Below are 139943 nucleotides of genomic sequence, written 5' to 3' on the forward strand. Positions count from 1 at the left end.
ACGTCCTCGCTCACCCCGAATGTTACTCGGGGCAGAACTTCCAGGGGCCCGACAAGAGGGACTATCTTAAATACTGGGAAGCGTCGTCTAACAAGGAGTCAAGCCTCCTTAAACCTGAGACGCCATACCTGCGCACCCTGCTGTGGGGACCGGCGCAGAGCTTCCAACCCGTCAAGGCAGCACCAACCCACGGCCCGAATCACGGGGACTCCCAGTAACGGTCAGAAGTGAATGAATCTGATGAGGACAACTGGTTCGTGTGAGCAGAGCTCCTCAGAGACAAACGCATAAACCAGAGTTGGCGTGAAACATGGGAGCATCTGCTTTAAACATCCAGTTCCACCTGGAAGAGGCGATTTTACCACCAGGCTCAGGTAATCGGGACAATCCTTTTTGTGGAACTGACAGGTCTCTAGAATTGGCAGTTCCATCCTCCTCTAGAAAATGCTTAGCATTGCTAAGTTTTGTTGACTCTCCTTTTTGTAGATTTCACGCAATTTCCTGACTACATGTAAATATATTTACCTACAAACTAGATTCAGATTTGAGTAAGTGACCCATCTTCCTGTAGTTCCCCACCTCAGCACCCCAATACGTCTAAACCCAATGGAACAGAAGCATAAGGAAGGGGAGCCTGGCGATCTAATTTTAAAATGCTAAAGAGGTAGAACAGACATCAGCAGTAAACACCAAGCCACTTGAGACACATAACTGTGTAAAAGGTCCACAGTCAACGAAATGCTGATTCTTCTGCCGTCATCATTTTAAGATCATTCAACTTCACCTTCTAAACCCTAAGCTTTCTAACTGGAAAATTCAACACCCTTAGCAAACATGTTTACATAGAATTTTCTAAAATCTGTAATAGTACCAAAATGACTGGCAGAACACCTTTAGGCTAGGCACTTACCTTCACAGAATAAAAAACTAAAGCCAAGTTACAAGTTGTGACACAAATCAGGGACCTCTCTTGCCCAGGAGCTCCACCATTACTGAGAGAGAAGGGTGCAGGTTCCCTATCTCTGAAGTCATGACAAACGGTAACTCAGGTGATTGGTAGGGCTAACCTGTTCTGGTGAACCTGGAAAGACTGTGTAGCACAGCTGTTGATTTTCCATTTTGCAAGTACTTTACACAGTAAGGGAGAAACACTTAACACCTCCACAACCTATGGTCACCCTTATTCTTCCCAAAGACGTGCCCAGTAAGTCAGAGTAGCTGGTGGTTACACACTAGGTTTGAGTCATTACAGTCATGGGAAGGTTTTTAGAGGTGACCTCATTCAAAAGTCTTACTTTTAAGTTAGGAAACTGAGCTCCCAAATGACAAGCCCAAGGCACATAGCTGGTCGGTAGCGCAGCTGGACCTAAAAAGCCGATTTACAGTGCCCAATTTGGACACTTAATATAGCATGTTGGTCTGGAACTTTCTGCCTAGAACCTAGTGAGCTTTCTCCCATCTTCTGTCTCCTGTATCGCTTGAGAGGACTCAGATGACCCTGTCCCCTTCTATCTACGTGGACCCTTCCTTTCTTTGGAGCCTTCTTCTCTGACCACCCACCATTGAGAAGCACCCTACAGGCATGAGAGGACTTGAAATTTTGAATGTTAGCACCCAGCACAGGAGGGTAGGTGGTAGAAGAGTGTAAAGGGTATTGGCTAATAATTATTTTGGATACCAATTATCCATATTATTCCTGTATTTTATTACCAGAGAGCCATTAATTTTCATTTTGGCATTCTGAACTCGTGCTCTCTGACTTGAAAGCTGCTTTCTTTAGAGAGAAGCCCACTTCTCTCTGGGCCTTTGTTAGTGTGTTTTAACTTTAATGGCTCATCAAATCATTGGGCAACAAGGTTGATAGTAACAAAGAAAAAAGCAACTAAGCAAGTAGAACTCCTGAAACAATCTCAAAAAGATGACACAGGACACTGTTTCAAAATTTGTACATTGTTTACTTTAAGCAACAGTCCAGGATTGTGAAGTACAACACATTTTAAGGATGAGACTTTCTTTCATGGTCAAGCACCAGCATCATGCACACAGCTTCAAGTTATCTAAGAAGAGCACTGCCCCCGGGGCGGGGGGGGGGTCCCTTCACCAGGAAGTCCCATTTCCATGTGGTCCCCACCCCTGCTTCACCACCTGGAGTTCGTCAGTCTGAGCGTACAGCGAAGCCTCCCTCTGTGTGGGAGCAGCAGGCTTTGCTCAGCCAGCCAAGTTAGTATCTGGCTGAAATATTTCTCAAGGTTCAGAAATGAAAGGCAGTTGTTTGTTGTGTTTTGCTTTGCAGGCAGCAAGGCATGGGGCACAGGCCTCTGTCGCTCCATATGGCGCAGGAAGGTGCTTTTTGCAACGGGCACTGACAAGTTAGGGCAACACCAGGTAGGCTCAGCGTCAAGACAACCTTGTTTGGGGGCCTGAAGGGACAGCGCCTGTGGACCGTTTACTGGCCTGTCCGATCCAGGCTTGGTAAACCCTAGTAAAGCTGACAAGAAAAGGGTTTTAAAAACCTCAGTACAAAAGATCCTCTAACACATTTGAAACCAATTTATCTGTTCTTAAAAACACGGTACTAAGTGTCACAAAGCTTTCCCTCCAATCTACTACTAGAAAACTCTCATGCCAAGGCCTATAGACCCAGAGGAATCAGGACAGAGAACCTGTTCTTCCAAAATAAAAAAAGACAGCAGTACATAAAGTGCTTCTTTTTTAATGAAACAAATCCAAAACATGTACAGTCAGGCTCAAGTTGTGCAGTTCACAAGCATGGAGAAAACAAAGAAACGAAACGACAGAGTTCAGGGCAGACGAAGCTAACCCAGGACGAGGCTGGACTTGCCACCAGGGGGGTTCCTCCGGGATGGCACGGGCGCCGGTGCCACTGGGCTGGGCACAGGGGCAGCGGGCACAGGCTTCTCCTCGCTCTGCCCCAGGCTGGCCTGCAAGTCTGTGTCTACGTTTTCTAGGAAAACAGAATGAAATTAAGGCTAATAACTATTCCCAGTGAAGATGAAAAGCCTAAGTGTTTTGGCTTTTGGGGTTTTTTTTGAGGATGGTTCAAACCATGCCTAGAGCTATAAAGAAGAAACCAACAATTACCAACCATCTGGCAGCCACTATCCAGAATTAACCACTGTTAATGTTTTGCCGTATTTGTCCCCAGATCTTTCTCTGTGTACGTTCCTTTCTAAATTACAGAAATATATGAAGACATAAATATTTTAAATGAGAACATTACAGACAAGCTCTAGGCCCGTCTTCCCTGATGGTCCAGTGGTTAAGACTCCGCGTCCCCAATGCAGGGGGCCCGTCACAATATCTGGTCAGGGAACTAGATCCCACACACGTGCCGCAGCTAAAAGCGCTAGGTCCCTGAGCACCGCTCTACCTTTATGTGGGTCTCCTCTCCCTATACACCGAGGCCCTACTACTAGTTGTGTGCATTCCTCTAGTCCATTTGTTTTATGTATATTTTGTGTATTTTATTTCCAGTAAATTACATAGAATAGTGTTTTTGTTGTATTTGACATAAATAATATCAATTTCTTTTTTTTTTAACTTTTGGACATTTACCCCCACTTACACACATGGTCATGATTCACCTTGCTTAAATAATTGCTTTATATTATGTACAGAATATATATGATTCAGCCTCTACCGATAGCAAAAAATTGAAACTAATCCAACCATTCCGAAACTAATGCGCACACTCTGGAACGTGTGCCCACGGGGCCACGAGCTGTCATCTTCAATTTGAACAGATCACACACCACCTTCCCCAGTGGCTGTACAAGTTCTACCCCACTGCCCGTGTCAGAGTATGCTCTCCCTACATCTTTCCATTTCCACCACTTGATAACCATCTCACCTTAATATTTGACGAACTGATGGGTGAAAAATATTTTTAAATTCCTGTTATATGTTACATTTTCATGATTAATGGGTGAGGTTGATTTTTTTTTTTAACGATACAATATCCAGTTGTACAGACATTTATTAAAGAATCTACCTCCCCGCTACTGATCTGTAATATATTAACCCAGTCACTCCCATCATGTTAACCTGGCACTTTCCACATTAAAGTCTTAAGAATTAGTGTATTATGATCCGATATCCTAAATATTGCTTGATTGATTCCCTGACTGATTTGTGAAATTCCCAACAAGCATATATCCTTAAACGGGTAGTTTCCATTGGATCAAAGTCAAGAGTGACTGCAAAAGAAAAAACGCTAGGGACTTCCCCAGTGGCGCAGTGGTTAAGAATCCATCTGCCAGTGCAGGGGACACAGGTTCGAGCCCTGGTCCGGGAAGATCCCACATGCTATGGAGCAACTAAGCCCGTGTGCCACAACTACTGAAGCCCGCGCACCTAGAGCCCGTGCTCCGCAACAAGAGAAGCCACCGCAATGAGAAGCCCGCGCACCGCAACTAGAGAAAGCCCACGCGCAGCAACGAAGACCCGACACAGCCAAAAATAAATAATTAAAAATAAATAAACTTCCTGGACTTTTTCTCTCTTTCTTCAAGATTTCCAAAGTCCTCCCTGTAGCCATTCCTGTGTTTAATTACCCAAAAGATGATGGCAATATATCCAAGCAAAATATGTTTTATTTCAACTGAGCAGAACAGCTTGGCTTTGCAGTGAAATTGCCAACAGAACTGGGGTCGACCTTCACTCACCAGACCTGTCCTGAATGATTATGCCCATGTCATTTTATGACAAATGAGCTGAAAGTAGAAGCAGTCAGGAACACAGAATAATCAGGTGGCAAAACTGATGATCATTTGGGAAAAAAAAGGAAGGACTTGCACTGTACAGCTGCCTGTGCTGTTCATTCACCTCAAGGATCTGCAACACTGAGCTGGGGGTCAGGGGGAGAATTAATCATTAGCAAATGCCTTATCTTTTCCTGACTTCAGGGCCCTCACTTCTCTGGGCTCCCCAAATTTCTCATTATATCCATTGGCCAAAATTAGTGAAAGATTAGCTGATGCTTGCTAAACAAGGTCTGACATTGGAAGTACTTCAGAATATGAAAAGCAGCAGAATCAAAAAGCCTAGATTTTCTTTACCTCTAGAACAATCTTTTTAAATGGAACAAGTTGGACAGGAACAATAACTAATACACCTTCAGTCCAGTGAGAACCTAATCTGTCCGTGGAGGGAAAACCCAGGTAATGCTCCATGGTTCAGAAGATTCTCCTCCCGTCACGCCCAGCAAGAAACGATGAGAGGACAGAAGGGGAATGTGATTCTCGTTAAACATTTCTGTTTCCCTGGAAGATTGACTCACAAATTGTAATGGCAGAAAAAGGCCTTGAGGAAGCGGCTTCATCCTCCTAGATCAGGGCGCCCTGTGACGGCTGCATGTCACCGAGTCAACTTTAACCTGACTGCTGCTGGCCGACATGCGTAAACCTCTCATCACACGCGCCGGCAATTCTCTGGCGCTTGTTGAAGAAGTGCCAATAAGCACTTCAAAGGTTTTAAATAATTAAATGATTACAGCTCATTTCCACATGTAATTGGTGATATGGGTGCTAAATGAAAACTTCACCGGCCCGCTAAGGCATCATTCACGAGATCACAGGGTTACAGCACCTCAGTATAAAATCAAACAAATTTTCTAAATTAAATGCTGAGGGCTGACTTGAAATGCTAGAGACTTTTACTAAAAAGCTCTCATTGAGTGTAACAAATACCAACCTGATTAACGCCCGTCTGTTCTTAAAGGATTCTCCAGTGGTTTTCCTTTCTAGTACGTTTCTAGCATTGCTCTCACTGCTGGCCGATACCAAACGTGGCCACACTTGCTAGCTTTCCAGTTTCATTTTGCCTTCCTCTCCACCCACAGGGTGCTGGCATTGGGGTAAAGCCAGGTTCACTCCCCAGTCTCCTTCCCCAAGACATGACTTGAATACAAATTCCAGTCTATTCTAACATTTACAGAACCAGAAGTTGTGATACTTTTTCAGAAGTACTCACCATGAACATCACCTTCTCCCTGGAAAAGAAAAAAATTAACAATTTACTTCAGATTTTAATTTTGCCACACACAAAGAAAAACAGTTCAGAGACGCTACTGTCTATTTGAAGCCAAATGTGAAGTTTTGTTTTGATGTAGTCAAGTTCAGGGTCACGCTGCCATTACAGTAAACAAACTTTATTCACCCTGGGACAATGCTACACAGAAATGCTGCTGGACAAATTGTCCCGGTGCCAGTAACATGCCCCGAACACCAAAAGACCTTAACATTTACGCTGATGACCTTGTATCAATTCGCATTTCAGAGGATCTTTTATCAGAAAATTGGTAAACCTGTCCTTTCACTCCCCCCTCCTTTCTCCTAATCTAGCTGTTGAAGGGCCTCCATCAGTTCCAAAGCCTTTCTACAGGTCTCCCCACACCCAGATGGCTGATGCCTCCATGTGCTCTGAGGTCCCTACTCAGGGGGACATCCTACCAGGCTTTCCAAACACATACCTGGGGCTCACAGGCCGTGATCACCTGCAGACAAAGAATGGTAACACCATGGTATACAGCCTCCTGGAGTTCAGCTCAAAACAACTGGGCAACCTCTGCCAACAACTAAAACAGTCCTTGAGCTCAGATATGCTACTATGTGTGAGATACACACGGAGTACGAGTGATCCAGTTTCAAAAATCAATACTGAAGGACAGAGACTAATCCTAGTGGTAGCAGAGACATACGAACAGACCAAGATCCCATTGACTCACCTTTCTGACTGACTGTCAGTCTTCCATCACCAGTATGGTTAGTGCCTTTCCTAACTACCTCTATGTAAAACTCCAGTGGCAGGTCTCAGTACAAGGGGGGTGGTGCAGGGCAGGTGGAATTAATTTCTCAACTGTATAAACCTCAAAGCCTGTCTTTCCCCCCATACTGTCACACTGACCTTCAGATCTAAGAAGTCTCCAGGGTTTGCTTCAGAAGAGTTACTTCTCTGGGGTCCAGATGACTCAGAATCTTCCCGGTCACCACAAGACTTGGCACCTGAATCAAAATATACTTTCTTAAGGAATACAATGGAAAGACCTAAAGCAAAACACTTTAATTAGTTAGTCTCATACTACAACATGAGCTAACAGTGTTAGGGAATGACGGCTTAAAAGTTCTACAGAGGGTCTAAATAACCCAGCCTGACGGTTGTCCTTATTCTGATCCGTTACACAGACTCCCAGCATTTCCCATTTCTTAGTCCTCGTCTCTCCTCCCATGACAAGCTTTAATTGTTGTCTCTCATGATTAAGCTAGATTTTACTCATCGGCACAAAACCAGCTGTGGTGGTTCTGCTGGGTCCGTCCCTTTGACCAGGGTTCACGGATACTAACAGTACCTGCCGACTTGGCCCAGGAAGGGGGATTTTCCTCAGGTGTCCCAAAGATGCTAGAGGCCATTTTATTCCGCCTCACGGGTTGTTCTGTTGGTTCATCAAAACCTAATGAAAAATTGGATCCACCACCTGGAGGCCGCAAAACCCTAGGAATGATGGCAAAACAACGATTTCAGATCAGATCAAAACATTTCTTGGCACACTTGTTTTCAAACACCTTTCATTTTTCTCAACCACTCATTCCACCTACCCACCCCCACACACACACACAAAAGAGAGCTGCTAATGGGAAAATTAGGAATTGATTTCATCGTGGTATAAATTCAGTGCTGGATGTTAAGGTATGAAATCCCGCTCTGTAGTATCTGTGGCGAGGTTGTGCATCACACAAGGCGGCTGAAACGGCCTGAGAGCACCCATAGCAGGCTGCTCGGCGTCCCATTTTAGGAAAAGGCAGAAACCTAATGGATGTTGTCTATCAGGCTCCGCTGGACACTTGCAAAGAAGTTGAGAAGCACATCTTGTTATTTATTTTAAAAAAAACTGTTCGGGGGACTTCCCCGGTGGTCCAGTGGTAAAGAACCCACCTTCCAATGCAGGGGACTCGGGTTCAATCCCTGGTCAGGGAACTAAGATCCCATATGCCCCATGGCGCAATGTCTCTCATATGATCTCACCCTTTCTTATCTCCTCAAAACCCTTTCCAATTCCCTCTCAACTCACTGCAGGATAGAGTTTAAATCTGCCCTGTCTGAAAAAAAAAAAAAAAAAAAAAAAAAGGGTTCCATTTTTATTTTCAACGAAATTTTTAAAATGGAAGAATATACATATAAAAGTTGACCAATTTAGAAGCCCAAGGAAAACTGGTAATAGTCTCTCCCGTCTCAGCATGACTCACAAGCCCTGTTTATACACTTGTACCTCACTGTTCTCACTAATCATCATGAGTGATCAGCCACAAGGAGAAAGTCAATGAGAAATTAAGTTTAGGACCCCATGGCATGCTGTATATCCATGCACCTTTAGATACCATCTACAGCTGTTTTGTTTGACAAGGAAATACAGCACATTCACATTTCCAGATCTTCTTGACACAGGTTGACCAGTTTGTCCCCTCTGTGGAAAAACTCAATTGAATTTGTCCTGTCACCACTCAAAACAGAAAATGGAGATGGTTTCATGGAAAGATTTTCTAACTACAGATTCACTTCCTTTATTGGTGATCAGAGGGGTCTGTTTTTCTATTAAATCATTTTGAGTAAGAAACATTTTTCTAGGAAGGTGTTCATTTCATTCAAGTTTCCAAATAAATACGATTGTCATTTGTAAACTCAGCTCTGCAAGTTTTCAAACATAAGGTCTTTCTAGTTCACTGATTTCCAGCTTTTCATTACCACACGGACAACAAAGTCTGTGTGACATGTTCCCCTGAAATTTGATAAGATGTGCCTTATGGCTTGATGTGGTCAGTTTTGTAAATCTTCTATATATGTGCTTGAAAAGAATGTGTATCTGCCAATATGCTATGTGTCTACCAGATAAAGCCTGTAACTGAGTTGTTCAGATCTACTGATTATTAAATATGGTTTATCAATTACTGAGATTTCTGTTATCAACTTCTACTACAATGGGGGTTTTGTCAGTTTCTCCTCAGGACTCTGTCAAGACAGAGTTCTCTCTCAAAAAGACCACCACTGGGGAACCGCACTTCCACTGCAGGGGACATGGGTTCGATCCCTGATCGGGGAACTAAGATCCTGCAAGCCACACGGTGCAGGGGGGAAAAAAAAAAAGACCACCACTGCAGTATTTTATTTAGTTCGGTAGGGAGAACTGCGTTGGGTTAACTGGCTAGTCATTTTGATTAAAGAAACAAAATATATATTCTTAACTCACTTCATTTACCAAAATAAATTCCAGCTAGGTCAAATATTTCAATTTAAAGCCTAAGACAAAAATATTAGAAGAAAACATGTACGAATATGGTCCTAGTCTTGAAGAAAAGGGCTTTCCTTCTAAGCACAAGATGAAAGCCAGAAACCATGAAAAATGGACAGATTAAACTTGGCAAAAATACACATTTGACAAAGGGTAATATAAATGCTTTTAAAAATAATTTTAAAAATCGAGAGAAAAATGGACAAAAGGTAAACAGACAATTAAAAAATATGGATCACGTCTAAACACTGAAAATTTAAATTCACAAGCAAATAAATGAAATTTAAAACAAAAGGATATATTTTTTGCTTATTAGGCTGGTAAAGATGAAAAAAATGCCAATTTCCAGCATGAATTAAAGTGTGAGAATATAAATTTGCACAAACTTTCTAAAGAACATTCTGATAAAACGTATCAAATGTTTAAGTTTGCATCTTATATGAACCAGCCTTTCTACTTCCAGAAGTTATCCTAAGTAGATAATTAGACATATGTACAAGAACACTTGCAGACGTAGGCTTGGTTACGCCTAAGCAGAACACAAGGAAATCGAGACAAACTTCGCCTCTCAACCATATCTAGTTCTTACCATCTTCTCCAACCCAGTCAGGCCACTTTCTTCACTGTTCAGTGAACTGTTCTGGCTTATCTCCACCTTGGAGTATTTACTCCCATATTTTCTCCTGCCCAGAGCACTCTCCACCCTTTCCTTGGCGACTATTTCAAAATCCAGCCCATTTCTTAAACCTCCACCTCCTCCATGGAGCCCTCCATGACCCTGAAGAATGACAAGTAGGACACTGAGAGGAAAGCATGTTAGACACCCTTCTTCTGGTCACCAGCTCTTTCTGTAAAGGGCCAAATAGTAAATATTCTTGGCTTGTGCTTCGTTTGGTCTTTTGCAACTGTTTAGCTCCATCACGTAGCACAAAAGGCAGCCATAGACAACACAAAAACGAATGAGTGCAGCTATGTTCCAATAAAACTTTATTTCTGGACACTGAAATTTGATTTTCATGTCCTTTTCATAAGTCATGAAAGATTCTTCTTCTTGCCTTTTTCAACCATTTATCAATGTAAAAATCAGGTGCCAGCTGGGCTTGGCTCTCCTCTGTCTAGTTCAGCAAATAGCCTCATTTTTTAAGAGAACGAAGTCAGGCCTTGAGAAGTTCTAAATAAATTGCCCAGCATTAGTTAAGTGACAGAGATGGGGCCAAATCCCAAATCCTCTCTCCCTGACAGGCACACAAGACATGCTCAAAGTGCTGAAATAGGGGAACCACTCTAATGCCATTTTTCTCTTTAAACTACATACCTATGTGGTTGGTGCTTTGATTGCTTTTCTTGTTTTCTAGCCTTAGACTGAAGCTATTTCTTATATACATCCTCTAGCATCCTCCCCTAAATCTAATATTCGTGTCTGTGTCCATAGTAAAATTCAGTACTCAATTTATACTAAATTAAAATTTCATTATTTTCCCCGTGCAGGCAGGGAAGACCCGCTTTTATAACATGTAAAACATTAAAAACCCCACTGTTTCTAAGTCTCAGATATTAAATATCCACTTAGATTAAATTCATTATATGAATTAAGATAAACGTGTTCAGGCATACCTCTTATAATTTTAGGTTTGCTAATTAAATTGTTTAAATCATAATTAAAGGTATGTTATAAATTCTTAATAGTCATTTTCTTATGTTAAAGTTGGAAGTGACTAGGTTTTTATCATTTGTACCTCAAATCAACACACACTTGAAATACTATAATCAAAATTAACCTGCTTCAGGGAATAACCTGGTGGTCCAGTGGTTAGGGCTCCACACTTCCACAGGATGAGGCACAGTTTGGGGAACTAAGATCCCAAAACAAAAAACAAAATTAACTTGCTTCACTGTCATCCCCTTCATTCCCTAGAGATTAGAATGATTTTCCTTACTATCATAATTAAATTCTCATGAATTATTTCAGCAAGATGAAAATCTTCAGAACCCTAATGGGCCAGGAAATTTTTTTTGCCTTAAAAAAAAAAGACACTAGAACCCAATCACCAGCTTCAAAAGAAAGTCAAAGCTCTGACCGGACCAACTTTTTAAAGGTCTGTGTTCCTCTTGCAATAGCAGGTACTACCTACTCCGATGACGTCAGTGTTGGAGAGCCCATTTGTAACAGCGAGACATCCCCAAACAAAGGATTTGGATCATAAGACAGAAATTATTTCAATTTTATTTTTTAAGATCCCGCTGTTTTTTCTGAACTATGCATATGACTAGGTCAGGATTACACATCCGAGGCTCAACAAAAATGTGTCCATGTACTGCGGATAGCAATTTTCAAAAAATTACTTTCTCTTTCTTCTCTCTTTAAGTCCCAGAGTTGCTCTATGATCTTTGCAGGTCATTCCTTCCCTATCGAACTAAATTTATAATGTGTTTATGGAGCCAGGAAAATGTTACTGGAGAAAAGAAGTTTAAGAGAAATAGGTGAGATTCTACAAGAAGGAAAGGTAGGAAGTAAATAAAAGACAAAATGCTACAGTCTTGAGATTACAATATTGGAGGGAAATTGATGACAACAGGCGAATTAAAACATTTATTTTGCAGACCCAAAAGTCATTTATGTCTCACATTTCAAAGATACAAATCAAAAAGCTAGTGTGAGGATTCATTTGACCTGGTTACTTAAATTCATCGTGAAGCACTAAACTGCACTCAACCCCAAAGGATAAAACCTCAGATTTTTTAATATAATGTGGAAATTTTCACATTCCAATCACTACAGTATGACCAGCATAAAGTTGGCCTCATAGCACAAAATGAAAAACCGAGGTTCAATTTGTTCCAGTGTCCTCTGAAAAAAAATGATCTCACTGGAAGGATGACAACAGAAGAGGGAGTGACCAGTGTTTTCGTAGGTCTATCCTACTCAAGTTCCCCTTCCTCCCAGTAACACACTAATTTATTTTTTTAAATCTTTCCCATTCTTTTGTACATTTTGAAAGGGAAAGGAATGAGTTGAAAAGGAATGTCATTTCCAACACTCCCTCCTAAGACTCACTGCTGAGGCCTGCTTTTTGTCCCCAAGGACTCCAACCCTTGTGAGACACTGCTATTTCACGGCTGTCTTCTTAGCCCCACAAAATGGCTCCCTTTGTGCCACTTGCCCAGGACCCCCAAGGCTGGCCACACATGACTTCAGGTCATGATCAATGAAGAAGAGATGCTCAGAAAAAGTGGAATCTAAGCTTCCTCCACGCCTTGAGCAGGATCCCTGAGATGCCTGTATCCCACCTTAAAGAACAGCGTGCATGCACTTAGCCGAGACAATGTAGACATCTACCACCGCATCCAAACCCTTCCACCAAGTTAGGCAAGGGCTTGGAAAAGGGACCCTCCCAGTCCAAACACCGTGCCCAGGGCCCCCTTCCCCAAATGCAGTGGCATGAGTGGCCAGAAACGCCCCGGCTACGCAGGTGGAGATAGTACGGAAGAGACAATGGATGTCTCCGGCCCCGCCCAAGAACAGGAAACCTCCTCCGGCAGGGGAATCGCAGCCAGAGGTGAACTCATTTTGCATACGTCAAAGGGGGAAGCGAAAGAGGTGGGTTGCAAACACCGAGGTCCGAAGGTCTGAGCGCAGAAAACCCACTCGGAACGACTCGCTCCCCCTCCCGTTCGGAGGTGGGCGCGGGAGGGGAAGGAGCAGGGGTCTTTCCTTTGTTAGCAGAGGGGGAGGCACTTCGCGGAGGGCTGACGGCTGGGTCCTGAACGGGGGTGAGGGTCGCGACGACCAGCCCCGCCCGAACACAAATGCCACCTGCCGGGCGGACCCGAGTGGGTAGGAGCCCGCCGGACCGATCGCTGCGGCTGCAGGATCTGACCGCCACGCCGGGCGCGGGGCCACCACCTGCCCCGGGCCAGAGGCACGAGCGCGTGGGCGGGGGTGGGACAATAGGGCCGGATCAAGGTGCCACGCGGGCTGCCCGGGCACCCGGGGCCCAAGACCACCGCCCTGGGGCCGAGCCAGTCACGCCACAAAAGGGAGAAAGCGACCCCTCTCGGCACCTCCCGACTAACGAAAACCCGCCGCGCTGCGAGCGCGAGCGGCCACGGCCCTCCCAAGCCCCTAGCTCCAGGGAAGGAATGAATGGAAGAGGAGCAGGAATCGGGCGGGGCCGGCGCGTCAGGTTAGCCGGCGGCACAAAGGGGGAGCTGGTGGCCGAGCCCCACCGCCCGGCCGAGCGCGAGAGCAGCGCCCCGGGCACGTTACCGCCGACGACCTGCCGCCAGACCCGCCTGGCCCCCTGGGCAGCGGCCCTCCCGCCCCCGAGCCCCCGAGCCTCACCGGGAGCTATTCCTGCTGTTGGGGTCGACGCCCTTGAAGGTGGTGGTGGTGGTCATGGCGCCGAGGAGCGAGGTAGGCTGGCGCGGGAGCGGAGAGCTGAAAGGGTCAGGTCTGAGGAGCGTAGAGTACCCCCACAGCCCAGAACCGGCGACCGCTGCAAGAGCCTCCACCGCTGTTTGCCAACCGGACCGCGGCCTTTATAGGGCTCACAAATCCCGCCCCCGCCCCGGCGGCATTGGCCAATTCAAACGGGCCTCTTCACTCCTATTGGCTTCCTGGAGTGCCAAGCATCCTGCGGCTTCACGACGGGCTGAGGCGGCCCCTGCTCAGCCTAAACCCACCCTCTTCCTGGTCAGGGAAGGTCTAGGGAAGTTTCCCCTCCCCCACCCTCAAATCTCGGAGATGATTGGACAAAGGACAAACCTGCCCCGCGCTCGGTACAAGTTGCGCTCGCTGTCACTTAAAAAAGTTACCTTGATAGAAGGAAAAGCTCGCTCTGGGCGAGTTGGAATCCGCAAGCCGAGGGCACGTTTATCTTTACCATTAATTTATTTGCCTTACTCATGGAGGGTAGCAAGGGCATGCTCAAGGGATGAAAATAACTGCTACAAATTGACGTTTATTGAATATCTCCTATGTGTCCTGTTTGGAAACCTGACGGTCCCAAAGCAGGAGCACTATGAATCAGCAACAGAAAGCACACAAAGGTGATCCCTTCTAAAAGGACTGGAAATCCTTTACCTTTTAATGTTACTACTTAGCTGTAACGTGTGGTGCGTGCACTGGACCAAAATTACAGTCGTTCCGATTTGAGGGCCTGTTCTCAAGGCTGGTTAATGCCTGGCCTCGGGGAATGGCCACATCCCTTGCTACTAAGACCATGGGAGTAGCCCAGGCCTCTGCAGCTGTTTATAACCATTAAGTCATGACTCTTCCACCTGTCTGGGTAAATCTATCCCTGCAACAAATGCAGACACACTTGGAGGGCTCAGGAATGACTGTTTAGAAGACCGTACTAGCAAAGTCTTGGGCAAACAAGAGGGAAGGCCTTCCCTGTCATGCTGTTTCCCCTTTTTCAGTATTTCCATAACAAGTGAACTACACTCCTTTGTGTGGCCTCCTCCTTCCAAGCAGTTTGTGTTGGTCAACCACTCTCCTGGGCTTTCAGGAAAAGCCCGAGACAAGCTCTTCTCTTCTAGAAGGCCTGGATCATGTCTTTATGTGCTTACCACAGAAGCATGAAGCACACTACTTGTTTGGATTAAAATCTTCCCTTTCCTAAAGGCTGAGCTTAAATTTCCAGAACCTTAAAACAAAAACAAAAAACTGTTCAGGCGAACCCAGCTAGTGAGCACGCATCTCCTCCTGAAAAGTCATATAATTAGGAGGTAGTGGAATATGGTGGTTGCTAGCTCAGGGTCTCAAAGGAGAAATCCAGGTTTGAATCTTGACTCCTGCCTTTTTCTGAGCACTAGTTTCATTTGTAAAATAAGGACTCCATAGAGCTGTGAGGACTGGATGAGGTAATGGATGTAAAGTCCCTGTCCTGACATAAGTCACCAAAGTGACATTTTTATTATCAGACTTACTTGGAAAGTAGCCACATACTTTTTTTTTTTTTTTAACAATCTGCTATTGTTTTTTGTTAAGTTAAATGACGGGTTTAGACTTGACTCTTAGGGTCCATTTTGGCCTAAACTTTTGAGTTTGTACTGACTTGCCTTATTTCCTCTGGAAACCAAAAAGCCTAGGTTCTGGTTCTGCTCTCTCCCCATTTAAGACACTTGTAGGTCATTTATATCCTTGAGCCCGGTTTCTTCATCTGTAAAATGGGGCTAACAGCACCTATTCTGCTAGCTTGGGAACGAGATAATTGCAAGACTGTTTTACTCTTTAAATGAAGGCTTTTTTTTTTTTTTTTTTGAAAGCTTTCTATTAGAGGTACCCCACCTGGCTGCACACCAGAATAATCTATGAGCTTTTTTTTTTTTTTTTTAACCTATGAGCTTTTAAGAAGTACATATGAATGCAAGGCTCCAGAGATCTACTGAACTGGAATTTCTGCATATAGGGTCCAGTCATGGATGTCTATAAGTTGTTAAACAGCCAATTCTCACATATAGCTTGGTCTGAGAACCTTTGCTTCAAAGGTAAGGAATCAGTTCCAGTACGCTTTTTAATTTAATCTGATTTATGAAGAGCAGTAAATTTATATAAAACAGACATCTGATTAAGGCCATCTTAGGCAGGCCTGTTTGGAACATTCTTTGTAAATACTGCCAGAAATTTCCAGAATAACTAGCTCTCCTATTTACTTGTTTGTGTACTTAATAGTTTTGACCAAATCACTGCACTCCACTTTCTGCTGCAACATGGAGATTTGGGGTAAAAGATATGTAGCTCTGCTATAACATTTGCTCCAGAAGACCAACTAAGTTGAAAATGGGATATTAATAAAATTGTATTTTTCCCAAAAGATCAACACAGATCAGGATCAAAAGATGCAAAAGGATGGGGCAATGTGAACATCTGCTTATAAAATCATGAAGGCCCATCATTATGATTTTTAAAATACACACTAGGGTCTGTATCAGTAAGTAATTTGCTTCAAATTCCCAGGTTAACCTAAAAATCTAAAGAAACAGAAAGACAGATGAAATCTTATAACAAGGAACGGTCTAACAGCTATTTCATGTCCTACAGCAGTGGTTTTATGTATGTATTTATTTATTTTTGGCTGTGTTGGGTCTTCGCTGCTGCTCACGGGTTTTGCGGAGAGCGGGGCTACTCTTCGACACAGTGCGCGGGCTTCTCTTGTTGTGGAGCATGGGCTCTAGGTGCGCAGGCTTCAGCAGTTGTAGCATGCAGGCCCAGTAGTTGTGGTGCACAGGCTTAGTTGCTCCATGGCATGTGGTATCTTCCCAGACCAGGGCTCGAACCCGTGTCCCCTGCATTGGCAGGCAGACTCTTAACCACTGCACCACCAGGGAAGTCCACAGCAGTGTTTTTTAAACTTTTATAAAGCAGAATCCAAATATATAAAATAGATTAACAGAGCAGCTGTGATTGAATCCTGGCCCTCTCTGCTTCCTCCTGTCCTTTGCCACTCTCCACTCGGTCCTCCTCATTTTGCACAACCTCAGGGTTCCGTGAAATTTTAAAACCACTGCCCTATATGCATGTCCCTTTTCACCTGCTTTTTAAATATAGTTAACAGGAAGAGAATGAGCAGTTGCTTCCACTTCCTTAACTTTGTCTTTAAGCAGTTAAGTGCTCTTTAACTTCCCTTAGTCCCACGCTGCCACCTCCCTACTATATCCAAAGTACTATTCTATTTGTAATTCAATTCAGAAAGCCTAGTAGTAATCGCCATTCCCAATAGGTTTTTTTTGGGGGGTGGGGTGGGGGGAACTCCCCCAACCAGGGATCGAACCTGTGGCCCCTGCAGTGGAAGCACAGAGTCTTAACCACTGGACCACCGGAGAAGTCCAATAGGTTTATTGGGTTTTTTTGGCTGTGTTGGGTCTTTGTTGCTGAGCAGGGCTTTCTCTAGTTGCGGCCAGTGGGGATTACTCTTCGTAGCGGTGCGTGGGCTTCCCATTGCAGTGGCTTCTCTTGTTGCGGAGCGTGGGCTCTAAGGGCACAGGCTTCAGTAGTTGCAGCATGAGGACTCAGCAGCTGCGGCACATGAGCCCTAGAGCGTGCGGGCTTCAGCAGTTGTGGTGTGTGGGCTCAGTAGCTCCTCAGCATGTGGGATCTACCCAGACCAGGCAGGGATCGAACCCATGTCCCCTGCATTGGCAGGCGGATTCTTAACCACTATGCCACCAGGGAAGTCCCCCAACAGGTTTTTGCAAACCCAATATTCTCAGAATTTCCTTAGAACACAATCTATCGTTCTGAAGCAGGTGGCAAAAAAGTCGTTATTTAAAAGATGTCAGAAAATGATGAAGGCCCTAATAATATTTGCTTTAATATAGACAGGAATCCTGTTGGTTTTTACATTTGCTGCTGAGCGCGTGGACAGTTTTATTCAAGAATTCAATGTATAACTTAAAATAGAACAATCTGCTAGTTGTTCCTCACGATTTGTGCCTAAGGACAATAAATAAATTTTAACCAAACACAAAAAAGTGCACTAACATATCATCTCTTCATTCTCAAGCATGTGTTTGTCTTGAGTGTTACCAGCTTTCCACCGCTAGGCAGTGTTCTGAGTCCCCCATAATTTCAACCTGCCCCTATTTATTCCAAAATGCCAGAGGAAATGGGCAATCTACATGGCATCCTTATTGGAATTTACTCTACCTAGAGTCTGCAGTCAGGTTTGAACCAACCTCTTAGAACAGTGTCTTTCGCTGTGATCCAATACACACATATCAGGTTGACCCATATGACATGGCAGATATTTGACTATTTTTGACCTACATGTATAGCAGTTACTTATGTTCAACCACAGTTTAATACAGACTCTTAATGTTTTCTATTCCTTATTATTAAAAGAAAATACTGGTCATGTGCTTCTGAACTTGGGTAAGTGACTTAATTAATGAACCGCCCAAGTATTTCTAACAAGTTTCACTTCTCAACCCCAGTATTGCAGGGTGCCCCGTAAGTACATCACTCACACATACATTCTGCATCCATCACTCCTACAGCCAAATTTAGTATGCATCTGTCCATTCTTTTCTTAGCTGCATCCTCACCACAAAAAAAAAAAAAAAATGCCACCAAGAGAAAAACAACCCAAGGAGTTCATTTTCTCTAAAAATTCATTTGCCATTAAATAAGTCAAATGAACCAACCTAGATGCCTCAAATATGGAAAATGGTTCTGTCATATTCTTGCCTTCTCTTTACCCAAAGTTAAGATAAACAAAACGGCACATACACTGTGCTAAGGTCTGATATGCCCCTCTAGTCACTCTGAACTGCAGAGAGGGAGAGCATGATTCATGTTTCCCCATTATTTCCTCCTCCTCTCAGACTAAGAGCTGAATGATATTATGTGATTTAAATTTGTCTTCTTTCTTCAATTCCAAGCTATTTCTCTAATAAACAAGTTAAAAAAAAAAAGTCTAACAAATCTGTCCTGTTCTCCTAAGATGAATTTAGCCTCTTTTGCAAAAACAGTTACTAAAATTACAAACATCGGGACTTCCCTGGTGGTCCAGTGGGTAACACTCTGCGCTCCCAATGCAGGGGGCCAGGGTTCAATCCCTGGTCGGGGAACTAGATCCCACATGCATGCCGCAACTAAGGAGTCTGCATGCCACAACTAAAAAAAAGAGTCTGCACGCCGCAATGAAGATCCTGTGTGCTGCAACTAAGACCTTAAATAAATAAATAAATTTTTTTAAAAAAAAGATCTTTAAAATTACAAACATCAAATAACTTAAAAGGGTATGCCCAGAAAAGAATGGGAAAATTCTTGGTATTCCAAATTCTGTAACTTGTTGCAAAATTAGCCACGTAATCCGTCTTATAGTATCAAGTGCAAAGAAAACAAATATTACATGAAAATTCTTGGACTCTAAACTGTTTCACAAAGGCCCTAAGGGTGTAGGAAATCCTAAAATGATCTCATACACAGTCACATGTCACTGCTTACAGGGAAATAACACTCCACATTCCAAATAATAGATTAAATTCCTGTTTTCCACTGTGAGGCACTCTTTTCTTAGTTAACCACTACACACAACAAAGTCTCATTATATGGTTTTCTTGGGGATTTTTCCTTGCGGTACACGGGCCTCTCACTGCCGTGGCCTCTCCCGCCGCGGAACACAGGCTCCGGACGCGCAGGCTCAGCGGCCATGGCTCACGGGGCCCAGCCGCTCTGCGGCATGTGGGATCCTCCCGGATCGGGGCATGAACCTGCGTCCCCTGCATCGGTAGGCGGACTCCCAACCGCTGCGCCACCAGGGAAGCCCCAAAGTCTCATTATAAAACACATATATTTCTTACTACATCCAGGACTAACCCTCAAATCATCACCTAGATAATCAAAATGTTGAAGCATCTTGTGGATGGGTCCTTTGCTTCTTAAAGTATTGGATTGGAGAATCATTAAAATCCTGAGGATTGTTTTTCCTTAAAAAGGAAAAAAGACCTTTCCTTTTCGTTTTTCCTTAAAAAAATTTGTTAGAGCACAATTTAGTATTAAGCATTTATTTAAAAACCTAGGGACTTCCCTGGAGGCTCAGTGGTTAAGAACCCACCTGCCAATGCAGGGGACGCGAGTTCGATTCCCTGCTCCGGGAAGATCCCACATGCCACGGAGCAACTAAGCCCGTGCGCCACAACTACTGAATAAGCCCGCACACCACCACAAAGAGTAGCCCCCGCTCGGCGCAACTAGAGAAAGCCCATGTGCCGCAACGAAGACCCAACACAGCCAAAAATAAATTTAATTAATAAAAACCTAATGAGGGACTTCCCTGGTGGTCCAGTTGTTAAGACTCTGCACTTCTAATGCAAGGGGCATGGGTTTGACCCTTGGTCAGGGAACTAAGATCCCACATGCTGTGCAGTGTGGGCAAAAAAAAAATAAAAAACAAACAAACCAAAAAGTTTAAAAAAACCTAATGAGACGAAGGTTGTATTCAGTTTTTAAAATGAATAGAAAATGCAGGCCAATTGGTAGGGATTATGGTATTCAGTTGAAGCCTCAGCATCCTACGGCAGAGCCCTTACTTCACGCTGAAAAGAAGTTTTATTTAAAATTAATTTAAAGAGTTCAGTATGTGGTAGTTAGAACATATATTATCTCATTTAATCGTCACCATAACGTACTTAACTCTTAAAGAGTTGTGAGAATGCCTCGCAGAGCTGCTTCTCAATTCAATATTGCTCTGAAAATACATATCTGGGGGTAGGGCCCAGGCACTGCTATTTTTTAAAAGCTCACTAGGGGGATTCTAATGCAAAACCATGATCCAGAATCACTATTAGTCATACTCAAAAGCAGCAGCACCCTAACTCAAAAATAACCCTCAGTGGCACAGCTGGCCCTCTCCAATACCCTATGGCTCCCAGGGAGACCTTGGAAAAAACTTTCCAACAGGCTGCCCTCAAATCCTGGGATTCCATTATCTTACTGACCTCCTGGTATCAATTTCCTACATAATTACACACTTTGACTCAAGTCTCCAATTTCTCCTCAAACTATGTTTACTTCTTCCCCTGTTCCATTCAACATCATCCCCTTTAGACAGAATGTAATCTGATCATCCAATTAATTTCTATGAGAACAAGGAAAGCAATGAGCCAAATAACCTGACACTCCTATTTCTGGGAAGCTGCTAATACCTTTTGTTTTGGCCTTCCGTAGCTTGGATGAATATGAGAGGTGCTTGAGAATAAAACTTATCTCCCTATACAGATTGGGCTCACTTAGGTACTATTTGCTACTTTTAAGATACAAACATGTCGGATATGTAAGCACAAACTTAAAAGAGTTTAGCCAAATTGTCCTAACAGTTAACCAAAAGAGCAGTGTAACTCCCATCATTTGAACCTCCCCTCTCAAGCCAAAAAAATTAAGATGCTACAATTACTTTCAGCATTTTCAACCATCCGCTTATTTTCAAAGGGTTTTTTAAAAAGTTCTCTGTAAGCTTTCCCATAAAATATTTGCCTTTTTGGTGGTAATTTATGTGAAATAGGCAAGGGCAACAATCAAAAGTTCACTTAAGAATAAGGTAAATCTTAATTATACACTGACCCAAACATCAATAAGCTATAACATACTATATTATGAAACAGTGCCTTTTCCACACATTTCCCTATGGCTTTTAAAATTCTACTGAAAGTTTTTCTAGTATGAAAGAATTTAAAAGTTCCCCCAACATGGCAAAAGCTCAGACATGACATTAGTTCCCTCTGGTTAAACAAGAACCCAGTTGAAGAATCCTTCCTTAATAAAGTTCTCTGGCTTGAATTTCAATCCTAACTTTAATTTTGGGGACAACAAAATTCCAGTACTTAAACAGTACCTAGAGCAAGAGAAATGTACTTACCCGATATCTAAGAATTCTTGGGGGCAGGCTTCTCACACTATTTCACAATATAAATTGTAAAAACAGGTTGGCAGCACTACACATATAGGAAAATAAAACTTCAGTTGATTCAAGATTAACTCACATATACACAGAGCCAAAAACCTACGTAATTCCTGCTGTCTCTGGGGAAGTTTATTCACTATAGAAATGGGGAATGTAAAAAAGACTATATTGCAACAGAGGTAGAGTGAATTCAGTGAATGACAAGGCATGATAGTTCATGGGGACTTGATCCAAAAAGGCCACATTGTTAGGCAGTAAGGGTGGGAATTCAGTCTCTTGAAAACCATTACTGGAAAATTCAATTAACAGGCATCAGAAAACCTAACCTCTTAAGTTCCAGTTTCATAGCCATCTAACTATGTGACGAATAACCCTCTAGACCTCAGCCTTGTCATTTTTAAAACAGGGGTTAGAACTAGATAATCTTTACGTATCTTTCCAGCTCCAATATTCTGTTTATTGGTTCTGTAGTTGTTATCTTTCCCCATACAACTGAATTTAAAAACTGTACTGATCTGCACATTTAAGGCTGTAAGAATGGGTATACGTAGGTAAATATTTTCTGTCCCTCAACATCCTCAAATAAGGAACAAAAACTCTGTTTTAGGTTAGGGAGTATTTACCATCAGACAAAATGAGGACTAGAATGGTCAAGTGATTTATCAGCAGAGTCAGCCAAATTAGAACTTTTTCTTAGCTGCCTGTACTCACCCACTCTGCCTCAGGACATTCCTTGCTAGTCATTTACATAACTTTGTAATTCCCTGTTTTGCATTAGTCTGTCAGAAATGCAAAGTAGCTTTATTTCTTCCTTGAAATGTAACTTCTAGTAGGCCTATTCAGGTCACGTTTTCCTCTAAGCTTCAACTTTCTATTTAATATTCCTCAGAATAAAGAAAACAGCTCATTTTAAACAAGAAGTTTATTTAAACAACAAGACGCTTGACTTGAAGGGAAAACTATCTAGGATTCATTTCTTTTAGAGTAATTTATCCCTACTTAAAGACAGATTGCCCTACATGTAACAGCTACGTACAAAAAAGTTATAAAATTGTCCTTGGTTTTACAATGATAAATGAAAAACATTAAAATTCTCCAATCGAACAAGGTATGCAAGAATTTTTATGTTGTTCTTTTTTTGTTAAACAGTGAGAGCAAAATAACTTACTGGAATATAAAGGTAAGAGCTGATGAGCATGCCACTAATGGAGAAAAGGGGGTATCTTCACAGAACCAGTATTTTTCCCCATTCCATCTCCATTTGATGTCGATCAAAACATACCGTTGGCCATTTAGTTAAAAAAAAAAAATGCAATATGCTTTTGCACATACACCAGTTACTTTATGTACAATAAAGGAATGGGGAAGGGGAAAATGAAAGAATAGAGAAACTATACTGTAGTAGTCAGGATGTGGTGGAACCAAATTGCAGTTTTCTAATTGAGAATGTCTTCTTGGTCTGGAGGAACAGAATTCTGGAGTAAAGTAGCAGGTTCCCTTTTTAGTAGACACCTCCTGTCTGCTGCTGGAACACATCAATTGTATCTTCATCCTCCATTTCCAACTAGCATAAATGAGAAAAAGAACAATCGGCCATTGGTTATTTAGCTCTTAAAATTTATAACTATCAGACTTAAATAGCCTGAAAATCTGCACGAGTTCCACCCAGTTCCAGTGTTCATTATTTTAGATGTCCCACAGCTTAAAGTAGCGTAAGCCTTAGGTTTAAATAATTTTTCACTTGGTCTTTTTTATGAAGATTACAGAAAATTGAGTTTTTAAGTTAAAAAGCTGAGTATGTCCATAAGTTAAATCATCTCACCTTTAATTATTGAAAATAAAACTGATGTGTATAAAGGCTCTCACTGCAATGTTGTTTAGATGAGCAAAAAACTGAAAATAACCAAAATATCAAAACCCCCAAAAATATAGTACATGCATACATGAAATACTATGTACCTATTATTAAAGAATAAGTAGATTTACACATGCAGAAATGGAAATATCCCTTAGATACGGTATTAGGCTAAAAAAATTTTAAAACTAGGCAGCAAACAGCTTATAGTATTATATTTGTATATATATTTTTAAGTTTGTGTGTATGTGTATAATATGGCTATATCTTTGCCTATGCAAAAAACAGTGGTTACCACTATGTAGTAAGAAGAGGAGCACAGAGGTGGGACAGGGAGGGTGGGAGGGAGGGAGACGCAAGAGGGAAGAGATATGGGAATATATGTATATGTATAACTGATTCCCTTTGTTATAAAGCAGAAACTAACACACCATTGTAAAGCAATTATACTCCAATAACGATGTTAAAAAAAAAAAAAGAAGAGGAGCATGAGCAAAAACAGACTTGTTAAAAAAAAATCAAAATTCAAAATGCCATTAAGTTTGCAAGGTTTACTACCCACACATTATACATAAAACCATGTTGATAGCAGGAAGGTCTTGGTACATATGGCAACACTGTAAGGTAAATAAGCTTTGGAACAGTTTATAATGCTGATAATTACCCAAGAAAAATTTTCTAAAAACTGGTAATTTTGAAGATAAAACAACAACCGTGGGCATCTAAAGACAAGAAAGGGAACGTTTCTAATGAAGTTCAAATACAGTAAAAGTAGAACTAAAGCATTAAAGTATTAATGACTAAGTCTCAATTCTCTATTTGTAAAATGGAATATTCAGTTATGAGAACTAAATGAGTCAAAAAAGTGAAGTACTTAAGAGAATGAGTATATAACAATTATACTGCTATTAAAATTGGCTGCTAAGCAGATGTTCTAATTTATACAATTCTGCTATTTAATAAGTACTGGAAGAACAATTCTAAAATGAATCAATTTCACTCTAAAATAAATTCAATTCCAAATACTAAAATGAGGTCAATTCCAAATTCAATTTGAAGATTTTATAAATGCAGTACTGAACAAATCCTCCTCAGGTTTAATTATTTGCAGCTAGCATAATAGACAAGTCCCAGAACTTTTTTTTGGTGGTGGGTGAGGGCTTCAAAAAACAGAAAATACATTACCATCAGAGTTTAGCATAATGGGTTCTTTTTATTCTTTTAAATCCATCAAAACTGGTCTTCAGCCTATCCACTGAAATGAAACTACTGGAATGTTTTTCAATTTTATACTGAAACTTTAAATGCCTTCCAAGGAAGGATACAAGAGAGCTCTCTCTCTCTCATTCATCAAGAGAATTCAGCTCCTCCTTGTGGCTACATACTATAATTGCTTCTTAGAGACTCATCAACAGAAATTTCTTCAAAATATTCTTCCCTCAAGTATAACTCATAGATATTTCAAGTTTTTGAAGATTATCAACAAAACCACAATCTGGATTTTCTGCTTCACTCATACCATATTTATCACTTTCTAGTTTTTATGGGGTGATAAAACAAATTCAAAAGGACAAGGGCTCCAATTTAAAATTTCTGCTATCAAAGTTTTTTCCCCAAAAACAGAATGTCTTAAATGGAATTTCAGAAGGTAAAAAGAAACAAAAAGTTTCTGCTAAAGAAGATAGCCCAGCCGATCCCCTACAAAGTGACAGAACAACTGAAGTAATAAGTAAAGAGATTAAGGGATCAGACAACACCTTTTGTAGTAAGGGTTTGGAAAGCCACCAAATAATAATCAACAGCCCTGTGAAATAATAATCAACAGCCCTGTGAAACATAAGCTATCAAGAGACTTGCAGTTAGAGCCACTAGATTCTCTTCAGTTCAGAAGTATAGGTACAAGAGAATTCATGAGGGGCTAAAATGGTTAGGATAAACAGCCAACCGATCGCTTATGGGGAACCCTGGGTATGATTTAGAGCTGCAGCAATGAAAACAAAAGGAAAACAACATTCTGAAGTAACAAACAGGAATTTTATTTATTTTTTTCCAAATAATGCTGGCAAGAAGAAAAATATGGATTAAAGTAAAATGACCTACTAGTTTTACTAAGTGATAACTGAATATTTAAAAACCATTGGCACTTCCTGAATCAATTTTCCTTTGTATTCCCTTTTGGCCATATTTTACACAGCTTTGAACTCTGGTAAAGAACTACAGGGCTTCCCTGGTGGCGCAGTGGTTGAGAGTCCGCCTGCCGATGCAGGGGACATGGGTTCGTGCCCCGGTCCGGGAAGATCCCACATGCCGCGGAGAGGCTGGGCCCGTGAGCCATGGCCACTGAGCCTGCACGTCCAGAGCCTGTGCCCCGCAACGGGAGAGGCCACAACAGTGAGAGGCCCGCATACAGAAAAAAAAAAAACAAAAAAACAAACTATATTCCAATGACTAGAAGTTCACAAATTAATAAACAAAGCTGTTGAGAAAATTATAAAAAAACATTGGTTTTTCTAGTTAGCACAAAGACATTTTTACCTGTGCAGGTGTGTCTGTTTCATTGATTGGCTGCCCGTCAAATCGGAATCTGATCTGCCTCATTGACAAACCCTGGACAAAGAGTTTAAAAGCAATAAGAATGCAAAGAAACAGTAAGAACTAAAACTACATGCATATTTGGCCATGAATATATTTAAAAGAGAGACCTAAATAAATGATCATCAATATGTTAACATTTCTATATTGGTTAAATGATTTGGTGTGATTTTCACTTTCTTTAAACTACACTATGTTTGATTTTCATTGGAAAAATGATTTTTCTTAAAAAGGACTGAAAAAAAAAAAAGGCTGTCTTTGAGAGCCATAGCTACTTTTGAGACCATAGCTACTTCAAGCTTGAACAGATCATACCTTGAGTCAAACAGTGCATTTAAATGAGTTAGATACTGAAAGGAAATTTGAAGCAACAGATGCACATGTCAACATTCCTCAACGCACATTAAAAAGCGCTCCAAAAACAAAACAAAACCCATTAATAATATGAAAACTGAAGTCACCTAAAAAAGGCGTAACGATTAAAATAAAACTTTGCCTAAAAGCTACCTTCCCTTCTTGTCTATCCAAACAATTCCTACCACTATGTAAGAGTAACCTAAGCCCCAGCCCAGCACAATACTAGGAACACCACAGGCATATTCAAGCTCTTATCGCTGGGCAGTGAGTACATTTACAAAACACAAGGCAATAACTGGTCCCTAAAACCATCTATATATAAGACCACAATCCACATCCAAGAAAATCCTGGAACAGCTCTAAAGAAGCACCTGCTTTTTTCTCCTTAGTACTTACCTAAGCCTGCAATTATTAGTCAACCTTGTACCAGAAAATAAGCTCCAGTAGGGATAGAAATCTAGACTTAGTTACATACTGTATATCTTGCACATGGTAGGTGCTAAATACTGATGGAATAAAATGGATGAAAAGCAGTATCTAAATATGCTTCATTTTCTGTTTTTATTTGAAAATAAACCTAAAGCTAAGTTGAGGAGAAGCTTTATTACAAAAAGGGACTGTCAAGAAATTTTTATGTGCATTTAAGGAGATAAATGAGCTTAAATATGCCCCTTTCTGCAAAGGGGCCTCCATTATTAAGAATCACCTACCTGACACAGGGGTGGGGAGAAGGGGAAAAGAGCAAAATAGTAAAGTTGCTGGTAACTGCAACCAAATGAGGACAAGATTTCTTTGGAGGTATGCTGTGAATATTTTAACTTGAAAAATACCTGTCTTGGAAGCATCTTACACAAAGCCATTCCTGTATCATGCTCAAATTACAAACTATAATTCTTGTTATAAAAACTCCCTGTTTTAATTGATATTTAAGAGAAAATTAAACTGAGTTCCTAGGACTAAAAATATTGAAATAAAGTGTTCAATGAACACTTGTTTAACAACTGTATTCCCTTATTTAACAAGGATTCACTGAATTGGTCTTTAAAACTACCTGTCACGTGAAAATCATACTGCTTTCCTTTAAAATTCTAGTCTTTGAGACTTCCCTAATCCAGCGGTTAAGACTCCAACGCTCCCAATGCTGGGGACCCAGGTTCGATCCCTGGTCTGGGAACTAGATCCCACATGCTGCAACTAAAGATCTCGCATGCCATAACTAAAAAGATCCCACACGCTGCAACAAAAATCCCACATGCCGCAACTAAGACCCGGTGCAGATAGATAGATACATAGGTAAATAAATAAATATTAAACAAAACACAACACTCTGGTCTTTGACACATACCACTTCCAGACTAGCCCTTGTCTTAAGGAATACAAGCAATCTCCCACCAGGTAGGTGACAGCCATAACCTAATTCATTCCTCATGACTTTCAAATTTAGTTTGCAATTACACAAAGTAACCAAGAATTCAACGCCAAGCCATTAATACTAAATATTATCTACTTACAAACACTCCACTGGAGACTCTGCTTCAACAAAACTCTTAGCATCTTCTATATGCTGGGTTCTTCCTTCACTACATCCAATGGCGTGGCCATTCAAAATAAGGACGAAGGGAAGGCAGGGCCAGTAGAACACAAGCGAATTGTATTCCTTTATTGCCACCTGTTTTTACGCTTTTCCTTATCAATAAAAGCTATTTTGCTAGAGATCAAAAGTCCAGAATTCAGGAAACTTGCCTTTAAGATTCTATAAACCATGTAAATTCAAACAATGAATTTGCATTAAACCAGTATTTGGTTTCCTCTTCTGTATAAATCTCATCCCTGAGCTTTAGAGTTGTGCTCCAGAAGAGATGTATGAGGTTCTCTCTTCGGGACCCCATTTCTTCATTTCACAAAAACGAACTGGACTAAACCAATTATTCTGTGCTCTCTGAAACCACTTGACAATCTAGTAGACAATGTTGGGGTAGATTTACACTAGAATGGAAGAGTATGCTCTCAATCAGTTGCCTGAAGGATATGTGGCTGATATAAAGTGGGCAAAGTCTAACTCTACATGTGAATGAAAAACTTACTTAGAAACCAACCTACAGAAATACTAGGTTTGAATGTTCTCTATTCTTTTACAAGCATTTGAACACATTCTATATGCTGAGCACTGGTCTAGGCTCTAGAAAAATAGTCATATAATAAAACAGCCCTATGCTCATGAAGCTTACACTTTAGCACAGAGAGATAAATACAGACAATAATCAATGCAAAACAAACAAACAAGAGTGAGAGGACTCAGTGACGGCAACAGGGGCACTCTGAATTAATCAGAGACGTCCCTGAGGTAGTAGTTAATCAGGAATAGAATAAAAATGGTTGTGGGCTCAGCACTATGCAATGGAAATATGTCAGCCACATATGGTAGTTTTCTAGTTGCCACATTAAAAAGTTAAAAATAAGGTAAAAGTCTGATAAAAGTTTTAATTCAACATATTTAAAAATACTACCATTTCAACATATAATCAACATTTTAAAAACTGAGATATTTAACTTCTTTCACACCAAGTTTTCAAAATCTGCCATTCATTTTACACGTTACAGCACATCTCCATTTGGACTAGCCACACTTCAAGAGGTAAACGCTCACACGTGGCTTGTGGCTACTGTGCTGGCCAAGCTTCGACAGAGAACAGAGCTCGCTGATGGATTTTGTTATGAGGCATCATCACGGAGGACCCTAAGGTTTTGCCAACTAGATGCAGAATGGTGCTATTTACTGAGTGGGGACAACAGAGAAAGATTTCTAGTAGAATCAAGAGTCCTGCTTTGCATGTTTAGTTTTAGATGCCTATTAGGCATTCACTGGAACTCCTCCAGAGATCCAATACCAAATGAGTTCATTAGAAAGTAAATATGAGCACTCAATTCATCTTCATAGGAAATCTTTGGTCAAGAAGTCTCACTTGCCAAAAAAACTTTAGCTATGCAAATCAGATCAGATAAATATTTTAGTTTTTAATAACCTGTAACTACACTTAGAAAGCAGGGAATCAGCCCAATTAGATGATACTTCAACTCCCTCTTCCTCAGAACCAGAGAAACCACTTGAAAAGTAAACAGGGATCTTGTTTCACTCAAAACTCTGAGGTTATCCCCAATTTAAGAGGAAAATGGGAATAAACATCTTTCCAAATTCTTCCTGGAAAATATTTTCACATTTGCATTCCAACAGATAGGCAGTGCAATTGTATTTTTTATGGATTACCAACGTTCTTTTTCCTCTAGTGCAAGTTAAGAGTGGACCCAACAAGTTTAGTCAAATATAATCCCAATCTTATGCCTAATAACTGAAAAAAATACAGGAAAACTTTATTCACACTGGGTAATATAGTAGACTTACTTTAACATAGCAGGAAAACTAAAAAATTCTTGACTGACCCACTAACTAGATCTTATAAGACAATTCCCTGTAAGGATAATCTAGAATACACAGGATGTGCTTTACTTTTTCTGGCACACAGTATAATGCCCCAGCACATAGGCATCTGGTTAAAAAAAAAAAAAAAGATAAAAAGCTCCTTTGGGGGCCCGACAGGAAATATGGGAAGTCTTAAATATGACCATTTTAGGATGGACAGAGAGTATCAATAGATGTATACAGTAAATTGGTAACAGTTAATCTAGGCAGTAGACTCATGGGTATTCAATGTAAACTTTTTTCTCTAAGTTCGAAAATTTTCATAGTCAGTGTTGAAAAATACGACCATTTAAAAGCTAAAATTTAATAGTAATTAGAGAAAAGTTAGGATATGCAGAGAATTTTGTTGAAAGTCACCAAATCTAAGCATGAATTTCTATGTTGTATAAGGCTTTGCTACATAAACATTCTACAAAATGATTACCTTTTAAAATTCCCCTGGAACCTGAAGGAGTACTAGTATTCAAATATGGTAGATACCAGTGCAAAAATTCTTTAGCACAATTAATAAGTACATATTTACTAACTGTTAGGGGATTTCACCAGAATTCTTCAAATGAAAGTACACTGAAGGGCGTATCTTTGTAAGGAACTATGAAAAAGTTTTTGAAGATAAAAAATTATAACCACAGTACTCTTATTATGTTATAAATAAACTAGGCATAAAATATAAAGCTTCAAACTCAAAAAGAAGTTTAAATCTTCAGTTTAAGAAGCCCTTCAGTCTCATGGAGAAGGCCCAAGTATCAACTCAAACTCCATTTCCCAACTTGTAGAGGTTTTAACCTTACTCTGTTTTGAACCTATTTTTAGGAGGTGAATTTGCAATGTAGACAAGTTGTTTTGGTCTAATAAAATAATTTTCCAAACTTTTATATATCATACATCCAGGGTTGAACAAGAAAAATACTTCTGCCAGGTTACTGTTGGATCAACTGATCTACCAGAGTTTCTGTTATACTTGCAAAAGTCATCTTTAAAATTACCTTTGTATTGTTAGACTCAACATCACAAAAGGAAGCTTCTTTGTCTTAAAGTTTACATTTACCTCCCAGCATCTGTTCATTTCTACTTCCTCTTCTGAGGTAAAAAATTTACTATTTTCTGAGTAAAATTCAAATATCCTTATAATACAGGAATGTGTATGCTTGGCTCAGGAGGTTAAATCTCTTGACCTCTACTATTAGTGTAAAAAGAAAATATTACAGTTTTACATGCTTCAGGAAAACTGCAATGTCCTTAAACCCACATTTACTTCCAAATTGGTTAAAACACCCGAAATAAATTGTTTTGACACAAGACAAATTTTTAATTGTTAAAAAAGAGCCTGACAAGAAATTTTACCAAGTTCGTTCTTATTTTCTTATAAAAGTAAAATTACATCCCCTTGGGAACAAACCACATGTTGTGAAAATAATTTGATGCATTTCTGGCATAGAACTAGAATCATATGTGATATTAACCACCCTAAGGGATTTTTATGAAGAATCAACAAACCAAGCGTATGATAAAACTGTGATATATCAAGTATATAAGTACATATTCATTCTACCAAAGATAATCTATTGATATATTATGCTGGTTTCTATTCTCAAGGAAAAAAGGTCTGTTTTTTTAAAACACGTTTTATTCACTGGAAGTATACAAGTCAGTTCCTCACCTGTCGTTCACAATAGGCTTTCATTAGTTTACTAAGTGGTGTATGCCTCTTGATCTTAAACTGCACCACAGAACCATCCTGCCCCGCCACCTTCAAATTAATATGATCGTTGTTCTCAGTCTTGACTCCTTCCTGTTGAGAGAAAAATAAAAGTAGAATTTGGAAAATGTGAAGGACAAACACCTTTTAAAGCAGCAGCAGCCCAAGCTGCTTCAGAAATCAACAGGTTTCTCATTCTTATAACAGCGCATACAGCTGTTTGCAGCTGCTGAAATCAATCTGAAAGATAAGAAACCCTGAAGCAACAATATTAAATAGATGTCACAGAAACAGAAAAGCAGCCTACATCCAATACTATCAGTGTCGACAATTGGTTTTTAAAGATGGATCTCCCTCAGTTTACTGCAATGCCTTCTTGAATCTGAGTTTTTTTAAATGACATATATTGTATTACACTCAAAATGTCTTTCCTCTAAAAAGATTAAAAATAAGCATCCTTTCTCTTTCCAAAATGCTTTGAGTACAGAATGCAAGAAAAATCTAGAGCTTGAAATTCAAAACTCATTACAAATCTCATTAAAAAGTTACCAAATTCAGCTTAGTAACAAATCTCAAGCTACAAAAAAAAAAAAAAAAAACCACCTAACTGAGGAATATCCTTTGATTCTCTCCCAAGCAGCGGTAATAACTCAGAACCACTATTATTGTTCGCCTCTGTGAGCAGCTTCATTTTTGTTTATTTTTAGTTATGAGCTTATTCTCCCCTCCTCTTTGTTGTCATGAGTCAAACGCACAGTTTTACTCCTTGTAGATTTATTCCACAATTCCTTGTAGATTTTGACCCAATCTGAAGTTCATCAAAATCAAGTGTAGAAGGAATTCTGTAGCCCCTAAACCACTTCAGAATGGAAAGGGGGGGGGGGGGTCACAAAACAAACCAAAAGAAAGTCCCGTGTGCCAGGAAGAAGTGTGTACCCGAGTCCTCCAGGGAAAAGCCTCCTGGAGCCTCAAAACCCGCGTTGAAAAGTTAAGCCCTACGAAGTCTCTCTGCTCGTACATCTGCCTCCAACTTCTCGAAACCACATGGTCTCGACAGGTTAGGGGTTATTTAGCACCCAGGGAAAAGCCACTGCCCATTCCGACAAAAAATGTGGGAAATATTCCCAATTCTTCCCCCCCAAAACCCCTAAAAAAAGGAAGGGGGGGGGGGGTGTCACAAAACAAACCAAAAGAAAGTCCCGTGTGCCAGGAAGAAGTGTGTACCCGAGTCCTCCAGGGAAAAGCCTCCTGGAGCCTCAAAACCCGCGTTGAAAAGTTAAGCCCTACGAAGTCTCTCTGCTCGTACATCTGCCTCCAACTTCTCGAAACCACATGGTCTCGACAGGTTAGGGGTTATTTAGCACCCAGGGAAAAGCCACTGCCCATTCCGACAAAAAATGTGGGAAATATTCCCCGGGAATCCCCCAACCCCGGACCCTCACGACGGCCGACGGGCATCCGGCTTCCAACCCATCAGCAGCCCATTGATTCGCCCCGAACCCTCAACCGGCCAGTGCGGCCCGGGGCAGGGGAAAGAGGCGCGGACACGCGCACCCGGGCCGTCGCGGGGGCGCGCCTGGCTCTGGGCGGGGCTGTATTGTCCTCCTTCTGTGGTGGAGCTTAATCAAAATGGCTTCCAGCTGGTCCTCGTTGGGGACTGGGAGGCTTGAGGCCTAGACGCGACACACAAGCCGGGGAAGGCAGACTGACTAGACGAGGAAGGGAGAGCCTAAATCAAAGCCCCAGCACGAGGTTCTGGGAAAATAACCTCTCATTCGGTGGCCCAAATACAGCTTTCCTCAGGGTCAGAGGAACATCACACTTCCTCTCAGTCAGCCTCGCTTCCCTCGGATTTTAAAGCTTCAGCCTCAACCCGCTTCCCACCAGGCTCTTGCCTTAGTGCCGTGACTACTTCCGTCCTGCTGGAAACCCTGTACTTTGACTAGATGAGGAAAAAGCTTCATCCTACAAACTCCTTACTCATTGCCTGGCTGCCAACCTCCTAGAGGAAGCAAAATCCATCAGAGAGAAGCACCCGATATCAAGCTTCCAAACCAATCGATCACTTCCTCCTTACATCCGTTCAGAAATAGAAGTAGGTCCCTCTTGTCTTAAGCACAGTCCTAACATCTGTGCCGTGGATGTCTCCCACTCCTCTCGGTAGGTTTTATTGATTATGTCCTTTATTTTCTTCCACTTGCATATTAGCCGTTACCGTAGAAAAAGACTCTCAATTCTACTTCCTTCTGAAGTTACCACCGTATCTCTCTCCATTCGTGGCCAAATATCTTGAAAAAAATGTGCACGCCAGCTGTCTGCACTCCCTCACCTCCCACTTACTCCTCAACGCACTGCAATCTGGTGCCTGGTTCCACTAAAACTGCTCTCTACAAGGTCACCGCAGACTTCTTTGCTGAGTCCAGGATGCTTCCCAGTTCGTCACTCCTCTTGAACTCCCTCCCTGTGACTTGGGGCTATGAGTCTGGCCTGTCCTTGATCCCTTTGCAATTTCTTTCTTTCTCAGCCCTTCCCTTAAATGTTCCTTGGGTTTTGTTCTGGACCGGTTTCTCTTCCCATTCTATCCCCTCTCCTGAAATGACTTCACCCCACTTTTATTACCATCTATTTGCTAATGATCCTCAAGTCCAGATTTCTAGTCCAGGTCTTTCTCTGAATTTCCAGCCTATAAATCCAACTGACTTCTGAACGTCTCCACTTGGATGTCCTAGAGGCACCTCGAACTCAGCAAATCTCAACTAAAATTCCTCAATTTACTTCTCAGACCTGCCCCTCTCTTTCAAGTGGCCCGGTCACTGTATGACACACCGTTATAACATTGCTCCGGGGACTTCCCTGGTGGTGCATTGGTTAAGACTCCACGCTTCCACTGTAGGACTGAGATCCCGCATGCTGTGTTGCACAGCTCAAAAAACAAACAAACAAAAAAAAAACAACAACAACAAATTGCTCCAAGCCAAAAAGCCAGGGAGCATCCTTGACCCCTTCACACACTCCCCAAACAGTCAATCTCCAACTCTGCTCAATTCCACCTTTTAAATACCTGTCAAACCTGTCTACTTCTCTGCAGCCACTGTCCAGTCTTTGGGCTCTGCTCCATTTGCTGGGCTTCCAGCTGGTCCACCATGGGGAAGAGGAGGCTTAAGGCCTAATTGTAGGACAGACCAAGAAAGGCAGATTGATCAGGAGAGGCAGTGGAAGCCTAACTTCAAGTCAGGTTTCCCCAGAGCTATTGATCTTTTGTTTTCAAGGTCTGAATATTTAAATGAATCAGAATCATCTAAGGCGCCGGGTTTTTGGTTTGTTTTTGTTTTTGGCCATGCCACACAGCATGTGGGATCTTAGTTCCCTGACCAGAGATTGAACCTGTGCCCCCTGCAGTGGAAGCAGGGAGTCTTCACCACTGGCCCCCGAAGGGGGTCCCTAACGTGCTGGTTTAAATGCATATTCTCTATTCTCAGACAGTGTGGCTCTGGGATCCCTCTTTTTTAACAAGCTTCCTTGGTGATTCTTTTTTTTTTTTTTTTTTTTTTTTGCGGTACGCGGGCCTCTCACTGCCGTGGCCTCTCCCGTTGCGGAGCACAGGCTCCGGATGCACAGGCTCAGTGGCCATGGCTCACGGGCCCAGCCCCTCTGCGGCATGTGGGATCCTCCCGACCGGGGCACGAACCCGTGTCCCCTGCATCGGCAGGTGGACTCTCAACCACTGCACCACTAGGGAAGCCCCCGCTGGTGATTCTTAAACACACGAAAGCCCGAGAACCACAAACCATTCTAAAATAAAAACAAAATAAAATAAGTTTCTGGGAATACCCTGGTGGTCTAGTGGTTAGGACTGTGTGCTTCCACTGCAGGGGGCACGGGTTCGATCCCTGGTCAGGGAACTAAGATCCCACATGCCGCATGGCAAGGCCAAAAAAAAAAAACAAAAAACTTTCTGCCACTCCTTGGTTTAGTGGCAGTCCTCTGCCTTACAGGATAGAGTCCAAAATTCATATAAGACCTACAAAGCTCCTTGAGAGCTAATCTGGGCTAACCATTCTAGCTCTTTCTCATTTTCTCCTCGAAGCCTCTGCTTCAGTCATAATCAATTACTTGGGGTTCCTGAATGTACCTGCTCTCTCTCAACTTTAAGCTTTTGTGCACTTTTGATGCGTAAAGATTCACTGAAAGACTGAATAAATTGAGGCTATCACTATGCATAAGATCCTGTGCTAGGACTTCCCTGGTGGAACAGTGGTTAAGAATCCGCCAGCCAACGCAGGGGACATGGGTTCAAGCCCTGGTCTGGGAAGATCCCACACACCGTGGAGCAAAGTAAGCCCGTGCGCCACAACTACTGAGCCTGTGCTCTAGAGCCTGCGAGCCACAACTACGGAGCTGGCGTGCCACAACTACTGAAGCCTGCACAACAAGAGAAGCCACAACAATGAGAAGCCCACACACTGCAACTAAGAGTAGCTCCACTCGCCACAACTAGAGAAAGTCCGCACAAAGCTATGAAGACCCGACGCAGCCCAAAAAAAAAAGATCCTGTGCTAGGCATTGGGCAGACAAAGCCCCTGTCTCAAATTTGGGGGTGGGGGGGCTGGTAGGAAGGGTAGGAAATATACAAGAAGTGAAAGGGGAAGAGAACCAACTGCCATGTGTCAGGCACTGAGTGGGGCTTTACTAATTAGTTCTTTTTCTCCTTATACAAACCCTTCCAAGTGGATTGGTATTTATTTACTATTGAGGCTCAAAGAGTTAAGTAACTTGCCCATTATCACACATCTGCCAAGTAGTGTTGATTGAGCTTCTATTATATGCCAGGGAACTAACTGGGTGCTGTGCCGGGTACTGTAGAGAAAGCAAAAGAGATGCCCTCCTTGCTCTCCTGAACCCAGGTCTTATGTTGACATCACACATCTTCCCAGGTTTGTAGGACTACAGAACCGTCAAAGAGGAATATGTCATGTTAAATTTACCATCAGTAAAATGTGCGGGCCTCCAATAATCAAACGGTTGTTTAGTTATTAGCTTCTAGGTGACAGGTGTGTCCTACAGTACCCCTGCTCTAAAGTTATGCTAAACTACAAAACCACCTTCGGGCAAAGGAGGAGTTCCATAAAAAGTAGTTAAGTGTATTCAAACGTGTGAATAATATATGTTCCAAGGACAAACTGTAATTCTGTGAGCTGAGCCTAGGGAATCTACTGAGAGTCTCTCCAATTTCCAGGAAAAAAATTGTGGAAAAACAGAAATTTCCCAACATCAAGTTCCTCCCACTATCATTTTCATAGGAGTGGGAAAGGGGGTGGCTGTGCACTAGAAAGGGTGCTTTGGGAAAAAATGGGCAAGGAGTAGTATATACAGAAAAGAAGAAGAGTGGCAAACATTAACTGAGTTATTATTATGTGGGGATTCTGTACTAAGCCTTTAATCCTCACAAGACATCTATTATTATTATCCCCATTTTACAAATGAAGGAATTGAGACATAGAAAGGTCAGGCAACTTGGTCACCCAGCTTGAAGTGGTAGAGCCAGTAGACCTGAGACTTTCTGACTCAGAGCCCAGACAGAGCTTAATTACCGTAGGACTGCATACAGGTTCCTATGGAAGTCCTCAGAGAGAAAACATGCAAAAAAAAAATATCCTAGAATAGTGGTGGGAACACCAGTCAAGTTGCTTTGACTTAATTTTTGTTTGGCTGTCTCTCTGAGCAGAATGGCAGTTCAATTAAAGGAGACTTGTCTTGTTTACAGTTTTGTTCGGAGCACCTAGCTCAGTTCCTGGATCATAATGGGAATGAAAGAAGGAGTTGTGCATTGAGCTGTTTTTGCCATTAGGGGTTAACTACGACAAGAAAGGCCTACTTCCTCTAGAAACCTAATTAAATATCAGTATTTGAATAATTAAATACCAATAGAAGTAGAGGGTAAGAATGGGGGAACCAGCAAGAATGTATTCTTCAGGGTCAGGTGCCAAATAAAAAACATCATTCCTAAAAAGGGCAGGAAAATAAGAATCACAGAGAGAGTCTGTTTAGAGCTTGAAATCCTTGCCAAAAACCCTGAGAAACACATAACTGAATTTATAACACAGACGACTAAACGGTGCATAGTTTATACCATCAAATTTCCTTCAGTTCTAACAGAGGTTAGTTGAGTACTTGAGCTATCTCTGTGAATACTGCAGGAATACTGAATACTCTATTCCTGAATACTGCAGGAAATCTGGAGACAATCACAGAATCTGTGATGTTCTGGAAACCTTCCAGCTTTCTATCCTTGGGTCATGGCAAAGAAAATGGGACCCAAACTTGCACCAGCAGTCAAAGCCAAGAAGATAGTACATTTCCCTTTAAATGTATCAGCTGGGGTATTAAATATAGGGAAATACTGTTCCATTTCACAATACATTCACTGAACTTTTTTTTATTGAAGTATAGTTAATTTACAATGCTGTGTTAGTTTCAAGTGTACAGCAAAGTGATTCAGTTACACATATATATATATTCTTTTTTAGATTTTCTATTATAGGTTATTACAAGATATTAAGTATAGTTCCCTGTGCTATACAGTAGGTCCTTGTGTTTACCTATTTTATATATATATTTTTAGTGTGTATGTTAATCCCAAACTCCAATTTATCACCGCCCCCCCCCCCGCACCTCGCCCCCCACCATGGCCGCTCCTGCTATCCCCTTTGGTAACCATAAGTTTATTTTCTATGTCTGTGAGTCTACTTCTGTTTTGTAAATAAGTTCATTTGTATCATTTAAACATTTTTTTAATTCTTATTTTTCATTTTTTATTTTATTTTTTGGCTGCACTGTGCAGCTTCTGGAATTTTAGTTCTCTGGCCAGGGATAGAACACGGGCCCCTGCAGTGAAAGTGCCGAGTCCTAACCACTGGACCACCAGGGAGTTCCCTGTATCATTTTTTTTAGATTCCACATGTAAGTGATATCACATATTTGTCTTTCTCTAACTGACTTAATATGATCATCTCTAGGTCCATCCGTGTTGCTGGAAATGGCATTATTTCACTGCTTTTTATAGCTGAGTAGTATTACATCACTAAACAGGGAAGTACAATTATGGGGACCAAAAGGTGAACACTTTAAAACTTCTTGAAAAACTTTTCCATTTTCTTATCAGTCTTTGTAATTCTTCTAAATAGGTGGATATCTCATTGATAATATATTTACCTGGTTGTTCCTCTCTTCCTCTGTGGTTGAATATCTATGCCAGTAGCTCTTAAAAGAGGTGATTTTGTCCCCTAGGGTACACTGGGAATATCTTGAGACATTTTTTTTCTTCCAGTCTTAGAGATATAATTGACACAACACCACTACATAAATTTAAAGTATACAGAATAATGATTTGACTTACTTATATCATGAAGTAATGGCCCCAGTAGGTTTACTGAACATCCGTCATATTTTTTTAAATTTATTTACCTAATTAATTTTAATCTAGTCTTTTAAAAAATACTTATTTGGCTGTGCTGGGTCTTCGTCGAGGCACATGGGATCTTCGTTGCTGCGTGTGGGATCTTTTTTTAGTTGCAGCATGCAGAATCTTTAGTTGTGGCATATGAACTGTCAGTTGCAGCATGTGGGTTGTAGTTCCCTGAACAGGGATCGAACCTGGGCCCCCTGCATTGGGAGTGCGGAGTCTTAGCCACTGGACCACCAGGGAAGTCCCCAAACTGGAAATTTGTATCTTTTGACTGCCTTCATCAAATCCTCACACCCCTACCTTCTAGAGACTTTTTTGGCTGTCACAATTGTTGAGGGGTATATTATTGGCATCTACTGGATAGAGGCCAGGGGCCATGTTCTGCTCAACACCCTGCAGTGAACAGGAGAGCTCTCTTTTGCAGTTAAATTTATTCTTTTCTCAGGTCTTCTTTTGAGAAAAATGGTTTTCCTTGCTGGTCTTTCATCCTGTTCCCCAGAATAATTTTTTCTGAAGGAAATTAGGCATGATTTCTATCAATGTCTTACTAAGTTTGGCTTTAACTTCTGCCACTTGAAGAATTTTTAATAGAGCAGATATAATAACCAGTTTTTAAAAACTGATTTATCTGCTACTGAATGTTTATTTTACATTCTGAAAAATATTAGGACTCTTTTTACCCACTACAAAATGGACACGAATGCATAATTTCTCGTAGCCACACCACTGGTGTCAGAAACACTCAGATCAGTAAAACTCTGTGAAACATTTGGAATATGCAGCCAGACACAGATGGTTGAACAGTGTGGAATTTTGCGCAAAACTAAATTTTATCCTATAGATGGCTGTCTTCAGAGATAGGAATTTGGATGAAATTGTGATAGCCACAGGATTTTTCTTCCTTTACTAAACAGTGTGTAACTCTAAAGAACAAACTATTGGGGTGATAGGATTTTCCTAACCACTCCAAGTCATCTTATTTTCACCATTCAAATAGGTCGTTCAGAATCATCTCAGGGAAAGCAGCCTTCCCCAAGAAAATTATTGAAATTTTGTCTTGTTTTCAGATCAAATTTCTTTCCTAACTAATAAAAGCTGCTACATTTTCAGGCACTGTTTCCTAAGGTTTATTTTAAGATTTCGAACTACCTTCCGTTCGTTTAAAAAAAAGGAAAAAACTCGCTTATCTGGAAATTTAGAACCAGTACTATTCTATTCCTTGTATGTTTATATATTTGTAAATACGGCATTTACAAAATAAATAACTCCTTTAGGCTATTGGAGCACTTTTTTTTTTTTAATTTAAATTTATTTATTTATTTTCGGCTGTGTCGGGTCTTCGTTTCTGTGCGAGGGCTTTCTCCTGTTGCGGAGAGCGGGGGCCATTCTTCATCGCGGTGCGCGGGCCTCTCACAGTCGCGGCCCCCCGTTGCGGAGCACAGTCTCCAGACGCGCACGCTCGGTAGCTGTGGCTCACGGACCTAGCCCTAGTTGCTCCGGCATGTGGGATCCTCCCAGACCAGGGCTCGAACCCGTGTCCCCGCATTAGCGGGCAGATTCTCAACCACTGCGCCACCAGGAAAGCCCCTATTGGAGCACTTTTGTTGAGGTTTTCCATAATAAGACCTGGGATTCCCTAATTTGAGTGTCTTTTCCTGCTTTTCTTTTGTGAGATAACAACCGGTATTTGTTTTCAATTGAACCCAGGGGTCTCAATTTCACAGCTGTTTCAGTTGCATCAATTTTGTCCTCATGACTTTTGAGCCTTCTGGGGTGGGAGTGGCGGCGAACACCTTCGTACACAAGCCCGAAGAACCAACAGGGCTCTCTCGCCACGGACACTGTTCAGAGAAGCAGCGGCGACGACGCTAACCTATAGACCAAGAAGCGGAGTGCAAAGCCAGGATCGAGTAAGGTAGTGCGCTCACTCACACCCCTACCAAGCCCAGCGCTCGCCCCGGCCCGCGCACGCGCAGCCGCATCACCGCCGCTCCCGCCGTCTCCGGGACCTTCTCTCTGCCTGGCTCGGGGTTGTCCGTGGCGGCGCCGGATCTGGCGAGAGCGGTACTGTGTGGATAGGCTGCCGCTGGCGCTGTTTTCCCTGTCGTATTGTCGAGGCCAGGAAGGAGAGACACGTGTGGAGTGCCGCAGAGGGGTGGTCGTGGCCAAGAGGAGAGACCCCTGCGGCGTTGGAGGTTTGGCCCTGCAGGCAGTTCGGGAGGTGCTCGGACGGGGTCCTCTCTCGCAGCCGGCTCGGAGCGGGAGGCCCGAGCTGGGAGCGTTGGCTACCCTGCGAGTTCCGGGCGGTGAGGTGCTGCGCTATGGAGGAGCTAGATGGCGAGCCGACAGTCACTGTAAGGGTGCCTCGAACAGTACTGTTTGCCTTCTAGGTCCGAGGATTGGGTCCGCTTCGTCCCTGCAGGCTTGTCTATCTCTCTGCCGCCTGCGAGGTGCTCGTCCCCTTCTCTCAGTACAATTACCATCATCCAGAAGTCACATTAACTAGGTGCCCGTGTTTGGGTCGCAGTGGTCGCTGGGTTTCTGCCCCTTTGTATACTCAGAATACCTGGCCCTGGAGGCCCCACTCCATCCCTTTCCGTCCCTTGTCTTCCCGACCTTCCTACTTCACTGGCTTTTCCTTTTGGGCTCATGCTTTAATGAGCGGGCTTGAACCAAGCACAGGAATTGGGGCTTTTTTCTCCCAGCCGAGCTAAGCTTCACATCGCAACGCCGTGAGCTTGGCTGTGCTTGAGCTGGCCCAGGGTTTACTAAATATAATTATTCTTTCGGGCGACTATTCTTGCTTTTATTGCTCTGTTTCCTTTCAGTTGTATTTGAACTCTCAAGAGAGTATGTCAGGTGTGGATGATCTACGATGCTTATCAAGAGATTCATGGTTGTTAGATAAGGGACACCTACTGTTCCCCCTGCCTGGGATCTGTTCTCTCTTAGGTTTATGTCCTGTTCATTTCTTACATGCAAGCTCCAGTAGCCTCTTTGTCAGGAAAGCCTTTCCTGACTAGGTCAAATATTTCTGTCCGTTTAGGCTTGTTCTGCATCTCTTAGCTCTTGGTAACCTATAAGCCCCACTAAACTGCAAGTTGCCCGACCTTGTATTTTTGCCTTTTAGAAGGTTAAGATGCCTTCAGTTTTCAGCTAAAGCCATCAGATTGCAAAGCAGTATCTGACAGAACCAAAAACTGAAAATAGAAGTCATTTCAAAGCTAACTGGACAAAAAGAGACATGAGATCTCAAATAGCAGTTAACGTGGGTTGTTACTCTCTATAAAGCTTACTTCTATATGCTGTAGATTGTTAACTTTTAATGCATATATAAAGTATCTTAAATATTAAATGTCTATCAAGGACTATGTCAGTGTTTCCGGGGTGAAAAATTAGGCTATCGGAATCACTGGAACTTTTACAGACTACGTGTTATCTTGCTTTTCCCTCCTTCACTTATGTCCGAATCTTTGGATGGGGAAATCTTCCCAGTACCCTGTGCAGCCCAGGAGAGCCACTTTGTTATTGAACCATGACAATGAGTCATGCATTTACAAATGGAATGAAAATGATCTAAGCTTAATTTTGCCCCCAGTAGTGATGGTTGACCTGTGATAACCCAGCTTTACATTGGTGTTGGGGAGACCAGGTAGGAAACTGGTTGGCCTTGTGGACAAAGCCTCTCAGGGGGGCATAATCTTGGCAGAACTGCATAGTCTAGAATCTGAACCTCAGCTCTGCAAGTTCGAACTCAGTCACGTGGGTGTTTGAGAGTTAGTCTGCTCTTTGGGCTTACGCTGAACACACCCTCAGGAGGCTGATGAATAACCCTGAAAACCATTGTCACCCGTGTAGCAGTTGTTGGGCCTGCTCTTCACGCAGCTGCTTCCTCTTATCAAGGCACATGAAGGCCAGTTAGTAATTAGCAGATTCAGGGATGTTTAAGTGTAGATTCAGAGAGAGAATAATCTTGAGCAGTTTTTCTAGGCCAGTGGTCTTATCTTTTTAGGTCAAGGGTGCTTAAAAATATAAGTTACAGTTCTTGTTGTCTTTCTTTGGTTGTTTCTTTGCAGATAAATACCTAGAAATGGAATTGCCGGGGTATAGGACAGATACATATTTAGCTAAAATAAACTCAGTGGGTGATGAGGGAAAGCGGGGTATTACAAGGATTGTTCCTAACAGTTGGGAAAGGCTTGGTCCCACTGGGGGAGAGGAATGAGGTTTGGGAATGAGCATCGAGAGTTCCTTTTTTGGTTCTTGACGTTATGGATATAGCTCTAGAGGTTAGACAGCTCATAAAGGTGTGGATTAGGCAGTTGGATTTATGAAGCCGAGACTTAGAGGGATTGGTCTGAGTTGGAGTAAAAAAATCAAGTCATAAAAGATGTGACACAGAAGCCATGGGATTGGAGGTCTCTGTCTTTTTAGTGAGTAACAACCAGTTCAATTCCTTTTTAATTTTTTTAACTTCCCTTTTTCTGAACTACAGATCACTGAATTACCATATAGTAATTGATTGGGGTGTAGCTTTCCTTTTTATCAGCACTTCAGAAGTGACAGGCTGGGTTGATGTGCCTAGCAAAATTCACTTGTTCATTTAGGGTCTAACAGACAGGGCTGCTCAGTCACACTCAGCTGTGTTCATAGATTAGCACTTAATAACTTTCACGACTACTGGCTTCTAGGATTATACCTGCAAGTAATTTGAAAGCAAAGCCTTTAGGAAGAATAACAATTTCTGTGCCTTATTTTTTTTACTAGTTGATTCCGGGAGTGAATTCCCAGAAGAAGCAAATGTGTTTTGACTGGGGTCCAGGGGAGATGCTGGTGTGTGAAACCTCTTTCAACAAAAAAGGTAGTTTTTTTTTTTTTCTTTTCTTTTAGATTATCTTCTTGGCACATTTGTTTTTTTTTTTCTTCTCTCAGGTATGACTAGCTGAAATATGAAACAGTTGCACTTATTTTGTACCATGTTCATTTTTGAAACTATGTAGCTATTTAAGATTTTCATTGATTTATGAGACCTGGCAGATTTTGAGTCCAGGAAAAAAGGTTAACAGTGGTCTTCCAGTGTTAAAGAAAGGTTTTCTTTATATTTGAATATGTGAAGCTTTTTTTCCTTTTTGTCCAGAGTAACTAATTCTCTTTTTTTTTTAATTTAATTAATTAATTTTTTTTACTAATTCTCTTTATAATAGTCCCCTCATTGTGAATTTTTGCAAATGTCATAGCCCTTACCTTTATGTTAGTATTGTGAACTTGATTGAATCTCGTAGGCTGTTAATAAATAGCACAAATGAGCTGGAGAGCAAAATGATTTGTCCTTGGCTTTGTTCTCTAAGCTCCAGTAGGTATCAGACATGGATCTTACCTTTCCAATACTGATTCCCTCTAGTAGCAAGGTAAAACTGAAATCTTGATATTTGATTTGCCTTTCTCCTTTTCAAGAGAGAAATCTCAGAAAATGCTGAAGAGATTTTCTTGTAATATTTGCAACATTCTTTATCCAAGTGTGGAGGTTCTCCTCTTACAAGGAGCAGATTGAGCTAATGAAGGTCATATAATTTTGGCAGATTACATGGTATGAAGTTCATGTAATTTTTGAGCAATGTAGTTTTTCTTGATTTTATAGTTAAAAATTATCCCTAACGTGGACTTCCCTGGTGGTCCAGTGGTTAAGAATCCGCCTTCCAATGCAGGGGACACGGGTCCAATCCCTGGTCAGGGGACTAAGATCCCACATGCTGCAGGGCAACTAAGCCTTTGCGCTCTAGAGCCCACGCACCGCAAGTAGAGAGCCCGCACACTGCAACTACTGAGCCCGCGCTCTAGAGCCCATGCCACAACTAAGCAGCAGCTAAGACCTGACACAGCCAAATAAGTAAATAAATAAATAAAAAATTATCCCTAATGTTGTTAAATATTTATGGGATATGTTGGTATTGAAGATCTCAAGTTTGGCAGAGCTGTGGAAGTTGCTCAGAAGAGAAACTTCGGTGACTAGGTCTGGATGGCCCTTTTCCTACTTAATAGGAGAGCTTATCAACATTTCTGGCTTGTCCTCGATTGTTGGAAACTCAAGGTTTTCTTTCTGTTTTTGTTTATATCTATTGAAATCACTTTCAAGACAAGCCATTGAACATTATCATAACTTATTTGAGAAGTTGTTTATAAGAAATTTCCACAAGTTGGTGGCTAACCATTTATCATTATAGAGCCTTTTCATCACTGTTGCAAAATAGTTTAGTCAGTTCTTGATTCTTTGTTTTAGGAGTAGTGGCAGTAAAAAAGTAATATAAAAATAATATTTACTTTGATGTTATATAAAACTTCAGCTGTAGGTTTGTCTTGTTTACTGAATATTACATAGGCTAATATTAAGTGAGTTTACTCTTTTTTTCTAGTATATTTCAGTTGATGGAGGTGAAAGGTCATTACAAAATATGCCAGTGAATTGAGGAGTAAAGTCTGAGAGTAAACATTTGTGTTTAAAAATTCATGTATGGGGAATTCTAGTGGTTAGGATCCCTTGCTCCCACTGCAGGGGGTGCAGGTTCGAGCCCTAGTCGGGGAACTAAGACCCCATATGCCGCGTGGCGCGACCAAAAAAAAAGTAAAAATTCACGTGTGGATAAATGATAATTCATATCATTTTTAATAAATGAAATCAGTAGCAAAGAAGCTGTTGTAATTAGATACTCAAAGTTTTTAGAGTGGGTTCTTTCATGAGGATGATGGTGATAGGTGTTAAATTTTTTTTCTGTTTTGTTTCAGAAAAATCAGACATGATGCCAGGTTGCCCCTTTATCCATATAATCCGAAAGAATGAGGATGTTTACTCTCAAATCCTGAGAAAACTCTTCAATGAATCCCATGGGATCTTTGTGGGCCTCCAGAGAATTGAAGAAGAGTTGACTGGAAAATCTAGAAAAACTCAGTAAGTAGGCTGCTGATAGGTGCTGCAGCCCAGAGCTGAATTGTGGGGAAACCGCATGAAATGCATCCTTATCCTTTTGCGTGATGGATGGCTCTCCTGGAGAAATAAGGGACTCCTGGTTCTAGTTTGTGTCCTCTTTAGTGGGCAGTATAAATGGTCATGGATGGAAATGTCTTACAGAGATTGTGCGAGTGGCTGCTGATTGACTTACTGGCTGCTTCTTTTTTATATTCCTACTTCACTTACCCTCCAAAGAATAAAATTTAAGCCAAAAAAGCACCTGAGAGTCATTGAATGAGGTTCCACTCTTGGGAGTTTTGTTTTGTCTTTAAAGAATTATTTTTGAAGCATTTTTTTTGTGAAGAGACCAGAAAACTTGTATTATTTGAAGACTAGAATTGTTTGGCGTGTGGTTCATGAGTTAACTGCATCAGTGTCAGGTACTTGTTTAGGTCCCACCTCATATCAGCACAGTTTCTAGGGGTGGATCCTAAAATCTCTAGGTGAGTCTTAAGCACAGTGGATTTTGAGAACCCCTGTGTTAGGTTTTTCTTAGAGTCCATTCTTACGGTTAGGGAGTGGACAGTGTTGGTATCTGTATTGAAAAAAACAACGACAAAAAAACAGTTTTTTCCCTCCTGTGTTTTCCTCACAACACTTCTGACACCAGATGTCTGGGATTTTTCCCCCACCAAGCAATTCTCTGAAACAAGCTGGGTATCCTACAATTCAACTCAATTCTAACACTGTCTACTTGGAGATAACATCAGATTCCATAAATTAAGGGCTCAGTCCCACAAAACTGTCCCCCATTCGGACGCCAATCACAAATAGTGGGTCCCCAGGTTACCCACAGCTTCTGGCCAACTTGGCTATAAATCAGAGGTTCCCATGACCCCCTTAGGTTTGATTAATTTGCTAGAGCAGCTCACAGAACTCAAGGAAACACATTTACCAGTTCGTTAAAGGATATGAGAAAGGACACAGAAAAACAGCTGGATGATGTATGTGGGGCATGGTCTGGAAGGGTCCCAAGTGCAGGAACCTCTGTCTCTGGAGCTGGGTTGTGTCACCATCCTAGTACATGGATGTGTTAACCTGCCTGGAAGCTCTCCAAAGCCCATGCTGTTGAGATTTTATGGAATCTTCCTCATGTAGGCATGATCAATTATTATCTCCATTTCCAGCCCTCTCCCCTCTCTAGAGAAGTCAGGGACAGGGCTGAAAATTTCAAGTTTCTAATTATGACTTGGTCTTTCTTGTGACCAGCCCTCATCCAGGAGCCACCCAGAGTTGGAACAAAAGATGCTTCTAGCACTCTTATCACTTAGGAATTTTCAAAGATTTTAGGAGCTGTGGGTCAGGGACTGGGGATGAAGACCAGTTTTAATTTTTTTTTTTTTTTTACTTTCTGGCTGCACTGTGCAGCATGGGGGATCTTAGTTCCCCAACCAGGGATTGAGCCCTCACCCCCTGCAGGAGGTCCCGGAGACCAGTTTTATGTGTCTTATTATTAACCACAGTGTCATAGTATTTTACTTCCTTGATAAGCATTTTACAAATAAATCACCCTGGAGGGTACCCTGGTCAGCGCGCGCATGCGTGTGTGTGTGTGTGTGTGTGTGTGTGTCTGTGTGTCTGTGTGTCTGTGTGTCTGTCTATGTCTATGTATGTGTCTGTGTATGAGAGATCACTGATGACAAGAGGCTCTGGTACAGAATATTGATAACTCAGAGAAATCTATTATGACTCCAAGGAAAAAATATGTCAAAAGTCCTGTAATTGCTGGAAGGCAGGGACCCCGTCTTATTTCTGTGGGCCCTCTGTTCCCAGATCTCCTCGTGCATCTATACGGTAGGTGCTCTAAAATGTTTGCTGAATTAATAAATTAGTAAATATCCTACTAATGGTGGGATGGTAGCTCCTGTTTTGTGCATGAGGGTCAGCATATTACCTTGCTTTTTGGCTGGGTGAGTTATTTATTTGGGCCTGAATCTTGACTGTGAAAGGGGGTAAGGAGTAGTGAGGATTAGGTGAGACAGTGTGTGCAAGTTGCTTCACCTCCTGCTGCCCCCATTGTAGCTTCTGCTCATCTTTATTTTTATTTTTTGTGGTACGCGGGCCTCTCACTGTTGTGGCCTCTCCTGTCGCGGAGCACAGGCTCCGGACGCGCAGGCTCAGCGGCCATGGCTCATGGGCCCAGCCGCTCCGCGGCATGTGGGATCTTCCCGGACTGGGGCATGAACCCATGTCCTCTGCATCAGCAGGCGGACTCTCAACCGCTGCGCCACTAGGGAAGCCCTTCTGTTCATCTTTAAATGGAGCCAGAAAAAAAAAAAATAATAATAAAATAAGAATGAAAATAAATGGAGCCAGTAGGTGGCCTTTAGGGTTCTTCATTTAGAACTAATGTTTCTTGCTAAGGATGTGCATATTGGTAACTAATAGCCAATTGCTTTCTGTTTGTTTTGTTCTATTTCCTTTGTGTGTGCGTGTGTGTTTAGAGCATGATTTAGGCTTCTTTTTAAAAAATTTTTAATTAATTAATTCATTATTTATTTTTGGCTGCGTTGGGTCTTTGTTGCTGCGCGCAGGCTTTCTCTAGTTGTGGCGAGCAGGGGCTACTCTTCGTTGTGGTGTGAGGGCTTCTCATTGCAGTGGCTTCTCTTGTTGCGGACCATGGGCTCTAGGCGTGTGGGCTTCAGTAGTTGTGGCGTGTGGGCTCAGTAGTTGTGGCTCGCGGGCTCCAGAGTGCAGGCTTAGTAGTTGTGGCGCACAGGCTTAGGAGCTCCGTGGCATGTGGGATCTTCCCGGACCAGGGCTCGAACCCGTGTCCCCTGCATTGGCAGGCGGATTCTTAACCACTTTGCCACCAGGGAAACCCCATGATTTAGGCTTCTTTTGTATCATTTCCAAAACAAAGACCCAGACTGATAGACCTGTGAGGTCTCTCCTATCTCAAACAGCCTATGGTGATGATGGAGAGATGACCTTGTTGCCACCTGCTTAGTTGTAGAACCCTTTCTACCAAATTTTTTTTAAATTAATTTTTATTGGAGTATAGTTGCTTTACAATCTGCTATTTCCTTTTTGAAGAACTCTGTTTTGAACTAATTTTAAACTTATAGAAAAGGTACAAAAATAGTAGATTTCTGTACATCCCTTACTAAGGTTCTCTAATGTTAATGTCTTACATAGCCACATTACTGGTATTTAAACCAGGAAACTTAAACATTGATGCAGTATGGGGCTTCGCTGGTGGCGCAGTGGTTAAGAATCTGCCTGCCAATGCAAGGGACACGGGTTCGAGCCCTGGTCCAGGAGGATCCTACATGCCGCAGAGCAGCTAGGCCTGTGCACCACAACTACTGAGCCCACGTGCCACAACTACTGAAGCCTGCACGCCTAGAGCCTGTGCTCCACAACAAGAGAAGCCCCGACAATGAGAAGCCCCCGCACCGCAACAAAGAGTAGCCCCCGCTCGCCACAATTAGAGCAAGCCCGTGCACAGCAATGAAGACCCAACACAGCCAAAAATAAAATTAATTAATTTTTAAAAAAATTGATGCAGTATGATTAAGTGAAGACCTTATTTGAATTTCACTAAGTTTTCCACTAATGTCCTTTTTTCTCTTCTGCAGCCAAATGAGATTGCATTTAGTTTTTTTCTCCCTCATCTCTTTCATGACCTTGACACTTTTGAAAAATATTGACCAATTGTCTTGGAGACCGTCCCTCAAACTGTCCCGGGTTTGTCTGGTGCTTTCTCTTGATTGGACAGAGGTTATGCGTTTTTAGCAAGAATACCACAGAAGTGGTGTGATATGTCCTTCTCAGTACATCGTATCACGAGGTTCATGACGCTGAGGCCTTCTTATGTTGTTGTTGACCTTGATTGCGTGGTTAATGTGGTTTCTGTACTGTAAAGTTACCATCTTTCCCTGTGTAACTAATAAGTATTTGGGGGAGAAACCTTGCGACTATGCAAATCCCATTTCTCCTCAAATTTCAGCCACTAATTTTAGGGTCCGTCAGTGGGTCTCATTTGCAACAATTAGTATCAGTGTGGACTCAAGGATATTTATTTTAGTCAGTGGGTCATGTGGTGTTTTACTTATTTTGTCGCTCAAGTTGTTTCAGCTTTGGTCATTAGGAGCTCCTTCAAGTTGGCTCCTGTCTTTCAGCAACTTCTTACTTTTTTTTTTTTTTTTTATACTTTCTATCTTCACAAGATGTTCCTTACTTTCTATCACCACAAACTGTTCCAGGTTCGTCTTTTATGTCATTTCATTGTTTTTAGGTTGGTTCGAGTGAGTAAAAACTACCGATCAGTCATAAGAGCATGCCTGGAGGAAATGCACCAGCTTGCAAGTAAGGACTTTGTCTGTTTGTATGTGATAATAGTTGAAGGATTTATCTGGCTATAAATACGACAAGTTAAAATCTGATTGACATTCCAGTTCAAGACTCCTACTTTCCCATCTTACATAATCCTTAATTTTTTGGCAATTGTCTTGAGTACGTTTTTCAAATTAGAACATATTATGTTGACACATATGAGGCTGAAGGGCCAAATTCAAGATCTTCGATAATCACATTCCCAGTTCTTTGACCTTGGTGATTTAAAGTCATAATAACCACGAGAGCCATGTGACTCCTAGATGCTGGGTAGAGTCTTATATAACATGGTGGTCTCTACATTTGCTGTATTGTAGTTGAAAGAGCCATTTGTAATTTGAAGGCCTTGGTTTAAGATCATTCATCTACAACAGAGCTATGAAGCCTTTTTCAAAAAATCTATAGTGAAAATGAATGGTCTTAGAAGGCACAAGCCACAGTACTTATATGTGAAGCTATAACAGTAAGACTAAAGTTTTATTGCTCACTTAAAATGTCTTGTGTTTTGTTAGTTGCTGGTAAAGATCCAGCCAGTGACCGCCAGTTTAGCATCCAGGTAAGGGGTTTTTGTTGTACTGGTACCTCCTTTATGTCCAGCTACATCCTCAGCACCCACCTGCAGTGGCATTGCAATCACTGGTTTTGCAGAAGTCTCTCTTTCCAGGTAGATAGGCAACTCCTTGGGGTGGTAAGAATCATCTTGAACTTGCCAGTGCCCCCTTCAAGGCCTCGCACATTGGAACACAAGGATGTGCTTGGTAAATACTTGTATTAGTTTTCAACTCTTACGGGAAATATAAATCCTAACCACATTGTGTCACCTGAGATAGTGAGCTAAGCTTTTGGAATCACTGGTTAGTCTCATAAACTGAACTCAGCTAATGAACCCAACATTTTTAAGCGGCCGGTTGTTTAACTTTAGTTGGAAGGTGACTTAAAGAATTCTCTTTCTTTGGTTAGAATTTTGACATTGTTCAAACTCAGTAGTGAATAGGGACTGGTGCGTTATCTCTGTCATCAAAACATTTATTTTCCCTTATGTTAAGGTATTCTGTGATTTTGCACAGAAGAATGGTGGGGGAGGGAATACTGCATATTCCTAAGGGCAGGGTCCAGACCCGATTTATTTTGGTGTCTTATATTGGGTTTGTGGGTTTTTTATCGGCCACGGCACGTGGGATCTTGGTTCCCAGACCTGCGCCCCCTGCCTTGGAAGTGCACACACTTAACCACTGGACCTCCAGGGAAGTCCCGGGTTTGCTTTCTAGTAGACTGTTTCCTAAGTGTCAGTCCCTTGAATACCAACTTGACAATTTTTGCTCTATCTATATATTGTAATATTATTTAGTGAATATTTTTCTAAAAATCGTCTCTCCCTTTACACTCAAAGCCTCTTGCTAATATTCATCAAGATCATGGGTGTAATGAGCTAGTTATATTTTTCTAATGCACATTAAACTAAAACCACAACCATTAAAATAGAAAATATTAGTCTGTGTCCCACCCTAAAATTCTCTCACTGGCTGCCTTGTGGGAAACCCTGCCGTAGGAATAGTCAGTAGATGTTGAGTTAATGAATGACCATGAGGTGTCTCAAGCTATCCTTTGTTTCTTTGCTTTAAGAAAAAGCCTCAGGAATGTTTTCAGTCAAAACTTTGTCTCCATTTCTTCCTTAGGTCTCCAGTCTGTCAGCAATGGAGCTCATTTGGAACCTTTGTGAGATTCTTTTTATTGAAGTAGCCCCAGGTGAGCACAGAATCATCTTGTCACAGCATCAAAGGTGTCCCCCTGCCCTTTTCTATGTTGTGAGGAGTGTTTTGTTGCCTAGAATGCTCTTTTCATTGCTTTTCATCAACGTGACCATCAGAAAGTATTACATGATACCCAAAGAAGCCTGCTCTTTCGTCAGATACTGCCAAAAGAATCAGACAGTCTTCTGAAAATCTAAACTCTTAGGCAGGTGACCCCTGAAAAATACCAAGAAAACAGATATTAAACTAGCGTGTGAAAGGGGTGGTCGATATTTATATCATGGACTGGTCAAGCTTAAGAAAGTTTCAGGAGAAGCTAGGGGAGGGGCGTGGCACAGGTTCCTCCTTAGCCTCCGAAGGAACCAACCCTTCCAACACATTAGTCTCAGACTTTTAGCCTCCTGAAATGTGAGACAATACATTTCTGTTGTTTAAAATTTTAAAAAGGAAAAAGGTTTTACGGATATGAAGAGGAATTAGGTGGTAGGCGGCAAAGCCACTTTAACAATTCTTTCACTAGTGATTGGGGCAGGGGCAACCCTACAAGTTAATGGTCCACTCCAAATTATTCTGTTGATCTTGAATTAAATTGTGGTCAGTACAGTATCCTGGCTTGAGTGGGCTCTCTGTGGAGGTGCTACAGGCTTTTTTGCATTCTTTTAATGGTTTATGTTTACTGTTATTCATAAATGTGTATTAATAGTCTCCTTGTAGTTATAGCTTTTTATTCATACTCCTGCTAAAGCACGGAGCAACTTGAAATTAAAATTAGTTGTTTATGTGCCCGCCTCCTCCAGTAGATTTTGAGGGCTGTCACTATGTTTTTATCATTGTTGCATACCTGGCACCTAGTCAGTACCAGTCCCTATATGGCCATGACTTACATAGCCAGTGAGTATTGCGTAGTTCTGAAGAATCTGAGGGGTGGTGGGGTGGTGAGGTCTGGGTCTCACGTCCAACCCTTCCCAGGAGTCAGTGAAAGGTGGAGCTGCCTGGCCAGAGGAAGCATTCCGTAAAAGTCCATTTGCTAGCTCAGCCCTTTATTCAGGACCACATGTGTGCTCACTTAAGAGGGATAAAACACTTCCTACATAGTCAGCTCGTGTGTCCTACGTTGTCTGTACTTTGGGAAAGTGGAATTTACTGCTTTTGTGTGTGACGAGAGTTTTTCCTTCCAGCCGGCCCTCTTCTCCTTCACCTCCTTGACTGGGTCCAACTGCATGTGTGTGAAGTGGACAGTTTGTCGGCAGATGTTCTGGGCAGTGAGAATCCAAGCAAACATGAGAGATTCTGGAACTTGGTAAGACCCTCATGCAGGCTGGGCCTCCCTGCCTTCCACCTTATATTCTCTTTTCCCTGTGCTCACAGGCAGGCCTGAGGGTTTGCCTGTTGAGCCTGTGTGCACTTGGTTCTTTGAGTCTGTGATTACGGAGACGTGCTTAGGTCTTTTTTTCTTCCCTGCTCCGTGGGAGAGGTTTTGTTTTTTTTTTCTTTTTTAATAAATTTATTTATTTAATTTATTTATTTTTGGCTGTGTTGGGTCTTTGTTGCTGTGCCCGGGCTTTCTCTAGTTGCGGTGAGCAGGGGCTACTCTTCGTTGCGGTGCGTGGGCTTCTCATTGCGGTGGCTTCTCTTGTTGCGGAGCACGGGCTCTAGATGCGTGGGCTTAGTTGCTCCGCGGCATGTGGGATCTTCCCGGACCAGGGCTCGAACCCATGTCCCCTGCATTGGCAGGCGGATTCTTAACCACTGCAGCACCAGGGAAGCCCTGTGGGAGAGTTTCGAACTAAGTTATCATGTAAGAAAAATAATGCTTTGTAGACTTTGCAGTGAGAAGGGAATTTTGATTTCTTTGTGGATCTAAGGGTTAGAAAGCATGAAGATAATACAAAACCAATGGAAAGCTGCTGGGGTAGGGGTTTGATATAAGTGAGCGTGAGAATTGTTTTGAGGTGATAGAAGCGTTCTAATAACTGGATTATGCTGATGGTGCACAGCTTGGGGAACTCACTAAAGTTCATCGAATTATACGCTTAAACAGGTGAATATTTATGATGTATAAATTGTAACTCAGTAAAGCTATTAAAAACAAAGACCTTGGGACTTCCCTGGTGGCGCCGTGGCTAAGACTCCGTGCTACCAACGCAAGGGGCCTGGGTTTGATCCCTGGTCAGGGAACTAGGTCCCACACGCGTGCCGCAACTAAAGATTCCAAATGCCACAACTAAAGAGCCTGTATGCCATAACGAAGATCCTGCGTGCTGCAACTCAGACCTGGCACAGCCTAAATAAATAAATAAACATTTAAAAAACAAAAACAAAACAAAGACATTGATGATCCCAGAGTCACTTTGGATTATCACTTTGAAAGTCAGCCTGTGTGTATGTATTCTCTTTCTGTGAGAGCAGTACTTTCCCAGTCACCTCTACCGACCTGTGACGCAGTTGGGAGGGAGCAGGGAGGAGGTTGCTGGTTGACTTGAATAATGGAGACTTATAAAATCTGAAATTCAAGTAAGGAGTTGTCGCCTTCGAGGCTGTTCCTGGGCCTTTTGGTGCCAGGAGATCTGTGCAGGTAACGGGGAGAGAGTTTGCTCAGAAATTATTGGGCCTAGATTTTGAGTCTCTGATTCATTCACTGAGTATTTATTGAGTGCTACTGTTTGCAGGCACTGCAGAAACAACCATGAGCAAAGAGGGCAATGATTCCTGCCCTTATGGAGCTTACATCCTGGGTGAGGAGGCAGGAGATAAATACAGAAACAAGTCGAATATGTAGCATGTGTAAAAGTGAAGTGCTGTGGAGAGAAATAAAGCAAGGGAGGGGAATTGGGAGTGCTAGAGTAGGGGTGTCAAGAAAGGCCTCCCTTGTGGGGTGACATGTGAGCAGAGACCTGAAGAAGGCGAGGAGGGGTGAGGGCTTTAGCTTTTAGAGAGGCAGCGTAGCTGAGTGGTAAGAACATGGCCTGTGGTGCCAAACTGCCCGGGTTAGCATCCCAGCTCTGCCTCTTACCAGCTGTGAGCTCTTGAATGAGCTACTTAACAGCCTTTAGTTCCCTCCTCTGTACCTTGGAGATAATAACAACACCTACCCCACATGGCTGCTATGATTAAATTCGTTGAAGGGCATAAATGTATGAGCTAGTTGAGGGACAAGGTTAGAGCTCCCATTTCACTCCTGAGTCAGATGGGGTGACGGGGACCTTGGAGAGCCAGGCGAAGGAGCACTGTGATCTAACGTAGGTTTTCAAAGGGTCCTCTGGCCACACTGCTGAGAGCAGAGCACAGGCAGAGCAGAGAGACCAGTTTGGAGGCTGAGGTCCTAAACCAGGCAGAGGTGGCAACTTGGACAAGGGTAGGAGCTGAGCGCAGGAGATGGTGAGAAGTGACTTGATTCTGGGTGCAATTTGAAGATGCAGTGGTAGGATTTGCTAATGGATTGGATGTGTAAGAAATAGAAGAAAGTGGGTTGGTGAGTTGGAGGTGCCCGGGTGTTTACTTTCAGGCATGTTAAACAAGATGCCTAGGAGAGCCAAGTGGAGACATTGACTGGCAGTAGGATATACATGTCTGGAATTCAGAGAAGGAAGTCCAGGCTAGAGAGAGGAATTGGGGACTTGTCAGGTTTTATATCCTTGGCTTTTTTGAGCGTGGCTTAATGGAAGAACTTTCACTGTGCATGTTTTACGTATATACTTGTATGTATATAATGTTGATTCTCATTATTCATGAAAGTTATGGTCTATAAAGTTGCCTGGAACCCTGAGCTCTCGATTACTGAACCATCGCTCTTTGTAGGGGAATTACAGGGTTCTTTCGAGCCTCTGGTCACAACACTTTTGTCCGCTGATCAATTTATAATCTTGTGTGTGTTTGTGTTTCGGGACACCTTATTTAATATGTATTGTTGGTGTATTAAAATTGAACTCACGGCCAGCAGCACTATTGCCCTTGCCTGAATGATCACACACATCTAGCGCGTGTGTTCTCTTACCTTGTCTAACACGTACATTCTCTGTATGGCATGCCATAGCCTTCTCTGCAGTTAGGAATCGGGCAGCACTTCAGCACAACGCTTGGGGGCCCAACAGAAAGCACAGAAATGCAAAAAATGTGGCGCTAAATAGATCGCCAGAAAGACACTAATTTAGTGTGAGAGCTGGCACCAGAATGTAGCGTGCCGCCTCGTTCAGCCTCAGCTGCGAATGTGCACATCAGGTGACTCAGGTTTTTTGCCCCTCTGCACATGTCCACAGATGATGGTGAAAGCACCTCGGATATTGACTTTGGGGTTACAAATACGTTTTAGCAGGTAGGCATATTCACAAATACGGAATCTGAATAGAAAGGATCAACTGTATTTATACTGAGCGTCTGTATATATACGTATATGTATTTGAACTGAAACGTTTATGAGCCAGTACTTTATTTGATGCACTCTGGTATTTTTTATTTTCTATTTTATTTATTTTTTAAAAGTTGGTCATAACCTGCAGTGGGTTACAACGTGCAGTTTGAAAAGCATGGTATAGGTTAAAACTGGGAGATTGGATGAATTGGATTACCTCTGGAGGGAGGGAACCATCACGTTTCTCCAAGGCTAGGAAGCCAGTGTGGGCTGAGGGGAGTGGCTTCCGAGCCTCCGTGAATGCTTGTGTTCTTGGGTACCTTCCCAGGTGACCGTCTTGGTGCTGCAGGGCCGGCTGGATGAGGCCCGACAGATGCTCTCCAAGGAAGCCAACACCAACCCCACCTCTGCAGGCATGTGCCGAATCCTTGGGGACCTGATGCGGACCATGCCTGTTCTCAGCGTATGTGCGAGTAGCCCTGTTCTTCTGGGTCGTGGAGGTGGGTTCATTCAATGAGTGTAAGGGGTTTGTGCGGTGATGGCATCTCTCTGCGTCTCTTCCCGTAGCCTGGTAACACTCAGACACTAACGGAGCTGGAGCTGAAGTGGCAGCACTGGCACGAGGGATGTGAGCGGCACCTCCAGGATGGCACGTTCGCCTCCAGTCCTCATCTCGAGTCTCTCTGCAAGGTCTGTGGGAAGCAAGTCCAGGCCAGGGTCCAAGTTGGCTTCCCCTGGGGGCTGTGGCATCCGGTGCAGCAACGACACGTCCTCCTGAGACAGGGCTGTTTATTGGCTCTGAGGGAAGGAGAGAGCTTTCAAACCAGACGCTCCAGTCGAGGTCAGGGGCATTATCGGGAAGTCACCCCCAGACCTGAGGGAAAGCATCTCTCTTCTCAGATCATGCTGGGAGATGAAGCTGCGCTGTTGGAGCAGAAGGAGCTTCTGAGTAACTGGTATCATTTCCTAGTGACCCGGCTCCTGTACTCTCACCCCACAGTAAAACCCATGGACCTGCACTTCTATGCCCAGGTGAGTCTGAGCTCCTTGGGGTGGGGGTGGGGAGTAGGGATCCTGGGGGCTCTGCTCCCTGCTGGGTCGTTTTTCACCGTGTGGCCTCATTGAGTTGAACTCCCTGGAGAACAGGCAGGAGCGTTCCTCTGGCCCCTTCTTGAAGGACCCCATCACCCTGCTCCAGTGTTCCCTATGCAGCAGCGCTGCCTGCCCCCCTGGGTCTCTGCTTCCATCTGGCGACTGAATGGGTCACCACCTTTCCACAGTCCAGCCTTGACCTGTTTCTGGGAGGTGAGAGCAGCCCAGAACCCCTGGACAACATTTTGATGGCAGCCTTCGAGTTTGACATCCACCAGGTGATCAAGGAGTGCAGGTAGGACCTGCTGCACCATCGCCACTCTAGCCCTCTTAGGTGTGCAGTTCAGGTAAGGGCATCCACAGTGTTGTACAGCCAGCACTGCCATCCTTTGCTAGGATGTCCTGTTCCTTCTTGTTGGTGTCTTAACCTTCTTGCCACATTAGGTAGACAGTGGCTTCTCTCTGGACAAGCTTGGGGGCCTTCCTGAGGCTGGAGGGCTAATGTGTCTATAACAGTTTGCATTTCAGGGATGTTTACTTAAAATAAGGTTGCAGGAAATTACTTTAATATTTAAAATCCAGAAACAGCCAGCAAACTTATTTCTTGGAACCTGATGGACATGCAGCCATCTTAAGGGACTTCTCAACAGTCTCACGCCGGTGAGCCAAGAGCCACCACACCACTGGGCTCCCGGCTGGGTCTGTTCAGAGCAGGGATTCTGTATCAGCCCTCTCCCCAGACCTCTCCCCGAACCTTCAGCAAGGCAGGAAAGGGAATGTGAAACTGAATCCAAGGTAAAGCTTTCCAGAAATTCCCATGTGTAGTAAGTCAGAAAGAATTTACCCTCTCTTCTTGTCCAGCCCGGAAAAGTAGGTGTTGCACCAAAGACTTGGAGAAGGGAGAAGGTTGGGAACTGGAGCAGATGGCCTTGCTCGCGTATCAGATTCACTGACTTCGACTGGATCTTTGTTAGTAGATCTGGGCGGTGGGAAGGTCTTACCCCCTACCTTACTCTTGCTGTTTGGCCGAAAGCAAGCCAGGGCTTCAGGAAAATGATGTTAGATTTGGAGAAAGGAAAAGGGGCTTTGTGTCAGTAGTTTTTGCACAAACCTGTGAAATAGGGACTTTAGTGGAGCTGGAAGATGACTTACAGAACTCAGCTGATGGTGGCTGGCGGCCAGCGAGGCATCTGCATGGAGGGTTAGTGAGAGTAACTCGCAGAGGCGCTCGCGCATCGTTATTTGGCTTTGTCAGGGACTCTGCCTATAATTTGAAGTAATAGGCATTCCTGAATATGTTGTCTAAACAGCAGTGGGTTATTTCTTCCAGGGCTTCCTTCATAAGCCACATCTGGATTTTTAAGATCAAAACAGATTTGAACAGAGCAAGGAGGAAAGACAATAAAAAGGGAAAGTACCTTGTTCTTTTCAGTGGCAGTAGAAGGAAAAGATAAGGACATGCCAATGAAGAGGAATGGCTTTTATGAACGCCACAGAAAACGGCATCACTCTCATGCCAGTTGAGGAAGGGTAAGGCTTGCAGACCCTCAGTCTGGGTGTCTCTTGCTCCGGCAAGCAGGAAAGGATCTGAGGTATTTCTGTTAGCTGTGAATCTAGGAGTTTGGGTTTTTCTGATCGGGAAGCTACTTCCTACCCTATTCTGAAAGAGGCACCAAAAAGCAAATCCCGGGACCTCATCCACGAATTGGAAGAAGGGCTGAAGTACCTTCAGAGAGAGTAGCACAGTTTTAGACATAATGCCCTCTTGGATGGGGAAGGATTGGATCTGGGGTCTCGTGAACATCTGCTTTCTCACGTGTTGTACCAGTCAGGCCCAAGCTCGATTCCCAGAGAAGAGAGGTGTGTCTCTCTGGGGTTGGGCCAGTGGGCTGGTGGTATAGGAAAGCCTTGCTGCTTTGGGTGTGATGTCAGCTGGGTTCATGACTACCCTGTGAAAGGGGAATGAGGGGAATCCTTTCTCAAGGCGCTAGAAGGGAGCTTTCTATAGGGGCACCTGATTACCCCCATGTCAACTATGCCAGGCCCTAAGGGGCAGAGAGGGATCCTGAAGCAGAGCATAGAGGCCCTTGGAGGCCACAGTTCATCAGCCCCTGCTGAAGGGCCACGTGTTTGCCTGTTATCCCCACAGCTGGAAGGAGAAGTTGGGACTCCTCCAAGGGTTCGTCCCTCCCCTCTGGTTCGCAGCTGCTAGTTCTTGCTGTCCAGCAAAAGGAAAACAGGAACTGGTACACACTCCACAGGGAGCTAGGCAAGATGGCATCTTCCTGGTGCTCTTAAAGTCCTCCAGAGGTATCGAACTAAAAGGAAATAGGTCTTCCTTCAAAAACTAAGAAGAGATCCAGTTTAATGTTTGCCTAATCTAGAATCTTCTTGTCAGACCTTGGGCCCAGCCCACTACCTTGGCTTCAGGGTAGAGCGGTGTGTACAGACCCTTACGCTCTATTCATAGAAGAGGGTCCACAGCCACCAGATCTTGGCTGGTCAGAGGCAGTGGTTGCTGCAGAGCCACCAGAAAAGCAGGGCATGGGGTTGGCGTGAGGGGTGACAGCAGCCCCAGTGCAGGGCAGACAGTCCATTGCAGGGTTACAGTTGTTAACCCAGGGTAGCGCCTTCACTGTAGGCCTTCGCGGGTCTTCCCGGCTCCAGAGTTCTCCCTTTTCCAGCAGAGGCCACCCCAGAGCAGCTAATTTAAGTCTTCCCTGAACATCTTTGAACAGTGAGGTGGTTCACTTGTTCCATTTAGAGCCTGCATTCAGAATTCTCCATTTTATATGTGTGTGAACATCCAAAACCTGTGTTGTTCAGACTTGCACAAGACCCTGGTGTCCGTTTTCATTTAGCACTTCTTCCAGTCTCAGTCACTCAAGCCTTTTCATTAGTTCTTGGCCTCAGTGGTTGTTTACCAAAGTCCATACTGTTTACTGAGTTCTTAAGCACTAACCAGTCTATTGGTAAGTCCCATTAGCTTAACTTGAAAACATATCTTGGGGCTCCCCTGGTGGCACAGTGGTTAAGAATCCGCCTGCCAATGCAGGGGACACGGGTTCAAGCCCTGGTCCGGGAAGATCCCACGTGCCGTGGAGCAACTAAGCCCGTGCACCTCTGCCTGCGCTCTAGAGCCTGCGAGCCACAACTACCGAGCCCATGTGCCACGACTACTGAAGCCCGCGCACCTAGAGTCTGTGCTCTGCAACAAGAGAAGCCACCACAATGAGAAGCTGGCACCGCAACGAAGAGTAGCCCATGCTCGCCACAACTAGAGAAAGCCCGCGCGCAGCAACGAACACCCAACGCAGCCAAAAATAAATAAATAAATAAGTAAATACATTTATTTTTTAGAAAAACAACCATATATCTCACAACCAGCTACTTCTTGCTCCCTCCCCAGCCACTGCCATGGCCCAGCCCCATCACTGTTACCCTGAACTGTTTTTTTTTTAAAATACATTTATTTATGTATTTATTTTTGGCTGCATTGGGTCTTCGTTGCTGTGCGCGGGCTTCCTCTAGATGTGGCGAGCGGGGGCTACTCTTGGTTGTGGTGCAGTGGCTTCTCTCGTTGTAGAGCACAGGCTTCAGTAGTTGTGGCTCGCGGGCTCAGTAGTTGTGGATCGTGGGTTCTACAGCACAGGCTCACTTGTTGCAGCGCACGGGCCTAGTTGTTCTGCGGCATGTGGGATCTTCCCAGGCCAGGGATTGAACCCATGTAGCCTGCATTGGCAGATGGATTCCTAACCACTGTGCCACTGGGGAAGCCCTTCCCTGAACTGTTAACAGGTGGCCCCTTACTGGCTTCCCACTATCACCTGTCTCTGTATTGTCCATTATCACAGAAGAGCCTAAGTAATCTTTTAAAACTTAAACCATGGGCTTCCCTGGTGGCGCAGTGGTTGAGAGTCCGCCTGCCAATGCAGGCTACACGGGTTCGTGCCCCGGTCTGGGAAGAACCCACGTGCTGCGGAGCGGCTGGGCCCGTGAGCCATGGCCGCTGAGCCTGCGCGTCCGGAGCCTGTGCTCCACAACGGGAGAGGCCACAACAGTGAGAGGCCCGCGTACCGCAAAAAAAAAAAAAAAACTTAAACCATGTCATTCTCCTGTTTACTGTCCCAGTGGTTTCTCATCACAAGGCCCTAAGTGAGCTGGCCTCCACCTGCCTTGAAGTTTGAGTCACACAGGCTTCGTTCTGAAGTGGGAACGAGACAAGCTTACTTTGCACCGCTGAGCCTTCACACTGGCTGTTTCCTCTGTTTCAGGAATGCTCCTTTCCCTTGTCTTCCTCTGGCAGGTTCCTTCTCATCCTTCAGCCCTCTGCTCAGACAACGCTCATGACTAATTTTCTATGTAGAACTTACTCTGGGAGGGGTGGGGGATGTGCGTGGTTTTATATGTGAGGAGGCAGCTTGTTTTTACATCTTCTCAGTTTACACTTTCTCACCTTATATGATCTTTTATTCTTAGGACTGGTCATTTCTGATTTCATCTATTATATTTGAATTTTTCATAGCTCTGAAGATAGCTTCAGAATCTCAAAGCACTGTACTGACCATTATAATTTCTTCACTTTGACAATGAGGCGGGAGTTAGAAGTGAAGGGGTCAGTCGTCGAGTGGCAGGACTGGATTTGAACCAGTTGGCAGTGCTTTCCTGTGGACACAGCTGTGTAGCTGTTGGTAAGCAGTTTAAGCAGAGGACAAGTTAGTGTCAGCCGCACGCTCAGGCTTACTGTTGTTTTATTTATATAGAGTACTGTTCAAAAATAATCTCTTTAAAGCAGTTTATGTCTGTTTTGCCACTTTTTTCTTGAAACAGTCCAGGTAGGCAAGAGGTACAATGACTCCCATTTTACAGATGAAAGGGCTACAGAGAGGCAAGCGACCAACTGAGGGGCAGCCGTGAGGTCCAGTTGTCACACTTCGTTAAATTGCTCTCTAGTTAATGAAATAACAGTATTTTAAACTTTTAACTTATTGGGACTTCCCTGGTGGCGCAGTGGTTAAGACTCCACGCTGCCAGTGCTGGGGGCCCAGGTTCGATTCCTGGTCAGGGAACTAGATCCTACATGGATGCCGCAACTGAGACCTGGCGCAACCAAGTAAAAAAAAAACTTGATACATAAAGGACCTATGATGAAATTAGAACAGTTAAGAGAACAAACATCCAGCGAGTCAGGGTTTGTTTAGGGGGCTGTCATAAAGAGATACCGGATTAATTGGGACTTTTGTCTAAAAAGGACAAAATCAAGAAGGAACGCAGCAGAATTACAAAATTATGAAAGTCATCGTTAAAGGCAATCCTGGACCGAGGAAGCACCCTGTAAGAATTTGAGCAAAGGGGGTTCCCTGTCGGCCTAGTGGTCAGGGTTCTGGGGCTTTCACTGGGTTCACTCCCTGGTCGAGGAACAGATCCCTCGAGCGGAGAGGCACAGCCAGCAGCAACAACAAAAACGCACTGGAGCGTGATGCTTTGTATAGCATGTAGTGCACTTACAGAGCTTAGTGTTCGAAGGTGGTAGTAGAAATACAAGCGTTTTTGAAAATTGGCATAGTTTTTTGAATGTCAGATACATATGCATGGCTGTTAGTAAAGCTGGAATGTATCTAACATATGAAATTTAGGGAGGCCAAACAACATTCCATAATGATGGAACTCTGGAGCAGAAGAAGTATAGTATCCGTATCCCTAAGATCAGGCAAACGTTTTAAACATTTATCCAGTAATTCAGTGTAAACCAACCCCCATTCTTTTGATATCCTGAAAGCAGAATTGTCTACCTTAGTGAATGATTACGCCTGGGACAGTGTATTGCCTTAGTCTGCTCCCTCCACTTTACTTGGGGTTGATCTTGCCTTACAGAAAGGAAGCATTAAAGCTTCTTTTCCCTCTCCCAAGATTTAAAAAATAGTCAGGCATTATATACAGATACAGGAAGGCCTACACCAAGTAACAAATGAAAGATATAACTCAAAATGATGTACGCACACTGACAGTAAGTGCATAGTCTACTCTATACAGAATGATGCTAGAGAGTTTACAAAAGTTGCTGATGTAAAAAATTTAATCAGGGCTTCCCTGGTGGCACAGTGGTTGAGAGTCCGCCTGCCGATGCAGGGGACGCGGGTTCGTGCCCCGGTCCGGGAGGATCCCACGTGCCGTGGAGCGGCTGGGCCCGTGAGCCATGGCCGCTGAGCCTGCGCGTCCGGAGCCTGTGCTCCGCAGCGGGAGAGGCCACAACAGTGAGAGGCCCGCGTAACGCAAAAAAAAAAAAAATTTAATCAGACCTTTAGAGGGCCTTAGGAAATGTCATTTCTAACAAGGGCCACAGATGATTCTAGATTTCGATTAAAATGTGGTTTGGGGAAGGACTTCTGACTTTCCATTATGTGTCAGATTATATATCCAATAAAATCAAATTACAAATCATGTAACTGAACAAAAAATAATTTCTTTATACAAAGTAGTAATAGATAACAAAGTTAATAGATAACACAAGATGGTTTTTTAAGTGACATCCTAATATATATAGTTGTGTTCATAAAGTACACTAATCAAAACTATGAAACAGAAAAATTAACAGCAAATTCCAATGCAAAAGAAAATGTTCTTTTGAATTCCATGTTTCATTAAGAATCAAAACCCACCAATCTTTCAGTCCTTTTCTATTTTTTTATTCTTTCCCCCACCACCGGCCGCGTGTGGCATGCGGATCTTAGTTCCCTGACCAGGGATTGAACCCGTGCCCCCTGCTTTGGAAGTGCGGGGTCTTAACCACTGGAGCGCCAGGGAAGTCCCTTTCAGTCCTTTTCTTATATGTTATTCTGTGTCCGCAATTTCTATATCTAATTGGGTTCCTGGATTTTTTTTCATTTTCTGTGTGACATTCTCCATTGAAATGTATCATCAGCTGCTGCTTTGGGGGTTGAGTGTCCTTCTCAGTGTCTGTTACTAGTCCCCACCTAGTGGGCAGAAACTTCTCATCTGTGCTTCCAGACAGATCCCAGCTTGCCTCTGCCCCTGCCATCCTTTTTAAGCAAAAGACATGTGGGGTTCCTGCTTATGCTCCACTCGTGTGGGCCATGCCCTCTCATCCTGACTTTGAGTCTGGCCTTGTGTCTGAACCTGTAGCATCGCCCTGAGCAACTGGTGGTTTGTGGCCCATCTGACAGACCTGCTGGATCACTGCAAACTCCTCCAGTCGCACAACCTCTAGTAAGTACGCCATGGCCATGCCAACCCTCTTCTTGCCGCCATCCAGGCTCTTGAGGGTGGGTTGAACCGAGTGCCTAGAAGGGAGGTTGGGCTGCCGAAGGGGGCCCTGAATAGAGCAGGCCCAGAGTCCTGGTCCCATGTTATGCTTTATTCCAGCTTTGGATCCAACATGAGAGAGTTCCTCTTGCTGGAATACGCCTCAGGACTCTTTGCTCATCACAGGTAGGACGGCCCCGAGGGGGTGGGGTGGCAGCGGGGTGCTCTTCAGCAGGCGGCTGCTGCCAGTGGGGCTTGGACTGTGTTCTCTCCCGTCTGGTTCCCTGAAGGCTACGAGGTCGGGGGAGGAGCCGCCTTGGGTGCTAACTCCCAAGCCCCAGGCCCTCACGTCTGTCCTCCTCGGACCTGTGCAGCCTGTGGCAGCTGGGGGTGGATTACTTTGACTACTGCCCTGAGCTGGGCCGAGTTTCCTTGGAGCTGCATATTGAGCGGATCCCTCTGAGCACAGAGCAGAAAGCCCTCAAGGTGCTGCGGGTTTGCGAGCAGCGGCAGATGACCGAACAAGGTGAGTTGGCTGTCCTCCCAGCGTACCTTCTATCCTCATGCCGTGTGAGCCAGCCTGGAGAGCGTCTGGGCACTGGGTGCCAGGAGGTAAACCAAAACACAGGGAAGTCATTGCGGAGGGACAAAGAACTAGGGATCCATTGGCACCTAGAAGCAGTCGAGCCCATTGCCTGGTTATAAAGGTCCTGACCCACTCTTTCACGCGTTCGCCAGAGGTCAGGCTGGGGCAGGTGCGAGGTGACTTGTCCCAGGTGGGTTGCTGTTGCTGGCTAAGGCTGGCTGGGTGGGGAAGCAGGACCGGAGGTGGCTCGGGGAGAGCACAGGGAGGGAGCGATGCTGATGGTGGCCCCTTCTCCTCCCCCTCGCCGTCGAATGATAAAAACCTCAGTTGTTGTTCTTCCCAGAGGCATTGCATGTTTATGACCGTCTCTGAAAGCATACAGCATTCAAGACCCAAAGGATGGTAGCATTTTCAGCATGTGGACAGATAATGGAGGTGCTGATCTGTGGGGAGCAATACAAAGATTTTTACCACCCCTGAAATGAAACCCACTCACAAAGCCAGTCCTGCCAGGAGACAATTTATAAACCTCAAAGTTCCTAGTTCTGCAGGCCAAACTGTATTTACAGCCCACAGAGAAGCCGTGTAAAGCTCAGAGGAGGTGGGAAGCTGCTCCTATCCCAGCAGGGTTCAGGAATGGAGTGATTTGTAGGGTGAAAGTTTCTTTACTGTTTTCCCTGCAAAGTTCGCAGCATTTGTAAGATCTTGGCCATGAAAGCTGTCCGCAACAATCGCCTGGGCTCCGCCCTCTCTTGGAGCATTCGAGCCAAAGATGCCGCCTTCGCCACGCTCGTCTCAGACAGGTGGGCTCAATCTGTGTGTGCTTCCTGGGTACTGCCTGGGCAGTTGGGAGGTGGGCCTGGGACTGCCCAGGCCTGGGACTGCTGCTCAGTTGGGAGGTGGGCCTGGGACTGCTGCTCTGACCTCTGGGCCGGGCCTTGTAGGTTCCTCAGGGATTACTGTGAGCGAGGCTGCTTTTCTGATTTGGATCTCATTGACAACCTGGGGCCAGCCATGATGCTCAGTGATCGACTGACGTTCCTGGGTGAGTCTCTCTGGGCTCTGTCCCCTGGACCTTCAGCACAGGTGGACAGTTATGGAGATTGGAGGGACTGTTCTAGGCTTCTCCAGTCTAAAACACATAGAACCCTGTGTACCAGTCTCTGCAAAGGATATTTTTTGGTAACGTTTTATTTTCTGGTAATTTCAAGCTTAGAAGTTGTGAAAGTAGCGTAGAGAATAAGGAACTCCCATACACACTTTATCCAGATTCACCAGTTACGTATACTTTGCCTCATTTGTTTTATTCTCTCAATCAGGTTTTTGGGGAACAGTCAGAAAATAAGTTGGAGATTTATATGGAGACTTTCTCCATAAATGTCTGAGCATGTGTTTGTTAAGAATAAGAACATTCTCTTATATAACCAGTTATGAAAATCAGGAGGCTCAACGTTGATATAATACTCTCATCTAACCCGTATTCTGATCCCATCAGTTGTCCTTTACTTTGTCTCGGTTCATGCATTTAGTTTTCATGTCTCGTTAGTGCCTCTGCCTTTCTTGGTGCTTCCTTAATCTTGACATTTTTGAAGAGTCAGTGCAGCTCTCTTGTAGAATGGTCTCACTTGGGGATTATCCACGAGCAGCCTCAGATTATATATTTGGGCAGGAATTCCACTGAGGTGATGTGTCCTCCTCAGTGTCGTCCCCTTATTGGTGGAGTTCACCTTGGTCACGTGTAAAGATTTTCCCTTTAACAATTTGTGGAGGGATACTTTGGGATTATTTAAATGTCTTGTTTCTCATCAAACTTTGACCCACTAGTTTTAGTTAACTACTGGTGATTTTCTCACTGCCAGTCCTTGTGTTTCATAGTTGGCATTCCACTGTATGGCAGGCTTCCTCTTTGTCCCCGTTTATTCTTTGATTTACATCAGTAATGGCCTTATGGGTTATTTTATTCAATCTGTTATATAATTCATGACTCTTGTTTATATTGATGCTTATATTCTCCCAGGTTTGGCTCTCTGGAACCCCCTTTTTTTTTTTTTGCAGTACGCGGGCCTCACTCTTGTGGCCTCTCCCATTGCGGAGCACAGGCTCCGGACGCGCAGGCTCAGAGGCCATGGCTCACGGGCCCAGCCGCTCCGCGGCACGTGAGATCTTCCCAGACCGGGGCATGAACCCGTGTCCCCTGCGTCGGCGGGTGGACTCCCAACCACTGCGCCACCAGGGAAGCCCTGGAACCCCTTTTAAGTGTGTATTTTGAATCCTTTTGGTCTTGTTGGCCCGTGAGCTTGGAGGCCACTCTGGAAGAATTTCCTTGCTCTGTGGAAAGGCTGGCCTGGGGTCTCTTTTGTTTAGGGTCAGAGGTGACTTAGTGTGCTCTGCTCTCAACAGGAAAGTACCGCGAGTTCCACCGGTTATATGGGGAGAAGCGTTTCGTTGATGCTGCTTCTCTTCTCCTGTCGTTGATGACGTCCCAGATTGCCCCCCGTACTTTCTGGATGACACTCCTAACAGATGCCTTGCCCCTTTTGGAACAGAAACAGGTGCAGGTTGAGTCCACAGTGATCGTCTTCTGTGCGTGTGCGCGTGCGTGCGTGTACTGCCCTATCGCGCCCACTCTGGATACCCATATCGACACAAGAAAAGCTACTTAATTTGAAATGTGGCATCTGTCTACTGACAGTGCTCAGCCCAGGACCCTGACAAGAGCTGGGAGTGAGAATGGGGGGCTGCTCTACCCTCCCAGGGTTGCATACAGAAAGCACACTTCTCCAAGTGAGATACAAGAAAGGCTGTCTCGGCTTGAGCCCGTGCCCAAACCACTGCAGGCTTTGGCTGGGGAGCAGCTAAGCGAAGCAGCGTCTCTCCCCTAGGTGATTTTTTCAGCAGAGCAAACATACGAGCTGATGAGATGCCTGGAGGACTTGACCTCAGGAAGACCAGTGCGTGGAGAGCCTGATGCCCAGCAACTCCAGGTCAGCTGAGCTTTTCCAGTTTGTTGGTACCACAGTGGAGATGAGAAAAGGCTCCTTCTAGCTCAGGTGTACCCCCCACCCCGAGATGTTGGCCCCTTACAAACTCACATGCCTCTTAAGATACCTCTTAACCTGTAACTGTGACACGCCAACTTATTTTAGGAGAAAATGGGGTGATTCTAGTGTTCTTGTCTGTTTTTTCTTTCCTGTCAGTCAGTCAGTCAGTCACAGTGGTCCTTTGCATGCAGCTCCATCTCTTAATATTAAGAACTTGCTGGAAGATACTACTGAATGTTATATGCCTTTTATCTACCTTTGGATTAGAGAGTCTTGGGAACTATAAAGAAGGTAAACTTCCTGCTGTGCCTCATGCAGGCTCTTTGCTTTTAGGATGATGACGTAGAGATCACCAAGGTGGAAATGCTGAGACTTGCTCTTGCACGGAACCTCGCCCGGTCAATTATAAAAGAAGGCTCATTGGAAGGTTCCTGAGGCCGGCTCCAACACGTTATCTTTGTAAGGCAATGTATATACATTTTTAAAAGAATAAATGTTTTCTTTTGCAAATATAAGGCAAGTTCTTATAGAACTTATAGTTCTTACATCTAGGGAGTTTTTATCTACCACCACCGTAAACCTGAGGTAGCTGTCTTCGAGAAAAAGCCACCCCCGGAAGTTACGGTGAGTGCAGTGCCCTCCTGCTTGAAAGTAGAAATTTGAACAAGAGCATTCAGTGGTTTACTTGGTGCTTCTGAAATTTGGCTTCACCTCACAATCATCTGTTAACTTTCCACTTATCTTCTTTAAAAAAGAAAACGGTCTAGGCACCTTACCTTTCAGCAGCAGCCCTCAGGCGATGCCAGCATACCCACCTGTGTGCATTTGGAATTCGTCAGTGGCACCTGCCCCCACGTTGGGGCGGCTGGCGTCTGCATTAGGAGGATCCCAAATGGGGCGAAAATGGTTTTATTTAACGTGCAGCGAAACAAGGCAGCGGTTGACATATCCAGTAGGGTTTTGTCACGAAGCAGTGACCTCAAGAGTAACAAGTAACACTCAAATAATTTTAAAGTCTAAAGCGTATAAAGGTTCCTTTCCGTACTGTAGTCCCACAGACCTTCCCAGGGCTGCAGCAGCCCGTCTCTGGAAAGCTCTTGGATTTATTCCTCAAGTAGTGAAATTGACTGATTCACTTTTGACTGTCCTAGTGAAGCAGTGAAACCTGCTTGCCAACAGTGGGAGGGAAGGGGAGATGACCTCTGTATTGATGGAGTGAGGAAGCCTGGCAAGGAGCAGGGAGGGGTCAGGGAACATGGTTTGTGCCACCTTTCCCCAGAGATGGCTCTGAGCCTATCCAGCTGAGCTCAGGTGAGCTGTGCGCTCTTTCCCCAGCTGGTGGTTCTCACTCTCCTGTTGCCCCGTGAGGCCTAGAGTCCCCGGCCCAGTTCCACCTAGTGGGTGGAGCAGCTTGGGCTGAGCACTGTTGAAGCAATAGGGTCTGGTGACTCGATTCAAGCAAGGCCCCTAATCTCACCACCTCCAGACTCAACATCTTGCCGACAGTGCCCCTGGGCGGCTGGGGACAGGGTTTCTGGGCAGCAGGTATGGACACAGAACTAGTGCAACGTGCCTGACCCTGAGGCCTCCTGTTCCCAATCAATCAATCACGTGCCACACCACAGGCCATCTGGTGGGAGGCAGGGGAGGCTGAAGCAGGAGGACACAGGGCGCTGGGCGTCGTCCTCCCCTTCAGAGGCGTGAAGGGCAGGACAGCAGTTTATTTCATGCGGAGCAAGAGGTAGTGAGTGAGTAGGATGGCCTGCTCCCGTAGCAGGAGGCACACTTTTCCCAGAAAGTGCAGAAGACCTGCTTCCGGAGGAAAACACTGGTTCTCTTCCATCTTCTTTCCTTCCTATCTGCAGTTTAGGCTGCCATGAGGCCAAGTTCTACTGTTTCTAATAGCTTGAGTTGAGTTCCTCATCCTGCTGCGATGTCCACAGGACACAGCCTGCCACCACCAGGGGCAAGCACACAACTCATTATCCAGTGGCCACTCCAGGATGACGCTGCCCATGGAGGGTAGGGTTGGAGATCTGGCAGCATACCAACTCCTTACTCTGGGCCCAGGGCCGTTCAGGACCATTGGGGCTTTGCCCACCTCCCTGGAGATGGGAGCAGGAGCCTGGCAAGGGGAAGCACAGAGCAGCAACGGGGAGCTGAGACCTCTGGGGCTGTGAGGACGTGGTCCTTGAGGGAGGGCCCTGAGTCTGTCTTTGGAGACCTCCCCCTCTGTGGCATCAAAGGACGCCAACACAGGGGAAAAACCTACTCCAGCCCTGGGTCCATGTTCCCAGGGCGGGGGTGCAGAGTCTGGGACCACTCCCCACCCCTGATGCACGTGGCCACTTCAAGTCACACAGGTAGATAAAAACAGGTCCTTTTAGGGGGCCAGAGAAGGAGAGATCATCACTGCAGCAGCTCGGCTCCTGGCAGCAATACCCAGGCCCCCTGTTCCACATCAAAGCTCTTAAGCACTGCAGTCAGGACGTGAAGAAGGACTGGACCTGGAGAGCCTCCCGTCTCAGGGCAGCCTGCCTGGGCTCCAAAGTGCAGATGACAGTGTCCTCTGGGGTCACAGGCTCCCCCACTGCTCCACAGGGGGGAACTGGTCCACCTCCCCCACCTCCGTGCTCAGCTGCTCCCCCAAGGCGAAGGTCAGCCTGTACCGAAGCCTCGCCTTCTCCTGCGGCAGAGGGGCAGCGTGTGAGACGCTCTCTTCTGTGATACCCTTGGGACCCTGTCTGTGCTGCGGGACAGGCCCTGCTCCTACCACCTCGTCCTCACTCAGCCACTGAACCAGGGTAGAGAAGGGACGCATGTTAATGGCTGTGGTATCACGACACTCCAGGTTGGGAGGTGATATTCCCGAGCCCTAACCTGGGGCAGCCAGGGCTTTGGGCCGGGATCCCCAGTTCTAGCTCACCTTCAGTGGATTGGCCAGCAGCATGACCTGGGTGATGGCTGCAGGTGGCTGGATGGGGCTGAACGGAGAGAGTTCCGTCCCAGAGGGCGGCTGCAACTTCACTTTCATTGACTAGAGAGAGAGAGAGAGAAGCTCCTTTGAAGAGAGACTGCAGGTGCCCCTGAGACAGAACTGGGATTGGACGCAGTGGGTGCAAGATCCAGGTGAATTCTGCCTCTTGAGGCTCCGGGGCGCCGGGGGTACCTTGGGCACTGCAGCCTGCAGCACGATGCCCCTGATAGGCAAGGGAGCCGTATTCAGCATGGACACCACCACCACCAGCACGTCAGGCCGCCCCGGAGGACACTCCTTGGCAAAGTGGAAGAGGATGCGGAAGCCATCTTTATCATAGGCTGTCACAGGAAGGGCGCTGCCTGTAAGAAGGGGGCGCGTGAGTGTGGAAGGAGAGGAAGGCTGAAGACAGCCAGCAGACGCCACAGCCAAGCGGGAGGGCGCGGCGGCCCTGTGACAGAGGCTCCACTTCTGCAGGACCTCCCGAGAGTGCACGGTGGGAACAAGCACAGGCTGAGACAGCGGTCAGGTGGGCCACGTGCGGCTCTAAGGGACTCCGGCCTGGAGAGCCTGTACCCTGCCACCCCTGTCGTGTCCCCCACCACACTGCAAGTTGTGAGCCCCACCTCCCCTCTCACCCCAAGCCTCCAACACCTACTAGGCTTGATAGACTCCAGAGGGACGTGGACACTGGTCAGGGAGAGCTCGGGCCCCTGCACGGGGCTGCCCTGGGACTGGAAGGCAGGTGGCTGGAAGAGAGGGCTGCCGGGCCCCGTGGAGAAGGGGAGGAGAGGTCTAGCTGAGGTGCTGGTGGGGAGCAGAGGGGAGGTGGCAGCGCCAGCGAAGAAGCCGGAGGAGACGGGTTTCACCAGGCCTGAGGTCCTGGGAGGCAGGAAGGAGAATAGGGCACGTCAGAGACCAGGCAGAGCTGCTGGGCTGCCCCTCGCTGAGGCCGCCAGGCTAGAGCCGGTTCTTCCCCTCCCTAGCTTCCAGATTCCAGACTGAGAGGGAACACTCATGACCCCTCTGGAGCTGCCTCTGGCTCTGCTACGCCCGGGCCTGCCCTCCCCACCAGCCCCTCTCCCACTCATTACGCTTTGGCCTCTTCTAGAAGCTGATCAAGGGCGTCCAGCTGGCGCACGGTGCTGTCGCCCAAAGCTGAACCGTGGTGCCCGGGGGCCGCAGGCTCAGCCTTGGGGGCCGAAGCTGGGGCCAGGCCAGTGGAAAATGAGAAGGAGCCGGCCGGGGGGGCTGGAACGCTGGCTGGGACCACGGGGGCCTGCGAGTTGCCTGCGGGGGCCGCTGAGGGCTGCAGGAGAGGCCCATCTGAGAGGCTACAGGCACCAGTTCCAGGTTTGGGGCTGAAGAAGTCCAGGTTCGACTGTTCGTTCTGTGGGGAACGGAAAGCGTGAGTGAGCAGAGGGCGCGAAGGGCCCTGCGAGCGGCGGGGGATCTGGGCTCTCCACCCCCCACCCCTTTACTGGGGGCCCTACTGCAGCCCTTCTGGACGAGCAGCCCCTGTCCTCCAAGGACAGGGCAGGGATAAAGCGCCGTATCCGGCGTGGTGCCCTAAGGGGTCAAGACAGCAGACAACTGCAGCTGAGGACTAGTCGGGGAAGGGGAGGACAGTAGGAAGTGAAGGCTGTCAGCCCTGCAGTCATGTCACCTGTGCCCCTACCTGGAACAGGGGCCACTGGCTGTTTCCAGCTGACTCTCTGGGAGGAGCACAGGGGGCTGGGTCGGTGAGACCTGAGAACAGAGAAGACGACTGCGGTGAGAAGAGGCTCTGGGCTTAGGCAGTCCCAGCCCCACCTCAACCGAGGTAGGGTCACGTGACCAGCTGGGCGTCCGTGGGTGACAAGGTGGAGAGGTGTCCCCCAGGCAGCCTCCAGAGGGGAGTGGATCCGCTTCAGTCCTTGCGTTGAGGGGGCACCTCCCGGGGAGAGGGGAGCAGAGCAAGACACTGGGTCCGCTCTGCTCCCCCTGAGGGACACTGCACTTGGCTCTCTGCCTACAGCGGAAGCCTCCTCCGCCACCCTCGCTAAGCACACGGACCCCTCAGACCTCCCGCTCCCACGTGCCTAGCTTCCCTATCGGGCCCCACCAGAAGCCCTTTCCAGCCCCCAGGACGCACCCAAGCAGAGCAGCTCCTCGTCCAGCAGGCTGAGGGTGTGGCTTGTGCTGCTGGGTCCCGGGGGGGCCTCAGCCTGGCTGGACGAGTGGCTGCGCCCGGGTCCCAAGGTCTGGGGGGGCGGAGGGAGGATAGGGATGTCCGAGGGGCGGGGTACGGGGGCCAGCACTGGGGACAAGCTGCTCGGCGCATCCAACTCGGCAAGGTCAATGAGAGTGCCTTGGTTACTGGAGCGGTGGTTTCCTGGATGGACGAATGGAAGGGGACAGGAATAATCAGGGGCCACTCGAGTGGCTGCAGAGAGGGAGGGGGAACCCTGACACAGCCTCTGGCCTAATCCCACAGCACCTGTGCCAGGTGAAGGCTGAAAAGCCAGCGGAGAAGGCAAGCAGGGGAGACCCTGTGCAGACCTCCCAGGGGGACCGCGCGGAGTGGCTCAGAACCCCCTCGGGCCCTGTGGGATGACACACTGGTCAACCTGCACCGTGGCCTGGTGGTGGGGACTGGGGCTGGTCCAGAGAGGTCGGGAGTGGGGAACCAGAACACTTTACCTTCAGGGTCAGGAATGGCTGAGGTGACCACCTCACCATTGATGACCTGCCCTTCAACGACTGTTTTATAAGAGCTGATGACCCGGGAGAGGTTGTCACTGGCCTGCAGGATGTCCCCTAGAATGGAGAGAGACTTCTCACTCCTGGCCGTGACGGTGCCCCACCACACACATCCCGACTCCCAGCTCATCTTTGTCAATCCCTCTTCACTAACCTAAACTGCTGTCATTGTCCTCTGTCTCGCTGGCTAGTTTGAATAACGTCCGCCTCTTGCTCTCACACCGATCAAACAGCTCCTAGAAGAGACCCAGGCAGAAAAACTGGAGCTGGCAGGGTTCTTGGAGAGCATCTAACTCAGCGTTCACGCCCAGCCGTGGGCTCCCCTGGTACCACGGTCAGTTACCGGCGGAGCTGGGCTCGGAGCACACATCTTGCCACCTGCCTCCACCACTCTGTGTCACCCAAGACGCCTGTTCAGGCGGAGAAGTCACCAGGACAGTATGTCCCTCCCTGCCTCCCAGGCTGGCACATGTCTCAGAATTCAGAGTATCTATGTGACCGAGGGCTGAGGTGAGCATCAGGGGCACAGGGCTGGCCTCTCTGCCCAGATGTGCCCGAGGCAGAAAGCGAGGCGGAGCAGGGGCGCACCCCGGAGCAGGTCTGCAGAGTCGCGTAGACGTGGGGGTACGTGGAGCGCGCGCACCCTGCGCAAGTCGGCCGTGGCTCGTGTGCAAAATGGGGGCGCCACTCCCCTCCACCTGGCTGCTGTGTTAGGGCTGGGACTCGGCGAAGGCTGGCTCCCTTCCCCGGAGCCTGGACCTCCCCGAGCGGGGCCTACCTTCATGAGCTCTCTGTCTGCCTCTGAAGAGTCCTCCTTGCTGTAATGCAGCAGCATCTCACCGAGCAGCTTCACGTTGTTGCTAACCTCCTCTAAAGTGTGCAGACGCTTGGTCACCTTCTGGATCCGCGCCTCGTCCTGCATAAAGAGGATCCAGGAGAAAGAGCTCAACTGGACCCGCCCCACTGCCCCCCAGATCCCCCAGGCAAGGATCACACCTTCCCAGAGAACACGAGAGCAGAGGCCAGTCGCACGGAAGCTCGTTTCAGTGCATGATTCTTTGTTTTTTTCATCCCCCCCCCACCCCCGGGCCACTTTTCCCCCTTGGTGTCCATACGTTTGTTCTCTACATCTGTGTCTCTATTTCTGCCCTCAATGCGTGATTCTTGGGAACCACTGGCCTCAGACCCAATCTACAGTTTTTCTTTTAAAGCAACAGTCCTCCCTACCCCCAAACTTGGCCCCAGCTACTCGTGCTCCTCTATCCCATTCTCCCCAGAAGCTCCCATGCTCCTCCTTCCAGGTGAGGGCTGGGGACAGGGCAAACAACAGGCGCAGCACCGGGGGAAGGGACCTCTGCTCTGTGGCCACGGGATCCTCCACCCCAAGGCTCGGGACCCACTCACTTCCTTCACCATGGACTTGATGAGCTTGTTGGCCTCCTGCAGGTCATCTGGGTTTTTGCTTTTCAACAACTTGGCTAAAAGCTGGAAGAGGAGGGTATTAGAGGTAGAGGAACAGGCAACTCCCCACCTGGGAAGAACACAGGACCGGAGCTCCCCACAGCACTGAGCAAGCCCGCACCTCATCTGAGGACACTGCAGGCTGGAATGCACTTTACCTTGGACTTCTCCTCATCGTCAAAAACAGGGTTTTTGGGACGAGGTGGTGGAGAGGGGATCAGTGTCCTGTCCACAGGGATCAGCGGGTCCGACTGCACAATGCCTGAAATGGGACAGGGCAGCGTTCGCGCAGGCTGGGCCGCGCTCTTTCCCCTCCTCATGCAGCAAGGGGGCGCTCCCTGGGACCAGGCCTGCGGGCCGCAGCCCCCTCATTCCCTCACAGCCCAGCCCCTCCCGCTGTCTTAGGCGGACACCCTTCATTCTTCCTGGCCTTGGCCAGCCTTCAGGGCTGCTTTGAGGCTGAGGGAAGGCAGGCGCATACCCTGTCTCTTCAACATGTGGTAGGCATCCTTGATCTTGGATTCTTCCGGCAGCGCCAACGTCCAGCTGTAAAGCAGCTCAATAACCTTGGTCTTCACTTTCTCAGACACCCTGTCCCCCAGGTACTAAGAGGCAAACGGAAATGGGAAAACTTAGCGCAGTCTGGAGGCAGAGACAGAGGGAGCGCCCTCTTCACGGCAATGTAATGGTCGCTAGTTAGATACAGTCCTCAAGCTTCCTCCAAACCCGCAGGTGTGAGGCGTGAGTGCGACAGTACTGGGAGGGGAGGGCAGGAGACGGCCTGCACACGGCCGTATCCATCCAGCGTACAGACGGTAGTCAGGCCGGGGGCTGGGAGCTCCTCACGGCGTTTCCACACACAGTCTGCCAGAAACAGAACTGCACTGTCTCTCAGAGGAGTTAATGAGAACCTCTTTGCTATGAAGAATTGTTCCCTCTGCCGTAAGTGGGTGCCCAGAGCTTAGGCAACACTAGTGTGCGATGGAAGCCCGGTGATGAGGGAGGCCAGCTGCTCGTGTCCACATGAGGCAGGCGAGGAAGAGTGGCTGCTGTCACTAGAAGCCCAGGGTCCAACACTACACAGGCCCTCCCCTGACATGCGCGCAGCTGCTGCCACGTCACCTGTCACGTTTAGACTGGGAGCCCTGTCTGGACATCCTGCTACTGTCAGAGCCTAGCTCTCTGAGGACAGGACCCAGGGAGTCTCAGATCCATGGAGGTGCTGGTCTGTGCAGTGAAAGCCAGTAAGATGGGGCGGGGTACAAAAGAAGTCCCTAGAAACGAGGAAACTGCCACTGACTTACCTTTGGAGAGACGACTTTGATCAACTCATTCAAAAACCGGAACTTTCCCACTTCGTTATGAAATCTCCTCCCACAGTTCTTCATGCAGGCCTCCAGCACCTGGACCACACAAAGGCGCGGCGCTCAGGCCTGGGACCTGGCACTCGGCCAGACCCCACACAGAGGGAGCGCTGAATAAATACTCACCCAAGGAAGGAGCTAACCAGGAAAAGAGGCCTGCACTGCCCCAGGGGACATCAGCGCAACGAAAGAGTCCCTCAAACTGTAAACCTCTCCTGGGGAAGCTCAACAGGAACCAAAGTAAAAAACCCTGAGACCCAGATACCAAGACAGATCGAGTGTCAGTCCTGGAAGGTGCCTGCCTGCAGATTCTGCCCTTGTGTTTTACAGGTGAGGAGACGGAGACCCAGAGAGCACACGCTTCTCTCAGGGTCCAGGGTTCTTTCCATAAGCTGATCAACGTTTTGGGGAGGTGGGAGAGAATTCTGTTAAATTCTGTTTTCTTCATTGTGGATGGCACACTACTTCCCCTCCCCCCGCCCCCATCTATTTTCCTCCTGGGGCCCATACGACCTGCCTTGAGTTTTCCTCCAAGGAGCAGACCACCCCAGTGCTGCCCCCTTCCCTGGCTTCTGTCTTTGTAAAGCGGGGTTTTTCAACTGCACCACTGCTGACATTTTGGGCCGGTCACTTGTAGAAGCCTGTCCTCAGCAGCACCCCTGGCCTCTACCCACTAGATGCCAGTAGCACCTCCTGACCTGTGACAACCAAAAGTGTCTCCAGACATTGCCCAGTGTACCTGGGGGACAAAACTGCCCCCAGTCAAGAACCACTGTTCTAAGGCCATTGCTCTCCGGAGGACACAGCAGAGCCATGTGTGTGGGCTAAGTGCCTTTTCCACGACCGTGTCCCCCTCTCCCGGTTTTCCAGGAGCTGAACCAAGTCAGGAGAGAAGCTGGGCCCCCTGGCTTAGGGGGGAGCCTGGGAGGCGCCCGCGTGCCACACACGGCTCCACATCCTGACCCCCCTTAGTCTGAATAAACGCTAGGATCTGCCTGTTGGTGGATGCCTTAACTAGTAACCGGCATTATTTTTAGCTACAGGATGAATCACACTTGGCCAACTCTTAACCTGGCAAGACAGCTCTGTCAGCCTCTCTTCAAGAAGCCTTCTCTGAGCCTCACCCACAGCCCAGGGCCCCTGCCCCTCGTTCCCTCCCTCAGCCACTCTGCTTTTCCCACTAGACCTTGTGCCCACGCTTCAGCCATCCGTGAAGCTCAGTGCCTGGCACAGGGGCACACACATTGGTGGAACAGCTGACTGAGCAGGGTCCAGGTATGTCTGGTTTGTATAGACGGTGTTCAGCTGGCTTAGGGTGTGAGCCCTGACCCCCTGAGAGATCCCAGCGGGCTCATGCGGAAAGGCCTGGGCTCGTGAAGATCCACCGTCAGCACGAAGAACCTACCGTCAGGGCCTGGACTGCCTCCCACTCCTGCGGAGACTGGATCTTATGGGCCAGCAGTCGGACGGCGATCTGTGGCCTGGGAGACAAGCAGACCACACTTTCAGGACACTGACCCGAGGCCATCGGGCTAGCCCTCCTTGGCCACAGTTTTTTACTTTTCCAGTCAACTACCTCTTACCTGCCCCCTAACAGCTTTGAGACTCACCCTTCAAGCTCTTTGTTGATCTGATCACAAAAGCCAATTATGTATTCCCAGTCCTCCTGGCGGTTGGAAGGATTCGTGGCTTTATCTTGGGACAGAACAAAGAAGAGTACGGTTGTTATAAAGAATAAGGAGGACAGTATGGAAGGTTTTCCTCAGTGCTTTTTAGGCACCGATGTGAAGAAATTTCTTCTCTAGGAGAAAAGACTCAATAGTTCAGTCAGAAAGCAAGTCAAATACAAATACCACTTTCTGTCCAATATTTTGAAAGTCACAAACGAAAGAGAAAACAAATCCTAAGCCTCTCATTTTAAGGCAAGCTAGCAACATTTACTGAACCCCTCTAAGCACCAATCACTGTGCTATCTGTCCCTGGGGTTGCAGAAACAGAATCTGAGCTTGAGGAATCTGCACCCTTAAGTTTTGTTTTGTTGTTTTTGTTTTTGGCTGCACTATGCAGCATGTGGGATCTTAATTCCCCCGACCACTGGACCACCACGGAAGTCCCAGCACCCTTAAGTTTATTATTATTTGCTTATTTATTTTCGGCCGCGTTGGGTCTTCGTTGCTGCGCGTGGGCTTTCTCTAGTTGCGGCGAGCGGGGCCTACTCTTCGTTGCAGTGCGCGGGCTTCTCACTGCGGTGGCTTCTCTTATTGCGGAGCACGGGCTCTAGATGTGCGGGCTTCAGTAGTTGTGGCACGAGAGCTCTAGAGCACAGGCTCAGTAGTTGTGGCGCACGGGCTTAGCTGCTCCGCGGCATGTGGGATCTTCCCGGACCAGGGCTCGAACCCTTGTCCCCTGCATTGGCCGGCGGATTCTTAACCACTGCGCCACCAGGGAAGTCCCCACCCTTAAGTTTAAAGGGTCTTCCATGATCAAGGACAAAGACAAGCGTTGAAGAGTTCTCAGAGGGTCACTGAGGGTTTAAATTCCAGGAGCTAAATGCCAAGTCTCCTAATACGTGGTGTGGGTCCTCTCTTCTCTGTTATCCCCAGAACCTGTGCTTATAGAGGATGGCCCCAGCTGAGGGTGGTTAAATGTGTTCCCATCTCTGATTCAGATCTTGGAGTTGGCCTCTTCTAGAAAGCACTCTCAAGCTGTTTGCTAAATTTAGGGCTTCAGGTTCGGAAGACAAAAGGAAGACTGAAGGCGTGGATCCTTTTTTAAGTACCAGGCTCCTCCTGCAGATTTCCACAAGGGCCAAAAGCAGAGTGAGAGCCTGTAAAAAGCCCTTCCCAACAAGGGGTGTTGTTAGATGTTCCTAAATTCTGATTTTTCGTGACTGTTTTCTTAACTTCCTTTTCCCCTAACATTAGAAGTCACTAGCTCCACGACCAAGTCCTAACAGGGACTCCTAGCCACCCCCTACCCCTCCAACAGGAGTCACAAGGATCAGCAGACGCCAGCTGGCAGCAGAGGGAACACCTGCAGCGCCCAGCGCTGCGCGTGCATGGCAGCGTTTCTGCTCTGGTTGCAAGAAAATTCTGAGGGTTTAGGATCATATTTGGAGGAAAAAAGAGATGTCAGTCCTCAATCTTGAGAAGAGAATTAGCAGGCCCTTCAAAATGGCATGCTTGAAGGGAAGGGAGATTAATTCTATCAAGAGTGGCTATTTATTGCCACAGTGACCTACTAGCTGTTACCCTCCAGAAAAGCCCTGCGTCTCTCCCACCAGGTGTCTGAAATTTTCTCAGGTATCGGCACGGCTTTGTTACTAATCCCTATCATTTGAGATGCTTGAAGTTCTCATGACGTTAAGAGGCTGTAGGATACTAAAAGGTGGTCTGAGGAGCCATACCTGCACCTGTCACTCTCATCATTTTGGGGACAGTCGCATGCCTCGTGATATAAGAAAAAGAAGCCCACTCGCTTCCACTGTTTGCAACTAGAAAAGCATCTTACAGATACAGTGTACAATGCGGACAGCCCCTCCCCACACACGGGCATTCACCAAACAATGTACTCTGCCCGGGGCTGCCGTAACTCCCGTAGCATTTCTCCTCCCAAGAACGCTCCCACTTTTCACTTATGTTCAACACCTCTAGAATCCCACTCCCTTTCCCCTTGACAGATCTTTTTACTGCAAACCCGCAGGGAGCTCTCTGCCTACACATGAGCACAAAAAGCCCTGGTTTCAGCCATGGCTGGTCCCACTTCTGAGTATATACTCTGACTCTCCAGCCAGCTCAGACAGCAGACCTCAGTCACCCATGGGAATTGGAAGAACCTGAGGGGATGATTCTGGGCGACTCAATCGCGCCACCTGCCCACTGCCTCGCCAGCAGACTCACAACTGTCACCCCCACAACATTCTCCTTCACCTGGCACGGGGGTGACACCAGAGCCTCCTCTCAGGTCCTGCCTTCTAGAACTGCCCCTCTGGGCTCTACTCTGATTCAAGGTTTCTATTTTTGAGGCTCCGTTGAAAGCCTTATTCTAGTCTGTGTCTTTGCCTCTATGTTTCCTGCTCTCATTTTCAACTTAGTTCCATCTCTAGCCTTGACTGTCGTGGGACCGTTGGTCAAGTAGGGATGGAAACAGCAGCATTGGCTACGCCTTCCCAACACGGCTCAGATAGTCCAGTGATGACAAGTTCTATGTAGCAAATGCCGTAGAAATAAGCAGAGGCAAGGACACAGATGGAAAGGGAGTCAAGAGTCAGCCTGCAGTGCTGTGGTCTGGAATCGAGGGAGACTTAGTCAATCACCAAGTCTTTGTTAAGCAGCCATAGAAAACTAAGTACACAGCGTGGTAGGCCCTGGAGGGACTACAGGAAAAGTACAAGATTCGGATCCTACCCTTGAGGACGTCACGCTCTTCTGGTGCAACACATGAGAAATCACCAGAGCAAAAAACAAGACAGGGTGTAATTTTAGGTGCTAATTTGGTGCAGAAACAAGTCTAAAAACAAACTCATCACTTCTTCTTCCTGACTTCCCTGTTTCTATAAATGGTGCCACCATTCAAAAGCTCCTTTTGCCCCACCCCCAGGCACCCAGGTTTGAACACTCCTTCTTCCCTCTCCTCACCCATTTTCATCCGTCAGTCACAATCCCTTCCTTCTCGATTTTTTTCTGGGGGTGGGGGGCGCATGTCGCACAGCTTGTGGGATCTTACAATAGTTCTCTCACCAGGGATCGAACCCGGGCCCTCAGCAGTGAGAGTACCAAATCCTAACCACTGGACCGCCAGGGAAGTCCCCTCAATGTCTTTTTAAAACTCTCACTTCTTCTTTTCTTATTCCTTCCCCGACCTCCTTACTTCTCACCTGCTTCCAGAACTTCTGCTCCAACCCATCCTTTGTAAAAACACCAACACGAACCTTCACAAAACACTAATTTTACCAGGTACAGTAGGAATGGGGACCTCCTAACTGTAGACACGTAAACTTCTTGGGCTGGAATTCAAGCTGGTCCGGAATCTGGTTCTAACTTCTAACTTCCCAGCTTTCTCTCCCACCACACTCCCACAGGAACCCCCTGCTTGAACCAGCCAAACAGCTGTTACTGCACACCCCAGATGTGGTCTGCTCCCTCCACATCACTGTCTGGTGTTTTCTTCGCCAATTTTCCCATTCCTTAGGGCCTAGCTCGAGTGCAATCTCCCCACTGGGAGAACCATCTTCCATTCCACTTTTTCCCAATTTCCCAAAGAAATTGTCTGAATTTTAGCGTTTATGGCTGTTGCTTTTATCTTTTTACTTAAAAATGCTGTATCCACTCCAGCATCACTTCCTTCAAACTGAAGGCAAAGATTGTTTGAACTTCTTAATTTTCATCACACCTCACACACATAGCAGGTAGTCACTAGACGCTGATCAACTGCTGTAACGCAGGACTTTGGAGAAGGCTGAAATCAAGAGGTGGTTTACGGGGAAGGAGATTCTGGGGTGCATTTTACAGCAGGTAGTGGAGCAAAGGGGAACAGGGCTTTCAGATAAGGAGAGGAATGTGTGTTGGTGGGACAAGAACATCCAACTGACCAAAGTAAGGAAGAATATCAGGAAGCCACGAAGAGGCAGCAGCAGAATGACTTAACTAAACGGAAGTGCTCTCTGGGAGCAGAATGCAGAATGGACTGATATGGGGAGGGGAGAGGCCTGAGACAGTGGGCCCAGCAGAGGCTTCTGTAATAATTCCAGCAAACTGGGACTTTCCTGGTGGTCCAGTGGTAAAGAATCTGCCTTACAATGCAGGGGACGCAGTTTAGATTGCTGGTCAAGGAACTAAGATCCCACATGCGGCGGGGCAACCAAGCCCACACGCCACAACTATTGAGCTCACGCGCCTCAACTAGAGCCCGCGTGCCACAACTAAGACCCAACACAGCCAAAAATAAACTAATTAATAAATTAAAAAAAAAAAGATTCCAGCAAACCACGGAGTGACGAGGACATGGACTAAGATGCTGCTGAGCTCCAAGCACTGGTTTGCTCAACTGGTACAGTTCACACCATTAAGTCGTAAGAACCAGGAAAGTGCACAGAGGGTAAGAATGGAAGGAACCTTACCACTGCCCCAAGGGTCACTCTAAGTAACAGGAAGGGGTCAAAGGCCAGTCTCAGCTCTAGTCTCTACAGATACCATCCCTCTCCCCCATCACCATCTCCACTCTCTCTCAGAAACAGGCCAGTCTGCTCTTTCAAACCAACGCTAAACCTAGCCTATTAAACTCTGCTTAGGTCATTTAAATTACTCCAATGTCCCCATTAATATCTATGAATGGAACCAATTCCAGTGTGCTCATATCCAGTTGGGTGGCTCTGGGCAAGTGAACTGATGAGACGGTGCCCTCTTTTCGTGAAATTGTGACAGTAGTACCTACTTTGCGAGGATACTTGATAAATGAATTAAATGAACGTCTTTGGAGCACTGAGCTCCTTGGAGGACAGTTCCATATATACAGAAGGCTTTGTGACCTGCCTGCAACTGCAGGTTTTGCAAACGTAACCTAAGTTCAACCACCTGAACAGGGTTTCTTATTAAGAAAAGTCAGGCAATTGGAGGAAACAGGCATCACCTCCAAGAGCCTGCAGGCTCTAGTAAATAACAGATACCGCACAAGGCAGTATCTAGGCATCTTGCCCGTCTTATCACCCTGTCCAATTTGTCTTCACTTAAAGAGGCCTCTAGGGGTCTCCTCTAGTCCATAGTTAAATCAACGTATTAACTCTTCAGCCAAATACTACCTGCTAAGATTAACCCGTATCTCCTTAAGAGCAGTGTGAATTAGCAGTCATAGCAATAGGCCGCTATAACTAAACCATCAATGCTGTGCCCCTCAGCTTTGCTCTGAGTAGGTTACCAGCGAATGACTCGCGAAGACGTGCGGTGGTGGGGGAGGGGAGCAGCCGCCCCCACCCCCCAACATAGCTTTCACCACGCTTTGGTCACTGCAGGAAGAGGGTAGAGCTCTGTTCTCTCTGTCTCACTTTGGATTACTCTCACTTCAAACATTCAGCCTGCACGAAGCGGTCACTTCTCGAATACATGGTCACAATTCTGAAGCTATGTGTGTATGCTCAGCGACACCCACCGCTCCCGGAGTTTCAGCCCAAATCCGGAGCTTTTCCCTTCGTCAGGGAGGCGCAGGGGACCCGGAATCAGCCGCGCGCGGCGCCACTACAGTCTCCCCCAAGCGCCGATGCATGCCAGCCCGAAGCACTTGGCTGTCGCTTTCCCGGAGCCCGCGGGGACGGGACAGGACCCGAGCTCACGCCGCTGCTCGCGGGAGCGGGAGAAGGCGCAGTAGCACGGGGAGCAGGGGCCGGGACGTCCTGCTGGGGAAGGGGCGTGATCGCGGGACGCTCGCGGCGCGGCCGAGGCCAGGCGCGGGCTGCCTGGCGGCGCCACCGCGGGGCCCGGGGACGCGGCAGAGAGGTGCGGGTGGGGCGGTGCGGCTCCGCGGCTCGAGAGCAAACAGAATCCGCCGCGACTACTCACTCAGCCAGGACTCCAGACTCTCCCCTTCCGCCTCCGCCATATTGCAGCCGCCAGGGCCGGCCCAGCGGCCTCAAACCTCGCGAGAATCTGAAAGAGAAAAGCCGGGGCGGGGCCTGCACAGGGGCCTGAGATTACCGAGCGCCGCCACCGAGGGTGGCGCCGGGCTGCGACGGATAATGGGAGAGCGACTGTTTCCTTTTGACTCTTCGCTTTAGACCTCGGAGTGAGAGACTCTTAAGGCTCAGATTAATAGGGTGATGCACAGAGTTAGGACCCTTTAGAGCCTTTCCCCCGTCTTCCGTCACTCGCCCAGGCACGCCGAGGGCAGCCTCTCTAGGGTCCTCGTGGCCAGCCAAGATGGCTGCCTCCGCGGTGACGGCTGTGCGAGGGTGGTCGGGCTTGCTGCTGGGCGTGCGGAGTGTTGTCCTGAGGCTTCCAGGGTGAGAGGGCGGCGGGCAGCTGGGAGGCCGCTTGTGTCTTCACGGAGGGACCTGCGGGGAAGGAAGGGGGAGCCACAGGCAGGCCTCGCGGGTTCCAGGAGAGAGCCTGGGGGCCGGGATATCTGAGTCTAAGCCTCTTGAACCAGCCGCGTGACTTTGAGTCAACCTGAAGGCTTAGTGACTGCTCCCAGCCCGAGGGCTTCTCACTTGGAACGGCAAGTGCGATCTTGGTAAAGAACTCAGAGGTGGGATTTTCTTTGCTGGGAGTTGAGGGGAGAGATGCATAGGCGGGTTGCCTATCCTCAGGTTCAGGAGCCTGTCCTTACCGTTGGCACTTCAAGAGCCGACTTTCTTGGCCTGTTTGGGGGAGGTCCTCCTACCTCTTGGGACAAGAGCCATCCCAGGCTGACCCAGGTGAGGTGGAGCCGCTATGGTCCTGAATACCAGGATCCCCAGATTGACAAGGGATATTACCGCAAGCCCTTGGCCGCGCTGACTGAGGAGGAAAAGTATGAGAGGGAGCTCAGGAAGACTCAGGTTATCAAAGCTGCCCCAGCGACGAGAACCAGCTCTGTGTTTGAAGACCCAGTGATCAGGTTAGAAGGAAACAAATTTTTGTTCTGCGGAGTGGGACTGTACCAGGGAGGGCCCGCAGTAGGGGTTACCTGACACAGCCCCGGCGAGCTAAACATGTCGCTGTTCTCCTTGAAGTAAATTCACCAACATGATGATGAAAGGAGGAAACAAAATACTGGCCAGATCCCTCATGACACAGGTAACCAGTACCTCTCTTTCTCATCTTTGTTTTCCCCATAGCTTTGTACTTGGCTCTTTAATTTTAACAACATAAAAAAGAATTCATTCTATACTTTCATTAAAATTAACTTCCATGTACTTATGTATGGAATGGGGGCTTTAAGGAAGTCCTGCAGGAGTCAACCACCGCCATTCCCTACCCCCATGTGACAAATCTTAGCCTGCTTTTTCTGTCCTAGTCCAGGATCTTTGTTTCAGAAGTGCTGAGGGAGTAGCTGCACAGCTACAGAAGACGAGGATGATGGGAGTAAGGGGCAAGGTCCTAGCTCAGCTGGGTTAAACGTTTAGGGAGCCTGGGGCAGCCTCTTCCCCTGTATCCCTTTGCAGACTCTGGAAGCTGTGAAAAGGAAACAGTTTGAGAAGTACCACGCTGCTTCTCCTGAGGAACAGGCAACCATTGAACGCAACCCTTACACCATCTTCCACCAAGCACTGAAAAACTGCGAGCCTGTGATTGGGCTGGTGTCCATCCTCAAGGGTGGCCATTTCTATCAGGTGAGTGGTCAGGGTGGGAAAGCAGGGCTGCTCACGTGTGAAACAAGATGGTGGGGGTGGGCAGAGTTGGGCCGAGGTTGATAGCTTTCTAAGGACTGGGGAGAGTCAGGGTCAGCTCATGAGTCCCACAGTGTAAAGATTACAGGCAGAAGATGGAAGAGAGCAAAAAAAACGTATCCAAGTGACCTCTTTTGAAGACCCACCCTACCCCCCATTCTGTTCAGCATTCTGTGTTCTAAACTATAAGCTTCTCATGGTGAGGGACTACGTTTGTATCTCGTGTTTATACACCAGTGTCTGGTGTAGTGCTTGAGTGATGCTCCATCACCGTTTGTTGAACTGAACTGGGTGTCTCTATCATGCCATTTAATATTTCATCGTCATAATCCGGTGTTCGTGTCTTTCCTTTTTCATTGTAAACTTCATAAAGGTAGAGACTTTTTCATTAACGTCTGTGTCCCTAGGGTCGGCATGGTACCTGGCACATAGTGGGGGCCTGGCAAATGATTCTTGGACAAGAGGGTCTTCTTTCTAGGCACGCGTGATCTGTGTTGGCTAAGTCATGCCCAGCTGACAGGGCTTTTCCCAGTGGTGCCTGTTATCAACTTGGCTGAGCTCCCTTTAGAGGTGAAAGAGGCCAGTACTCAAGGAATGTTTGCTCGATGAATGCCTGATGTGTGCTGCACCGAGGTCAGCCAGGGGTGAGAGAGGCTCAGAGGGGAAAAGACAGGCCCCCTCCTCAGCAGCCTTGCCAGGGCTGGCCCAGAGCAGACCTGTGGCTGCTTCTTAAGAGCTCTAGGAGGAGGGAGGCTGCAGTCCTGGCAAGTTCTCAGACTAACTTGCCCGTGTCCAATCTTGCCCAGGTCCCTGTGCCGCTAGCCGACCGGCGTCGCCGCTTCCTGGCCATGAAGTGGATGATTACTGAGTGTCGGGAGAAGAAGCACCGGCGGATGCTCATGCCGGAGAAGCTGTCCCAGGAGCTGCTGGAGGCTTTTCACAACCGGGGCCCTGTGATCAAGAGAAAGCACGACACGCACAAGATGGCCGAGGCCAACCGCGCGCTGGCCCACTACCGCTGGTGGTGACGGGCGGGCGGAGGAGCCGGGAGGAGAAGCGGCATGAGCCACCGCCGTGTTGCAAAATACCTGTGGGTTAAGCGTATACTTGCCTTTCAGAGGCAGGCGGGCCTCATAAGAAGGATGGAGCAGCATGTTGATTGCTTGTTAGTCCTTTTTCTGGGGGCTAGAACTCACTCTCCCTGCCCCATCTCCTTGCAAAGAGGGGTCATATCAACTTAGATTTTCCCCAAGAAACTTAGGGCTCATCCAGCCCTTCTCTTCCTTCAGCTTGGGGTGGACCTTTGGGTGATACGAAAGGAAGCGGTTTTAGTATCAGAAAATGTTTATTAGAAAATTCTCATCCTGAGCTGGTGTAGCATGTGATGTGGTATTGCCATTCATTAAAACCAACCGGAGGAAACGTGCTCGGTTCCAAAGTGGTCCTTGTACAAAATGTATAAAAAGCAGTTTCTGGTGTGACTCTACTTCTCCCCTTTGATATCCCAAAGCACCCCACCACCAATGGCTCTGGGTACTCATTTTACAGATGGGGAAACTGAGGCACCAAGATAGCTATTGTACCAAAGGTTACATAGTGCAGTGCTTGTCAGGAGTTGCCCTTCTTTGCCTGGCCTAGGTGGAAGGTGAGGGGAGAGAAACGCTGATGGGACCGTGGGGCAGGTGTGCTTGGTGTCTTCCCCAATCCTGGAATCGGAGCGAAGGTGCTCAGGGCAGGACCACCGCCTAAGTGGGAAACATCTCGGGTGCTTTTGAAAGTCTGGAAGGGAAAAAGTCTGGGAGAGGCAAAGACTCCACTGCCAGGTTGGGAGGTGGGTAGAAGAAAGGCCGGTGCTGCTGAGTAGGAGGCCTGATTTGGAGGCCTAGTCAGAGACCTCGCTATAGTAATACTTGTGCGCGGCCGGGGTCGTCTTCCAGCCAGCTGCCCGGAACTCGATGATCTCCAGCAGCAGCAGCTGGGCCAGGGAGCTGAGGCCGGTTGGGAGCAGGAAGCCATCCCGGATCAGGACAAAGAGCTCATCCATGCGCTGCCCATTCATCTTCTCCAGCTGCTCTCCGACCCGGTGCAGCTGCAGCACCAGGCAGTCCACCTGCAGGGGGCAGCAGGCGGTGACCCCGGGCAGGGCTCTCCATCACACAGAGCAGCTATTTACTGAGCGCTCGCGGAGTGCCAGGCCCCGGGCTTGGCCCTGTACACGTGTGTGCCCGCTTCATCCTCACCCCACCCAGTGGGCGCTGTCCACGTCTTACGTGAAAAGAAGCAAGTTCAGAGACTTGCTTAAGGTCTCTCACCTGGGCCAGGCTGGACTCAGGCCCTGTTTCCAAACTGCTTCTGAACCCCACTTTCCTCCCCCCAACCCTGGTGTGGTTTTGGGGTCATCTGTATCCACAGCTGGCTGACGCTCTCCCCAGTCCTACCATAGGTTGGCTTTCCTACTCAAAACCTCTGAGCCGGGAGGTTTGGGCTGCGCTCTGTCCTGGATAGACTCCAGGCCTAGCAGCTTGCCCTGTAACTGTGACAGGCCTTAAATGCCCCCACCAGGCTCCTCCCCAGCAAGTGATGCCCTCGAAAGTCTCCACGAACAGTGGGCAGGCATTCTGAGTTAAGCCAGAGGCAGCCCACCTCCACAGCCTTCTGTGCTAGGGCCACCCACCTCCTCCTCCTTGCTCAGACTGTCGGGCTGGGCCAGCCGGAAGAGGCAGTCGTAGACGGGGTTCACCAGGGCCATCATGGGCATGTTGTTCACCTACGGGGGGAGAGCGGGGGCCAGAGCCCGGCTTAGTGGCACAGGAGACAGGCCGTCTGTGCCGCATAGGATGTGGCTGGCAGGGCCTCACCCTCAGGTAGTCAAAGATGTTGCAGATAAAGGTGACGTAGCAGACCCAGCCCTGCAGGGAGCGGGCTCGAAGCTGCTCCCGAGCCTGGTACTCCTGCTGCAGCCGGTTGAGGAGTCCGCGGCGGAAGACACTCTGGCCTGCTTGCTTGCTCTCTGCCTGTGAGCCAGGGAAAGGGTGGTGAAGGGCGGTCACCGGGCCGTCGCAACTCCACCCAAGCTTCCAAGGCCGAGGATCCTGCTGTCCTCCTCTCTCGCCTCTGAGGCCAGCCCTTTGCATCTCTGCCCTGCTGGCCAGGCCTCTGCCCACTCCTGAAGCACCTTCCTCAAAGCGTCCCCTTCTCTACCAGCCCCACCCAACCTGAATGATGGCGTAGCACATGCGTCCTGCTTCCTTGCTGAATACACAGTCCTGCAGAGAATGGTCCACAATCACATTGGCCACTTTCTCCAAGTCCACGGCACCTGGATCTAGGGTAAAGACAGGTGGGGAGTCTAGAGCTGCTTAATTATCACGTTTGCCTCCACCTGCTTCTAAAGGATTCAAGATATTCACAGAAGAGCAGTCCCATTATACGCTTCCACTTAAAGAGACCAGGAAACAGGAAACTACACAAGGAGCAGCTGCGGCCGTGAGCCTCCTGATGGCCCAATCAGAAGAGACAGGGAGGGTTATGTGGCTGTTAGAGAATCAAAGAACGCTCGTTTTTTTAGGACACATCTTTTCCTAGCCCTAGGCTGAGGATGGAACACTGAATGCCAATGCCTTTGACAGCCATTTCACGGAAGAAAGTGTTCTTATAATACACACACGTGAACCCCTGACAAGAGCCGGCCAGGCAGGGCCTCCCCACAGGCTCAGCTTGGCACGTGATGGGCACTGCTAATCGTTAGCTGAGTCAAACTTCTGTCCTGAAAGTGCTGCAAGAAGGCACTGGTCCAGGACAATTACTGTAGCTCCCCTGCCAAGCAGAACACTCCATCCTCTGTCCCACGTCAGGCAGCTCTGCACATTCAAGAGAGCTGGCTGCAGCAACGCACAAACCAGGTCCAGCGTAAGGACTTAAGGGGCAGGAACTGTGTTCTCTGTGCCTCATTCTCCTCTCATGGGCACCTAAACTTTAAAAAAAGGCTTTACAATCTGAGGGGGTGACTCTGATTCATACTGCCAAATACTGGCCTAAATGTAGCTTGTCTTCCAGTTCCAGAATTACGTTGCTGACTCCTATTCTGAGAAAGTGAAGGGAGAGGGCTGGGCAAAGCCGGGCGAAGGCTCAGTACTCCAGGCCTGGCCCCTCGGCCCCTCCTCTGTGGCTCTGGGCCCAGGCTCAGGGGGCTCCGCATGCTCACCTTTGAGGGCTGTCTTCAGCAGCTGCTGTGTCACTGCGTCAAAAGACTGGATTTTATACTCCTCTCTCCTGGGCTCCCCCATGACCATCCAGCTGCAGCAGCTCTTTCCGAGGTTGGGACTAATGACAGCACCTGGAGAGGAGAGACAGCAGGAGAGGACTCAGGTGTGGCGCACGGGGCCAGGGCTCCCAGCTCTCCCGGCCCGCGGCAGGACTGGCCAGTGCTTGAGACAGGTGCTCCTGGGCAGTCCATGGCATTCAGTGGTTGGCTGGGTGCCCGCCAAGCTTGGCTTCTGGTGGAGACTGGGCACCAGCCAGGCACCTGCTGCTCAATTAAAGAACCCCTGTAGCTTCTGGGATTACACAAGAGTAAAGAGATGAAGGGTGAATGCGTCTACCCTCCAGTCCCAGCAGCAGGCAGGGTTTTTCTCAGCCGACACCAAGGGGTGGGGTGAGGGTGGATATGTGGATATTAAACACTTCCCCTGCCTATATATATGCCGACCTGGAAGCTGCTGGTCCAGCATGGCTCCTGGCTAGTGAGAGGGCTAGGGACTCCACGCTTCGGACAGCTCTGTCCCAGCAGGGGTCCAAGCCCCTCTCCGCAACCCTCTCCCTCCCTTTAGTCAGAGTCCTCGGCCCAGAAAGCGCACTCCTCCTGCCCTCGGGGTGGGGCCGGCCAGAGGGCTGGGTGCAGAAGCGTCTCTGCTGCCCTGACTCCCCTCGTCCTGGCCAGCTTCTCCCCGGGACAGACTAGTTAAACTGGCCTCTCGAGTGGCAGAAACTCGGCCCTGCCCGCTCAGGACTCCCTGAGAGTCCTGAGCTCCATTCTGGATCCTTCCTTAAGGAGGGGAGCGAGGTGACGTGTCCCCCAGAGGTGGTCCCCTTTGGAGTCCCCTCTCCGCACTCGGTGCCTCCCCCATGGCCAAAGGAGAGGACCTTAGGGGTCTCCAGACCTGGGCAGCTTCCCGAACGCCCTTCCCGTGGGCTGGAGAGTTGGCGGGAGCGCCGGGACCCACCTGCCGCGCCGGCGCCACGCCCGCGTGCCCGAAGGCCGCTCGAGGGGCATGCTGTGCGCGCCTCGCCGCCGCTTAGGTCATTTCCTAGCGCGGTGGCGCGGCGGGACCCGGGGCGGCGGGGCGGCGGGGCGGGGCCTGGGGCCGCCTCGCCAGCGCCACCTGCCGGAGCCCCGAGGTCGCTGCCCTCGCCGCCCGGCCAGGCCTGCCCGAAGGTTCCTGGCATGGGGCCGCGCAGAACGCCCGCGACACTGCTTCCACCGCCCCTGTCCTCTCCTCACCCGGCTCTCCCACGGGCTATCCGGGACCACACCGGCTCCTCGGTATTGGGGTGGACCTGCTCCTCAGCCCGCATTAAGCCCTGGGTCTTGAGCGCTAACACTCTCCCTCTCCCCGCCCCACGCTAGAGCTCAGGTTACAACGGGGTCAGGGGACTGGCCCGGCCGCAAGCGTGGGAGGGGCCTGCGGAGGGCGTGGTCCGCAGCCGGGCAGCGGGAGGGAGAAAGGTGGGAGGGCAGAGAAGAGGGCTGGAGGGGAAGGACTTAACAGGTGGTGGCCGTGTGCTCCCCACTCCCACCCCCTCCCCCCAAAGCGGAGAAGGCAGGGAGGTCGTAAGGGCTTTGAGGATCAAGTCCCACTAAGCCGCTCTCCTACTCCAAGTACAAACGATATTGGTAAAATAAGTTGAAAATCAATGGGCCAGCCCGAGAGAAAGGATCCCAGTTGCCAACTTGCGGCGCCCAAGGTGTTGGGAGTGACCCTGAGGTTGAGCAAGCCCCTGGCTCAGTCCGTCTTGGTCGGGACAAGACACTCCAGGGAAGTGTCTTGTCCCTGGAGGGACAAGGGGGTGAGGCGCGAGCCCAGCAGCCCAGACAGGGCCACCTCTGAGGTCAGCCCTGGGTTGCAGGAGAGCATACAGAAGAGGCTGGAAAAGAACCGTCTCGTCCCATCGCTTAGACGAGAAGGAAGTGCTGATGGCAGTTTCCTGTATCCAAAGCTCGCTCCTCCTGTTCAAAGAGCTGCCAAAGCGGCCACCAGAAAATGAGCGAGGAAGACAATCCCAGCTGCAGCAAAAGAAACCAATGAGTGGGAGAGCTGGAGAGAACGAAGTTTACTTCAGTGGAATTTCACAAAAAATACATCCAGGCAGCTGCAAGCCTTGCCTGCCAAAAAACCTGTGGGTGTGGGAGCCCTCCAGTCACAGGTGAACCTTCTTAATCAGCAACCAAGAGCAGGGAGGCTTCAGGATTATGGGGACCAGACACGTCACAAAGCCCCAGACCAGGGACGAAACAGTAATGGTGAGAAAGGGCCCAGGATCCATGGGGACCGAGAGCCATGACACCCACTCAAGACCTGCTCAAAGGCTGGAGCCGGGGCTGAGGCGAGGTCAGGCTCTAAGTCCTGCACAGGGCTCCCCCCTGCACAGCCAACCTCTCAGGCCAGGCTCCGCTGGGGTGGAAAGTGGTGGGTGTGTTCTGTAGGTTTTCCTCCTCTCATACCCCTAACCGTGCCTCGATGGGTGTCTGTCGTGGGTTCCTGTGCCCTGACAACTCCCGGAGCACCAACTGTGCATGCAGCAGGCTGCCTGCACAACCCCCTCTTTCCGGGACTACAGAGGATGCACACAGCACCACGCCAGACCCAGCAGGAGCACCCTGAGCGGGCAGCAGATGCTCACTGGCCCAGCTGTAAGCTCCCACCCACCCAGGAGGGCTAACCCAGCCCACAGGGAAAGAGGAGTGATCCCAGTAGACGGGAAAAGGGCTGCTGCCTTTACCGGCGCCCCTCCCCATCAGCACATCCCCCCACTGCCTGTGGGGCTGCTGGGGTCTGCTTTCCCTCGAGGCCCACGGGCTGCGACCAGCCTGTCCAGGGAGAGAACAGCCCGGGTGGTGCCTTTATAGACACGAAGATCTGAGCAGGGTGGAGTTTATAAAGTGACTGATTGAGCTGGGATTCTTCCCCCAGAGCTAGAAGCAAAGCTGCCTGAGGAATGCAACTGCTGGGAAAAGTAGAGTTTAGGGAAGGCAGGGATCCCTTCCCTCAGACTTGGGGAGAAGGGATGTGATTTGGAAGGGAAGACGGAGGAGTCAGATAAGGAATGTGTTTTTAGTTTTAATGTCTATTAAATAATTGGTGGGAGTAAGAACCCAGGTGTGGGGACCAGACCCCTGTAAAGGCCTGACCCCAGCCTCACACTCAAGCTACGGCCCACCCAGACGCAGGAGAGTTCTCTGGGCAGCCGGAGCGAAGGCGTGCAGGAGGGCAGCTGTTGTCCTGAGTGTGCACCACACAGAGGAGAAACGTCCAGCCCCCTCTGACTGGCGGGGCTGGGTCCCCGCAGACCAAGTCCTGCGTTCGCCCCGTGCTCTCCCGTGGAGAACCCCCTTGGCCCTTCTGGTGGAATCCAGGCTGCTGCCGACGGCTCTTCGTGCCCAGGACAGCTGGCCTGGAGGGAGGGGCCGGGCAACACCTCTCAGTGCAACACGGGATGGTAGATCAAGCGTTCTTCACGAGGGCCCCTCCAGGGAAGGACCTCAGGCCACCCTTCCTGCCCTCGAGGCTAGCTGTCTGCCTTCTTCACGTGGTGGAAGAGGTTACAGAAGAGCTCGTACCAGAAGAACACAAAGCCGGTGGAGAGGGCAGCCTTCAGCAGGCTGGGGGCCAGGCCTTTGAAGCAGCCCTGCGCACCCTCCTCTCGCAGCACCTGCCTGGCACAATCCAGGAGGCCCTTGTAGCTTCGCACCTGGGGAGAGGAAGGTTCTCCGGTTGAGGAGAGAGGAGGTGATGGCAACATGGGTGTGAGCTCTGTTCTTTTGTCAACACAGAGCCTGGCACATTCAAGCACCCAATAAATACTTGCTGGACAAAGGAATGAATGCAAAAAAGACAGAATAAGTTAACCTCATTCTCTCTTCCAACTGGGCTAATTCAGACTTAAGAGATGAAGTGCCTGGAAATCAGCACTGGACAGAGCTCCTTCCTGCCCTGGAGGCTCCACTGACAGTGGCTTTTGAGGACCCAGAGAGAGCTCTGGACCCTCTTCCCAGGGGTGCCTCTGACTGTGCGCCCATCCCTCCTGGTCCCCCTTGGGCAGTAGATCTGAACCGGCCCCTTGTTAGCTCTGAGCCTGACCAGCGGCGCCAGCCTGGCCACCTCCAGTTGACCACGAACTGATGCTAGACCCGTGTCCCCAAGGCACAGCTCTACTCAAGCCTCGCTCCCCTCCCAGAGCTCCAGTAACTCCCGACGCTGGTGATGACAATGATAGTACAAAGAATCAAGTCCAAGCCCCACGGCGTGGTGTTCAGGGCGTTTCACCATGTGGCCTCAACTTCCCTCCCTGATCTGCCTTTCCCCACTGGTCCACCCTCAGTGCCCGCACACCTCCAGCCATACCTGCTCACGCTAAAGCTCTGTGAGGAGCAGGGCCTCCCTTCTCTGTCTTGAGCTCTCACCAACTCTCCCTATCCAAATTCAAACCATCTTTTCAAGACAAGTTGGTAAAAGGAAGAAGGAGGTTATAAAACCTTGTGTGTAAACCCCATTTTTGTTAAACATATGTTTATTTATGTAAAGGAATAAAACTACAACGCGGATGGACCTAGGTGGTGTTATGCTTAGTGAAATAAGTCAGAGAAAGACAAACAGTGTATGTTATCACTTTTATGTGGAATCTTAAAAATAAAACAAATGAATGGGGCTTCCCTGGTGGTGCAGTGGTTAAGAATCCGCCTGCCAATGCAGGGGACATGGGTTCGAGCCCTGGTCCGGGAAGATCCCACATGCCGCGGAGCAACTAAGCCTGTGTGCCACAACTACTGAGCCTGCGCTCTAGAGCCCGCGAGCCACAACTACTGAGCCCATGTGCCACAACTACTGAAGCCTGTGTGCCTAGAGCCCGTGCTCCACAAGAGAAGCCACCGCAGTGAGAAGCCCGCACACCACAATGAAGAGTAGCCCCTGCTCACTGCAACTGGAGAAAACTGGCGTGCAGCAACTAAGACCCAATGCAGACAAATATAAATAAATAAATAAATAACAAAACAAACAAAAAAACCAAATGAATGAATATAACAAAACAGAAACAGACTCACAGACATAGACAACGAACTAATGGTTACCAGTGGGGATAGGGAAGGGGGCAGGGGCAAGATAAGGGTAGGGAATTAAGAGGTACAAACTACTATGCAAAAAATAAATAAGCAACAAGGATATATTGTACAGCACAGGGAAATATAGCCATTATTTTATAATAACTTTAAATGGAATAAAATCTAGAAAAATATTGAATCACTATGTTGTACACCTGAAACTAACATAATATTATAAATCCAGTATACTTCAATAAAAGAAAGAAAGGAAGGAAGGAAGGAAGGAAGAAAGAAAGACTACAGGGACTTCCCTGGTGGTCCAGTGGTTAAGACTCTGCGCTTCTACTGCAGGGGGCGCGGGTTCGATCCCTGGTCGGGGAATTAAGATCCCACATGCCGCGTGGCCAAAAATGAAATAAAACTAAAAACGTTTAAAAAAAAGAATCTTTAAAAAAAGAAAGACTACAGCTACAGGTTCTGTGTGATTATCTCTGCGTGGGTGGTGATGGAATTATTTATTTACTTACTTTAACAAATTTATTTATTTATTTTTGGTTGCATTGGGTCTTTGTTGCTGTGCTCGGGTTTTCTCTCGCTGTGGCGAGCGGGGACTACTCTTCCTTGCGGTACAGATCAAACCTGGGTCATGGCAGTGAAAGCACCGTGCCCTAACCATTGGACCACCAGGTAATTCCTCTGAATGCTTTTTAAGAGCAGGCACTATGAGTGTGCCTTTTCCTGGGTCTTTAAACAGTGTCCAGTACACACAGGGCTTTGCTTGTGGCTTCCCTTGTGCTCAGGGGTCCCCAGTGTGAAATAAAATTCATATTTTATGGCAAGACAAGAAAAATTTAAACATAAAAATTCTTCTCTGCCCTTTGGCCTCCTCTCTCTCCACACTGTGCATTATGCATTGACCAAACCCTCTCCCAGGAATACCTGCTCAACCATAGAGAGCAACATTCTCCCAGCATCAACAAGACAACTCCTTAAAAAGATAACATTCCTTCTTGATCTTGTAAGGGGTCACATGACCCACCACGATGTTGCTTAGAACTGGATTCTGTGAACTGGCAATAATACGTCATTTGGGGCTTCCTTGGTGGCAGTGGTTAAGAGTCCGCCTGCCAATGCAGGGGACACGGGTTCGAGCCCTGGTCCGGGAAGATCCCACATGCCGCAGAGCAACTAAGCCCGTGCACCACAATTACTGAGCCTACGCTCTAGAGCCCGCAAGCCACAACTACTGAGCCCACGTGCCACAACTACTGAAGCCTGTGCACCTAGAGCCCACGCTCCGCAACAAGAGAAGCCACCACGATGAGAAGCCCGCGCACTGCCACGAAAAGTAGCCCCCGCCTGCCCCAACTAGAGAAAGCCCGTGTGCAGCAACGAAGATCCAACTCAGCCAAAAATAAATAAATAAATTTATCTTAAAAAAAGTAATAATATGTCATTTGGGGCTTCCTTGGTGGCACAGTGTTAAGAATCTGCCTGCCAATGCAGGGGACATGGGTTCAAGCCCTGGTCTGGAAAGATCCCACATGCCGCAGAGCAGCTAAGTCCGTGTGCCACAACTACTGAGCCTGAGCTCTAGAGCCCACGAGCCACAACTAATGATCCCGCCTGCCACAACTACTGAAGCCTAGAGCACGTGCTCCACATGTGTGAAGCATGCCTAGAGCCCGTGCTCCACAACAACAGAAGCCACCGCAATGAGAAGCCCGCGCACCACGACAAAGGGTAGCCCCCACTCACTGCAACTAGAGGAAGACCCAACACAGCCAAAAAAACCCCTCAAAAATGTCATTTGATGCACAGCCCTTTGTCTCAAAAAACTTATATAAACTGTGTCTTAACTTCTAGCAGGTGGAATAGTTCTCAGAGCTTTCTGAGATGCTCTTCCCAGGTTATAATCCTCAAATTTGGCTGGAATAAAATTTTCCGATTCTTTCTTAGATCAACTGATTAATTTTTCATCGACACCGGGGACATGCAGGGGCTGAGAGGGCTATGGGGGCGAAAGCTGCCCAATGGACAGGAGCTGACCCAGTTCCTTCATGTGCCCAGTGAGGGGCTGGAATCAGAGCTCTCTGCAGAGGGACATCTCACCTGGCCAAAGGAGGCTCGGGCCTGCTCAAACCCTCCAACCTGTAGCCGCTTCTTGAAGAGGTCCAGGGGATACGTGAGGGTCTTGCTGATGACTCCAGCTCCACTGCCACAAAGCAGGTTTTTGAAGTTCCCTGAACCAGAGAAGTGGGATGGAGGGGAAATATGAGAGAAATGCAATCTAGGGTAAATTTCAAGGTTATACAGTCTAATCCTCGACCAGAAAACCCAAACCTACAAGCATCCTCGATCTTGGAAGAATTTAATCCAGGAGCGAGAGAACCAGACACCACCTCAGGAAGAATGACAACAGACAGGGCTTCCCTGGTGGCGCAGTGGTTAAGAATCTGCCTGCCAATTCAGGGGACATGGGTTCGGGCCCTGGTCCGGGAGGATCCCACGTGCCGCAGAGCAACTAAGCCCATGAGCCACAACTACTGAGCCTGCGCTCTAGAGCCCACGAGCTACAACTACTGAGCCCACGTGCCACAACTACTGAAGCCCACGTGCCTAGAGCCCGTGCTCCTCAACAAAGAGGAGCCACTGCAATGAGAAGCCTGCGCACCGCAAGGAAGGGTAGCCCCCGCTCGCCTCAACTAGAGAAAGCCCGCACGCAACAACGAAGACACAACACAGCCATAAATAAATAAATAAATATTTTTAAAAAAGAACCAACGCAGCCAAAAAGTTAAAAAAAAAGAATCTGCCTGCCAATGCAGGGGACACAGTTTCAAGCCCGTGTCTGGGAAGATCCCACATGCCACGGAGCACCTAAGCCCATGCACCACAACTACTGAGCCTGTGCTCTAGAGCCCGCGAACCACAATTACTGAAGCCTGTGCACCTAGAGCCCGTGCTCTGCAACGAGAAGCCGCGGCAGTGAGACGCCCGCGCACCGCAACAAAGAGTAGCCCCCGCTCGCCGCAACTAGATAAAGCCCGCACGCAGGAACGAAGACCCAACACAGCCAAAAATAAATAAATAAAAAATTTTTTAAAAAGGAACGACAATGGACTGCTGATTGGACAGGCTGGTGGCAGAAGGGGTGTGCGCCTTTAACAGTAATCACCCCAGCTGGAGGCAGTAATGGCCTGCAGGCTCGGCCATGCGACTCAGTTCAAGGCTTGGGAGGGAACAGGATGCCCATCCCCCTCCCCAGAGTCCCCAAAGGAAAACCAAACCAAACACATAAGCAAAACCAGGCTGTTTGCAAGTTGGACCTTTGACAAAAATGAAAACCATGACCGGTAGTTGGAAATTACAGTGGCAAGAGCCGAAAGAAATAAAGTCATCTGTGAGTGAATGGATTTGTTTTGTTGGCTGTATTACAGAGCTGTGGGTTCAGAGATCTGTGGTGTCTTAGCTTCTGCAGGAAAACTTTATTTCCTGCCTGATTCAGAAAGAGATGCTACGGCTTGGGAGTGGGGCGGAGTGGGACCCAGATTCCCTTTCCCATGAGGCCAGTCTCACCGTTTTTCTTTCCTTCGGCTGGCATGGCCCACTCATATGCGTGCTTCAAGGAGCTGTAGAAGGAGAACTGGAACCCAGCGTAGGGGAAGATGGCGATCAAGGTGGGGTTCAAGCCTTTGTAGAAGACCAAGGGGCCTTCGGTCCTGTACATGGTCACCACGGCGTTTCGCAGGGTTTTATAGACCTGGACACCACACATGCAATGATGAGTGAAATCGTTTCAGCCCGAGAACCCAGCCCACCAGCTGTATTTCCCCTTGTCCAGAAACCAGCTACTAGGAGCATTACTTCTCCTGCCAGAAGGACAAAGAAAATGCTGGACAAAAATTCCAAGGGTGGGACTGTCTGGCAGCTCCCCTTCTAGCTATTTACACGACTGAGATATGCCAAGGAGTGCACAAAAGTATGCGGAACAGCAAAAGGTGTGAAGCCCACCCTTGGGTGATCGGTTATATAAATTACGGCACACCTGTTCAAAAGAACATAGTGTAGCAATTACAACAGGAAGATGCAGTCTAGACGATCGATAGGGAAGACTCCCCCAAATATACAGTTAAGTGAACCCAGCAGGACATGAAGAGCAGGCGTAGTGTCTGTGGAGGAAACAAACTGGATGCAGAGACTATGCCCCACAAGGACACACAAGAAAGGAGGAACAGTAACCTTATTACCGCCACAGCAGGAAACAGGGGGACAGGGGAGGGATGGGGGAAGAAGGAGATTCACTATGACCATTTTATGCTATCTGGATTTTTTTGCCATATGCATATACTTAACCTTTCTGAAACCATCAACAGGTGATCTTTATGCACGAAGAGCCACTGATTTTTCAGTACACTTCTATTTGGCATATATTCTTTGCAGTGGACCAGAGGGGCTGAATCTGCCTGGCTGTGGGTGCGGGAAGCACTGCACTGACAAGAGGGTGACCGAGGGGAAGTCTGTACTGAGCAGGGACAGTACACACTTGGCTCCCAGGTGCTCCCTCTTCACACTTGCCTCCCAGATGCTGGCAGCCACATCGAAGGCTTTCGCCCTGGGGACTTGCATGAAAGGGCCGGGCCTCAGAGGAAGGCCATCGGGCATCAAGCTGCCCATGTGCCAGAGTGCCACTCTGCTTTCTATGTGCCCTCTTAACACCAAGCTGGCAGCCAAGAGTCACCAGACATTTGAGGAAAGCCTCCCCCAAAACAGAGGCCAAAATGATTGATGAGGGGCAGGAGAAGTCATTTGGAAGGAAGAGACCGTATAGATATAGCAGAAGAAAACTACAGCAAAAAGAAACCACCCACGAAATTTTAACTAATATCCTGAGACCACAGAGAAGCCATCACCTTCATGATAAAAGCAGAGGGTCAGGGCTTCCCTGGTGGCGCAGCGGTTGAGAGTCCACCTGCCGATGCAGGGGACACGGGTTCATGCCCTGGTCCGGGAAGATCCCACATGCCGCAGAGCGGCTGGGCCTGTGAGCCATGGCCGCTGAGCCTGCGTGTCCGGAGCCTGTGCTCCGCAATGGGAGAGGCCGCAACAGTGAGAGGCCCGCGAACCGCAAAAAAAAAGGAGCCAACTACTCACAGGCACCCCACGGACACATCTCCAATGCATCTACCAAGTGAAGGGAGCCTACTCAAACAACTACACAGGGCATAATTCCATTTATGTAACATTCTGGAAAAGGCAGAACTTCAGACAGAAAACAGACCAGTGGTTACTGAAGGCTGGAGGTGGGGAGGGACAAACTACAAAGGACAGGAGGAAATCAGGGGGTGATGGAACTTCTGTTTTGTATCTTGATTGTGCTAGTGGTTACGTGACTGTATGCATTTGTCAAAAGTCACAGAACTGTATGCTAAAGAGTGGATTTTACTGTGCAAGTTATGCTTTAATAAACCTGACTGAAACAAACAAACCAAAGACAGTTCTTAGGAACCAACATATGTTAGCAGACATTATTTAAACTCAAGAGGGCCCAAATGATAAAAGTAAGGAAACCTCCCAGAATGGTAAATAAAAGATAAGTCAATCAGAGGATCAATCCAGGATGTCTAGTGTCCAACTGACATGAATTCCAGAAAGAAAAAGAAAAAAAGAGGGCAGGCAATTGTGAATAAATAATTCATGACATTTTCCAGGCATGAAGAACATGTGTCCAGACTAAAGGGCCCAGGAAGTGCCCATCACAATGAATGAAAGAGACCCACCCTGGGGCACTCCACTGGTAAATTTCTAGAATGCCAGGGATCAAGAAAAGATCCTGAGGGACTTCCCTGGTGGTCCAGTGGTTAAGACTCCACGCTTCCACTGCAGGGGGTGTGGGTTCGAGCCCTGGTTGGAGAACCAAGATCCCACGTGCCGCATGGTGGGGCCACAGAAAAGTTAAAAAAAAAAGATCCTGAAAGTTCCCAAGAGGGCGAAGTGGATGCCTTCATCTAAAGGGTTAGTCATCAGGATGGTTCCGGACGCCTCTTCAGCAATACGGAGAGCTACCTAGAATTCTACACCCAGATCATCAGTTAAGTGCAAGGGGAAAATAAAGGCATTTTCTATCAGGCTTCTGTAAGGAAGCTATACCTCAGGATGTGCTCCACAAAATGAGGGACTAATCAAGAAAGAGAAGACATGGGCTCCTACGTGAGAATTCCTAAGAGAATAGCTGGCCATCATCCTGGAGCAAACAGTCTAGATCGAAGCCATAGGGTGAAGGGTTCAAGGGTGCGGGGCTCCATGAGGGGCTCCATAAAAACATGGGACTGATGACCACAGGCTCACCCTATTGGGAGATTGTTTGAAAGTGAATTTGTGATAAGCATGTAGAAAGCAAAACAAATAAAATACAAAGCAATTGCCAACTTCAGGAAAGACAAAAGAAAACATAATCATAATATGTTTTGAGGCTCAGCAGTAACATTTACATAATAATAATAGCATAAACACTGAGTACTGATTTAGCCAAAAATCTATTAATCAGTTGTACTGCACTCAGGTGAGGAAGCACAAGCACACCCAAGGGTGACGGTGAAAGAGTTAAATCCTCGTCTTCCATAGTAGCAGTCAGTAGTTAATGTCTATCATTTAAAACTGAGAAGGAAAGGAAGAAAGAGAAGGAGCATGTTACTTTGAACTAGGAGGTAAATTACGGAAGCAGCACACAAATATTAAAAGTGCTTGCCTCTGGGGAATAGAATCGGGGGGCGGCTGGTGTTTTTTCATTATAGTTCATGAAGAACTATCTGTCTTTTTAACCTTTATACACTTTATAGGTTATTTATTTATTTATGGCTGTGTTGGGTCTTCGTTGCTGTGTGCCGCCTTTCTCTAGTTGCGGCGAGCGGAGGCTACTCTTCACTGCGATGCGCGGGCTTTTCATTGCGGGCTCCTCTTGTTGCGGAGCATGGGCTGTAGGCGAGCGGGCTTCAGTAGTTGTGGTGTACGGGCTCAGTAGTTGTGGCTCGCGGGCTCTAGAGAGCAGGCTCAGTAGTTGCGGCACACGGGCTCAGTTGCTCCATGGCATGTGGGATCTTCCCGGACCAGCGCTTGAACGCATGTCCCCTGCATTGGCAGGTGGATTCTTAACCACTGCGCCACCAGGGAAGCCCAGTTTATTGATTTTTTTAAGAAATGTGAGGATTTACACTATGGATGCTACTAGTCTAAAGAAGGTGGAGAGTTTTGCAATTTTTAAATAAATCTTTTCCCCTCACTTTCACACACAATTTTCCAGCCATTCCAGAATCTAGAATCCAACATCTCAACTGGCTAAGCCTAAGAAGAAATATGCTAATCTTTTCTTAATGATGTTTTCCCTTTTTTCTTCTCATAGACTTGTACTAAAGGTTGGAAAGTAACAGAAGAGGATTATAGCACACGCAGAACAGGGAACCTGAAGGACTGTCACCAGCCATTCTCTTCATCCCAGCAGCCACCATGTTGCTGAGGTCTGTCCCCTCTATAAACATCCTTCCCCTCCATTTCTCTACTCCGTTCCTAGGACCCCTCATCTCATTTCTCCACCAGGGCAGTCACCCCAAACCTCTATTTTCCACTGCAGTGTCACACAGAGTGACCCAGCTCTCGTGCCCCAGTCGTTTTCTTCTAGACTGTTCCTGGGGCACTTTGCATTTCTGAACCAAAAAATTTATCAGAATGTCTCCTAAACAAAAGAGGTCCCCCAACCCAGGATCTCCACCCCAGGCAACACAAAAAACTGGCACAGCTGAAACCACAGTTATTCTTAGCTGGTCCCAGATCAAATTCTTAAGCAAAATATCATTCCCCATCAACAGTATCCTATGCTATTCTTATGTATGTCCAAGAAACAGAGATTATGGTGGGCGGAGGGGGGATGGGGCATCTATTTGAGGGTTTAATCCCTTGCTTTCACTCAGTCAGTTCTTCCTTGAGTCTGACTCAATGATCCCATTTCCTCCAATCCATTCTTTCTGGAAACCAAAACCTCCCTCCCAATAATACAGCAATAGAATCTCAAGTCTCACTTTCCCAGATGCCTTCCCTGTCCCGATTTGGTATTTGCTCTGTTTCCCCTGCAGGTTCTGTGTCCCTCGTGAGGTTGTGAGCACCTTGTCTGTTGCCAAGAACCATTACGGGTTTCAGGAACAGGCTGAAGGATGGCCTGAAAACCCCAGGTCCCCCCGGCTTTGTTCCCTCTAAGGAAAACAGCCCCCACCCTGGGACGCCCTTCGTCCCTTGGGCGCCCCTTCTCTGGCCTGGCCACTCACCCTGGGCTCACCCTGCGCTGCAAAGCGGGTGCGTAGCACGTCCACAGGATGTACGGTGAGGGTGGCCACACAGGCAGACAGGCCGCCACACACAAAATGCACGGAGAAGTCTCGGGCATCGCGCACGCTGGCCCTGTGCACCAGCTCGGTGAGAACTTCAAACGACAAAAACTGCAAGAGTGTGTGACAGTGTCATGGAAAACACCCCCCGAATGCACCCGTGACCCAGGCGGGGCCTATCCTAGGGACCAGGAGATACTACTCTTCTTGAGTAGGGTCAGAATACAATGAACACGTAACTGTGCAAAGCTCAGATGCCCTTTCATACTCTGAGCAGAGCCAAATACCCAAGGGTTAAGAAAATACATGAGAAAATTTTTATATCAGAAAATTCTACTTGGGGGACCTCCCTGGTGATCCAGTGGCTAAGACTCCGCACTCCCAGTGCAGGGAGCCCAGGTTCAACCCCTAGTCAGGGAACTAGATCCCACATGCTGCAACTAAAAAAAAAAGATCCTGCATGCTGCAACTAAGACCCCGACACACCAAATAAATAAATAAATATTTAAAAAAAAAAAAAAAGAAAGAAAGAAAGAAAAAGAAAATTCTACTCGGGAATTCCCTGGCAGTCCAGTGGTTAGGACTTGGTGTTCTCACTGTGGCCCCGGGTTCAATCCCTGGTGGGGGAACTACAATCCCGCAAGCTGCATGGCGAGGCCAAAAAAAAAAAAAAAGAATAAAAAAGAAAATTCTACTCATCACTTAGTTTTCTGAGAACTGGAAAAAGATGGCCATTATCTGACTCTAGGCTGGGGACCCCTTTAATGCAGCTGGCAGTGGCCCTGTTTGAGAAACATTCTGCCCTGGAGCTGAAACTCTGTTGGGAGAATTCCACATATTCCACATTCCGTGGTATCAGCCCTCCTTGGGCTCAGATCCTTCTCCAGCCAACTCAAGATGGCTTGGGGTCCTGAGAGCACATGTTGCTGCATTTACCCACCAGGATGCAGCATCTGTGCGCTGGGCGCAGAGATGGCAAGGCAGGTGCGTGTGACCTGAGCAATCATGTTATACGTAGAGCAGGCAGGGACTGCTCTGCCACTTTCTAGCTAGTGACGTTGGTTGGACTAATGACTTAAGCTCTCTCTGCCTCAGTCTTCTCATCTGTAAAATAAGGATGACAACAGAACCTACCACAGGACTGTTGTAAGGTGTCAGATGTGAAGTGCCTCACCTGGGGCCTGGCCCCCTATGAGCACTGTACGGGGTTGGCTATTTCCGTCACCACTACTGTACAGCTACAGACTAGATGCCGTGGGGTAAACTGGCGCTCAGCTGAACAAACTCATGAGCAACGGTCAAGAAGCCTGGATCCTAATCCTAGCCTCACCACCTACAAGCTGTGTGGCCTCAGGCAGCTCACTCAACCTCTCTGCGACCCACCGACACCTGCTCCACCTTCCTCACAGTGTTGTTAGGAAGTTCAAAGGATGCACAGACGTGAATAATGCTATTTTGAAAAATGAAAAGCATTTGTATTGCCATTTGCTAAGCCCCTCTGGGCTGGGTGTCAAGACAGTATCCTAGGTGCAGCACCTCATATTCAGCGGGTGCTAGGTCTCCAGGGTTGGGGGACGTGGGGAAGGGGATGCCTGTAGTACAGCTCAGTCTGACTATGTCTTCAATTTGTCAGGTAGTTTCCCAGCCCACATGAATGAGCAGTGTGTGACCGCCTCCTGCTGCCCTACCCCGGGGAAGCCCAGGTACACGCCTCACCACCCTGGGCTCCCCCATTGGGCAGTGTGACCCCAGGGGCCTGGCCGCTTCCCCTGCCACCTACTTGGACAGCTCCATAGCCTATGGAGAGAAGCTGGGCTGGGATGTGTCCTTTCCAGAATGCTGTTGGGCCCTCCTCTTGCAAAATCTGTCTCCCAGCCTGCAGGATCCCGTGGTATTTCGCGTTGGGGTCACTGCGAGAAAGGCGCTCGATCTGAAGCTAGGAATCAAGATGAGAAACGGTCAGGATGACGGCGGGGGGGCGAGGAGGAATTTCAGAGACGGTAACAAAGGCAACAAAGTGCTTCTCCTTGACAAAACTGCAAGCTCTAGGACCTGCTTTGGCAAAAAAGAGTGAACTTGTCCTCTGGCCCGTTACACAGAAAAAGGGTACCTGGAAACGGATCTTGATGACATCCAAGGGGCTGATCAGCACCCGAGTGACAAGTCCAGACACAGACCCAGCCACGGCCACCTCGAGATTGGAGACATTCCTGCCGTCTGCTCTGGGGTCATAGCCCACCATCCCTGCCTGTGGCCCATACAATGTCCATCAGCTTCAGGCTAAATGCAAGAGACAGGAGTAAATACCAGAGCAAGGTCTTAGGGCCCCGGCTCACACATCACTCCTCAGAGCAGTCCTCCCGGACCAGCCCCATAAAGCAGCGCCCACATCCCTTTTCTCTCCTTATCCTGCTTTATTCCTCTTTAGAGCATTTATATACCAGACATTGATTCCATACTTTTGTTTCTTGTCTCTCTCCCCCATTAGAATTCGAGCCCATGAAAACACGGCGTTGGTCTCATTCATCCATCCCTGTAACTCCAGTGCCCGGAAGAGAGCCCACCACAGTAAATGCTCATTAATATTTGCTGATGGAGTGAATGAACAGGCTTGGTAGGAAACAGTTCACTTCCAGAGATCAGCTGGCTTTCCAAGACACCTGGTTTTACGGCCAGCTCCTGACTGAGGCGAAATCCCAGGCTGCGTTAGCGTGAGGGCAGAGCCTCAAGCTGAGCGCAGAGGGGGAACCTCAGACACACGGACTCCAGGAACGGGGCCTGGGATTCTCTAACAAGCCGCCATGATCCAAAGGGCCCTGAGCCCTTCAGCATCACCCTTCGCCATTCTTTGCACACACCGCAGGCCCGCCCACAGCAGTGGAGCTGAGTTACGCTGCAAAATGATACAGGCCCAACTCTTCAACCTCACCCTGGACCACGGTTCAGTCTCTTCAGCCAGGGTGGGCTCAGTGCTTCTGAGCAGTTCCTAGGAAATGCTGCTTACGTTCCTATCTACCGGCCCATCCCTGGACCTACTGTTCCCATGTCTGAAATGCAGCCTCACTCTTCCCTAGACTGGTTCCTCTCACCTTCCAGGGCTCAGCTAAAGAGCTGAGCTAAAGAGCATCCCCTCCAGAAGATGTACTCATGTCCTTCCTAGCATTCACAGCACTTGTTAAGGTGCTGTCCTCCCCGCCCACAGGAGGCAGTCTCCATACAGGTAGGGGACTCAGCCTTGTAACAGTGGTATCTCCAGAGACCAGCACGGTGCCTGGCATGCCCCAAAGGCTCTAAAAACAATGACTGAATAAATGATTAAAAACCAAGTAACTGGGACTTCCCTGGCGGTGCAGTGGTTAAGTCTCCACGCTTCCACTGCAGGGGGCACGTTCGATCCCTGGTTGGGGAACTAAGATCCCGCATGACATGCAGTATGGCCAAAAAAACCCCAAAAATCTAATTCCATTTTTATCTAGAGCCGACCTCAACACTAATGACATTTTATTTTTTTATTTTTATTTATTTTTATTTTTTTTGCGGTACGGGGGCCTCGCACTGCTGTGGCCTCTCCTGTTGTGGAGCACAGGCTCCGGACGCACAGGCTCAGCGGCCATGGCTCACGGGCCCAGCCACTCCGCGTCATGTGGGACCCTCCCGGACCGGGGCACGAAACCGCGTCCCCTGCATCGGCAGGCGGACTCTCAGCCACTGCGCCACCAGGGAAGCCCACTAATGACATTTTAGAATGAAGAATCCTTTGTAATTGGGGGCTGTCCTGAGCACTGTAGGATGTTTAGCAGTACCCCTGGTCTCTACCCACCAGATGCCAGTATCCCCACGCTCCCCTTGTGACAATCAAAAATGTCTCCAGACATTGACAAATGCCTCCTGGGGTTCAAAACTGCCCCTGATTGAGAACCACTGTTCTAGAGAAATACTAGAATGTGTGTGTAAAATGTCATGCATTGCATCACTATTTATAAAACTGGATATAATGCAAATGATTATAAATAGAGGGATAGACACTAAGTCACCTCCATGCAATAGGACACCATGCAGCCATTAAAAGAATGAGCGGACTTCCCTGGTGGCGCAGTGGTTAAGAATCCACCTGCCAATGCAGGAGACACAGGTTTGACCCCTGGGTGGGGAAGATCTCACATGATGCGGAGCCCATGCGCCACAACTACTGAGCCTGAGCTCTAGAGTCCTCAAGCCACAACTACTGAAGCCTGTGTGCCTAGAGCCCACGTGCCATAACTACTGAGCCCACATGCTGCGACTACTGAAGCCTGCGCACCTAGAGCCCGTGCTCCACAACAAGAGAAGCCACCGCAATGAGAAGCCTGCGCACCGCAACGAAGAGTAGCCCCCACTCGCCACAACAGAGAAAGCCCGCGTGCAGCAACGAAGACCCAACACAGTCAAAAATAAAAAAAGATAAAAAAAAAAAAAAGAATGAGCCAGAGCTAAACACACACTGGAAAAGACGTCCACAATTGACTAAAACATGAAAAAAGCAGGTTTCAGAACTGTATGTCTAGTGTAACCCAACTTCTGCAAAAGAAAAACAGCAAGACCTACATATACCCTCAACAGTCATATAAAGCATAGCAGGGGAGTCTATAAGGACACACACATCAACAGGTTACCTTTGGGGGTAGGGCTGGCAAGGGAAGAGGGAAGGCAGATCTCCTCCCCGCTACCTTATTTATTTTTTTTCCACGCCTCGTGGCATGTGGGATCTTAGCTCCCCAACCAGGGATAGAACCCGGGCCCCCTGCAGTGGAAGCACCGCGTCCTAACCACCAGACCACCAGGAAATTCCCTCCCTTTTTCTTTACACAATTCTACGTTGCTTGAATTCATTATGGCCCCCCCAAACCCCAATTAAAAGTAAACATAAAATGATTTTAGAAGAGACCTCAGAATTAACCTAGTTCTTGAATACCTTTAGTAACAGGGAAATCAGGGCCCACACAGTGACACCTTCACCCCATTGTTTCTTTTTCTCCTCTCACCTTCCCTGGAACTCTGTCCACACCAATCCCTCAGCCCCAAGCCCTCACTTTTCTGAAACTACCAAAATAGCACTCCAATCCATCCTTAAAATTAACATTTCCATGGGGCTCGATCAGCAAAGTATTGTAAAATAACATTTATTGAACGTCTAATGGGGGAATTCCCTGGCGGTCCAGTGGTTAGACTCGGCACTTTCACTGCTGGGGCCTAGGTTCGATCACTGGTCAGGGAACTAAGATCCCGCAAACCACACAGCACAGCCATAAAAAAGAGAGAGAAAAAAGTCTAATGGTATGAAATCTCCCGACTCCCGCCAGGAATTTGCCCATTCTCCCCAGACTTCTCCCCAGTAACTTCTCCCCAGACCCTCAAAGGAGGAGATCTCGACTTTCCCATCAACTACTCTGTAACATTAACTCAAGCTGTAACTCCCCAGGCACCTGTGAGGAGCAGTTTAAACGTGAGGCAGGTGACTGAGAGGCAAAGCCTCTCCGGAGGTTGCCCAGAGACTGCTCAGGTCACACTGAGCAGTGTCAGATCCCTACTGTCAGGGAGGGAAGGAGGCGTTTCTACAAATAAGCAGCTCTGCATAGCTGGACATAACCTTAAACCTCAGATCAAGAAGCCCGAGTCAAAATTCTGTCTCTCTCGGGCTTCCCAGGTGGCGCAGTGGTTGAGAGTCCGCCTGCCAATGCAGGGGACGCGTGTTCGTGCCCCGGTCCGGGAGGATCCCACATGCCACCAAGCACCTAGGCCCGTGAGCCATGGCCGCTGAGCCTGCGTGTCCGGATCCTGTGGCCCGCAACGGGAGAGGCCACAACAGTGAGAGGTCCGCGTACCGCAAAAAAAAAAAAAATCCTGTCTGTCTCTCTCATGTACCTTGGCAGCTTTTTCTTCTGGAAAGTGGGAATGATGGTGGCCCTGCCTAGCCGGATTCCTGGGAGGATCACACGAGATACTACTATATGTGGTAAGCTCTGTCAAAAAAGTAAAAGTCCTTATACACGTGAAAGGTCTTGTTAAATATAATTCAGTAGTGGCCTTACTTTTTCTGCTTGTTCAAAATTTCCTTCTTGTACCAAAAAACCATCTAAAGAGACAAAATAAACATGAAATATGATTATATGCATGATATAATAAAGTACCCAGAAGACAGGGGCCGCTGGTGTGAGTGGCAGGGCGGCTGGGGTGTGTGTATATGACTCTGCCGTGCCACCCCTGTTTTTACTGCGTAAGTCCCTGGGGTTCAGGCATGCCGGTGCCCCGCGGTGAGCGTGTGTGCCCGTGAGCCCACGTGCTCAGCTGAGGGTCTCTGCAGATGTCTCCGCGTGTGGACACAAGTGTCCACGTGTGCTCCAGGGCGTGTTTTTTCTCCCCGAGTCCGAGAAAACGCCCACAAGGTGGGCACCCGCATGTACAGGTGCCCCGGCTGTGTCCAGGGTTTTGCTTCCTGCGTCCCTGAAGATGCTTCTCAGATCAGACGCGACACGTGTGGGTACAGTCCCCGCCCCCGCGTAAGTACCTGCGCGTGTAGGCGCCCCCGGGCAGTGGGAGTGCAGCTCCCCGAGCTGAGTGCCAGGAGGGCGGAGGAAGAGGTCACTCACCCGGCTCCAAAGGCGCGGCCCGGTTCCCCGAACTCTTCTCTCCCTCCCTCCTCACGCAGTCTAACGGCAAAACTTCACTGCGCTTGGCAGTAACTGACGGGCTTGTGGGCCAATCACCGCGCAGCTTCCGACAGACGCTGGACCAACGGTTGTACAGTAGTCACCCGACCAACGCCTATTGCAAGGGGTTGCTGGGTAATGTAGTCCTCCGCTACCGAGGCCTTCCCCTTTACGAGGCGCAGGGCCTCCTGGAAGATGTAGTCCCTCGGCGCGCGTATGCGCGCGTGTTACCCACGCGTTGAAAGGAGGAGGGTCCCGAAGCCAGGCTGCGCCGTTGGAAGTAGCCGCGCTGAGTGGCGTGTGCCTCGGATCAGATTGCTGGCGGGCGGAAGTTTAGGGCGCGCTGAACGTGACCCTCTTTCCTCAAAACTTTCATAGTTCCAGTACCCGGATCACCTAAACTTGGAAAAGATGGCGGGAAGTTTAGCAAAATCCTGGAGGGCGTGGGGGAAAGAATAGATGAATTTTTAAGACCAGAACGACGACGTCAAAAATACAGAGGTTTTGTTTCCCCCTAGGGTTTATTATGCATAACTCTCATTATAAGATAATATAAAAATATATAGACACATTACAGAAAATGTAGAAGTGAAGGGGGAAATGACTCATCCTACCGCTCTCACGCAAGTAGTATCAGCGTTTTGCAGGACAGTCTTCCCGATTTTTAAACTGCATTTTTCATATTACTGCAATCATTTTGATGCACAATTTAAAAACATTTTATTAGGCTTCCCTGGTGGCGCAGTGGCTGAGAGTCCACCTGCCGATGCAGGGGACGCGGATTCGTGCCCCGGTCCGCGAAGATCCCACATGCCGCGGAGCGGCTGGGCCCGTGAGCCATGGCCACTGAGCCTGCGCGTCCGGACCCTGTGCTCCGCAGCGGGAGAGGCCACAACAGTGAGAGGCCCGCGTACCGCAAAAAAACCCGACATTTTTATTAGACATTTTAAAAACGTTTCAGGGACTTCTCTGGCAGTCCAGTGGTTAAGACTCCGTACGTCTACTTCAAGGGACGTGGGTTTGGTCACTGTCTGGGGAACTAAGGTCCATGTGATGCGGCACATAAATAAGTAAAGAAGTAAATAAATAAAACGTTTCATACTATACAAAAGTAGAGAGAATAGCCTGATGAACCACCATATAGTCATTACTCAACTTCAACAATTAACCAACTCCTGGTCAGTCTTGTTTTTCTCCATACCCGCACCTAAGTGGCACTGTTACTGAGTCCAAGCTCATCCTGGTCCTGCTTGCCACAGGACAGGCCAATAAATTGAGAGAACAGTTGTTGGGGCAAAGAATAGCAACTTTATTAGGAAAGCCAGCAGACTGAGGAGATGGTGGACTCGTGTCCCAAAGAACAATCTTGCCTCAGTTAGAATTCAGGCTTCTTTTATACTAAAAGGGGAGGGGGTAAAGTCAAACATTCCTGGTTCCAGTCAGCCTCCAGAGGGGATGTGTTGATTTCTTCCTTCCTGTAGTCATTCACAGGTGGGCCTGGTCAGGATGTTTCCTGTGAGCTAAACAAAGGTATTTTAGCTTAAAGCTCATTACCTGGGAGGCAGGGTTCCCAGAGGTGGGCCATTATGTATAATTTAAGCTTATAGGCAACATCTCTTTAGTGATTAACTTGTAGCAAAAGCAATAGAATATAAAGGTTAAAGTGAAAGAAACAGATCTAATATGGAGTCAGATTTGTTCTTCCCTATTACAGTGCCCCCCCAACATTATTTTGAAATAAATACCAGACGTGATTTCACCAGTAAGCATTTCACAGTGTATTTTTATTTTTATTTATTCATTTATTTTGCGGTACGCAGGCCTCTCACTGTTGTGGCCTCTCCCGTTGCGGAGCACAGGCTCCGGACACGCAGGCTCAGCAGCCATGGCTCACGGGCCCAGCCGCTCCGCGGCATGTGGGATCTTCCCAGACTGGGGCACGAACCCGTGTGCCCTGCATCGGCAGGCGGACTCCCAAACACTGCGCCACCAGGGAAGCCCCACAGTGTATTTTTAAAAGACAAGCATTCCCCTTTTAAAACATATCCCCCAGACTATCACCCACCTCCAAAACAATAATTTCCTAATATTATCAAGCATCAAATTAGTGTTTACATTTACCTGATTGACCTATAAATGTCATTTTTCAAATACAGTTTGTCTGAATTGAGATCCAGACCATACATTGCAACTGGTTAATATCTCTCTTAAGTCTTTAAAAAAAAAAAAAAAGCTATGGTTTCCCTCTTCCTCTCTTTTTTGCTTGCAATTTCTTTCATTTCCTTTTTGTTTCATTTTTTAAAAATTTATTTATTTTATCTTTGGCGTTTGGTGTTTGTTGCTGCGTGCGGGCTTTCTCTAGTTACAGGAAGTGGGGGCTTCTCTTGTTGCGGACCACGGGCTCTAGGAGCTCGGGCTTCAGTAGTTGTGGCACACAGGCGTAGTTGTTCCGTGGCATGTGGGAATCTTCTCGGACTAGGGATCGAACCCGTGTCCCCTGCACTGGCAGGCAGATTCTTAACCACTGTGCCACCAAGGAAGTCCCTGGTTTCGTTTCTTTTTCTTTCTTTCTCTCTTTGTTTTTTTAGAAACTAGCTGGTTTGTCCCGTAGAGTTTTCTCCAGTCGGGATGGATCTTGCTGGTGGCATCCCCGTGGTGTTTTAACATCTTCCTCCGCCTCTTGTGTTCTCTACATATTGGTTAGTTAGATCTAAAAGGTTTGATCAGATCAGGTTTGATTTTTTTTTTTTACAAGACTGATTGTCTATTATTGTGTATTTCCATGAGGAGAATTATTATTCCTGCTTGTCTCTCATTTTTTGATGTTTGCAGCCATTGATCATTGCATTGCTTAGGGGTTATAAATGGTGATATCATTTCGGCATTTATTAGCTGGAAGACAGATGAAGAGGAATATCGCCTCATCGGCTAATTGATTACATGAGGTACACTTAGTACAAAAAAGTCAGGTTACATACCTGATTCTTTACCTTTAGCAGTTTTCAAAATAATTAATTGATTCCCTAGTATCTTCCACAGGATATCGATCAATGAGGTTTTTTACTATTACCATTATGAACACATATTTTATATCTATCTATCATTATGAACATTATATTTGTTCTTTTTCAATCCACTGTAATTATTATCCCGATTCGATACTCATATTTTTCCGTCATTGCCCAACAGGTTGGCACCCGAATCCTTTAAACAAAATGACTCGTTTCCTTGTTTTCTGGTATGACGAAGTGTTCTAGGCTCATCACAATTTTCCACACAGCTTTATTGAGGTGTAACTGACATACAGTTGACTACATATTTCCAAAGTGAACAATTTTATGTGCGAACAAGATAGTGAACATATATATCCATGACCTTAAAGGATTCCTCATGCCCCTTTACTATCCCTCCCTCTTGCCCTCTCTTCTCCCTCCCTCTTCCCCAAGCAGTCTCTGATCTGCTTTCTGTCATAATGGGTTAGTTTGCATTTTACAGAATTTTATATGAATGGAATCAAACATGACATTCTTTTTCTCTGGCTTCTTTCCCTCAGCATAATTATCTTGAGATTCATCCACGTTGTATGTATTATTAATCGATCCCTTTTTATTGCTGAGTGATATTCTATTGTACAGATATACAATAATTTTTAAATCTATTCACCTGTTGATGGACATTCGGGCTGCTTCCAGTTTTTGGCTGTTATAAATAAAGCTGCTATTGATATAGAGGAGGATAAATAAATACTTATTTTAGAAATCCCACTAGAGGATTAAAGACAGAAAGGGAATTTTAAGGGAGTTTGGGAGACTGTTGTAAGCGAATAACTACTCAAGAAAAGAATTCAGCAACCTAGCAACAATCTACTCTACCTTGAAGGAAGACCAGGCGCATTCAAGCCCCAGGCACACTCAAGCCACAAGTCCTGATAGTTAAAACACAAGACAATAGATATGGGGTCTACATCTTGTTACATGAAGTCAGGGAATTAACGGTCCTCGAAGAGTAGCATTTCTGCATATAGTCAAGACAAGAATAGAGGAGAAAGGGGAAAGAAACTAGGTGAAAGAGGACATGATACCAAAACCTGAGATGAATTACCATATTTTAGTATAGGTTACCACCCTTTTGCTAATATACATATGATTTCAATAGAGCCATGACAGTCCTGGTTAGACCATATAGGGTTAAAGGAGGAACTAATGATGTACCCAAAATGAGGAAGAAGTTGGTCTTCTCCCCCGCCAACCTTTTCTTTGATTATAAAAATGTAGCCCAGTTTGTTCTGGGGGCTGTGCTCCCTGGTCTGCCTACTTGTATCTCTCACAAGCATCCTATGCTAATAAACTCCCTCTTTGCCTGCCACTTCACCTCTGGCCTCTCGCTGGATTCTTTCTGCACTGAGACAAAAGAACCTGAGCTTCAGTAAGTCCTGAGACCAGGTGTGCAGTTTCAATTAAAAGACAGTGGGTTTGGGACTTCCCTGGTGGCGCAGTGGTTAAGAATCTGCCTGCCAATGCAGGGGACACGGGTTCGAGCCCTGGTCGGGGAAGATCCCACATGCCGCAGAGCAGCTAGGCCCGTGAGCCACAACTACTGAGCCCGCGGGTCTGGAGCCTGTGCTCCACAACAAGAGAGGCCGCGATGGTGAGAGGCCCGCGCACCGCAAAGAAGAATGGCCCCTGCTTGCAGCAACTAGAGAAAGCCTGCACGCAGCAATGAAGACCCAAAGCAGCCATAAATAAATAAATAAATTCATAGTAAAAAAAAAGACAGTGGGTTCAAGTCCACCCCTAAGTCAGGGATTGTGGATTGAAGTCCCAATCTGAGGTGTGACTGGGTTTGAGTTCCGTCCAAAGGAGTGCAGTTTCACTACAAATATTCATATATGTCTTTGTACGGACACCTGTGTTAATTTCTCTTGGGTACAGACCTAGGAGTGGAATATCTGGAGCATATAGTCAGTGTACATTTAACTTTTTAAGATACTGCCAAACTGTTTTCCAAAGTGGTTGTACTACTTTACTTCCGCACCAGCAGTATGACTGTTCTAGTTCCTCCACATCCTTGGTAAGGTAATTTTTAATAAATTTAGCCATTTTAATAAATACATAGTGGTATTTCATTATGGTTTTAACTTGCATGTCCTTGATGACTAACGTTGAGTGTCTTTTTAAGTGCTTACTTGCTATCCATTTATCTTCTCAGTGAAGTATCTGTTCAAATATTTTGCCCATTTTTAATATTGATTTACTTTTTTGGCTGTGCCAGGTCTTAGTGGCGGCATGCGGGATCTGTAGCTGCGGCATGCGGACTTTCAGTTGCGACACTGGACTTCTTCTTAGTTGTGGCATGCATGCAGGATTTAGTTCCCCGACGAGGGATCGAACCCAGGCACCCTGCATTGGGAGCATGGAGTCTTACCCACTGGACTACCAGTGAAGTCCCTTGCTCATTTTTAACTGGATTGTTTTGTTTCTTATTATTGAGTTTTGAGGGTTCTTTATATTTTCTGGATATCAGTCCCCTATCATTACATCTGGGGTCTTTCGAAGAGCAGAAGGGTTTTTTTTTGGCTGTGCTGTGCAGCTTGTGGGATCTTAGTTCCCCGACCAGGGATCAAACCTGGGGCCTGGCAGTGAAAGTGCCAAGTCCTAACCACTGGACCACGAAAGAATTCCCCAGAAGTTCTTAATTTTAAGGCAGTCCAATTTATTGATTTTTTTCCCCTTTATGATGTTTTTGGTATCATACCTAAGAATTCCTTGCCTATCCAAAGGATTTGGACTTTTCTTCTATATTTTCCAATAGAACATTTAAAAAATAAATTTAAGTATTTATTTTTGGCTGTGTTGGGTCTTTGCTGCTGCATTGTGGGCTTTTCTCTAGTTGTGGCGAGCAGGGGCTACTCTTCGTTGCGGTGCACGGGCTTCTCATTGCGGTGGCTTCTCTTTTTGTGGAACACGGGCTCTAGGTGCGTAGGCTTCAGAGTTTGTGGCACGTGGGCTCAGTAGTTCATATTAAAATGGCTCGCTGGCTCCACAGTTGTGGCACACGGGCTTAGCTGCTCTGTGGCATGTGGGATCTTCCTGGACCAGGGCTTAGAACCCGTGTGCCCTGCACTGGCAGGTGGATTCTTAACCACTGCGCCACCAGGGAAGTCCTCCAATAGAAACTTTATAGTTTTAGGTTTTACATCTAGGTCTCTGATGCATTTGGGGTTAGCTTTGGTGTACAGTGTGTGATACGGAATGACCTCCTCCCCTCCCAACTCCTCCTCCTTCATTTGCATATTTAATTGTTCCAACACCTGCAACACTGTTTCTGTTGAAGAGCCTATTTTTTTCCCACTGAATTGCCTTTTGCACCTTTGCTGAAAATCAGTTGTTCATAGGTACACAAAATTTTCACTTTTTTCTCCACTCAACATTAGTGCTACAGCACTGTCCGCATGAGGATAAAATATTAAGGTGGCCCACAGTAGGCAGGACCTGGTACAGAAATCTGACTTCCTGTTCTTGAAAATGTCCCCCACTGTGTCCTCAGGGTCATCATCTTTGTCATCACTTTGTCATCATCACTCACTTCCTCTGTCTCCTTGCTTAGAGATTGCTTTATTTCCTCATGAAACCCCAGCCTCTGTGTTATATCTTCATTTTCCAGCAGTTTTGTGGAGTGATCACTAACTTCTCTCCAGATGAGCTCTTTGGCTATTGAGATCTTTGGTTCTACTTTGTTCTCCTGGACTACAGCAAGCCCACATTTTAGAATAGGCTTCCCAATGGTCATTCAACAGATAAGCCAGCAGGACTTTTGGTTACAGGCTAATTGTAGAATGAGTTAGACTCAGGGAACCACAGACCATCAGAACTAAAAAGACTCATAGCCTGGGTCCAGGGCCCAATCTTCCTGGACCAGGGCTTAGAACCCGTGTGCCCTGCACTGGCAGGTGGATTCTTAACCACTGCGCCACCAGGGAAGTCCTCCAATAGAAACTTTATAGTTTTAGGTTTTACATCTAGGTCTCTGATGCATTTGGGGTTAGCTTTGGTGTACAGTGTGTGATACGGAATGACCTCCTCCCCTCCCAACTCCTCCTCCTTCATTTGCATATTTAATTGTTCCAACACCTGCAACACTGTTTCTGTTGAAGAGCCTATTTTTTTCCCACTGAATTGCCTTTTGCACCTTTGCTGAAAATCAGTTGTTCATAGGTACACAAAATTTTCACTTTTTTCTCCACTCAACATTAGTGCTACAGCACTGTCCGCATGAGGATAAAATATTAAGGTGGCCCACAGTAGGCAGGACCTGGTACAGAAATCTGACTTCCTGTTCTTGAAAATGTCCCCCACTGTGTCCTCAGGGTCATCATCTTTGTCATCACTTTGTCATCATCACTCACTTCCTCTGTCTCCTTGCTTAGAGATTGCTTTATTTCCTCATGAAACCCCAGCCTCTGTGTTATATCTTCATTTTCCAGCAGTTTTGTGGAGTGATCACTAACTTCTCTCCAGATGAGCTCTTTGGCTATTGAGATCTTTGGTTCTACTTTGTTCTCCTGGACTACAGCAAGCCCACATTTTAGAATAGGCTTCCCAATGGTCATTCAACAGATAAGCCAGCAGGACTTTTGGTTACAGGCTAATTGTAGAATGAGTTAGACTCAGGGAACCACAGACCATCAGAACTAAAAAGACTCATAGCCTGGGTCCAGGGCCCCAAGGGGCTAGGCGATGCACTGAAGGTCTTCCAAGATCAGATGGCAAATTGGTGGTCAAGCTGAGGTGAGATTAGTGGCAGGTGCCAGTTTTCTTGGGCTTACACCCCAGTTCTAGTTTTTGCATATTGGAAATCTGGTCATTTCATTTTAAGTTAAATATACTAAAGAAATCAAATCATGTGAAAAGAGAAACCGGAAAAAAATGGTTCCCGTCAGCTTGGGGAAGTGAATCCTTCTGTGACCTCATCAACATTTACCCCAAATAGACTATGAAAAGTTCCTTTGGACTTCCCCCACCTCCTCGGAGGAAGTAAACACCTCCTTGGGCTTGACCAAGTTGGTATTTATCAGCTGTCTAAGCAGATGATCTTTCCCATCAGAGGAGAAAGAATCTCTTACTGCCTGAGTGGCTGGTTGGCCATGCCATCCGAAAGAGGCCTGAGAGCCAGAAGGTGACTTGCCGTGGCTCTTCGGCAAGGCATTCTTTTCTCTGCGCTGCAGTTTCTCCATCTACAAAGATTAAGGGGTTGGACAACAGGGTGTGCAAGCCTTGCTGCCTCTGTACCTCCACAGATCTAAAAAAAATCTGCATTTTTAGTAAGCAGCTCAAGGGCTCTTAACTTCAGCTGATATAAGCATCATCTGGGATGCTTAATTAAAAATGCAGATTACCCTCTCCAGATTACACTTGTCCCGATCAAGCAGATCTGGTACATGGCCTGGGAATAAGCATTTTGATTGGTGGCCCACATTTGGGGAGACACTGAATTGGGGATACACATCTTAGCTGATCATCACGGGCCTCTCACTGTTGTGGCCCCTCCCGTTGCGGAGCACAGGCTCCGGACGCGCAGGCTCAGCAGCCATGGCTCACGGGCCCAGCCGCTCCGCGGCATGTGGGATCTTTCCAGACCGGGGCACGAACCCTTGTCCCCTGCATCGGCAGGCGGACTCCCAACCACTGCGCCACGAGGGAAGTCCTCTTCCATATCTTGATAGCTCTTTTCCTCTTAGCACTGAATAGTAGTCCACTGTCTGGATGTATTACACAGCTTCTTTATCCGTTCACCTATTGAAGGACATCTTGGTTGCTCCCATATTTTAGCAATTATGAATAAAGCTGCTATAAATATGTGTGTGTAGGTTTTTGTGTGGACGTAAGTTTTCATTATCTGTTTACTTATTTATTTTTTAAACTGTAGGACTACAAGTTTGAGAAAATCATGAAAAACCAACGACTGTTGATGGATTCTGGAAGAAGTTCTGACAGGCTGCAGGGGCCAAAGATAGAGACAATTCTGATCCAGTTCCTTTTTTTGTCCTTTCAGATTCACTCAGCAAATGACTCAAACACCAGTTAACTAACCAAGAGAAAAAAAAAAAAAGAAAAGAAAGAGGATTCACTGTCCAGTAACTTTCAAGAGCTGATTTCTTATGCATTTCAATTTTCTTCTTTTGCTCTTCTCAGTAGAGGCAAATGTCAAGAAGCTATAGGGAGTGTCAATGTCAGCCCAAAGAGAAAAGTCTCCAAGTTTGCTGGAGGATTCTCCAGGCTTCCGGCTTCTTGGTTTTCAGCATTTGATTCTCTCTGACCAGATCATCCACCTTTGTGGTTCACAATCCCTCACCTATCATGCATTTCTGAGCTTCCTTGAGAAGGTATTTCCTGCTGTGTCTGTACGAAGCCGGTCTTCGCTCACCACCAAATGCACATAAGGATGCAGCTCTAACATGAAGGTCCCATGCCAACCACAGATCACGTCTTCTTCCTCCACAACTTCTCATCCCACCAGACTCAGGAGTGACTACTTCTGGGAACCTCAAATCTGAATGTAAAGTTGATAATAAAAAGATGAACAACCCGGGGCTTCCCTGGTGGCACAGTGGTTAAGAATCCTCCTGCCAACGCAGGGGACATGGGTTCGAGCCCTGGTCGGGAAAGATCCCACATGCCGCGGAGCAACTAAGCCCGTGTGCCGCAACTACTGAGCCCGCGTGCCACAGCTACTGAAGTCCGCGTGCCTAAAGCCCGTGCTCCGCAACGAGAAGCCACCACAATGAGAAGCCTGCAAAGTGCAACGAAGAGTAGCCCCCGCTCGCTGTAACTAGAGAAAGCCTGCGTGCAGCAACGAAGACCCAACACAGCCAAAAATAAAAATAAACAAAATAAATTAATTTAAAAATAAAAAAAGATTAACAACCCAATAAACAAATTAGGTAAGAGATTTGAACAGACATTTCACAAAGAAAGATACAAATGGGCAATAAGCAATTGAAAAAGCATTCAACACCATTAGTCAAAGGAAGTGCAAATTAAAACCACGATGAGATACCACCACCCACCCACCAGAATGGTTAAAATTAAAAAGACTGACAACACCAAATTTTAGCAGAGCTGTGGAGCAACTGGAAATCTCAGACATTGCCGGTAGGAGTGTAAAATGGCACAAACACCTGGGAAAAGGCCAGGCAGTTTCTTATTAACTTAAACACCTGTACACCTATGACACAACAATTTCACTTCTAGGTGTTTATTCAAGAGAGATGAAAACATGTTTACAAAAAATTTGTATAAAAATGTTCATTGCAGGGCTTCCCTGGTGGCACAGTGGTTGAGAGTCCACCTGCTGATGCAGGGGACACGGGTTCGTGCCCCAGTCTGGGAGGATCCCACGTGCCGTGGAGCGGCTGGGCCCGTGAGCCATGGCCGCTGAACCTGCGCGTTCAGAGCCTGTGCTCCGCAACGGGAGAGGCCACAACAGTGAGAGGCCTGCGTACCACACACACACACAAAAATGTTCTCTGCAGCCAAAACTGGAAATATTGATGGTTTAGATGTCCATCGACAGAGCACTATATGATGTAGGGTATCTACACAATGGACTACTATTCAATGACAATAAGGAAAGAACTCCTGAAACATACCACGACATGGATGTCTCAGAAACATCCATGTCTTTTGCTGTGTTACATCTTGCTCCGTTCATCCAACCCTCTGAGCGCAGCATCAAGTCACCCAGTGCGTGGAGTGGAAGAAGATAAGGTGGTGAGATGGAAACCAGAACAGCACTGACCTAATGAGAGAAAATCCACGTGCTCCTGCACTCCGCACCCCAGGCCCTGTGGCCTCAGCGGCAGCCATTCCCCTAAAATGCCATTGCCCCTTGGTCCTGTGGTCATGTTTGCTCCTTCTAGAATTCAACCTGCAGGAGCCCGTGTGCTGTGCTGTGTCCGTGTGTGTGTCTATGTCTGTGTGTATAATATAAAATTTGCCAATTCAACGATTTTTTTGGGGGGGGCCGTGTTGTGCGACATGCGGGATCTTAGTTCCCCAACCAGGGAACAAAACCGTGCCCCCTGCAGTGGAAGCGCGGAGTCCTAACTACTGGACTGCCAGGGAAGTCCCCAATTCAACCTTTTTTTTTTTTTTTAATTTTTAAATTTTATTTATTTATTTTTACAGCAGGTTCTTATTAGTCACCAACTTTATCCACGTTAGTGTATACATGTCAATCCCAATCGCCCAATTCATTTTAAGTGTACACCCCCTGCAGTGGAAGCGCGGAGTCCTAACTACTGGACTGCCAGGGAAGTCCCCAATTCAACCTTTTTTTTTTTTTAATTTTTAAATTTTATTTATTTATTTTTACAGCAGGTTCTTATTAGTCACCAACTTTATCCACGTTAGTGTATACATGTCAATCCCAATCGCCCAATTCATTTTAAGTGTACAATTTAGTGGCATCAATTCCATTTACAATGGTGTCCAATCACCACTATCTATTTCTAAAACTTTTCCATCACTCCAAAACAGAAACTCTGTACCCATTAAGGAATAACTCCCCATTCCCTCCTCCTCCTGGCCCCTCTAATCTACTTTCTGTCTCTATGGATATACCTATTCTAGATATTTCATATAAGTGGAACCATACAATATTCATCCTTTTGGGTCTAGCTTCTTTCACTCAGCTTAATGTTTTCAAGGTTCATTCACATCGTAGCATCGATCAGAACTTCTTTTATATGGCTGACTAATATTCCATTTGCGTGTATAAACCACAGTTTGTTTATCCATTCATCTCTTGATGGACACTTGGGTTGTTTCCACCGTTTGGCTACTGTGAATAGTGTTGCAATGAACGCTAGTATACAAGTATCGGCTTGAATCTCTATTTTCAGTTCTTTTGGGTACATGACTAGGAGTGGAATTGTTGGGTTATACGGTAATTCTACGTTTAGCTTTTTGAGCTAAACAGACCAGTTTCCACAGCAATTTTACATTTGCACCAGCAAGCCATTAGGGTTCCAATGTCTCTACGTCCTCGTCAATACTTGTTATTTTCTACCTTTTTGATGCCATGTGCTTTGGCATATACAATTTTCCCTTCTTTCCCCCAGCATCTCTCTGAAGCCTTTCCCGACCCGTCCAAGTCTGTGGTCCCTCTTGCCTCACCTTGTCCCCATTCCTGTCCTGGGATAGATCATTGCTCAGTATCCTTTGCAGGTCTTGAGCGGAGATTGGTGTTTGATAACTTTCTTATTCATCTCTTTGTCTTCAGCACCTGGCACAAGTCCGTGTTCAAAATGTTCAGTAGACGATGTGGAGAGCAGGGATGGAAGAAACAGGACCCTACTCCGGCTCAGAGTGTAATGACCTCCCTCTCCCACGTCTGCCTTCACCCCCTGAAGGTATTTATAGACAGGGAAATGTGGAGGAGAATTAAACATGTGGGAGAGTTGAACAGAGAAGACGGCGGGGGCATCTTCTTTGGATGCCTTTCTTTGCTCACCTTTGGGGTGGGATACACCTGCTTCTGAGGTTCCTTGAATTCTGGAGAAAAAGAGATGTCAGGAAATGTGAGGACTGGCCACTTGGTAGACAGGCATGAACGACGGGGTATCAGGGTAAGACTTAGCTTCCGGGAAAGTGACAGAGCCCTGAAGTAATGTACCTTAAATTCATCAAAGTCCAGTGGCTTAAATTCATCAAAGTCCTGTCCAGGTGTGGTTTGGCAGCTGCCTCCACAAACCTCCCAGGGGCATGAACTCTTCCCAGTTCACCATGACACCCTCCTAGGGTGTGGTCCTCACTGTTTGACCCAAGTCAGCAGGTGGAATCCAGCCAGAGGATGAGGGAAGAATGGAAGGTGAAAGGGGTCCTGGGGAGTTTGCCTGGAACTGCCACCAGAGCCTTTTACTTGAATCCTATTGGTCAGAACTTAGTCACGTGGCCACACCTAAATGCTTGAGTGGCTGAGACAAAAGGTATTTACTCTGCATAGGAAGGTACAGAGTAAACACTGTGCATTCCACTCATATAGAAGAAGAAAGAGGAAGACGGGAAGATGGCAGACGGCTTCTCCGCCACGTATGAACAGATGAAGAGAAACATGTATTAAGCGTGAACCAAACTTCTCACATTGTGCTTGATATTTTATATATGAGTCATTTCTCCCCAAAACCCTAGGAGGCAGACAATGTGTGACATCATATGGATAAGGAAACAAGCTCAGAGGCGTTGGGTAATTTGCCCCAAGTTACACAACTAGTAGGGTGTGGAGCTAGGACTACAAACTTTGTCCTGGACTGAATGTTGGTGTTCCCCCAAATTCATACGTTGGCATCCCCCCAAATTCATATGTTGGAGTCCCGCCAAATTCATATGTTGAAGCCCTAACCCCCAAGGTGAGAGTATTAGGAGGTGGGGCCTTTGGGCGGTAAGCAGGTTTAGATGAGGTCAGGAGGGTGGGGTCCTCATGGTGGATTAGCCCCTCTATTACCAGAGCACTCTCTGTCTCAGTCTCACTTTCTCTCTCCCCTTGTGAGTACACAAGGAGGGGGCAGCCATCTCAAGCCCGGAAAGGAGTCTTCACCAAGAACCAAATCCACTGGCACCATGATCCTGGACTCCCCAAGATGTGGTGTTTTGTTACCACAGCCTGAGCTGACTGAGACAGACTTCAGAGCGTTTCCCACTGCTTCCAGATCCCTTGGGAGTCTAAGAGCAGAAGGTGGAAGGGCGGGAGGAATGTTCAACCATCTTTTTCTTCTGTTCAGACCAGCTCATCAGGCCAGGAAAGGAAACAAGGGTTGGGAGGGAAAACAATTAGTAACTTAAAATATGCATTTTCCTCCTCATTTTTAAGTCTTAGGGTGAGGGGTGCAGATGGAGCGCAAGAAGGCACCCCTGTCTGGTCCTTGCTGGTCTGCCCTCACCAGAGCTGAAAACAGGTGACTGTTCACAGGATAGGTGAGGCTCTAAGGGCTTGGGCAAGACCCTCATTACTGCTTCTAGGCACCCGTTCTCCCATCCATCCCATCAAAGGAGGAGGATGGGCCAGAGCAGGGCTCCTCATGCACTAGAATCCTTGTGGTGCTTTGCAAAGAATATTTTTTTTCCTTCACATGGGTATTTCCCACTTTCTCTCTTCCATGAGGTTCCAGAACCACCTATTATAGCCAATGAGCTTTCTTTATATCTTTTTAATTTTTAAAATTTTATTGTGGTAAGAACACAGCACGAGGGGACTTCCCTGGTGGCACAGTGGTTGGGAATCTCCCTGCCAATGCAGGGGACACAGGTTCGAGCCCTGGTCCGGGAAGATCCCACATGCCGCGGAGCAACTAAGCCCGTGTGCCACAACCACTGAGCCTGCGAGCCACAACTACTGAGCACACGTGCCACAACTACTGAAGCCCGCCAGCCTAGAGCCCGTGCTCCGCAACAAGAGAAGCCACTGCAATGAGAAGCCTGCATACCATAATGAAGAGTAGCCCCTGCTCTCTGCAACTAGAGAAAGCCCGCACGCAGCAACGAAGACCCAACACAGCCAAAAATTAATTAATTAATTTAAAAAATAATAAAATAAATTAAAAAGAAGAACACAGCATGACAGCTACCCTCTGAAGTTTTTATGTATACATTATACACGTAAAATGTACTAAGCAGACCTTTAGGACTTACTCATCTTGCTGAACTGAAATCTTCTGCCTGTTGATCAATAACTCATTTCCCCCTCCCCCAGCCCCTGGTGACCACGATTCCATTCTTTGATTCTATGCATTTGACTACTTTAGATAACTCATATAAGTGGAATCATCCTTCCGGAACTGGCTTATTTCACTAAAGCATAATGTCGTCAGTGTTAATCCATGTTGTTGTATGTTGCAGAATTTCTTTCTTTTTAAGGCTGAACAGTCTTCTTGTGTGTGTTTGTGTATCCTGTCTTTATCCATTCATCTGTTGATGGACATGTGGGTGGTTTGTACATCTTGGCTATTGTGAATAGTGCTGCAATCAACATAGGAATGTTAATATCTCTTCGAGATCCTGATTTCAGTTATTTTGAGTAAATACCCCGAAGTGGGATGGCTGGATCATAGGGTTCTACTTTTAACGTCTTTTTTGACACACTGTCTCATTTTATTCAAATACCAGTCTGCTCACACATGGTCCAAGAACACCCAAATAATAAAACAGATATAATCACATGTTAAAGATTGGTCTTCAAACATCATAGCCAATGATGCCACGCTTGTCTATGATCTTGCCAACATAAAACCACCACCACACACCTCAGTGGCCACCAAACCATTGAGCAGAGCTTCCTTAACTGTGAGCTGTTGGAAGCTACCAGTTTGAGCACTATTGACAAATTTTTTTCAAGCTCTGAATAGCTGTAGGGAACCCAGCAAGGTTGGAGGAAGCAGCTCAACCTTGGCATAGTGGCAAAGTGTGGCCAATCAAGGCTTTGAGAAAGTCATAGCAGCATTGACCAGTGCCGGGATCTTCTCTGCGCGGTTACGGACAAACTGGGCCATGGTTCTAGGACGGAAAGTCCATCGCCCTGACTGGCCGGCTGAATGTCACTGCCAGGAAGGCTATTTTTAATTTCTTGAGGAACCTACGTGCTGTTTCCCACAGCAGCTGCACCAATTTATATTCCCACCGACATGCACAAAGTCCACAACTACTGAGCCTGCGTTCTAGAGCCTGCGAGCCACAACAACTGAGCCCACGTGCCACAACTACTGAAGGCCGCGTGCCTAGAGCCCGTGCTCCACAAGAGAAGCCACCGCAGTGAGAAGCCCGTGCACCGCAATGAAGAGTAGACCCTGCTCGCTGCAACTAGAGAAAGCCCGTGTGCAGCAACAAAGACCCAACGCAGCCAAAATTTATAAATTAATTAATTTTTAAAAATACCAATTCTTCCGAAGGTAGCTTATAAATCTAACATGATCCAAATAAAAACACTCAGAGGCATTTTTTTTTTCTCGAACTAGACAAGCTGATTCTAAAGCTTACGTTGAAAACATAAACAAGCAAGAAGAGCCAGGACGAGTCGAGAAGGGAGAGCGATGGGGGAGGTACAGCCCCATCAGATGTCCTAAGCTGCTGTGAAGTCTCAGGAACCACCCCCGCACGCCTAGCACGGGCCCATGGACGTAAAGTGGAGAAACAGGACCCCACCATACCGAAACTCAGCGTACAAAATGCATCCTCTCAGATCTAAGAGCCGACAATGGATAATTTGTTTTTGTTTGGCTGTACCACATGCGTGGCATGCGGGATTTCCCGAACAGGGATAGAACCCACGCCCACTGCAGTGGAGGCACTGAGTCTTAACCGTTGGACCTCCAGGGAAGTCCCTGACAGTGGATCTTTCAAGAAATACTATCTGAGCAACTGGGCAGCCATCTGGAAACAAAGAGAGATGGATCCAAGCTCTCACTGATCACCAGGACAGCCTTCAAACGGATCAAAGATTTAAATTTAAAAAAAAAGAAAATATTGGATGAATTCCCTTGCCCTCAACAAGAACAAGAGTCGCAGGTGGGCACAGGGCTGACCAGGAGTAGGCTGGACTCCGAATAATTACCAGGTGTGGGGGTTAGCACTGATTAACCCACATTATCCTGTGCAATCCTCAGATGGTTTATTGACCTCCGTTTCTTGACCGGAGGCTTAGAAAGGTAACTTGTTTAAGGTTACCGACCTGGTTACTAACTCTCAAAGCGACCCATCCAAGGCCACCCCAGAGTCTGGAGTCCTCACCGTGGCTCCACTGCTCCCAGCTGCAGGTAAGATTGACCGCCACCGGCAAACGGGTCATGGAAGCAGGGCACCGGGCTTGATGGAGGCAGGAGGGTGGGCTCACAGGACGGGTCAAGGAGTGGTCCTGTGTTCGGAGTTTGGAGACTGTGGTGGAAGCAGCATTCATGGGGAGCAGGTCAGGAAATTGAGCAGATTGGCCTCAGATCAGAGAGAACGGTGGACGCTGGTGAAAGCCAGGGACCCTCAGAAGGGTTGGAGGCCAAAGAGTTGGAGGACTGGACCAGGCTCAGACTGTGAAAGGCCTTGAATGCCAAGATCATAATCAGTACCGGTCCCGTCACATGAAAGTTTGTAAGACATCTACAGATGCAATCCCGCTGGATCCTCAGGCCAACCTGGTGACATGGGCTTGTTTGTTTTTTTTTAATTGATTTATTTAATTTATTTATTTTTGGCTGTGTTGGGTCTTCTTTGCTGCATGCGGGCTTTTCTTTGTTTTTTTTTAATTGATTTATTTTATTTATTTATTTTTGGCTGTGTTGGGTCTTCTTTGCTGCATGCGGGCTTTTCTCTAGTTATGGAGAGTGGGGGCTACTCTTCGTTGCGGTGCGCAGGCTTCTCACTGCGGTGGCTTCTCTTGTTGCAGAGCACAGGCTCTAGGCATGCGGGCTTCAGTAGTTGTGGCTCACGGGCTCAGTAGTTGTGGCTCGTGGGCTCTAGAGCGCAGGCTCAGTGGTTGTGGCACACGGGCTTAGTTGCTCCGCGGCATGTGGGATCTTCCCGGACCAGGGCTCGAACCCGTGTCCCCTGCATTGGCGGGAGGATTCTTAACCACTGCGCCACCAGGTAAGTCCCAACATGGGCTTGTTTGAAAACAGATGAATGAAGGGAGCAGAGGTTAAGGGCCCTGCCCAAGGCCACGCAGCCTGGAATAAAGCCCTGGGTCTCGTGACTCCAAGCTCACTGTCTCTGACCTTGCAGCATACCTACGGGCCAGGAGTATATGCACTTTGTCCTCTCAACAACCTGGCAGCGGAGGAAGGTCTCTCAGCAGAAGAGGGAAGGCGTGCTGGGCAGTCTGGGGACAATCGGGACCTGCAGGAAAAGAGCACGGTGGAGGTCGAGGGGCCTGCGGGAGTATGGCCACAGGGGCCGTTTCCTGGACGCCCAGCTGCCCCCGCGCTGTGCAGCCCTGGTTTGCCCCCTGCCTCTCTGGCCTCTTCCTCGTCTCCTTTGCTGCTTCCTCGTCCAGTCCCCGGGGCCCGGCCCCGAATTCTGCCCTCTTCCCTCTTTTGAGGAGAGTGGGTGAGGGCTCACCCAGGGCGAGGGATTCAGGACCACTTCCACACCCACAACCCTGATCCCTTGCTCAGTCTTGTCTCCTGAGCTCCAGGTGACCACGTTCTGCTGCTCCAGACGTTTGCCACAGACACCAAAGGCAACGGGTCCACCCTCCCTCCCCACCGCACGCCAGCTCGCCCTCCTCCAGGGCTCCCTGTCTCAGTCGACAGCAACCTCAGGGCACCTGCTGCTCAAGGATCCGAGGGTCATCTCTACCCCTTGTTTTCCATGACCCCTATGTCTTAGCCAACCGGTCCTCCTACGTATGACTCAGATCAACCAGCTTCTCTTCGCTCCCCCTGCCACCCACCTCGCTCGGCAGGTCAACTGCTCACCAGGGGGTCTCTTCCGTGGCCCCCTTTCTCCACTCTTCTAGCCAAACAGGACTGTGTCTGCTCCTCTGCTTCAATCCCTCCAGGGTGTGTCCTCATAAAACCTTGCACGTGAATGTCTGCAGCAGCATCGTTTACGGCAGCCAAAGAGTGGAAACAACCCCAATGCTCATCCCTGTACGAACGGATAAAAAAGACAGGGTGTCTCCGTACCAGGGAGTGCTATTCGGCTGTAAGAAGGAATGACGTTCTGGTACGTGTCACCCCATGGATGAGCCTTGGAAACACGATGCTGAGTGAAAGAAGCCCGCCACAAAAGGCCACGTATTTTATGATCTCGTTTATGCAAGAAGTCCAGAATAGGCAAATCTATAGAGACAGAAAGTAGACTGGTGCTGGCCAAGCGCTGGGAGGGGCTGGAGGAAGATGGCAAGTAACTGATAATGGATACGTGGTTTCCACTTTTTCCATGAAAAAGTTCTAAAATTGATCGCATAACCTGTGAACATTAAACACCGCTGAATGGTCTGCTTTAAATGGGTGACTTGTGGGACTTCCCTGGCGGTCCTGTGGTTAGGACTCCGAGCTTCCGCCTCAGGGGGCACAGGTTCGATTCCTAGTCTGGGAACTAAGATCCCACATGCTGCATGCTGTGGCCAAATAAATACATCAACGGGTGGCCTTATGATAGTAAATTGCATCTCGGTAAAGCTACCCTTGAAAACAAAAACAAAAAATCCCAACCCTTCCAGGGTTGCCCACTTCCAGCTCCTTCTGTGGCTACATGGCCCTGCTTCATCTGGCCCCTGCCTCGGGACTTGGTTGGAGGGAGGTGCCTATAACCCCTGAGCCCCAGCGTACGAAGTCTCCAAAGGAACACACATTCTGTGAGTCCACAACCTCTCCTTGCTCTCCTGTGAAAAACAGATCTATTTTTCTCTGTCTCTCAGATCTGACCGGGAGAATTTGCATAACATGTAGATCCAGTGTCTTAGGAGTCATTTCCCGCACGCGTAAATACAATTCCTCGCTCACCGTTCCTAGTTATCCAGGCACTTTGGAAAAGCCAGACGTTCTCACTTGAAGGTCACCTACTGTAAGCAGGTCAAGGGGACAAGTGTTGAGGAAAGGCAGACCACTGTGCCCATCCTCTTTCTCCTTCCATGTGTCACCTCAGCAGCCCCAGCGCGGCAGACTGACTCAGAGCGCTGGGGAGGAGCTGTCACCACCGCCCCTCCACAATCATCCTTGAAGACGAGCTTCTGTTGCCATCTCCCAGGTCACCAGGTGTGAAGAAGGTCGGAGGGCTGCTCTGGGAGGAGCTCAGGGAGCAGGCTGCAGGCCACTCACCCACCACAGCTTTCAGTCGTCAAAGGCAGCCGAGCCGGCCCACTACATCCCACGGTGCAGTCTCCCCAAAGGCGCTCCCACCCAGACGCCTTCCCCCGCCAGAAATGACAGACCCAGGGCTGGAGGGGGACACAGACACCAAGAAACTTGTGACCAAACTGGTAGTGCAAAAGCAGCCATTTTCCCATTAATTCTGAGGCTATTCTGAGGCCATGAGTCAAAACAGGGCAAAAAGCCTCAAGGAGGCTGACAGTCACTGCCTGAAGTTTTCACTTCAATGGCCCCTTCTGGAAACTTCTGCTCGGCCAGCCTGGGTGGACCCTGAGCCCAGTGGCCTCCAGCAGGGCAGCGCTGGGTCAAGTTCTCTCTCGCGGTCACTGCAGAGAAGGGGAGAAGTGGAGACTCTCTCATCCAAGCAGGGCAGCCACAAGCGAGGAAGCGTGCTGGGGCTCTGTGTAAGAACAGGATCAAGAACGTAAGTGGAAATTCCTTGGGTTTGGTTTCTTTCCTGTTCTCTCTCTAAACAAGTCTTATTTGACCTCCTGTAGCCAGCTCTATGGGTGGTGACAGGCCCAGTGTCATCCCGAGGCAGCCCGCTGGGCCAATGAGTTTGCCGTAACGAGTTGGGACACAGACTCCTTCAACATGGCTTATTCTGTCCTTCTGTCCTTTATTTATTTAGGTGGGAGGAGGGGACGAGAACCAAGCCAGCCGTGCTTAGTCCTTACGAGGCACTGAGACTACACCAGTTTTCAAACTGTGGCCTGTGGCTTCTGTCGGAAACACCGGGCGCTGCTGGTGCCGCCCACGCAATCTGAGGGTGGCGTCTGGTGTGTGGGACTCTGCACTGGGAGGAACACGCTCACAGGGATTCTGATCAACAGTGATGTGGGCATCGCTCTTCCAGGGGCCCAGTGAGATCCCCATGGTCCCCAAGGAGTGAGGTGAGTTGGAAATAAGGACACAAGTGTCCTGATTCCCTGACAGAATCTTTAGGTTTCTACCTTTAAGGCGAGGGGAAAAAAAGAAAAGATACAGAGTGAAGAATTCATTGTATGTTTATTATTCACAGTTAATCACTACCTACCAAATGCTACCCGCAGAGTTAAAGGATTAAGTACACAGGTCTTTTTATTTAAACACTGATTTTCTTTTAAATATATACACACAAAACTTAGTTCTGCAAGGCTTCATGATATACACCAATTCCAAAATAAAACAATCAAATGGTCCAGGTGCAGAATGCCAGAGATTCCTCGTATCATCAGCAAGGAGAGGAGAAGCTAGTGGACAGGGGTGATGAGAGGCGGACGCTCTGTCTGGGAGGGCAGCGCCTCCTGGGCCCCAGGCCACTCCAGGCCGAGTCCGGCTCCATAAGCAGAGTCCAGGGGAGACGCCCACCGACCACTTCAGAAGCCAAAGGCCGCCACCAACTCCCAGCGGCCCCGTTTTTGTTGTGGGAAGGGTGGGGAGAGGATGATCACAGGCGTGTTACCACAAGGGACAACAGGCCAACAGGAGACGGACAGAAAGAGCTTTGCAATGGACTCAGCCTTCCTATCGTTCCAATCTTCCTTCCAACTGTCACTGTGTCACAGATACACTTCCTTTTCAGGGGGTCGGGTGGAGCAGCTATGAACACAGCCCGCTGTGAATGGAGACATGAAAAACCACCCAGCTGCTTCCTGAATGCGGCCTGAAGCTCACCTGGGCAGCTCAGGTGGGGGACACAAAAGGTGAAAGCCCTGAACAGATACCCCTAGATTTCAGACCAAGAAAAATGAAGGGAAAACGCTCATCCTGCCCGCACACCCCACCCCAGTGTAGGAACACGGTAGAACCTGATACAATTTAAACCTTCCTGCATTTGAAACTTGCTGGCTCCAGGGACTGGTGTCTGGGGGTGTCTGCGGCTACGGGGGGCACAGACAACACCTGAGACCGCAAGGTCAAGGACCCTGGCCCCCCTTTCAGCCAGCTCCAGTCAGACGCGGGGAGGGCTGTAACCCGGTCCCACTGTGCCCTGGGGCTCCGGCTCCCTTAACCTCCAGGGGCTATAAATATTAAAGTTGAACCTTAAAGACTCTGGCTGTGCACAGGCAGGACGCCCACACCCTCATCTCACTTGTCTCCTCTTCCCTACCCTGTCCTCACCTCCCCCGAGGGAAAAAAATATTTACAGAGTAGGAAACAAACTGGCTGTCTTTAACTTATTTTTAAAACAAAACAAATAAAAACCACCACTCATAAGCAACCCTTGAAATAAGGCAGAAGGCACTAAGAAAAACAACATGCTCAGGAACACCATCGGAAAGGGAAACCAATGTGCAAGAGAGACACAGGTTCGGGGCCTGGCTCGCAGGAAGCCCTGAGGGGCACACTCACCCCCACGCCCATCCAACTCTGACACAACATTCTGGTGGGGCCTGGGGGCTGGCTGGCAGGTTCCCACTTGCCCTCCCCTCCTCCGGCAGAAGCTAAAGGGCAAGGGCCGCCCACTCCCGGCCCACTCCTGTGTGTGTGCACGTAACGCAGGACACAGAAGTGGCTGCTCTTTGTCGTCCCGACTAAAACAGACATTTTGCATAGAGAAAATATCAGCCCACGTGGTTTCTTTTCTTTTATTATTGGCATCAGCTAGGACTATATGTGGCATTAAATGTCATGCACTGATGGACAGAAGAGGAAACAGGATGAAAAAAAGGACAAAGGAGGAGGAATAGGAGCAGTGGTGAAAATTTGTAATAAAAACTCTTTTCTTAATTTATAGGTAAGTTTTGGCATTGTTATATCCAACTCCCCCTCCCCCCCCCCCCGAGTTCCAACCGAAGTGAGAGGGTCACCAGGTGACCCAGCTGGGCATTCTGAGCTCCCTCACAGGCTGCTGATAGACGCAGCTGATGGGTTTAATTCTTTTGTACGTGTTTAAAATTTTTCGCTTTCTTTAAATAATCTCTTGACTCTTAGACGTTCCGGTTCACGGGGGTGACGTAATTGCGTGGAAACATGCCGGTCTGCCCGTGGCAAGCCCCTTTCCACCAGTTGGGGTCTGAGTTATCCATGACGTGGATAAAGTCTCCCCGACGGAATCCCAGCTCTCCATCCTCTTGGGGATCAAAGTCAAAGAGGGCTTGGACGTACGTCGGTTGCTGCAGAAGAGGGGCAGGGAGAAAACACACATTGCATCCCTGATCGTGGCCAGCCCCTCGTAAGCGGACCGGTGATGGGGAAACTGAAGTGTGCCAGCCTTTTCACATTTCCTGAAATAACCCCTCACTTCTCCTCCCCTCCCCACCAATTCTTACAGTTTACTCGAGGTGGGTGTCGTGCAGTCTTCACCAGTGCTCAAAACCACTTGGGTGTCCCCACCGTGGAGGCGGGTTGCACCCCAGCATCAAGCAAAGAGCAGCAGGTACTGCTTCAAGAGGAAAGAACTTCGGAAACAGCCAGCGGGGTTTTGTTTACAATCCCAGATGTGAAAATGGTTTAGTTCCTATCACTTTATCACTTAGAAAGTCCTTAAGGTTTTATACAGTGAGAAGAGTAAAGGCTTGAATAAAATAAGGTGGTGTTAATCACTACACGTGGGAAGGATCTGAAGAATGGGTGTGGACTTCACTCCCTTACAGTAGGATTTTCCTCAAAGTTTACTTCCAGGCAGAGAATTTGAGGGTGTGTTAAAGACCTTCTTCCAAGAGACACAAGGTAACTAGCAACACAATGCTTCAGAGAAGCAGCCTCTGGAAAAGACAAAACTATTTTTTGTTTCAAACTTCAAATCTCTAACATGACTTAATAATGAACACAGAAGGTCCAAAAGGAACCTTTTAAAAAAACACCTGCTTGCCTAACGAGCTATTCTTAATTGCTAAGAATGATCCCAATGTCTCTTACGAGGCTTACCTGTGGCACCTGCTCTATGTCCCGGAGAAATATCTGCTGGTTTCTGGAGACGGATGTAGATCTGTGATAATCTACCAGCTCATTCAAAGAATTGAACTTGACCACCCAGAGGAAATACTTTCCAGCCCCATCTCGGAGCACCTTGAAGTGCTGTACATCATTTCCAAACCTGGGGAGGGGTAGAGGATACACGTGAGAACAGGCCAGAGGGCTCTGTCCCAGCTACCCAGGGGCCACCTGCCCACCAAGGAGGTGTCCTGGAGAACTTGTGTGCTGGCCATGCCCCTCACAGGCTGGGTGCCCAGGACTGTAGCACAACTTGACTTCCTGGCTGGAGAGCACCCTGAGACCCGCCATTAGGATGACAATTACCAGTGACAACAGAAAGAATCCTCGCCAGACAGGGAAACCCTGTCAGTCTGTCTAATTCTGAAAACATCTGTAAATAAAAAGAAATGTCCTGGGCTTCCCTGGTGGCACAGTGGTTGGGAGTCCACCTGCCAATGCCGGGGACATAATGCCTCTATGTGCCCTGCACTGTGCCAAATGAAAAACAGAACTGAAATCTTGTGTGACATTTGAAGACTACAAAAGGTAAGATAGGAAATAAGGTGAGGAAAGGAGGGTTGGACAACTTCCAACAATTTTCCTGTAACTGGGAAGAGTTTAAAGTCATGTCTTCTACTCGGGGATTTTAGCTCTACTTAAGGGGAAAAGATCTCAAAAGCAAAGAACATGCTGGGACAATAAATAAAAGGCCACCCCCCATAAAAGGCTTCTCTACCACCTGGTAAAAAGGCAAATGCTCTCTTTACAATGGCCCAGAAAAACAGCATGAGCCTGGCTGAGTGGGAATGGCCCACCACCGTCGTGCTGTCTGCCTAGAACATCAGCTCAAACAAGGCCCTGCCTGTCCCACTCTCTGCCGAGTCCTTGAGGTCCACACCAGCGCCCAACCCTCAGAAGACGCTCTATGAAGATCTGTTAAATGAACGACTGAGAGTCTCTCCTCCCATCGCTGGTACTAAAGCGTAAATACTTCTTAAAACCAACCCAGCAGGTGGCAGCACTGAGCTTTAAGGAAGCCACTGAGTACAAGTGCAAAGTGCTTAGAAACAGCACTATTTCATGGGAAAAACGGTGGATGAGGAAGAAAGCTTTATGAGGAAGAAGAACATACTGAAATGGCACTCTTGGGCCCGTGGGAGCCCACTCCCACAGTGCAATGCAGGTGGCTTCTGAAAGGGGTACAGGTTCCCTAACGGTGAGCTGTTAACTACCGCAGTTTTTCCATTAGACTCAACACCTTGAAACTCAAGACTGCACACTCTTGAACCTCCTTGGTGCAGGTGCTTGTGTTGTTAGAGGTGGTTATGACACCTGTTTCAAATTTTATTTCTAAAGCAATAAATACATGAACTCTTTAAAGGTTTTATTTGATAAAACGGAAGGGTCTGGGAGGTTCCCGACAGCCAGCGCACGAGCATGGGTGGGCAGGCAGCCAGCGCACGGTCATCAGACAACCGAACCCGAACTGCCATGGGGTTTTTGGCCATCATTCAAGGATTAACTGCTTGTACTCCTTGTCCTCCACTGTTCGATTTATACTCAGGTCAGTATAAAACGTTAAGGAAAACAGAGGCGGAAACACAGGTTAATGAGAAGCATAAGGACTCTTCCACCTCAAGGTGCTCGCAGCCCACCAGGTCCTCATATGCAGGTGTTTAATTAAGCACATCAAAAAGCCACTGTTTCTAAGCATATGGGAGTAAGGGGTGCACGGGAACTCTGTACCTTCCACTCAATTTCGCTGTGAACCTAAACCTGCTCTAAAAAAGAAAGTTTCAAAAAAAAAAGCCATTGTTAAAAGAGGAAGAAAACTATTAGATCCAGTTTGATTTTTTTCATGTTGGGACTAAAACCTAACTATACTGGAAATGTATCTGAAAGATACTGCAAATGTCACCTGAAACCACCTCCCACATCTTCACTGAGAAAAGAAACACAAAAATTTTTAATTTAAATCTATATTAAAGAAACCCACACTTTAACTGCACATTTGATCCTAAAATGAAACAAGATACTGAGCTGATTTTTGAAACTGAAAAATCTTTATATCATTTGTAAATGGCAAATAAATTGTTTTACAGCCTTCATTTTAAATGTATACTAAAGTGATATGAGTTTTTAATCTAGTCACCTCTTTGTCACATTAACGATGACGTGATTTCTAAGATTCCTAGGGGAGGGTTTCCTGTTATAATATATTAACTAGAAATGGACAGAGTCAAAACACATATGGAAAAATGACAATCTGATTCAAAATCCTTACGTCACAGATGGGAAGTGATTAGCTTAGGATCCTCAAAGTTCCAATTTATATTCTCTATACCAAGGAGTTATACCAAGGTTGTATAACTCCCTGCCTTCCCCACTCCCTGCATACCAGCTCCATTCCACATTTAAATTTACCACCGGGGAAAGCAAAAACCCCCAAACCCCTGTGGTCACCTTTTAAGTCAGTGTTGAGGCCTAGTATGACAATGGCAGATTTCAGAGAGACACCTAGTCAAGGTGCACAAGGCAGCTGACCTGGTGATCAGCTGCTGTTACAGAGTTGCAGGAATCCCACAGAGGGCAGGGGTGCCCGGATGAGGGAAGAGCCGTGTGTGTGGAGAGCACTGCAGAGTGGTGGGGATTGGGGAAAACTGGCAAGTATTTGCTCTCTGAAGCTCAGCTGCTGCTCAGCAACTAAAGACGGTCTTCACACGGGAATCGAAATCCAGCGCTGCTAGAGGTCACTTTTAAGAGGAGCCAGAAATTAGGATTTTCATGTCAATTTTTCTGATTTATAAAATACTGTTTAGGCTCGACCTCTCCCAGTTTGCCACCTTTGGTGTGTGTACCCAGACACCTGGCCTCTGGCTTCACAATTTCCATCATCTGAAGACAGGATTCCAGGCAATCCAAGTAGTAAATACTTACTTGACAGAGAGGGAGAAATCCCCAGGAGCACTCTCGCTCTCTCGGATAAGAAAGGCCCCATCGTGCCGCTGTTTGCTAAGCATTTCTTCTGCCTTGGCTCTGGGGATTTTGCCAAAAAACCACCTAAGGAAGGAAGGCAAGCCAGTCAACATCTGCTTCCCCACAAAGAAACGGGATATCCAGCCTCCGAAATGTGAGTAACAGAACACTCCTCGCTGAAGGAAGGGCCTCCCTCTCTAGCCTCCTGTCTCCACATGCCCCATCACGCCTTGAGAGGGGGACCATCTCCCTTCAACCGTCTCCTCCATTCCCCGGTGACTCAAAAGACACAATCGTGGGCCACTTTCTATACAGGAAGACACTTAAAAATGGGACTTCTGGGCCAAAGCGCACGGGGCCCCCCACTGACTCATCAAGGCAGCAGGGAAAGCCCAGGCCTATCGATTTGAGCACATGATGAACCATCTAAGGTGAGACAGGCCCTTCCTGCAGCCACTCGATAAGGCAGCAGCCTTGCTACAGTGGGATGAAGAGAAACGGGGGTAGGAAAGCTGGAAGGCCCTGAAGCTGGAGACAGGGCCACTTCCTGTAACAGCACAAAGGGAAGAGGTTCAGGCTGTGAGGGAGCAGCCTCTGCTCGTAGCTGTGGTTGGCACTCCTCTCAAGGCCACTCTCTGCCGTCACCGCTCAGAGTCTGGTTTTCAGGAACCATTAGGAATGCCACGCGTTACTCCGTGCAGAGGCAGCTAGTTGCAAAATTCACTTTTTCATTTGGAGTAACTTACAGATTCTTCTGCTCCCAATGCTAATTGACCTTGATCACAAGAAAAAGTGGGTGAATTCATGGAAAAGGGTAGGAGCAGCAGGGGCTGGGGCTGACCAGGAGGAAGAGGAGGAGAAATCTCTGAAACAGCTTCAAGTCACAGGCACCTCACTTCTCACAGGAAAGCCACAACTAATTAGGATAGATGACTGTGAAAACAAGGTTCTCTTTGCAACTTGTCTTTACTGTGTTATTATTTTTAAAAAAGCAACGATGCCACTTGTCACTAATAAAAGACCTACCTGCTTCATCAGACTCCGTACATGGTAACTGACATGCATTAAATATGCAAACTAGAATAACAAAGATACAAGGAGTCTGTTAAAGTTATAAATCTAACATATATCTATCTTACTTATAAGCAACTGCAAGATGTCTCTGAAACAATACACTATACTAAAATTCAAACAGAAGGATGGGAGCTGCTAGGAAGGATACATTCAGAAGTTGCCATTAGTAACCTTTAAACATTCCTAAAATCTGCAGCCTTGTATCTTTCTCATTTGAAGTGAAGTAATGCCAAGCCGCTGAGGAGCTGGTACAACCTATCTTCCTGCACCTACAAAGAACTTGCGGGTAAGTCTTCCAGGGCCTGGAAGTAAGCCACACAGGAGAAATCATGCAGTAACACAACAGAACTATCTCCCACTAGGAAAGGACAACTCATAGTGTTGAGATCACGTAAGTACTTTCTGTTTTCATCTGTGCTCTCTGGTTTACACTGCAGTGCCCGTGCACTCAGTAGCCATTTGGCCAAGAGGTGGCGAGAAGTTCCCCAACAGTCACATTCTTTCTTCCTAGACCCCCCCAAATCTTCCTACCAGGCAGGCATTTTCCTTTCTGCTTTCCTTTTTTAAGGTACAAGTAATGAACATAAATTAAAATAGCTTAGAGGTACGTGAAGTAAAAATAAGCAAGACTCTTCCCTCAAACTCCCCAGAGGCAGCAACTGTTGGCAGTTAGATGTGTATGTTTGTGGACCTTCCCTTATGGTGCACAAGTATGTAGATATGGTGGCAGTATTTTCTTCCTCTCAGCTTAAAATTAACTCATTTTTATTTTCAACTTGGGAAAAAAAAAACAAACCTGTGGTGAAGCAAAGTACTCTAACTGGAATTTTTACAAAGATTTACTTCATAAAAAAAAAAACACCCGTTATAAGCAGCCAGATTGAAAAATGGAAAATTAGTTGGAGACCATTTTATTAAATAAAGACTTCTTTTGTACCTGCTCCCATTTTCACTAAACACACACACACTCCCTCCCCGCTTCCTCCCTCTAGAAAAAGAGGATGTCCCACAACATAAGGGATATGACACTATGAGAAACAGCTATCACTCTCAGTTATAACATTTAATACCACCATCCTACACTTCCGTAGCATTTTATACTGTTATAACTTTGATTAACTTCTTTTAATGGTGATATTTACGTGTGACTACATGGCTATGGTCAAACTTCTTAAAATTTTTTAAAAGATGGGTTTATACTACAATACAATTAGCAAGGGAGGAAGCTAATGGGAGGAGGCAGCTTATTTCCAATTCAAGTCTTTATTACATCCCATAGGCACCCA

General features: G+C 47.1%; 7 protein-coding genes and 1 pseudogene across 18 annotated transcripts in view; 2 read left to right on the top strand and 6 right to left on the bottom strand.

Moving 5' to 3' along the window:
* Nucleotides 1–1934: 1934 nt before the first annotated feature.
* Nucleotides 1935–13809, bottom strand: JPT1 (Jupiter microtubule associated homolog 1). The gene is made up of 5 exons (XM_024761216.1): nucleotides 13644–13809; nucleotides 7367–7509; nucleotides 6925–7022; nucleotides 5992–6010; nucleotides 1935–2965 (listed from the first exon to the last, which is right to left on the bottom strand). The coding sequence occupies exons 1-5, from the start codon at nucleotides 13697–13699 to the stop codon at nucleotides 2817–2819; spliced, it is 465 nt and encodes a 154-aa protein (XP_024616984.1). The 5' UTR covers nucleotides 13700–13809; the 3' UTR covers nucleotides 1935–2816.
* Nucleotides 13810–22612: 8803 nt separating this feature from the next.
* On the bottom strand, nucleotides 22613–38376 carry SUMO2 (small ubiquitin like modifier 2). Its single transcript, XM_024760609.1, has 4 exons — nucleotides 38362–38376; nucleotides 31651–31833; nucleotides 26099–26170; nucleotides 22613–23272 (listed from the first exon to the last, which is right to left on the bottom strand). Exons 1-4 carry the CDS (start codon nucleotides 38374–38376, stop codon nucleotides 23210–23212), a joined length of 333 nt encoding a protein of 110 aa, XP_024616377.1. The 3' UTR covers nucleotides 22613–23209.
* A 3021-nt stretch (nucleotides 38377–41397) lies between these two features.
* On the top strand, nucleotides 41398–69091 carry NUP85 (nucleoporin 85). Its single transcript, XM_024761053.1, has 19 exons — nucleotides 41398–41508; nucleotides 43922–44015; nucleotides 45935–46097; nucleotides 50398–50468; nucleotides 51008–51051; nucleotides 52172–52241; nucleotides 53425–53546; nucleotides 56923–57057; nucleotides 57162–57284; nucleotides 57495–57626; nucleotides 57875–57981; nucleotides 64830–64913; nucleotides 65070–65135; nucleotides 65324–65475; nucleotides 66221–66338; nucleotides 66480–66580; nucleotides 67936–68087; nucleotides 68418–68519; nucleotides 68910–69091. The coding sequence occupies exons 1-19, from the start codon at nucleotides 41476–41478 to the stop codon at nucleotides 69009–69011; spliced, it is 1971 nt and encodes a 656-aa protein (XP_024616821.1). The 5' UTR covers nucleotides 41398–41475; the 3' UTR covers nucleotides 69012–69091.
* A 376-nt stretch (nucleotides 69092–69467) lies between these two features.
* GGA3 (golgi associated, gamma adaptin ear containing, ARF binding protein 3) lies at nucleotides 69468–84828 on the bottom strand. Of its 2 annotated transcripts, XM_024761052.1 has the most exons (18): nucleotides 84671–84734; nucleotides 84264–84504; nucleotides 78731–78815; nucleotides 78526–78601; nucleotides 77061–77159; nucleotides 76238–76361; nucleotides 75915–76018; nucleotides 75700–75780; nucleotides 75074–75211; nucleotides 74450–74531; nucleotides 74236–74352; nucleotides 73688–73927; nucleotides 73232–73302; nucleotides 72648–72943; nucleotides 72212–72435; nucleotides 71746–71915; nucleotides 71503–71613; nucleotides 69468–71262 (listed from the first exon to the last, which is right to left on the bottom strand). In XM_024761052.1, exons 5-18 carry the CDS (start codon nucleotides 77142–77144, stop codon nucleotides 71152–71154), a joined length of 1953 nt encoding a protein of 650 aa, XP_024616820.1. In that variant the 5' UTR covers nucleotides 77145–77159; nucleotides 78526–78601; nucleotides 78731–78815; nucleotides 84264–84504; nucleotides 84671–84734; the 3' UTR covers nucleotides 69468–71151. The 2 variants fall into 2 exon arrangements, with proteins under 2 accessions (XP_024616820.1, XP_024616818.1); XM_024761050.1 differs by lacking the exon at nucleotides 84264–84504 and having other exon boundaries at nucleotides 84671–84828.
* A 150-nt stretch (nucleotides 84829–84978) lies between these two features.
* MRPS7 (mitochondrial ribosomal protein S7) lies at nucleotides 84979–87903 on the top strand. Its single transcript, XM_024761066.1, has 5 exons — nucleotides 84979–85110; nucleotides 85515–85706; nucleotides 85822–85885; nucleotides 86254–86421; nucleotides 87285–87903. Exons 1-5 carry the CDS (start codon nucleotides 85028–85030, stop codon nucleotides 87504–87506), a joined length of 729 nt encoding a protein of 242 aa, XP_024616834.1. The 5' UTR covers nucleotides 84979–85027; the 3' UTR covers nucleotides 87507–87903.
* Nucleotides 87805–110925, bottom strand: MIF4GD (MIF4G domain containing). 11 transcript variants are annotated; one of them, XM_024761056.1, is made up of 11 exons: nucleotides 110796–110843; nucleotides 110238–110281; nucleotides 106280–106449; nucleotides 105950–106105; nucleotides 104110–104280; nucleotides 99374–99557; nucleotides 90683–90814; nucleotides 89694–89803; nucleotides 89337–89492; nucleotides 89153–89245; nucleotides 87805–88588 (listed from the first exon to the last, which is right to left on the bottom strand). In XM_024761056.1, the coding sequence occupies exons 3-11, from the start codon at nucleotides 106409–106411 to the stop codon at nucleotides 88361–88363; spliced, it is 1362 nt and encodes a 453-aa protein (XP_024616824.1). In that variant the 5' UTR covers nucleotides 106412–106449; nucleotides 110238–110281; nucleotides 110796–110843; the 3' UTR covers nucleotides 87805–88360. The 11 variants fall into 11 exon arrangements, with proteins under 11 accessions (XP_024616824.1, XP_024616831.1, XP_024616825.1 ...); XM_024761057.1 differs by having other exon boundaries at nucleotides 88361–88588; nucleotides 104121–104264; XM_024761054.1 differs by having other exon boundaries at nucleotides 88361–88588; nucleotides 110714–110804.
* A 14733-nt stretch (nucleotides 110926–125658) lies between these two features.
* Nucleotides 125659–126538, bottom strand: LOC112410462 (ATP synthase subunit g, mitochondrial pseudogene; annotated as a pseudogene).
* A 5158-nt stretch (nucleotides 126539–131696) lies between these two features.
* The window catches only part of GRB2 (growth factor receptor bound protein 2), a 69828-nt gene continuing 61581 nt past the window's right edge, over nucleotides 131697–139943 (bottom strand). The window contains exons 4-6 of the mRNA XM_024760809.1: nucleotides 137545–137667; nucleotides 134560–134728; nucleotides 131697–133805 (exon numbers count right to left, since the gene is read on the bottom strand). Of these exons, the coding sequence (XP_024616577.1) occupies nucleotides 133620–133805; nucleotides 134560–134728; nucleotides 137545–137667 (478 nt within the window). The 3' untranslated portion in view covers nucleotides 131697–133619. The remainder of the gene's footprint in view (nucleotides 133806–134559; nucleotides 134729–137544; nucleotides 137668–139943) is intronic.

This window comes from Neophocaena asiaeorientalis, unplaced genomic scaffold, assembly GCF_003031525.2.
Source record: "Neophocaena asiaeorientalis asiaeorientalis breed wild unplaced genomic scaffold, Neophocaena_asiaeorientalis_V1.1 scaffold30, whole genome shotgun sequence".
NCBI lineage: Eukaryota > Metazoa > Chordata > Mammalia > Artiodactyla > Phocoenidae > Neophocaena > Neophocaena asiaeorientalis.

What these genes read in the sequence shown, in the direction of transcription:
- JPT1 (XM_024761216.1), bottom strand. Translation starts at nt 13,699, where the DNA reads ATGACCACCACCACCACCTTCAAGGGCGTCGACCCCAACAGCAGGAAT. An exon ending in AACAGCAGGAATAGCTCCCG is followed by an intron (nt 7,510 to 13,643) that starts GTGAGGCTCGGG and finishes CATCATTCCTAG; the next exon opens with GGTTTTGCGGCCTCCAGGTG. An exon ending in TTCCTGGGCCAAGTCGGCAG is followed by an intron (nt 7,023 to 7,366) that starts GTACTGTTAGTA and finishes ATTTTGATTCAG; the next exon opens with GTGCCAAGTCTTGTGGTGAC.
- MRPS7 (XM_024761066.1), top strand. Translation starts at nt 85,028, where the DNA reads ATGGCTGCCTCCGCGGTGACGGCTGTGCGAGGGTGGTCGGGCTTGCTG. An exon ending in TTTGAAGACCCAGTGATCAG is followed by an intron (nt 85,707 to 85,821) that starts GTTAGAAGGAAA and finishes TTCTCCTTGAAG; the next exon opens with TAAATTCACCAACATGATGA. An exon ending in AGGGTGGCCATTTCTATCAG is followed by an intron (nt 86,422 to 87,284) that starts GTGAGTGGTCAG and finishes AATCTTGCCCAG; the next exon opens with GTCCCTGTGCCGCTAGCCGA.
- NUP85 (XM_024761053.1), top strand. Translation starts at nt 41,476, where the DNA reads ATGGAGGAGCTAGATGGCGAGCCGACAGTCACT. An exon ending in ATGAGAGATTCTGGAACTTG is followed by an intron (nt 53,547 to 56,922) that starts GTAAGACCCTCA and finishes GTACCTTCCCAG; the next exon opens with GTGACCGTCTTGGTGCTGCA. An exon ending in CCCTTTTGGAACAGAAACAG is followed by an intron (nt 68,088 to 68,417) that starts GTGCAGGTTGAG and finishes TCTCTCCCCTAG; the next exon opens with GTGATTTTTTCAGCAGAGCA.
- SUMO2 (XM_024760609.1), bottom strand. An exon ending in AAGCCTATTGTGAACGACAG is followed by an intron (nt 26,171 to 31,650) that starts GTGAGGAACTGA and finishes CTCTTTGTCCAG; the next exon opens with GGTTTGTCAATGAGGCAGAT. An exon ending in AAACAGACACACCTGCACAG is followed by an intron (nt 23,273 to 26,098) that starts GTAAAAATGTCT and finishes CATTTATGCTAG; the next exon opens with TTGGAAATGGAGGATGAAGA.
- MIF4GD (XM_024761056.1), bottom strand. Translation starts at nt 106,411, where the DNA reads ATGGTGGGCTATGACCCCAGAGCAGACGGCAGGAATGTCTCCAATCTC. An exon ending in CAGCGCAGGGTGAGCCCAGG is followed by an intron (nt 99,558 to 104,109) that starts GTGAGTGGCCAG and finishes TGTGGTGTCCAG; the next exon opens with GTCTATAAAACCCTGCGAAA. An exon ending in ACATCTTTGACTACCTGAGG is followed by an intron (nt 89,246 to 89,336) that starts GTGAGGCCCTGC and finishes CTCCCCCCGTAG; the next exon opens with GTGAACAACATGCCCATGAT.
- GGA3 (XM_024761050.1), bottom strand. Translation starts at nt 84,710, where the DNA reads ATGGCGGAGGCGGAAGGGGAGAGTCTGGAGTCCTGGCTGA. An exon ending in TGCAGGCTGCAGTGCCCAAG is followed by an intron (nt 71,614 to 71,745) that starts GTACCCCCGGCG and finishes CTCTCTCTCTAG; the next exon opens with TCAATGAAAGTGAAGTTGCA. An exon ending in TGCTGGCCAATCCACTGAAG is followed by an intron (nt 71,263 to 71,502) that starts GTGAGCTAGAAC and finishes CCTCTGCCGCAG; the next exon opens with GAGAAGGCGAGGCTTCGGTA.